At 34.9% G+C, this 144,179-nt stretch overlaps 9 protein-coding genes and 4 pseudogenes across 9 annotated transcripts; 8 read left to right on the top strand and 5 right to left on the bottom strand.

Moving 5' to 3' along the window:
* Positions 1-735: 735 nt before the first annotated feature.
* Positions 736-2,632, top strand: LOC148550447 (uncharacterized; the record flags this gene model as incomplete). The annotated part of the gene is made up of 9 exons (XM_088494496.1): positions 736-936; positions 1,028-1,125; positions 1,212-1,296; positions 1,401-1,490; positions 1,701-1,793; positions 1,873-2,007; positions 2,159-2,280; positions 2,385-2,454; positions 2,537-2,632. Coding segments are annotated over 9 exons (990 nt in total), but the record flags the coding sequence as incomplete, so codon positions are not given.
* Positions 2,633-6,962: 4,330 nt separating this feature from the next.
* Positions 6,963-8,624, top strand: LOC148550446 (uncharacterized). Its single transcript, XM_088494495.1, has 2 exons — positions 6,963-7,512; positions 7,597-8,624. Exons 1-2 carry the CDS (start codon positions 6,963-6,965, stop codon positions 8,622-8,624), a joined length of 1,578 nt encoding a protein of 525 aa, XP_088350621.1.
* Positions 8,625-23,804: 15,180 nt separating this feature from the next.
* LOC107606779 (uncharacterized) lies at positions 23,805-24,664 on the bottom strand. Its single transcript, XM_016308798.3, has one exon. It carries the CDS (start codon positions 24,572-24,574, stop codon positions 23,900-23,902), a length of 675 nt encoding a protein of 224 aa, XP_016164284.2. The 5' UTR covers positions 24,575-24,664; the 3' UTR covers positions 23,805-23,899.
* A 19,040-nt stretch (positions 24,665-43,704) lies between these two features.
* On the top strand, positions 43,705-53,030 carry LOC148550445 (uncharacterized). Its single transcript, XM_088494494.1, has 14 exons — positions 43,705-43,781; positions 43,869-43,934; positions 44,013-44,081; positions 44,157-44,231; positions 44,305-44,358; positions 44,595-44,681; positions 44,913-44,978; positions 45,062-45,157; positions 45,281-45,346; positions 45,431-45,914; positions 46,002-46,088; positions 46,204-46,332; positions 46,423-46,557; positions 52,860-53,030. The coding sequence occupies exons 1-14, from the start codon at positions 43,705-43,707 to the stop codon at positions 53,028-53,030; spliced, it is 1,662 nt and encodes a 553-aa protein (XP_088350620.1).
* A 1,972-nt stretch (positions 53,031-55,002) lies between these two features.
* Positions 55,003-59,998, bottom strand: LOC107606778 (caffeoylshikimate esterase-like; annotated as a pseudogene).
* A 3,135-nt stretch (positions 59,999-63,133) lies between these two features.
* On the top strand, positions 63,134-65,800 carry LOC148550444 (uncharacterized; annotated as a pseudogene).
* Positions 65,801-65,845: 45 nt separating this feature from the next.
* Positions 65,846-66,565, bottom strand: LOC148550443 (uncharacterized; annotated as a pseudogene).
* Positions 66,566-71,646: 5,081 nt separating this feature from the next.
* Positions 71,647-73,671, top strand: LOC107608145 (nudix hydrolase 18, mitochondrial-like). Its single transcript, XM_016310026.3, has 4 exons — positions 71,647-71,981; positions 72,105-72,228; positions 72,298-72,510; positions 73,394-73,671. The coding sequence occupies exons 1-4, from the start codon at positions 71,881-71,883 to the stop codon at positions 73,514-73,516; spliced, it is 561 nt and encodes a 186-aa protein (XP_016165512.1). The 5' UTR covers positions 71,647-71,880; the 3' UTR covers positions 73,517-73,671.
* A 3,894-nt stretch (positions 73,672-77,565) lies between these two features.
* Positions 77,566-79,715, bottom strand: LOC107609888 (plasmodesmata-located protein 7). Its single transcript, XM_016311943.3, has 3 exons — positions 78,770-79,715; positions 77,994-78,107; positions 77,566-77,880 (listed from the first exon to the last, which is right to left on the bottom strand). The coding sequence occupies exons 1-3, from the start codon at positions 79,491-79,493 to the stop codon at positions 77,873-77,875; spliced, it is 846 nt and encodes a 281-aa protein (XP_016167429.1). The 5' UTR covers positions 79,494-79,715; the 3' UTR covers positions 77,566-77,872.
* A 2,872-nt stretch (positions 79,716-82,587) lies between these two features.
* LOC107609379 (nudix hydrolase 3) lies at positions 82,588-89,147 on the bottom strand. Its single transcript, XM_016311327.3, has 18 exons — positions 89,040-89,147; positions 87,539-87,609; positions 87,277-87,459; positions 86,607-86,687; positions 86,441-86,537; positions 86,141-86,356; positions 85,958-86,044; positions 85,706-85,812; positions 85,361-85,535; positions 85,097-85,296; positions 84,950-85,031; positions 84,796-84,861; positions 84,620-84,697; positions 84,410-84,505; positions 84,210-84,316; positions 83,952-84,120; positions 83,359-83,442; positions 82,588-83,284 (listed from the first exon to the last, which is right to left on the bottom strand). Exons 2-18 carry the CDS (start codon positions 87,577-87,579, stop codon positions 82,904-82,906), a joined length of 2,250 nt encoding a protein of 749 aa, XP_016166813.1. The 5' UTR covers positions 87,580-87,609; positions 89,040-89,147; the 3' UTR covers positions 82,588-82,903.
* A 12,792-nt stretch (positions 89,148-101,939) lies between these two features.
* Positions 101,940-103,632, top strand: LOC107609831 (dicer-like protein 4). The gene is made up of 4 exons (XM_088494492.1): positions 101,940-102,077; positions 102,226-102,402; positions 102,843-103,190; positions 103,438-103,632. Exons 1-4 carry the CDS (start codon positions 101,940-101,942, stop codon positions 103,630-103,632), a joined length of 858 nt encoding a protein of 285 aa, XP_088350618.1.
* An 18,822-nt stretch (positions 103,633-122,454) lies between these two features.
* On the top strand, positions 122,455-124,063 carry LOC107608177 (myosin-16-like). The gene is made up of 4 exons (XM_088494630.1): positions 122,455-122,541; positions 122,667-122,979; positions 123,597-123,733; positions 123,815-124,063. The coding sequence occupies exons 2-4, from the start codon at positions 122,920-122,922 to the stop codon at positions 123,987-123,989; spliced, it is 372 nt and encodes a 123-aa protein (XP_088350756.1). The 5' UTR covers positions 122,455-122,541; positions 122,667-122,919; the 3' UTR covers positions 123,990-124,063.
* Positions 124,064-127,160: 3,097 nt separating this feature from the next.
* On the top strand, positions 127,161-129,373 carry LOC148550442 (uncharacterized; annotated as a pseudogene).
* Positions 129,374-144,179: the final 14,806 nt, after the last annotated feature.

Raw genomic sequence — 144,179 nt, 5'->3', positions numbered from 1 at the left:
CACATTAAAAAATAAAAAAAAAATTTAAAAATCTTTTTTTATTAAAATAATGACGCCCAAACAAGCACTTAGTCCTTTTAATTTTAAGAGATAGATAAATCCAAATATATAAGTTTATAAATTAAGGAAGTTTTCATTGAAAAGATAAAAATTTAAGTTTCCAATATATTTATTTTGTATTCAACTAATGAAAATATTTAAAACATTTGAAGAGAAAGGGAATTTAAGGAACTTGGAGGACTTTGGAGGTTATGAAAAGAATATAAGCAGTGGATGACGAGCAAGAAGACATTATTAGAAAAAGAGGCAAGCAAAACAAAAGGAAAAAGTATGAAGGAGTCATCCTAAAAATCGAAATAAGGTGTGTAATACAGTATTTAAATGCGAGGGGTTTAGAGGGTGTCAAAAAGTTGAAAATGGTGAAAAATTTTATGAGAAAAGATAAGGTAAATATGTTAGGATTGATAGAAACGAAGAAACAGGTGGTGAGTAAGTTTGATGTAGTGCAAATTTAGGAAAATGATGTGAGTTGAGAATTTATGGGATCGGATGGTGCTTCTAGGATTTATTGCTGGTGTGGGACGACATGATGTTTAAGTCGAGTAATTATTATAAAAGGGAGAGATGGTTGTGTGTGAAAATGGTGTTGACAAATAATAATTTGAGTAAAGTATCGTTTTTGTCCCCAACGTTTGGGGTAAATCCTAATTGTGTCCCCAACGTTTGGGGTAAATCCAACAGAAAACTTCCACAAATAATAGTTCGATGTTGGATCCTACTGTAGTTGTGCATTCTTCGGAAAGTACAAAAACTAGTGATCTTACTGGTATCATGCCAATTCAACCCAAGAAGTTATTCCACTTGGATATTACTCGTGAAGCTACAACTTCACCTAATGGACAACCACATGTTAGAGTAGGAGCTGTACTGCCAAAGGTAACCCTAATTTTTTTCTTCTTTCGTTTATTTTTGACAAAGTTTTCTTTATTTTTTATTGTTACCTTGAAACTATTTTTTTTATGAGCAGTGGTGGACACTTATTGCATTTGAGCCTACTGCTTCGATGATGTTAACCGATTCTCAAGCCGCTATTGCAGCCTATATTTTTTCGGAAACGTTAGATCCGTACGTGTGGTTAATGATTATGTGTATAATGTAATGGTGTAGAAATTCTATGATTCTCCCAACTAATCACTTTATGATTTTGGCAGTTCTGAAGAGTTGGTAATCTCAGATGAAAAAGGTTATAGAAGTACATTTAGATGTCTTGTGCCGGAGAGATGTGTCAAATCACGAGTAAATATAGAGGTCAATGCATGTTATACAATTTCTTGTAATTATATTTTTAAGCCTATATTTACATATAAACATGTTTTACATATAATTTTAATATATTGTAGGTTATAAATCTGGTGGCACTTATGATGACACGTGTATTTCGACGTAGGAATGAAGATCCAATTTGCTGGTTCATGCCTGAACATTTTGCAGTAAAGTTATCCCTATAATATCTTTAAATTATTAGTTAATTTTTTCTGTCTAATAGATTGAGTGGATATACTAATTTATAAGGAAGTTCTTTTTTCTAGACTAAACCATGCTATGTACTCACACGAGTAAAGTGTATAATTAAATTATCAATTCAAAAATAGTTGTTAAATTGAAGACATATTTTCATTTAACAATTTTTTTATATGCAGCGATATGCTTTAAGCGACAAATACACACCGGCTGAGGTTATCTTTGATTTCCTTGGAGCATATATTTCACTCAAAATTAGCCACGTCGCTAGGGTACAAGTGACTAATTTGTTTCCCATTAATATGCCTAAAATTTTTTTTAGTGTTTATAATGGTTTAAGGTTTATCGCAGGTTTTTATCCCTATCTGTGAGGAACTACATTGGTATTTGGTCATTGTCGACTTTACGAGTCGTCGTCTAATCATATTGGATTCACTGCCTTGTGTCGAAAAACATCAGCAACGCAAAAGGAACGCAATTAAAGTGGTAATTATTTGTTCTAAACCAGTACTCAATCATCTAGAATCACTTAACAAATTAAATAACCATTTGTTGTAACTAGTACTCTTAGTCAATTTAAATCAATTACAATTCACTCTTCTTCTTTTTTTTTTGTCATGAATTCACTCTTGTACAGGCAACTTATTTAGAAGTGATGTTAGATGATCATATTTTTGATGATGATAAGTTTAAAGTTGTAGATTGCTCCACTTTTTGGCCTATGACACCTTTTGGCCTACCCACTCAAAAAAATAGATCGTAAGTCTAATATTATATATATTTTTTTTAAATATCATAAATCGTTCAATAGATTATATCTTATATGTATATAATAACTATTTGTTGACTGCTTTTTATCATAGGAATGATAGCGGAGTTTGGGTGACCAGTTGGATGAGAGAATGTACTTTACAAGATGACATCAATATTCAGGTCATATTTATAAGAAAGTATTTTTAAAATAATTTTTCCAACAAACTTCTAATTAGAATTATATCGTTGGTGCTCTAAGCAGATTAACGACTCCACACGAATGAGACTTGCCGTGGATCTGGTTTTAGAGGAGTACAACGATTTGTGTCTCGTAATACAAGAAAATGCTTGGCAATAAAGACATTTTTGGGAATGAGGAATTATCTTTTTAGATATTTTTAATATTTTCTTGAAAGACAAAATACTAAGCTATGTTTCACAAGTTATTTACACTAATTTATCCTTCTATGTTTTACAATTCTATATTACTAGTTTCCTTTACATTATCGGTTACAAAATATTAAATATTCACTCAACCACTATATATTTATATATTAATTGATAATTATTTTTATATATATTAATTTATACAATTTTTTTACTAAATAATTGATTACGAGTATACCTTGGCTTGATTTAAAACAAAATGGAAATTCAAATCGCCAAGACTTGATGGTAGACATGCTAAACAATTATTGATATTTTATAAATTTAATTGTGGTAAAGTCAGATTATATCTTGGGAGAATAAATAAGAATGTTCACGTTACATGCAGTTATGCAAAGATGACCTACATTGTTCAAAAGTCAAAACTAACATGCTATAAAATTACGAGTAAAATGTTCTTATTTCTTCTTCCAAGACACTAACCCCAACCCGGAAAGAAGCTTCACCATTACTTAACATCTTTTGTAGAATGTTGGGGGTAAGGAACAATGTGATAAAGGTTTTTTTTTTTAAACCTATACAAAAATTGTGCTTTTTGGCAATATTAATAACAATCATCAGCACGCACAATGAAACACGGAATTTCCAAAGCATTTTGCTTTATTTGCAATTTTTCTTACACCTGTTTCATTATGGGGGAATCCTCCATTAAGAGGAGATAGGTGGATTCTGACCATGATGTTAATTTTAGGGGCATCAAGAATTGCCTTGGGCAATGTTAATGCATATTGCATATCCCAATTTGAAAGTGACCTCATGTAGATGAGAGACCTGTAGTGTCCATCCATTGTCCATGCCTCTGGTGTCTGAAACCAGTACCTGCATTATGCCAAACCAGGTGAATTAGTTCATTTCATTTCTTTAGACAAAAGAGAAGAAGTTGCTTCACCCCAATTTGAGAGACTAATCAAATGTATGATTTGATGAATTCAACTAATTATCAATTTAAACAGCAAGAATGAAGCCACATAATTATAAGTTTGGTGGAAACTTTTTGCACACAAGATGTATGACAAACACCACCACACTTTCAACCTCTAGTAGATGTTATGACATAAAGTTAAGAACTCAAATTCAATACTTGATGACAGACGTATTTACCAAAATGCTATTATTAACAATGATGAGAGAAAAAACAAGTGTTCGCTTATTTGTTGTGCTATAGATATTTTAAAATTGGATACATTAATCACGTCTTTGTAGATCTGAGTTTGGGATAAAATTAGTTTAAGGGAGTAATTTCTAACTGCGCATCCAATAATCCTAACCCTATTACGGTAAACGAGATGCAAGAAAAAATGAGAATGCTGGAAAATCACACAATTATGGAGGACAGATGACAAGAAAGTTTACCCGTATCCATCTTCTGACCAGCCCTGCTTGAAATATACCATCGGCAGTTGCGAATGCCTCCTCTTCCATTCCTGCAAGGATCATCGTAGAAGCAACACCGTAGGTCACACCTGTCCAAATTTCGCGAGACTGCATGCAGGTCTCAACATCATAGGTGCTATCTGTTGTACGCCCAGCATCTGCACCTTGTCTATGACTTACTTTGGCTTCAGTCACTTTGACTTATGTATTTTCCAATTCTTTTACCGGATCCTGGCTTTTATTCCTCATATTTGAAGATGGCAAAGGCGAGTCTGGAAGCCAGATCAAAGAGTCTTCATTTATTAGACTAATCTAACAATAGCAAGATCCACCAAAAAGCTAGAATTTATGCAGGTTACTTAATCACAAAACAATATACTTAAATGAATACATACCAATCCAAATTGTTCCTCCAGCAACAAGAAAGTAGAGTTCATTAAACAATGTGAACTTGCACCTGTAAATGAAAATTTAGTTATATTATCTAAACCAACAGAAGCTTCAAAAGTAAGAGTTGATCAAATGGAGAACAGTCTGATAAATATGGGGGGAGGATGATCTAGGAAAAATTGAGAGAAACCTTTCTTAAATAAAATAAATAACAAAAATTTACAGACAGAAGAGCTAGTCATGAACTAGCAAAGAAAAAAAAAAGAAAAGTTCTGTTTTATGTTTTTTGCACATACTGCAGAGGCTCTAAGCTAATATAAACCTGGCAATTATCCATAACAAACAAATACACAAGTTGATGCTTAAAAATTAAAATGTCTTCATGCTTAAACAGAGAATTACCATTCTGGTAGTGACTCATCCTGAAGAATAGGATTTTGCCATTTCTCAATGTCTTCTTCCCATCGTTTGTATTCTGTTTGGAATTTAAAACATAACAAGGTTTGTAAATATTACTGATAGAATCTAAAACCACTTAGAAACATTACTTTAGAAGCATTCATATCTTTTATCCCTTTTACGGTGTGTGAAGATCATAATATATAATACTAATGCAGATAAACCATAGTAAGGAAGAATATCAACTTCAATCCAATCAGACAACATACGAGTTAATGCATCATGGGCCAAGTCCTTTGCAGCTCTCTCAGAAGTCCCATAAAATTTTGTGTATCTCCTGCAGAGTAAAAGAATTGAAATTATTTAAACAAAAGCGCACCACACAATTAGAGCACATCCGAAACTAAGGGTTCGGTTTGAAGAAAACTCGGAAGTTGTTTGACAGAACACAACAGAACAAAATAGAAGAAAGTCAGATGCGACGACAGAAAAAATCTCAGGAGAAAACTCAGAACTCTATTTCGTAAGGAGATTTATTCAGTCTCGTTGATGCTTTCCAAGAACTCTAATCTCTCTCGGTTTCTCGTCTTGCGCGGCGGCGGCGGCGTCTTGCGCGGCGGGGCAGGTTGCATGGCGGCGGGCGCAGGTTGCGGCAGCGAGGGGAAGAGGAAGATATTGAGATTTGCAGTGGGGGAAGTGGAAGAAAGGGAGAGAGTGATTGAAAATCCTAGCAGAAATTGATAAAGAGAGGAAACCCTAGCAGACCTTTCTTCTCTAAATGTTTTTTGTTACGGTAGGTAACCAGAGATTAATGGGCTGGATGGCACTGGTCGGCCCAATCGTCTGAGGGAGGAAGCCTTTGTCAGGGTCTGCGCCTTGGGGGCCTCCGTCCGACTTGTTTGTATGAGTGAATGGGGGGTGGTACCTGCAAAGACACTCCGATGCCTAAGTCAGCAAAGGGGTTAGCAGGTCTAGAGAGTATTGGAACTTAGAGATACCTGAGGGGTGTCAGTGTATTTATAGTGGTGAGCCAATAACCACCGTTGGAGTAGTGCCACTTTTCTAGGGTGTTAACCGTCCCTTTATCTTAGGAAAATTAAGATATTGCTTCGTGAAGTGGTTAGAGAGATTCTAGGGGCAGTTACTCATTCAAATGAGTGCCTATCTGCCAGTTAATCCTCGTTCCCGACTTCTTTAGAGCAAGTCGTGACTAGTTCCGACTTCGTGGCGGCTAATCTGGCGAAAGGTGAGGCCAACCCTTTGGGTTGGGCCTTTTTATTTGGATCCTGGGCCTTATTCGTTGGGCCAGGGTATGAACAGTGCCCCTACTCGAGCCCAATTTCTCTTTAAGATTTGGGTTCGAGTATACTACTTGGGGTTGTAGCCGACTTGTTGGGGGACCGGCGTGATGTTCCGAAACCGACGTGACTTTTTGTGACCTTTTGGTTCTAACAGTTACGTCTAATCAAGCGTCGTGTCCGTTAGGGATGTGCGTAGGGATTGATGGTCTTGGTAACGGTGCATTTTCATTAATGACTGCCCCATTTTTACCATTGTGCCCCTAACGTACTTATAAATACTTTCCCTCTCTTTCATTGTTTCGTTTCTGCGATTTTTCAAATTTTCCCCTTCATTCGTTCGTGCTGTGTTGTTGCATCTTCGAAGGCTTTTCGTTTCCTTCTACCCTCGTTTTCGGATAAAGGTTAGTTCTTTTTGTAACGTGCTTTTCTATTTGCATGCCTTCATTTTGTAGATAGGTTGGTTTGTAGACTTCAGTTCCGTACTTCCTCCTTTAGGGACCGTGTTTTTGATTTTCCTTTTCTTTTTCCCTTGTAGGTTTTTTGCTACCTTTTTAAGAAAAATAAATGACTTCCGTAGATATCCTTTCTCAATGGGTTGATGTCACGGTCCTAGGGGAGGAACCCTCGGTCGATACTGAGTTTATCACCAACCTTCGCACTCATCACAGAATTTGTACTTCTGAGGATGACGAGCCGAAGTATGAATTGGTAGTCCCGGGTCCTGAAGACCGGGTTTGCTTTGGGAGAGTCAATGAGGCAGCCCCTCATTTTTTCTTTATGTATGAGTGCATGATCACCCGTTTGAGTGTTTTTCTCCCTTTTTCAAACTTTGAGATATCTGTTTTGCATCACTGCCGAGTTGCCCCTACCCAGCTTCACCCTAATTCTTGGGGTTTTTTGAAAATTTATCAATTTATCAGCCAGGCTCTGGAGTTTCCAACTTCTTTAAAGATTTTTTTCTATCTTTTTCATATGACCAAACCCTTTAGTGGGCTAAACAATAAGCAACAGTGGGTGTCCTTCCGAGCCATACAAGGTCGGAGGGATTTTACCCTTTTTGACGAGTCCTTCCATGACTTCAAAAATTATTTTTTCAAAGTACAAGCTGTAGAGGGTCACCATCCCTTCTTTCTGGATGATAATTCTTCTCCCCGATTTCCTTTATACTGGCTGGAGGCCTCCCCCTGCGAGAAATATGGTTTGGATGACCTGGATGAGGTAGAAGCAGCCATTGTGGGGTTCCTCCGAGAAGTGTGGGGGAGGGCCCCATACTTGGACACAAAAAAGTTTCTCCAGGGGTCTCCGACCTTTGTCCAGGCGCAGCTAGGTAGCTTTTATTTGTTTGTTAGATTTCCGACTTGTCTGACTGACTTATCCGACTTGTCTGATTTGTCTGTTATTGTCCTTTCAGAGATGGCAAAGGCAAATGCTCAGGAGTCTTACCAAAGGGTCCAGGAGGCTAAAGCAAGATCTCGTGCCAGGACTGGTGGTGTTAGGGCGGTTATCTCTCCTCCTCCTCCTCCTCGGAACGTTGGGACTCCCTCTCAGCCCATCGTAATTTCTTCTTCAACTTTCTCTCAGCCACCCCCCTCTGCTCGACCTTCTTCTGAACCAGAGAACAAGAAGCGCAAGACTTTAGAGTCTGGCTCTTCTGGTGAGGTGAAGGCGGATGCTCTTGCATTCGTCCGAAAGAACATCTATCCTAATGTTCGTATAAGTATGGATGATGTTTCTGTTCGGTGCCACCTTACCACTCTGGTTGAGGAGAGCCTTAAGGTGGCGGGGGTTTGTGGCAAACTCTTAGATATTTTCGAGAAGGCTCCTCTCAGCTCTTTAGGGATGACCTCGAGGGTCGAAGAGCTAGAAGGTAGGCTTCTCATATATCAGGAGCATGAGGGAAAGTTGAAGGAGGAAGTCGCCAGGCTGAGGGAGGAGAGAGATAACCTCCGAGAGAGGGAGAGAAAGTTGCAAGCCCAATGCAACATGGAGGTCGGTTTGAGGAAGACAGCACAGGATAGCTATCAAAGTTTGTTTGATGATCTTGTGTCTGTGAAGAATGATCTGCTGAATTCTCGGAAGGCATACGCCGAGTTGGAGGACTTTATTGCTGATGGCGCTGAGGAGGCTTGGAGGATCTTTAGGGAGCAGGTTGGAGTCATTGCTCCTGACTTGGACCTCTCTCCTTTAGATCCCGATAAGGTTGTCATTGATGGTGCCATTGTGGATCCCCCTGTCCCCGAGATTATTTCCGAGTCAGATTTGAAGACTCGGGGGCAAAGGATTATAGAGTCTCCTCCTCGCCCTAAGGATGCCCCGAGTTCCTCCACAGTTCCTCTGACTTCCTCTTCGTCTCCTATGGATGCCTCTCTTTCCGGTCCTGGTGGCGCTCCTTCTTCCTCTGGTGGTGGTGACTTGTCTACTCCTCTTGCAAAAAAGTGATTTGTTGGCTATTTGGGGCCTGGCTTGTGGGTCCCCTCTTTTAAAACTCTTTATTTGTTTTGGTAGTATTTGAACAATTTTTTGGCCTTTTAAGGCCGTAAACAAAACGTTTTTATAATACCCTTTTTAATAAGGGTTTAAGTTAAAAAATAAATGCCCTTTTTTGGATAAGGGTTTAAGTTACCTTGTGTGTGCATGCTTTCCTGATTTCAAATTTCCCTTTGATCTTTTCTAAAAAACATTTTCTTTGGCTTTCGTCTGCCTTTCTGAACCTTTCTGTTTCAAGGATCTTTAGGACAGCCTTTTAATCTTTTCTTGGATTTTTTCCTATCTCTCTTTTGTTATTCCTAGTACCCAATTTCGTTTCATTGAATTTTTATGACTTAGGTTATTTTCGCGATTCATTTCTGTTTTACTCGGTTTCTCATTCCGACTTATGAGTCGGGATGTTTCCGAGTTTATCATGATCAACTTCTATAACCTCTTTACGCCAACTTGTACCTCGTCATTTTATCCTGACGACCATCTAGGTCGGTTCATGGGATTTTCACGTTTTGTCGAGCTTAAGTCGGCGCGTTTCGTAGAAAGGAATGGAAAACAATAGAGAAGGAATTTATAAGAGATATTTGTAAGATGAAAAGATCTTTATTAATTGGGGGGTACTTCATTGCTACTAAGGGTTTTTGACAGTCTATTTCCCCTAGCCCCTACTATGATGCCTCGTTAAAAACCCTTTTTCAGAAAAAACCCTTTGGTTCTGGGGAAAAAATCATGAAGTTGGGAAAAGAGTATATCAGGGAGTAGAGTTCGCTTTTAGCTATAGTACATTTTCATATTACAAGCATGCCACGACCTTGGTAACTCGGTGCCGTCCAAGTCGGTCACTTTATAATAGCCTTTTCCTAAGATCTCATTGATTTTGTATGATCCCTTCCAATTTGCAGCGAGCTTTCCTTCTCCTAATTTGTTGACTCCAATGTCATTTCTGATCTGGACCAAGTCGCTTAGGGTGAATGTTCTTCGGATGACTTTTTTGTTGTATCTTGTAGCCATCCTTTGCTTCAATGCTGCTTCTCTTATCTGGGCTTCTTCTCGAACTTCGGGGAGCAAGTCGAGCTCCTCTTTGTGCCCCTGTATATTCCCGATCTCGTCATGGAGAATAACTCTTGGGCTTTGCTCGCTGACTTCTATTGGGATCATGGCTTCTACCCCATAAACTAGTCGGAAGGGAGTTTCTCCAATGGCGGATTGGGGTGTCGTCCTGTAGGCCCATAGCACTTGGGGGAGCTCTTCGCCCCAAGCTCCTTTTGCATCTTGTAATCTCTTCTTTAGCCCTGCCAGTATGACTTTGTTGGCCGCCTCGGCTTGCTCATTGGCTTGCGGGTGCTCCACCGAGGTGAACTGGTGTTTGATTTTCATACTGGCTACTAGGCTTCTAAAGGTAGAGTCGGTGAACTGGGTTCCATTATCTGTAGTAATGGAATGAGGTATCCCATATCTTGGGATGATATTTTTGTAGAGGAACCTCCGACTTCTTTGCGCGGTGATTGTGGCCAATGGCTCTGCTTCTATCCACTTTGTGAAATAATCTATTCTCACGATTAAGTACCTGACTTGTCCTGGCGCCTGAGGAAAAAGACCTAACAAATCCATCCCCCATTTTGCAAAGGGCCATGGAGAAGTGATACTAATGAGCTCTTCTGGGGGAGCCACGTGGAAATTTGCATGCATCTGACATGGTTGGCACTTTTTCACAAATTCTGTGGCATCTTTCTGTAAGGTTGGCCAGTAGAATCCAGCTCGGATCACTTTCCTGGCTAATGACCTGGCTCCGAGATGGTTTCCACAGATCCCGCTATGCACTTCCTCTAATACCTCAGTGGTTCTTGAGGTCGGTACGCATTTTAACAATGGTGTTGATATCCCTCTTCTATAGAGAATATTTTTCACCAAGGTAGAGTGTTGGGCTTCCCTTCGGATTTTCTTTGCCTCTTTCTCCTCCTTGGGGAGGATGTCGAATTTCAGAAATTCGACTAAGGGGTTCATCCATCCGAGGTGTAATCCGACCACTTCGAAGACTTCTTGTTTGTCTTCTGTTTTTACCACTGAGGGTTCCTGGAGAGTTTCTTGGATCAAGCTTCTGTTATTCCCTCCTGGCTTGGTACTTGCTAACTTGGATAGGGCGTCTGCCCTGCTATTTAGATCCCGAGTTATGTGTTTGACCTCGGTTTCTACAAAGCGCCCAAGGTGTTCCAAAGTTTTTTCCAAGTACCTCTTCATGTTTGGGTCTTTTGCCTGATACTCTCCACTTATTTAGGAGGTCACCACTTGAGAGTCGCTGTATATCATCACCTTCGTAGCACCGACTTCTTCTGCCAGCTTCAATCTTGCAATTAAGACTTCATACTCTGCCTGATTATTTGAAGCTGGGAATTCAAACTTGAGGGAAACCTCTATCTGGGTTCCCCTTTCATTTACCAATATTATGCCTGCACCACTTCCTGTTTTGTTGGAGGATCCATCTACATAGAGTTCCCATGTAGTTGGTTTATCCTCTTGATCTCCTGCGTATTCTGCAATGAAGTCGGCGAGGCACTGGGCTTTAATCGCCGTTCGAGTTTCATACTTCAAGTCGAACTCGGAGAGCTCTATTGCCCATTGAACCATTCTTCCCGCAACATCCGTCTTTTGGAGGATTTGCTTCATGGGTTGGTTCGTGCGGACTCTTATTGTGTGAGCTTGAAAGTAAGGCCGTAGCCTTCGTGAGGCTACTACTAAGGAGTATGCAAACTTCTCTAGTTTGTGGTACCTTAGCTCAGGGCCTTGTAGAACTTTACTGATGAAGTATACTGGGTGCTGACCGGCCTCGTCTTCTCTTATCAGGGCCGATGAGATGGCCTTGTCTGCTACTGATAAGTATAGGACGAGGTCTTCTCCAGCTATAGGTCGTGTCAAAATAGGAGGTTGGCTCAAAAACTTTTTGAACTCCTGGAACGCCTCCTCGCATTCAGGAGTCCATTCAAACTGGTGTCCCTTTCTCAGTAGGGAGAACAGTGGAAGGGATCTTAGTGCTGATCCTGCCAAAAATCTGGAGAGAGCTGCTAGCCGGCCATTCAGCTGTTGGACCTCTCTCAAACAAGTCGGACTTTTCATCTCCAGGATAGCTCTGCACTTGTCGGGATTGGCTTCTATCCCTCTTTGTGTTAGCATGAATCCTATAAATTTTCCTGCCTCCACCGCGAAGGCGCACTTTGCGGGATTTAGTCTCATCCCGTGCGACCTTATGGTGTCAAAGACTTGTGAAAGGTCAGGCAAGAGGTCGACTTCTTTCTTGGTCTTTACCAGCATATCGTCAACGTATACTTCCATTAGGCTCCCTTGGTGAGAGGAAAACACCTTATTCATCAGCCTCTGATATGTGGCCCCTGCATTTTTCAGCCCAAATGGCATGACCACGTAGCAAAAATTAGCTCTGGGCATGATGAATGATGTTTTTTCCTGGTCCGGCTCATACATCGGGATTTGGTTATATCCCGAGTAGGCGTCCATGAACGACAAGTATTGATATCCCGAGCTGGAGTCCACTAGGGTGTCAATACTTGGCAGTGGATAAGGGTCCTTGGGACATGCCTTATTTAGGTCGGTGTAGTCGACACACATTCTCCATTTACCATTTTGTTTTTTGACTAGCACTACATTGGCTAGCCATGTTGGGTATTTGACTTCTCTAATGAAACCGGCTTCTAGGAGCGCTTGTACTTGCTCCTCTACTATTAGGGCTCGCTCTAGGCCGCGCTTGCGTCTTCTTTGTTGTACAGGTCGTGACCCCGGGTAAACCGAGAGTTTATGGGACATGAGCTCGGGATCTATCCCAGGCATGTCGGAGGCCTTCCAGGCGAAGAGATCGGAGTTATCTCTTAGGAGCTTAGTCAACCCTTGTTTTAGGGTTTTCCCTAGGTTGGCCCCTATGTGAGTATTTTTTCCCTCCTCTTTGCCGACCTGTATCTCCTCAGTTTTTCCTCCTGGTTGTGGACACAGCTCCTCTCTAACCTTTGCGCCTCCGAGCTCTACTGTATGAACTTCTCGGCTTTTTCCTCTCAGGTTTAGGCTTTCATTGTAGCATTTCCTTGCCAACTTCTGATCTCCCCTTACCGTTGCTATCCCCGTTGAAGTCGGGAATTTCATACAAAGGTGAGGGGTGGATACCACTGCTCCGAGTCGATTAAGGGTAGTCCTGCCAATTAAAGCATTATATGCTGACCCTACATCGATGACTATGAAGTCTATGCTCAGAGTTTTTTATTTTTCCCCTTTTCCGAAGGTGGTGTGGAGAGGCAAAAACCCTAGTGGCTTTATTGGCGTGTCGCCTTGTCCATATAAGGTGTCGGGGTAGGCTCTTGATTCTTTCTCATCCAACCCTAGTTTGTCGAAAGCGGGCTTAAAAAGAATGTCCGCTGAGCTTCCTTGGTCTACTAGGGTTCTGTAGAGATGAGCATTTGCTAGGATCATAGTTATTACCACTGGATCATCGTGTCCCGGCATTATTCCTTGCCCATCTTCATTTGTGAATGAAGTGGTGGGGAGGTCGGATGACTCTCCTCCGACCTGGTATACTCTTTTGAGATGTCTTTTGTGAGAGGATTTGGTGAGTCCCCCTCCCGCGAATCCTCCTGAGATCATATGAATATGTCTCTCCGGAGTCTGCGGTGGTGGGTCTCTTCTATCCATATCGTCTCGCTTTCTCTTCCCATGACTGTCCGACCTTTCTATGAGATATCTGTCGAGCCGACCTTCCCTAGCCAGCTTTTCTATCACATTTTTAAGGTCGTAGCAGTCGTTTGTGGAGTGACCATATATTTTATGGTACTCACAGTAGTCGCTGCGGCTCCCCCCTTTTTTATTTTTAATGGGTCTGGGGGGTGGTAGCCTTTCAGTATTACAAATCTCTCTGTATACGTCCACTATAGAGACCTTTAGAGGAGTATAAGAGTGATATTTTTCTTGGTCTATCGAGGCCGAGTTCTTCTTTCTTTTTGGTTTCCCTCTCTCTTTCTTTTGTTGAGGGAGGGTGCCCAGGTCGCCAACTCAGGTCTCTTAATTTAGTATTTTCCTCCATATTGATGTACTTTTCAGCTCTTTCCTGTACATCACTTAGAGAGATGGGATGTCTTTTGGATATGGACTGTGAGAAGGGACTTTCTCTGAGCCCATTGACTAGCCCCATTATGACTGCCTCGGTGGGCAGGTCTTGAATCTCTAAACATGCTTTGTTGAACCTTTCCATCTAGGCTCGTAGGGATTCTCCGACCTCCTGCTTTATTCTCAGGAGGCTTGGTGCATGTTTAACTTTGTCTTTCTGGATAGAGAACCTCATCAAGAATTTCCTTGAGAGGTCTTCAAAACTGGTGACCGACCTCGGGGGGAGACTGTCGAACCACTTCATCGCTGCTTTTGACAAGGTTGTCGGAAAAGCTTTGCATCGCGTAGCATCGGAAGCGTCAGCCAGATACATCCGACTTTTAAAGTTGCTCAGATGGTGCTTTGGATCAGTGGTTCCGTCGTAGAGGTCCATGTCGGAGCTTCTAAAGTTTCTCGGAAATTTTGCCCTCATTATGTCCTCAATAAAAGGATCTTCCCCTCCTAAGGGGGACTCTTCTCTACTATCACGGGAGTTCCGACCTTTGAGGGAGGATTCTAGCTTTAAGAGTTTTTCCTCTAACTCTTTTCGTCTATCCATCTCCTCTCTTAGGCGCTTTTCTATCTCCTTTTGTCGCTCCCGTTCCTGTTCTAGCTGTTCCAAACGATTTTAGTGAATATGGACTAACCCCATGAGCTCAGTTGAATGGGATTGTCCGTCCTTCTCTGACTCACGGCCTTCTGAGGAATTCACCTTCAGGGTTTTGACTCCGGAGGTTCCTTCTTTGTGTTGATCGTTGGTTTCCTGTTGGAGGGTTAGGTCCGCGTCACTATTTCTGGTGTCCAGATTCTCTTGTTCAGAATCTGTTTCCACATGACCCTCCTCAGGAGATCCGTCCGCCATCACTGGTTGATCTCTCGGGTCCCCGGCAACGGCGCCAATGTTACGGTAGGTAACCGGAGATTAATGGGCTGGATGGCGCTGGTCGACCCAATCGTCTGAGGGAGGAAGCCTTTGTCAGGGTCTGCGCCTTGGGGGCCTCCGTCCGACTTGTTTGTATGAGTGAATGGGGGGTGGTACCTGCAAAGACACTCCGATGCCTAAGTCAGCAAAGGGGTTAGCAGGTCTAGAGAGTATTGGAACTTAGAGATACCTGAGGGGTGTCAGTGTATTTATAGTGGCGAGCCAATAACCACCGTTGGAGTAGTGCCACTTTTCTAGGGTGTTAACCGTCCCTTTATCTTAGGGAAGTTAAGATATTGCTTCGTGAAGTGGTTAGAGAGATTCTAGGGGCAGTTACTCATTCAAATGAGTGCCTATCTGCCAGTTAATCCTCGTTCCCGACTTCTTTAGAGCAAGTCGTGACTAGTTCCGACTTCGTGGCAGCTAATCTGGCGAAAGGTGAGGCCAACCCTTTGGGTTGGGCCTTTTTATTTGGATCCTGGGCCTTATTCGTTGGGCCAGGGTATGAACACTTTTGAATCTAGAAATGAAAGAGAAAGGGGACAAAATTAAAAATCAATAATTTGAGGGGTCAAAATCTAATTAATAAATTTTTCAAAAAAAAAAAACGGGGTACATTTTATAATTATTTTTATGAAGGTTAATGATAAACCTACAAAAATGTAGGAGCAAGGAATCCATGGCAAAAAAAAAAAACAGTTAAAAAAACAGAAATGCACCCGCGTAAAAAAAGTCCCAAAACATAAGAAAGAAACATCTAATAACCGAGAACTTTTTCTTTTTAATATTGTATTACTACAGGTGAAATCCTTCATCATGAATCAAACTGTGTGTTAAACACAACTATGGCCATTTACAAAATATTTTTTAACAAAACGTCAGTGACGTTTTGTGTTTTAATAATTAAAATAATATTTTTTATTATAAAACGTCACTAACGTTTTGTTCTTTCATGATTAAATTTTTTTTTTATTGTAAAACATCAGTAACGTTTTGTGCTACTACCACAACTGTGTAAAACACCAAAATGATCAAATATTTTTATATTTCACATTAAAATTATTCATATATAAAAATTTTAGCCTAATAACCGACATAAAAAAAACATGAAAAGAAACATTTGAAAAAACAATTAAAAAAAATTTAGAAAAAAATATAGGAACACACTGCAAGAGGACGCAACGGTGGTTGGCGGCGCTGTGTTTGCAAGAATAAGAGCATTGCGGTAGTCGGCGGCATGGTGAATTGCAAGGGGGAGGGCAACGAGGTGGTCCTGGGCACGGTAAATTGCGAGTGGGAGGACGCTGTGGCGATCGACGACGCTGCGAATCGTGAGGGAGGACGCTGCAGCGATCGGTGGCATGGGAAGCGCGAAGGAGGGTGCCGCGGTGGTCTTAGGCGTGGCGAATCACGCGGGGTAGGAGAGGGCGTTGCGGCAATCGACGGCACGGGAAGCACGAGGGAGGATGCTGCGGTGGTCTTAGGCACAGCGAATCATGTGGGGATGATATGCCTTGTTAAAACCTCTTCCGATCAAAAATCCAATGTGAAAAAAAAAAAGAAGACTTGTCAATGAGATCAAGTGCACGTATTAATTCTTTGAGTTGGTTGGATTCCATAACTGCCAAGCTACCAAATGAAACGTAGACAATAGATTGAGGTTGCTGTTGGTCTAACCATTTTAAGCATATTGTGTCCTCTTGCCAAAATGAAGAACTTTTGTTGTTGTTGTCACTTTCAATTAATGGTCCAATTGGTAGGAACTTTGGTGATATGGAAAATGCTCCTGGCTCAAGATCATAGGCATTATTGCAAAGCCACCACTCTGTTCATATTATGCATCACATCTTGCACAATATTATCAAAGAAAATCTTCCTAGGCTAATCCATGGTAAATTCGTTGTGTTTATCATAGGCATATAGTTGGGGGAAGTTGAATTTCTTGTTTCTTGGTGGAGATTCCTTCAATGGAAAAAGATAAAAAAAAAAAAAAAAAAGTCTAAAAAGCTCTCATCACACATTTAATTTATGGTAATATAGACACAATACTTTAAAAATAGTTTATTTATCTCATCATATATAATTATATACTTATTACATTTAATATTATTCAATTATTTCAACAGGAACTAAAAAATACAAAATAAGATAATTAAATATAGGTTATTTCAAACTGATTTTTTAATATCTTTAAAATATTTTTATTTGATTTAATAGTAAATGAAAATAAACTTAGGATATGAAAAATGATAAGTAGAAGTTAAATAAACACAAGCTATTTAATAAAGAAAAGGGGAGTGTTAGGAAACAATAAAAATTTTGAACAACATGAACAATCACCAATCAAATGAAAATACACTACACCCTAATTTAATGTTACTAATTAAATTTACTCTTTTAACCTTATTAATTCACATTGTTTACACATTATTCAAAAATAAGTAAATATACTATTCTTACCATCTAAATTAATAATTCCATCATGCATGAATCCTGGGATACAATAAATGGAGGCTGAAATAGTTGTTTGTTGATATACGCAATATGTCACAACTTCGATATTGTGAGTTGAATTTTATTAAACATGTATCCATCATCAATGTCATAAATAATTGCAACTAACATATCATTTTATCATATATTGTGGCATTCATTTAGTATGTATATCAAACAGTACACTCACATATTAATCAGTTTTGAGCCAAAATATCCTAATAGTAAATTCTTTATTTGGCAGCACTGATAAAAATCTATACGTACATTTTTTAACTTTTTTGAAATTTATTACCCTCATGTTGTTCAATATAAAATTTTATCTAGAGAATCAATACAACAAACATGTAACATCACAGCTGAATTACATTCAAATATCACACATTTTTTATTATTTTTTATTATCCCATTGAAATAAATTATTACAAAAAAAACTTATTATTATTCATGTGTATATAAAGAAAAAATGTAAAGGTTAAGAATAGACAGATGGATATAGTGTGATTAATAATTGAGCCAAAAAATTCCTTATATAGAGTGACATGGCAAACAATCCCTACAACAAGGCATTTACATATTTTAGAGTCGTCAAAGAATGAAAATATATACACTGACAGAAAAATCATTTTCTGAATCGGACCCTCTTCTCGATTTTCACACCTTGTGGCAGAAGAATAGCAGTTTTTGGCACATAGTCGTCTTCCTTTTTTGCGGGGACAGACCTTCGTGCATGTAGACCTACTATTACACTTGTAGCCCCCTACCCTGCCTCTACCACCTATTCCGCTTCCTCTTACGCCCCTTCTGCTACCTCTTGCTCTGCTGCCTCCGCTAACTACTGAGGAGTTTGTAAAAGAGATCCATTAACATGACACCTTAACATTTTGAGTTGGATGTAGTGTCTTCTCATCTTATGTTCTCTCACTTGATTTCTTCTCGAAGTCTCTCCGGTGATCGAGAGCTCTCCACGGTGGCCCAACAAATGGTATTAGAGTCGATGGTTAATCGATTTGTGATGGCTCACACTTGAGGGGGAGATTGTTAAGTAGCAAGTTTCTCTCCAAAGTCTCTCCGGTGGTCGAAAGCTCTCCACGGTGGTCCAACAAGTGGTATTAGAGTCGATTGGACAAATTAATCAGTAACTAGAGCGGTTGGATGACAGGTCCAGTTTTCAAAACCTTGAGAGAAGTAACCCTCTTTAATGTTCTTACTTTTTCTAGGCAGTAGTCACCTCTAAAATCTGTCTCTGCAAGGAGGTGATAGTGCTAGCCACTTTTGTAACAAATAACTAGACACAATTCTCCAAAAATATGGAGTTAAACACAAAGTGACTACTCTGTATCATCCTCAAATAAGTGTTCAAGTGAAGATTTTCAATAGAGAACCCAAGAGAATATTAGAGAAGACAGTGGGAGTCTCAAGGAAGGACTGGACAAGGAAGATTGATGATGCTATCTGGTCTTACCGAACAGCATTCAAGACCCCTATTGGAATGTCACCATACCAACTTATTTATGGAAAGGCTTGTCACTTGCCCATGGAGTTGGAACGTAGAGCATATTGGGCAACAAAGTTTCTAAACTTTGATGCTAAGGATGTGGGAGAAAAGAGGCTACTCTAACTTAATGAGCTAGATGAATTTCAGGTTGAAGCTTATGAAAATGTCAAGATATACAAAGAAAAGACTAAGATGTGGCATGACAAGAAGATCTCTTTAAGAACATTTAAACTTGGACAATTGGTATTACTTTTCAATTTAAGATTGAAACTCTTTGTACCTGGCAAGATTAAGATAACATTCTCGTGGCACAGGAAGTGATTCACACTATGAGAAATGAAACCCAAGAAAAGGGACTCATGGCTATTAAAATTGATCCGGAGAAATTTGATAAGAATTGGTGAAATAACTGGTTCTTGATGGATATTGAGAATTTTGGAATGAAGGGTATGAAATATTGGTTGGATACGAGGGAACCTTTAATGGTAATTCAGCTCAATTTTAGGGAAGGTTATGTCAAAATTTTTCTAAGATTACAAGTGAGAGTAATTAGCATAGACCTTAATAAGGTTTAAAAATTCTATCTCTAAATGTTTGTGATTTCCTTGAGGATTGTGATTTTGATCGAGATTCTTATTATAATGTAATTATTGAGATTAAGGATTTTGGTGAGAATTAATAAATAAAGATCTTCATTGATATTGAAGATTGAAATGCAAAGTCATGATCAATTAGATGTGGTCGATTAATGTGAATAATAATTGTGATTAAATGAATGAATTGTTATATATGTACATAGACTATGCTTGAGAAAAGAGTAGCCGAGAAATGGTGAATTTTCCTTAGGTCGGTTGAGGTATTACGACCCTTAAGGTTTAAGATTTCTGTTATTCAGATTAATTTGAAAAAATGAGACTTTGGTTAATTTAGAAATGTACTAAGGACTTAAAGTGAAATTTGAGTATTAGGATGAACCTAAGTATTATTTGAGCCAGTTTGAGAAAGCTTAAAAGGGGATGATATGTTTTATTATTTCACAACAGAGTATGTTGTCTGATTGAATTTTTGAAGGGTATGCGAACCCGATTGTGAATTCAAGAATAAATGAGTAAAGAATGTGATTCCATGTATAGTGTAGACCTAATATATTATTATTGAAAGTAAAGGTCAAAGTATAATTTTAAAAAGAAAAGGTCTAATATATGATTAAAGAAAGTATGTTATCTAAATTGTGATATGATTGTTTAATTAACAAGGACATGGGTTTTGTCCCACTTATGTAATTGTGAGCTGTTAAGCCTTTTCTATAAGCATGTATCCCCCAGTTAACTCTGTATGGAGTCTAAGAACCATTCTAAGGGTTTGAAATGTATCGGGAATGGATTTAATAAGTCTAATTGAAATAATTTCCCAATAAAATCTAATGAAATAAGAGCGTTGTGGTGATGGTGATTTCGTCCTACCCACGGTGAGGATGGTGACTTTGTCCCGCTCATGGATTGACAATAATGTTAAATGTCCTAGTGATATAGGGGTTATGATGAATTATAATTTATGAAATTGGTTAAGATGGTGATTATGATTGAATATGATTATAATTGTGATATAAAAATTGAATTGGCAAGGATGGACACTTTGTCCTACTTGCGTGATTGTGATTGAGATGTAATTATTGATTGACAAGGATGTGGGTTTTGTTCCACTTCTGTGATTGAGATGTGATTATTCATTGATAAGGACGTTGGTTTTTTTCACGGCAAATCTCATGAGATTCTACTCCTAACGACCAGACGATCTTCCGATCACGCTTCGTCTATCGATCACAATTTGGTTACTTTTTGTCCTCTTACTTTGTAGTCTTTTTTATTTACTTTGTTTAATCTTGCAAACCTACTTGTATGTCGTAATATTTTCAAAATTATAATTTTACTCTTAAGTGCTCTAATTTTTTCTATTTAACCTTATTTAGCATCAAAATTTTATCCGATTGATCATAATATTTTTCTATGACCCAATTATCTTTAATATTTTTATTAAATACCAATTATACTCCTAAAGGCCTAAAATACCTCTGTGATCCACTACAAAGATTTACGCCGTCAAGAAGAGTTACCCATTGATAGTATTACTAATGACTAGTTCTTCTTTCTTCCTCTTCTTCTTCTTCTACCTAATAATTTAAAAACTCTTCTCTTCTATTTGTGCAGCATTGGAGCTTCTTCATTTCAGACCGAGCAAAGTTGATCAACTACAAAGATTGATCCACTACAAAGATTTACGCCATCAAGAAGAGTTACCCATTGATAGTAACTGCGACCCACTGACAGCCTGCACAATGCACACATCATCATCTTATTAGTTTATTGTTCATCAACATGCACCAAATAAAAAGAAACAAATAAATAAAAAAAAATACCATAAGCGTAGAAGATCAAGTATTTCTAGCCTTTTTTTTAGTTGTTCTTCTTTATGATTATCACAGGTTGTATGAACGCAAGAACAACGAGTGGCATAGCAAACAATCCCTACAGCAAAGCATTCGCATATTTTGGAGTTGTCAAAGACTGAAAAAATACACTAACAAAAAAATCGTTTTTTGAACCAGCCACCTTCCTGATTTTCACACCTTGTAGCAGAGCAATGGTAGTTTTCAGCACAGAGTCTCCTTCCCCTCTTACAGGACAGACCTTCATGCATGTAGACTTACTACACTCACAGCCTCATGTGCTGCCTCTATCGCCTCTTCCACTACCTCTTTCATCCCCTCCGCTACCTCCTGCTCCGCCACCTCCGCTAGCTACTGAGGAGTTTAAAAGATGAGAAATACATTAACTTGACACCTTGAGATTTTGATTTGGATTTGGTATCTTCTCATCTTATGTTCTCTCACTTAGTTCTCCCCGAAGTCTTTCCAGTGTTCGAGAGCTCCCCACGGTAGCTCAACAAGTGGTATCTGAGCCGATGGTTAATCGATCTGGTAGTTTAAGGAGTATTCAAAGTGAAACATCGAAAGTCTTCACGGCAAAGGTGATCCGGACGACGTGTCCCGTGGTGTGGTGCAGCGGTGTGAGGGACAGATACTCATATGTGGTGGAGAGGGGGAGATTGTTAAGTAGCAAGTATGAAGAGTATAAAAATTAGTCCCACATTAAAAAAAACAAGAAAGAGTGAGGAGTTTATAAGATGAGAGACCTATTAACTTAACACTTTAAGGTTTTGAGTTGGATGTGGTGTCTTCTCATCTTATGTTCTTTTATTTGATTTCTCCTCGAAATTTTTCTCACTGGGACATGGGCATAGGTGAAGAACATTTTCTCCTTCAGTACCATAGAATTGTCCTCATTTAAAAGCATTGTGAGGTGAGAATTTTTTCTTTTCATGTTATTCAATACAATAAGTTACCGTCCCTAAAGTTTTGTGTATGACATGGCACATCTAAATCAAACACTAAAATTAATTATTAATGCTTAAGTTAATTGCCGCTAGGATATAATTGAATGAAAATTGTGATTGTTATGATTAATTAATCTTGATTTATGAATTGTAATTGTTGTTGAATAATATAAATGCATATGTGTGAATTAAATTTGAGTACGAGGATGTGGTTTTGCTTGTTATAATGAAAATTGATGTATATATTTGACTAGAGGCCGCAATGAAGTGAGAAATTCCCCACCTGGTAAGTCTTTTTTAGATTTGTTTAAATTTTTATATAATTTTTTATCTTTTTATTTATTTTATATTATTCTTTGGAGATTAATTAAGATTGAATTTTAGATCTTTCGATTATAGAAGTTCTAATACTATGTTATAATGTTATTTTTTTTAAATTTAAACTAATAAAAAAATACATATAAATAATTATATCTCTAATAAATTTGATAAATCACAAACACGTACTCATGAGCATAGACATAGTTGTCGCTCTATTAAATTGGGAACTCTTTTTTTTTTGGATATTTTTTTATTTTTTTTATTTTTGTTTTTGTTCTTTTATTTTAAAGAGAGAAAAGGGAAGTGAAAGGGAAGGAAAATATTTATGACATTATAAGGATAAAATCTAATTTAATTTAAAAAAAATATTTTATTAACAAAATCTAAATTTATTAACCAATAATCACTAATACTATAAAATTAATTATTATCTCATTAGAATTTTAAGTGAAAATGTCTCCTGATGAATCCCATTACAGTAATGTTTTCAAGACTAAACCACCTTACGATACTCATCACCATGGTGCTCATGGTCCACAGAGTATTGAAAAGTATAATAATTCTGCGTTCAACAACATTCATTTAATTGTTGCGACTCTTCTCTCTATTCCCCTAGTCTCCTAGAATATCTTCAAATTTTGATATATACGTAAATTTCGTTTAAATCTTGATTATCTAACATTTCTGTTGTTTGTTTTTTAATAATAGATCTCCTATTTTTTCACTTATTGATTTTAGTTTACACACTTAGTTAGTTCTCTAGTCGAACCTAACACAAAAAATTTTTTTACTATTCTAGCTTTTCGAATTTTAAAATTAAAAATATAAAAAATTAATTTAAATTGACTTATATTATAGTTGGCTTTTTAAATTTTTGAACTAAAAAGCAAAATGGGTAGATCAGATTTCAGTCTATTCATATATTTCTAGAACTAGAATATAGCAATTATATCCATTTTTGTAATTCTTATATATTCCGGTAAAATCATTTTCATATCCCATCTATTTTAGGAAAAATACATATAACGACTTGTCCTCCTTTCAACCAATAAAAACAAAATGGTTTTATAATTTGAATGAAACAAGCACTATCTATCCGGCAGCTATAGTGATGAATTGATGGGTATATCATTTATATCACTAATCATACCATAGTCATATAGATATGCATGCTCACCAGTTTTTCTTTATAGTCCCATCATCAACAAAATTATTCCACAATCATGGTAACTAACTACAATGTAGATCATGATAAAATCAAAACCACTAACTCCAAATAAAAGTAAAAGAAAAATTAATGATATCATATATAATTCAATTCAAAATTGTTAGAGAAAGTTTAAAGAATAAGTACTTTTATTAAAATTTGGCCAAGACCTAACCAGCTAAAAAAAAATGAATAATCTCATACTATTAAATATAATTTCATATTATTAAAAATATTAATAATAGTTGATTAATAGCTACAAATCACAAAACCTGATCCCTAACATTTCTCAAATTGTTATTTGACAAGTTAACGGCAGGTACACGGTTTGACTGTTGGCGACGACGACCACCTCTCATGGCAGAAGTTGTTGGATCAACCACATCTTCTCCTCTTCCACAGACAGCACCATGGATTAGCCAAAATCCTTTTGTTTTTTCCTTCTTATTCTTCTTCTTATTCATCCTCATCATTAAACTAGTTGATGATGAAGTGTTGTTCTTATTTGACTCCATAATAATATGACTATCAATTTGCCTTGAAATGCTTTGCACTTCATATGCATCAAGGAGTAGTGAGTTCTTCTTCTTTCTATGACCTTTATTATTGTTTGCTTCTTCTTCTTCTTTTTCATGATGATTATCGTTGAGTTCCATTCTTTTCATTGCTTCTAGCTTGTACCTTGAAGGAGGCCTAGTCGATGTTCTTTGATGAGTAGTAGTTCTTGTTGTTGTGGTGACATCAAAGTCATTCATCAAACCCTTATTATTATTATTCCCTTCTGATCCTGAACCACGTTGGTACCATGCCCATGCAGCCGCCTTCACAAGATCCAAATCATCATCTTTCTTATTATTGTTATTATTACCCTTCTTCTTGTTGTTCTTCTTTCTTCTCTCCAAGAAAGAGTTCAAGAACAAGATCTTTGAAGAAGCCATGATAATAATAATATAAGAGATAGATAGAGCTTCTTCTTAATTAGCTTCTCCTTTTTTTGAGACTTTGAGGTGAGTAATGTGTGGGGCAACCAAGTTCCACGCAATGCAATAAAGTATGTTTCTTTCTTTCGTTCACTCAGTGTTGTGTGAGTAGTTGAAATATTCATGTGTGACTTTTTTTTTTTTTTTTTTTTTTGTGGTTGGCTGTGTTCTTAGAATTTAATTTGTGACATGGGTGTTGGGTCCACGTGGACCCTATTAACTTGTTGGCTAATATATGATACATGTATTTTTGTGACTTGTCTACATAAGATGATTATTCCCATCATGTAGAGCCAGTCATTTTCATATGAGTGTGTAGCAACTTTGTGATAGTCTCTTTTCTTTTTTTTTTTTTCATTTTGATGAAGGACATGGAAGGGTCATGTATGAACCTAGCTATCTATGCAATAAACCAGTTTTGTGTGAAGAGTATATTATTTCTATTTTTAAAAGCTAAGACATGTGTTATTTGTGTATGTTTATTCAATTTTGTAGATTAAATGAACACAAAATTATTTAATATTAGTATTTTTATCCGTTATAATATTACGAAAATATAATATTTTAAAACTACGTCGATTTAGTTCTGACGACATTATAGATTATGGTACAAACATTTATAAAATTAAACTACTTTTACAAAAATATCGTACGGGACAAAAGTGACTATCGACTAAGAAGATTAAGATTTCCGTAAATAAAAAAAAAAGTCAAATAATAAGATTTTTAGTTATTATTTTCATTTGAAAGAGTTTAATTTTTTTACTAATAATTATTTTTAACATTCCTTATATAAAATTTGAAAAAATTTAACGTGTATACTTTTACATTTGATTAGGTGTTAAATCTGTTGCACAAATAAAAATAATTAATTTTTATACTTGTTATTTAAAAATAATATTTTTTTTCTCTATGTATATAAAATATAATTAGATATTAGTATAAAAAAATTATATTTATAGTTATAATATTAACTCAAAATTAATTTCTTTTAAATAACTTAATCATGATTCTAAATTTTAATCACCACATTAGTATAATCTCCAAATTATATATAATAAATATTTAAAAAAAGAGAAGTAAAAATATAGATTAAAAAAATAAGCAGTAAAATTTTAAAATTAAATAAAAAGACTAAAAAATATGCATATAATATTATTTTTTATTTGAATTATATTATTTTATTAATTTTATTTTTTGTAGAGAAAAAAGATAGAGAAATATAGAAAATGAAGAGAGAGAGAAAGATAAAGAAGAAGAATGAGAGAGAAAGTTTGTTAATTTAAAAAAATATTTTAATTGTAATAAAAAATATCTGGTGATATATTTTGATTTATTAAATTATTAATATAAATTATAAATTATATATAGAGTGAAAACGATAGAAAAAATAAAAAAAGAGAGAGATAGATAAGAGAATGTAGGAAGGAAGTTTAATTATTAATTTTGAAGAGAAATATTTTTTCTCAATTTTAATAAAAATATATGACATATTTTGATTATTAAATTAGTTAGTAATAATATATAATATATAATATAACTATATTTCAATTTTAATATTTTAATTTTAATTTTAATTTAATTAAATATAATTAGAGAATGTCATATTGTATATTTTGATTGTTAAATTTATAATTGATTATTGATAATAATATATACATAAGAGAGATAGAATGTGTGAAGAAATGAAATAGATAGAGAAAGGAAGAGGGAAGAGGAGAAAATTTTTAAATTTTAGAAAAAAAAGATTTAATTTTAATTATAACAAAAAAGTGATATGTGATACATTTTGATTATAAAATTAGTAATAGATAATGGATAGATAATAAACAATAGATTTGATAGATGAAAGCTTTTTTGTTTTTAGGGTGAGATCAGGCTTGTTGTATGTTTGAATAGTTTGATCATCAAGAAGGTATGAGGCATGTTTTTCCGTTCATAAGTTTCAAATATACTTTTAACAATTTAAACATATAAGTTTTTTATATTTCAAAAATGGTTATAAAAAATTAAGCATTATGCTTTGGAAGATTGTGATGGTTTATTTATAACCGTCACAAAATCATACCAAGAAAAAATGAAAAAAAATTATCTATAATATATAAATGTTAAAATATAAAATCCCCTTTTCAAAATAAGAAAATTACACAACGTAACATTTCTTATCAAAATATAATATGCAACAATTTTCATGTATAGAGTTAAATAGATCTTCGCGGGTTTTTATGATTAGAAGATATGTAATAAACATTCACGTTACATAATTTTATTTTTACTTCTACTTAAAGTTTATAATTTTATATCATAAAAATAGATTTTCTAAAAATATAATATAACACCCTATCATATAGAGTCTTACGCTTAAGTCATAAAGTAGAGGTGACAAAGTATTACGACCTCTAAAAATAAAATACATACATAAATATAGTTAAAAAAATTTATATCTAGGAATTTTAAAGAATAAGCTAAACAAAAGCAAAAAATAAATAAATAAAAAATCGTGTCTCACTCGACCTGTGAAGCTAAGACCGGCTAGAGTATGTAATTATATATATTTATACAATCAAAAATATAACTCAAACTATAAAATAAACACCTGTTTCTCCAAGTCAACCTCTAGGAGTGACAAAATACAAAATATACATGTGGAGATTCTATATACATATATACATAGTTTAAAACAAAATATAACAGCCAAAAACAACAGAAATATGTATGGAATGAGAATCGGGAGTTTTTAACATGGTAAAGGTATCCACATAGTAATATAAAAGGTCTCGAAAAAGCTAGAGACATTTCTAGTAGAACTTCGACACTCGAATTTCAACTTAATGATCCAACTAAACCAGAAATTAAGTAAGTTATCTAAAGTATTCAAGTTCTAAATCTAACTTTAACCTAATACTTCACTTTCTGTCTTCCCCAATCCTCCGAATCATCGGTGGAACAACTCCCTTCACACCTCCACCAAGAGGGGTTTCTCAGAAAACATACACATGCAATTCAAGCAAGAAAAATACAGATAGATGTGCAATTACAGCAAGTAGAACAAGTAGTAGATAAGTACAGTTAAGCAATTAGGCAAACCAAAATAATGGACACTCAAGTAAGACATACAAATGCACATGATGTATGCCTATCTTATGGCTGATGAGTCTCATATGTCGGTTATACAGCCAACCCGACATGTCCTGGTAGCTAACCATCAGACAGTCCTTCTGTGTGCGCATCCCCAAGCTCAAAAATAATATCTATGGAGTCAAACTCCAAACTCAATAATATAATTCCATGGAGTCAAATATATATGTGTGTGTGTGCCCATGGAGGAACCCGGGAAGTTAAAGTGCTCAGTCACATCTTGCGACAGATAGTTAACAATTAATCTCAAAATATACAAGCCACATAATAATCTCTTTTCTTTTTAAAATAACACTTTAAATCAAATCTTCAATTTTTATAGAAATTTCGTCAACATCTCCTCTAAAACTCAAACTTCTGCCACCCTTCAAGGGTCCCAACCACCAAACCAAACACCTCTCAATCATTCAAATCATTTCTAGTATCAAATTATTTCAAAATTAAACCAATTCTAATATTAAATCTTTTTCCAAAATCAACCAACTCCAATAACAAATCGCTTACAAAATCGAACCACACATCTCTCAACCAAACCATTCGATTCAATTTCACAAACTCACCATCAATCCTCAACACATCAACAATCTTCATTATTTTTTTATACTTATCCAAGACATAATCCAACACATACAAATTTATTCGTCCTTTGTACACGCATCATGTACCATATACACAATCCATCAATAATTCATTTAGTTCATTCCTATATTAAGGTCTTCTAGAGTATGTTTTCACGTGATATTAAATATTAATTATGTGAAACCAAAATCATACCTTGGCTGATTCCTCCATTAACTCGAAACACTTCAAAAACCTCTTCTTTCACAAGTTCTAAACTTCCAAATGTCAAGTCCTCTTAATCACCCAAATTTCATCCCAAACCACCAAATTGAACTCCAAATCAACAAGAACACAATCTAATTCACACAATATCACTATAGTCATCATAGGGTTCACTAATTCAATTATTCACAAAGGTTCAACAGTTTTTTACCTTACCCACGGATCAATTGGACAAAACCCAGTGATTTTTCGTTGCTAGAATTCACCTAAATCGTCAAAATTATTCAATTTCTCAATACCCAAACTCAAAAGTCTCAAAATTGAAGAGGAGAAGAACTGGGTGAGAAATGCAAATTTTTTACCACTTTGTTCAAATAGAATTGAAAAGAATTCTGAAACAAACACATAGCCATTGACGGCTCGTCAATCGGAGCTCTAGATTGAAAATTATGGACGATTGAATTTTTGAAGACATTAAGGTTTAGGTTTTTAACGTTACTCTTCTTCCCTTTAGCGTAAAAATGAAAGAAATGGGGATAAGAGGCTGAGCTCTTATGTTTGTTTGGTGGGATTTGGGTCTGGTTTGATCGGTTCGGTTTATTGATTCAATTTTGAGTTAAAATTTTTAAAATTAGTATCAAAATTCGTATTTTTAGTATTTCTACTCTTTTAAATCATAAAATTTAATTTTCTAATTTTTTAATAATAATTAATTTATTAGATAATTATTTATTTATTTCGTGGGGTTTACATCCTATCCACCTAATTAAGAATTTTATCCCCAAAATTCAGATTCAGTTACCTGAAAAAAGGTAAGGGTAGTCTTCTCTCATTTCTGACTTAAGTTTTCAGCTGTGTTCCTCGATTCCAGCTCAACTCTAAGCAATCTTTACTAACAAAACTCTTTTTCTGCGTAGCTACTTAACACTAGTATTGTCAATTCTAACCGGAGTTACTTGACACGCTAGATCCTCTCTCAGTTACACTGGTTCAGGTTCTAAAACGTGATTGGCATCAGAAGCATACTTTTGAAACTACGAGACGTGAAATACGTCGTACCGGTTTTAAAGATGTGGGGGTAGAATTACCCGATATGCCACCGGCCCAATCCTCTTCAGAATCTGAAACGGTTCTTTGTTTTTTTTTTTCTGCTAACTCAGGTCCCATTACACTTCGGCTTCAATTTTGACTGCTCATCGGTTCTAGTTTGTTGAAGTAACCTTCACGAATATAGGACTTCCTTCTTAAAATTTAAAACGTTTTCTCTTTAAGTCCGCATAACTTTCTGTCGATTTTTTGTAATGAGAATCTTAACTCGAATTTGCTTGATTTCTGTTCCATCGTCTCGGCTATCGTTTCGGGACCTAAGACACTTGATTCTCCAGGTTCACACTAACACAGAAGAGATTAATACCTTGTGCAACCTTACTATCTTCTTAACGTACAGTCTCCAATGTTCTGTCTTCATCTTCTGACACGTTAGGTACTTGGTCGCAAGTGATGCTACTCCACCTTTCACCCCATGTCACCAAAACATCTGCTTTAATTCGTGGTGCATCTTAGTAACTTCAGGATGAATTCGAAAATTCACTTTTGAGAACTTCAGGCCACAGTTTACACCTCCACTTACAACATTCGGCATGCAAATAATTCCGTTTTACCTCCAATTCCTTCTTTGTCTTCCTCGATCTTCTTCTTGATTTTCTTGTTCAACAGACTTTAACATCTTTGGTAACTTCTTACTATCTCACTGTGTCTCTGAATTTCAGTCTCACCATTATTTATAATTACTATTAATTCAGTCCAACTCCTCCGTCCACTATCTCAACACCAAATTTTCAAACATAACTTGGACACAATTAATAATTTTTGCAAATAATACTCATATAACTAATTTTCTAAATAATATTAAGCACAATTATATTAAAATTAAAGAAATTAAATCCAAGTAAATTATTTTAAACCAATCAACTAATAATTGGGTAAAATTTTTTATTTACGACCCCGTAAAATCAACTAACAATTTTATGACATACACAACAAAGATACACTTCCATAGTTCAGTTCTTCCCAATCATGGTACATCTTATCATGCATTTTGTTGAAGAAATAAATCTTAATAATCCAGTATATTATCGGTGGATATACTCAATAAAAAAATTAGTTTTTATATAAACCCATCTACGATTAAATTTTTATACTAAGTGTATCATTTAAATTTATTTAAAAGATATGTGGGTCATTTAAAGCAATATGTGCACAACAGTACATAAATAAAAGGCTCAATTCTGGAGGGAAAATTAAGTCTATGGTAATTAACAAATTTAATAATTTTAATGATGTATGTAATTTGCTCGTTATATTATGATCTGTGTTTTCGTATTTCAATAAATTTTTACTGATTTGTTGATTTTAATAAAAAAAAAAAAAAGCAGTTTCTCATTTCTTTATATGATTTTTTTTTTAAAAAGTTAGTTTACAATGAGTTGTTGTTGTTCTTAATGCCGTTGTTATGATAATTATGATTTGATCTCTAATAATTATTATCAATTTTAATATTATTATGACTAATAAATATTAGTAAATATAAAATGATGGTGTAACAGGATAAATAAAAATAAAAGATTTTTTATCATGTTGTATAAGTACAATATTCATTAAAAAATTGCTATGGCCTCTCCATTATTCTTTTTATTAGAACATGCAATTTCTGTTACGAGAGACGTAAAATGAATGTTAGGTTTGGTTGATGCTTATGTTTCAACCAATACTTTGTAATCACGAACGAAATCTACCATGCAAGTTTGTTTCTTATGCATACTCTCAAAATTTTGTATTAAACTATATTTAAATAATATATATTTTAAGTTGACATATACTAACAAATTTATTGCAATCATATTTATTACGTTAACATTCAAATTTGTAAGAATTTTCTGAATGGAAAAAAAAAATTGGGTATGTTTCTGTGACATGTGTATCTGAGATAAAAAAAAATCTAATATAAAAAAAGTATCATAAAGAAATAGGTGTTTTATGAAAAAGACTATGAACTATACTTTTTATTAGGTAGACACGCTTTACAAACAATTATGCTGTTGAGTTGGATATTACATCACGGAAGTAAATAAAATTCGTAAAATTGCACATTACAAAAAATCTTTTTAAGAAATCTGTCCAAACTCCCAACAAGAAAGATGAAAGGTATGCATGTTGATATTTTTTGTGTTAGCTAATATTAAAAAAAAAAAAGTTAAATAGTACAGAAATTTATTCAAAAGGCAATTTAATCCTCCGTTAGAATTGACATCTCCATGCAGTTTGATTTCGATAAGGTTTCGAAAGAAGACAATAAAATTTTATGACCAACAAAATTACTCAATATATATTCTAATTTAATTTAATATTATATACATATAATATTTTTTAAATAATATTGGCTAATTTTAATATTATTAAACAATTCTTTAAAAGCAATAAATTTATAAATAATATAATAATTTTGTTATAAAATTATTAAATTAAATTTTGGTTTAGTATTTTTTAAGATAGTTTGTAAAAGTTAATTTTTAAAAGAAAATTTTGTTTTTTAAAATTGTAGTAGTTATGTTTATCAAATTAAATTAAAAATAATTTTTAATAAATATAAGTACCAATAATTAAGTTTGATAAAATAAATTTTAAAATTTAAAAATATTATAATAGATATAAATATAGAAATTAAATTTAAAAATTAATATATAATACATATATTAGATATATTAAATTTTCTAATTTTGAGATATAAGGACGAGTTAATTTAAAAAATTTTTCATATATGCTTTTAGAAACATCCATTTTTTTTTTTCTAATTGCAAACACTGAATACAAGAACATAATTTTTTTAATTTACTAAAACATACCATGAATAATTTGTATTTTTTAAAAACACAAGTACTTCTTCAAAATATTTTACTACATAAAGCCTAACTTGGCAAAAATATTTAAAAACGCAATTAGTAGCCTATAAAATTTAAATTCTTGTCCTGTTACTAGGCTTGTGGTGTTCATTCTCTTATTTCTATATACGATGACTAGAAGCCTAGAATATATATATAAAGCAAATCAATATATAAACTCTCTCTTTTTACCTCTGAACAAAATATAGAAGAAGCTCATATGGTTGTAATTGTAAACATACGGAACCAAAATGCCAAATACATGAACCTCAATGCTTCCTAACAAATCATGTATATTTAGTTTGGAAAATCATTTTAATTTTAATATAAAACTATTTTACAGTAATAATACACTCATAACCTATATGAAAATACCAATATTAAAGCAACCACATGGATGAGTGCTATACTTACTATTAACAATGGAGTGCTATCTAATAAAATTGTGAAAGAATAGGAAAATAAAAGAATTGTGAAAGAAAAAGATGAAGAAATTTTATTGATTATTGATTGAATGAATTGTAAACTATGAAGGTAAAACTAAGTATATATAGAGTATTGGCCTATGAAAGATAAAATTAGATAAAGATAAGATATAGATAAAGATAAAGATAACTATAAGATAAGATAAAGACTAAATTATAATTTAATTTGTGTATTCTGTTGGGCTGAATTTGTGGGCCGTGAGACGTCTTTATTGTTGTCATGGGCTAAGGTGGAAGAGTGGTTTAATACGCCCCCGCAAGCTGGAGGATGAAAGATGTCAAGAACACTAAGCTTATTCAGATTAAGATGGAAGGGTTGAGGAGACAAAGGCTTGGTGAAGATGTCAGCTAGTTGCCCAGAAGAGGGAATTGGGAGAAGTTTCATCACTCCAGCTTGAGCTTTTTGTCGAACCAAGTGACAATCAACCTCTAAATGTTTGGTCCGTTCATGAAAAACTGGGTTAGCAGCAATATGAAGAGCACTCTGATTATCACAATATAAAACTGGTGGGCGAATAGGAGAGATGCGTAAAAATTGTAACACATTTATTATCCATTGAAGTTCACAAGTTGTGTTGGCAAGTGCACGATATTCTGCTTCCGTGGAAGAGCGGGCAACGGTGGTTTGTTTCTTGGTCTTCCAAGAGACTAAAGAACTGCCTAAGAAGAAACAATAACCTGTTAAAGATCGCCGAGTGTCAGGACATCCGGCCCAATCAGAGTCACTGAAGCCGAGAAGCTGAATTTCTGATTCCCTTGGAAAGAAAAGTCCTTTGCCGGGACTAGTCTTCAGATATCGTAACACATGCTTGGCAGCTTGAAGATGAGATTTAGTAGGAGATGCCATGAATTGACTTAATTGTTGAGTAGCATACATGATGTCCGGTCGAGTAGTGGTGAGATAGATAAGACGGCCAACCAAACGACGATATACAAAAGGGTCGGATAGCAAGGGACTTTGGTCTTGATATAGTCTTGTGGTACTATCCATTGGAACAGAGGCAGGTTTAGCACCTAATAAACCAGAATCCTCCAAAAGATCAAGACAATATTTTCTCTGAGATAAGCAAATTCCCTTCTCTGATTGAGCAACTTCAATACCCAAAAAATATTTTAATGGGCCCAAGTCTTTAATTCGGAAGTGTTGGTGTAAAATAGACTTGATGGCAGCAAGTTCAGAAATAGAATTACCAGTGAGAACAATGTCGTCAACATAGACTAAAAGGATAGAAATTTGATCACCAATGAATTTGACAAATAAACTATAATCAGATGAGGTCTGCTGATATCCATGAGATAGCAAAAGATGAGAAAGTTTGTCATACCACATACGACTAGATTGTCGTAAACCATACAGTGACTTTAGTAGCTTACAGCATTGATTCGGTTGAGGAGATCTAAATCCGGGTGGCAGAGTCATATAAACATCCTCAGAAAGATCCCCATGTAAGAAAGCATTATTGACATCCAACTGATGTATAGGCCAATGCTTCATAGAGGCCAATGCCAAAACTAATCTGATAGTGGCAGGCTTGACAACAGGGGAGAAAGTTTCCAAGAAATCAACACCTTCAGTTTGAGTGAACCCTTTAGCCACAAGGCGTGCTTTATATCGATCAACTGAACCATCAGGCTTGCGTTTGATGCGATAGACCCATTTACAGCCAACCGGCTTAACCCCTGCAGGGCAATCAACAAGACGCCAAGTTTTGTTCAGCTCAAGAGCATCCAACTCATCTTTCATAGCACTACGCCAATTAGAGTGTTGATTGGCGTCCTTAAAAGACTTTGGCTCAACGTCAGAATGTAGAGATAAAATAAACTTTTTATGTGAAGATGAAAGAGAAGAAAAAGACATGACTGAAGATAAAGGATACTTGCACTTTGAGGGAGATTGATTTGTAGAGATGAGAGAGGAATTACACAAGTAATCAGAGAGATATGCTGGAGGTCGGTGAGGCCGGTCGGAATGACGAGGATGGGGTTGCTCAGGTGGTGAAGAAGGTGACGGGGGATGAGAAGGTGATGGTGGGCTGGTGTCTAGTGTTGAAAGGGATTCGGTGGTCATGGGTTCAACTTGGTTAGGAAACGATAGTGAGGAAGAAGGAGAGGTTGTTGGAGAAAATAAAGAACTAGGTGTAGTTGGGTCAATGGGTATAGGTGAGGGTTCAACTGGAAGACTAACCGAATCTTGTTTTTGAGAAGGTGTGTTTGGCAATGTTGGGCTAAGTGTCTGGAATTGGACATTTTTTGTGACTAAGGGCAAGATCTTTTCATAAAAAATTACGTTTCTAGAAATCTCAATTCTTTTATCTTCTAAAACATAAATAATATACCCTTTAAAACCAGATTGAAAAAGTGCAAATTGTTGCTCTGTAGAGTGCAAGAAGAAGATGAAAAAGTGAGTTCACATATGAGTGCTGAAGTAATTTTTGAAACAGAGATAATATTAAAGTTGAAATGAGGTAAATAAAGAACATCATGAAGAACCAAGGATGGTGAAAATTGAACGATGCCTTTATAAGAAACAGTAGTTCGAGAACCATTTGGTAAATGAACAATAATAGGAGAAATTTGTGTGTAAGAAATAAACCAAGACAAATTTGATGCAATGTGATCTGTGGCACCAGAATCAATGATCCAAGTATTCAAGAATGAATCTCGATTTGAAGAATTGTTAACAGTAGAAAAGGTATTGAAAGAACAAAGATAATGAGTAGTTGGACTTGGCAGAAGCTCAAGTTGGTTTGAAGGACGAGCTTCTTCATTGAAAGGAAGTGTCATGAAAGAAAAGTGTTGGGCTGACGAAAGGTCCAAAAGAGACTCCGGATGAAGTTGCTGGTGTGCCCTTTCTCCTTGATCCATGGATGTCAGCAGAGCTCAAGAGGAGCTCTGATACCATAATAAAATTGTGAAAGAATAGGAAAATAAAAGAATTGTGAAAGAAAAAGATGAAGAAATTTTATTGATTATTGATTGAATGAATTGTAAACTATGAAGGTAAAACTAAGTATATATAGAGTATTGGCCTATGAAAGATAAAATTAGATAAAGATAAGATATAGATAAAGATAAAGATAACTATAAGATAAGATAAAGACTAAATTATAATTTAATTTGTGTATTCTGTTGGGCTGAATTTGTGGGCCGTGAGACGTCTTTATTGTTGTCATGGGCTAAGGTGGAAGAGTGGTTTAATACTATCTGACTCGTGTAACTTATTTAATGTATTTATATGTATGTGGCAATAGTTTCACCATCAAATTAATATGCAATTTGAAGGAAATAAATTATTTTGCCCTTAAATTTTGTTCTCACATGTCGATCCTTTAAATTAAAATTTAGTTATTATCAAGAGTAATATGATTTTCCCTTCTTTATTTATAGGGTTATAAGTTGTATTAAATAAAAATATAAAACATAATGATATTAAAATTTTATTGATATAATAATATTCAATTAATTATTTATATAATTTAAAAAAAGAAACAATTTGACTCACTATCTCTACTAAAATATAACATAAAATAGGTTACAGCATGCAAATGATATTTAAGTTGTGGTTTATTTTAAAATTAAGAAAATATTCTAAGAAATTATATTATAAAAATTCTATGTTTAAAAATATTACATTCAATTATTATAAAGAATTTGTTTATTTAGTGTTATAAGTGAAAAAAATTATTTTTAATAATAAATTAAAAAATTAAAAATAATAACTATAAATGTATTCTCACGTAAATGCAATGACTATAATAAATATCTTGTCTGTATACAATTTATTAGATATATTTAATTAATTACTTATATTAATTTAAGGATTATAAAATATAAATATACTCTTACATTCTCATATAAGAATCTCATTATCATAAGTTAGATTTCATATATATATATATATATATATATATATATATATATATAACTTTTAGTTTAAAGGAAAAAAAAAGTCTTATTCAAATGAAAATGAAAGAAAAAGCATTAATGAAAATAAAGAAAGGTAAAATTGTTCATCTTTTATTTATTTAGTAAGTTTAGAATGGTGTTTATATATATATATATATATATATATATATACTTTTTTGGCTATTTGTAAACCTTATCATTGTCATTGGTTGTCTTAGTGGTAGTTAAATTGTTTTTAGAAGTTTAATTTAGAAGCAATATACTGATTGGATATGGCCATTAATTTTTGTGTTCGAAGGCTGAGATTTGTTTAGAATTGAAGTGATGAAAAAAAAGAAAAGCCATGAATAAATTATACATGAAGTAGCTTATGGATTTAAGCAACAAGAATTGGAAGATTCTGTGTTATCTTTTGTCTTTTGAAAACTATATCAATATTCAATAATGTATGTGAAGATGTCAAATAAAACAAGTCTATATCTGAATTTATTTTTCCTGAATAAGTTTATATCTTAATTTATTTTTCCTTTCTTTTATTGTTCATACTTCACAAGATTTTATCAGCTGTTGTCCCTGTAGAAAGGGTTTGAAAATTTTCTTCAATTTTTAATAAAAAAAAAGAATTAATTTTTATGTAGACGATTAGTTTATTTGGATTGGATTTAGTTATATATAATTAAATTATGTTAGATCTTCAATTCGTATGCGGATAATTATTTTTATCCTTAAGTGGATGATTATTTTTACTAAGGTGAGTAGCATGTGGCAAGCTCAGCAACCATGGTGAAATGGGATGATTATTGATGAAGGCGGAGTGGCCGCGAGTTGAAAAAGAAGAGAGTATTAGAGTGAAATGCTTTAGTAATTTAGGATTTCATATGGTTATTTTTTTTTTTTTTTGAATTAACTAACTAGATTTTTTAAAAATTTTGAAATTGAGGATTTGAAATTTGAAATTTAATGTGAAATAATTGAATGAGAGTTTTTGAATTTAAATAATCTGTAAAGTAATTTTTATTATTTATTTATATTAGATAATCAACTCATTATATACATTGTCAAAATTTCTCATTGGTTCCCTAATGGGAGAAAGGCCAACGTCTATCAACGATAAAGAAAGTTCCCATACATTATGATGGATTTTGTTTTGTAACAACAAATCACAACTCGTTTGAAATAGACGGGGTTCCTCTTGTTCCTGTTATGAGGAGTAACTTCTTCTTTTTATCTCTGACTTGGGGAGTACTGACATTCAAGTCAGGATACTAAACCTGTGAGAGTGGATGAGTTCTCGCATTAACTTTACTAGGAAGTGTACTTGTTGCTTTTTGGGGACCTCTTCAACATCTTGGACTATGTATTTTGCCGGATTCCTAACTAATTATACACCTCCATAGTTCTTCATAGTCACACTTCACCTTCTTATTGTGCATCTTGTTAAAAAAGTAAAAATTTATCGATTCATCAATTCTATAAATTTTTTCTCTCTAATTTATCAATTCATCAATTCTTTGTTCTCTATTCATCCAGCTAACTCTATTGAACTTTGATTTTACCAAGCTATCGATACATGCGCAATAGGACACAAGCAGAAGGTTCAATTACGACAAAAATTAAGTCTAATTAATAACTTTATGTAGTTTGCTGATTACATTATAATCTGTATTTTCATATTTCAATTAAATTTTATTGATTTATTGGTATCAATACACTACTAGAAATTTTGTTATTACAGACGAAAATTTTCGATGGATTTTATCCCACGGAAATACAGACGGAATTTCAGAGAGATTTTTTGTCGGAAAACCAAAAAAATGGATTAATATAAATTACAGACGGAAAAGAGAATCCGTCGATAATTCCGTAGAAAAAATTAATTTTTTTCCGTGAAAAATGGTTACAGACAGAAAATCTGTCTGTAATTAAATAGACAAAACGTTGCGTTTTATTAAATTATTACAGACGGATTTTTCGTCTGTAATTTAAAATTTTCCGTCGGAAATGTTGAAATAAGGGGTTTGCTTTAAGCGTGGCTCCTCATTTCACACGATACCTATCCGCGCCTCCACACCCCTCTCTTCCAAACGCTCCATCGGCGGCGCCTCTCCGCCTTGCACCGCCGTCGCACTGAACTTCCGTCACACCGAAGCTCCATCACACCCCCTCCCGACGCTTCTTCGTGTGTTGCTCGCGTCGCTTCGTATCGAACCCTAATATGCAGAAATTGCTCCGTTTCGATCTTGCCTCAGCTGTGCAGGTAGCCCTAATCTCTTCTACACCTTTATCACTCTTCCTATTCGCTGCTACACTGACGCCAGCCTCTCCTCCTGTTCGCCATTTTCCGTCGAGCTTTTCTGCATCTCGTCCGATTCACCACCTCTCCTCGAACTTTGCAGCGCGCTGCCGTCGTTCTCGTCTTGGTATGGTTTCTGTGGTCCAGTTCTTATTGTATTTGCTATCCTCTTACGCATGCATAGCTATTTTCTTTTATTTTTCTTTTGCTTTCTTTCTTTCTTTCTCCTTCGTTTTCCTTCTCGCACTTCTGGATCTGCTACCACTCATAGAATTTTCTGTTCCAGAATATCGAGAATCTATCCTCAGATTCGGTTAATTTTTGAACTTATCACTTTCAGTTTTTTGGATTTTTATTTTCATGTTTGAAATACTGATTGTGTAGATTTTGTTGTTCAATTAGTTCATTCTTTTTTCAGTTACTGAGATGATTATATGGCTTTAAGTCTAAAACATGAGCAATACAATAATGTCTGTGAGTAAAGTATAAAATATTTTCTATTGTAATGTTTTAGCTTGGAGTGTTCTATTTTACACTATGAATTCTACATGCATCATAGATCAGCTTATTCTTGAATCCTATGCAAAGCAAGAGCTAATAGAATAGCAGTAATGTCTGTGAATATTTTACTTAGGAATTAAAACGTATAGATGGCATATGCAACTATGTTTTACTTAAGATGAAACTATATTTATTAACTTGATGACTTTTTTTCTTTAGGAATTATTTGAGATCCCACGTGGCCAAGGTCGTGGTGGTGAAGACATTATTAGATTAGAAATTAGTATTCCTTTTCTAATTCAAATACAGCATGAAGGTGTATAATTTTATTATGCAAGTGGATGTAAATTTTCAGGTGGCCACCAATTCATTCTCTGTTCATGTGATGAAAAAATTATTAGCTGTTAGTAACTCAGGAAGTTTATCTATGTCATTGCTTCAGAAGATTCATGGAAACCTCATAAAGGTTCAACATCTAATTTCTTTGCTTTGGGATACTGTAATATTCCTGTTTGCTATGGTGCACGTGTTTAATCGTGAAGTTTTATTAAGATGTCAGGCTTCAAAAGAAAAAGCTACTAGCCAGAGCTTTTGGTTATATATATATATATGAAATCAGTTTTCACCTCATTGGCTATTTTATGTGTTTTCTAATTTACATGTATAAGCTCATTAACTTTAAAAATATTGTGCATTTGTGCTTGCTTGTTTCTGTACTTTATCTAGTAAAAACGGCTTGCAATTTTTTCATCATTTTACTCAAAACTTGCTTACAAGAGGCCCATGACAAGTCAAGATCTGTGACCAAGGCTCCTGCCATGAAGGGTTAGTATAATTCTGGTCTATTTTCTTAGTTTCTTCCTATATCAATAACCTACATATCAATATATACCTGCAAATCTATAAAATATATTGTTTCAAGGGATCCACACAACAGAAGATAGAAGAGGAATTGAGGGTTAAGATAATAATACCTACTTCAAAAGAAGATGATTTTGTTAGTAAGTTCCTCTGTTCCTGGCTGTACCTAAGTTATTGCCTAACTTGTATGGATCAAATTGAAATGTTTATTTTCTATTATGCTTTCATTTTAACTTTGAAATGGTTATGTTATAGCTGATTTAATATAATTCATTCACAATATAATATATTCAGTTCATGAGTGTTTCTTAACTCTATATATGTAGCACTTGATTGATTGAGAGACCAGCACATAATAATTATATGTGCAGGAATCTTTCATTAGCTCAGTTGGTGGATTTTCATTTAAGTAGAGCCTCTTCCCTCTTACCAGCTTGACTCCTTACTACTGTGCCATAAGAAAATCCAATATCTAAATGATTTGTTGTAATGGTCTTTTGCAACCATTGAGGGCACTTCTGTTGATAGTGTGAATTCAGCTGTAGAAAAGATATAGGCTATAATTGGTAGCTATTTACATAATCAATATAAAATATAGTTATTTTTATTGATATAATATAATATAATTAGATGCATATATAAAATTATTTTATATAACTAATAATCATCACTTAAATTTATTAATTAACTATATTTGTGTTTCAAAATAATAATGCAATTGTATTATAGGAAGTGCAAGGGTGGGACGGATTGTTATGAGTGCAGCAGCAGCGCATCTGACACCTGTGAGTTTGGAGTTAGGAGGAAAGTGTCCAGCATTGCTTTATTAAACAAGACACATAAAAAGATCTGAAAAGGGAAAAAGAATTTTTGTTTTCTTATTAGTTTTGTTAATTAACTTGATTTGATATTTATTGCTATTATAATAGTGTTTGTCATGTCGTATTTCTTAAATAGATTAAAATGTGTAGCTTTAAGACATTTTTTTATCGGGCCTGCTACACATACAAGTATACAAGCATCCAAGTTGGCCCAGCCCAAATCGAAGACACGCGCATAAAGAAGCATAACATGGCGCGTCAAAATCACGCGCTCAACACAAACGGTTACGTATGGCAGACTCTTCCACTTCCTCCACTTCTTCCACTTCTCAAAACGCTTCGAAAACAAGGAAACGCTCCCATTTTCGAGCAAAAATCAAAGTTCAAAATATACAAATCATTGTTCGAAACCTCCATCAAAACAACATCAAACTCTCTGTGAAGAATCTGAAGAGAAAACAAAGCAACAACACTCAACGTAAGTTCATTAAGATTACTGTATATTCTACTTTTCTTCTACGTCGTTCTTCTAGGGTTTACTGGGCTATTATTCTTGCTTCTTTGTTACACTGTTCTAAGTTCTACGTCATTCTTCTAAGTTCTACGTCGTTCTACGTTCTTGTTCTAAGTTCTCCTGCTACTGTTGTTGATTTTTGGGGGTTTATTCCGTAGATTGGGGGGTGTATACTGCTTGAACTTGTAATGTGGCTTGATATTGAAGCATGTTTGACTGATATCTGACTGATATATATGAATGTATCTGAATAATATCTATCTCACTGTTATCAATGGGTGTATCTGATTCTTACATATGGGTGTATCTCACTGTTATCAATGGGTGTATCTGACTCATATATGCGTGTATCTTACTGATATCTCAATTAATTTGATATTGAAGCATGTTTGAGTGATACCTGACTGATATATATGAATTTATCTGAATCATATCTATGGGTGTATCTCACTGTTATCAATGAGTGTATCTGAATCATATCTGTGGGTGTATCTTACTGTTATTAATGGGTGTATCTGACTCTTATATATGGGTGTATCTTACTGATATCTTTGGGTGTATTTTTCGTTTCAGATAAAATGGCAGCAAGAAACCAAACGAAAGACCTTAAGTGTGCCACACATCTCCTGAGCGATAAGTTCAGAAACATGACTGAGGAGAAGAAGGCAATTGTCAGGGATCTCGGATTTGGTGGGTTGATGCACGTCCCACCTCTAAGGGTGGATCACCAACTCTTAAGGGAACTGGCAAACAACTTCAAACTTGGGGAGAACAGACTGAAGACAGGATATATGGTTCTTTCCAAATAACACCAAAGACAATAGGTGATGCGCTTGGCATCAATGCAACAGGTAACTATAGGTGTATATTAAGTTCATGATTGGGTGTATTTAAGGTTGATGCTTGGGTGTTTTTGAACCGATTTTGATACTTTGTTGTTTTCTTTTTTGTAGGAAATCTGTTTCCTGAGAAAGTTGAGTATAAGCAACTTTCTGATGATGACAAAATAATTTATAGAAGATTTCAGGGTAAGACCTTCAAAAGTCTTACCGATGAAATGATGGAAATAGGCGTTGGCAGCGAAGAGGAACGCCTGATGTTCAAGAGGATATTCATCCTCTACATACAGATGGCGTTCCTTTTGCCAACGACGATAAACAAAATATCGCCTGTGCACCTCGCCCCAATTTTTAAGATGGACGGCATATCGGAGAGAAACTGGGGGGGGCATGTTTTGACCTTCTTGATCAAGGGCATCACAGACTACCAGGAGAAGAAGAAGAAGGCAATTGATGGCTGCCTCTTTGCCCTCATGATAATATACTTTCATCTTTCTGAAAACAAAGGCAAGAAGAGGGCTGAAAGACCACCAAAGCCTTGGATTGCCAACTAGACTAAGGAGCAGTTGGTGGAAAGAATGACTGCAGAAAGAGAAGAAATTTTGGTAAGTAAACATAATATGTTGCTTGTATTTTATTTACCTGAATGCTGCTAGCTAAAATATCTCATGTTTCAGGGGATTGTGAAGATGGCGGAGACAAGAGCAAGAGAAAAAATAAAAAAAACAAGAAAAAAAGAAAAAAAACAAGAAATCAAAAAAACAAAAAAAAGGAAGGCGAGTCCAACATCATCTTCGGAGACAGAAACAGCTACTGACAGTGACACTTCTACCTCTGAGTCTGAGACTCAACAAGACTCAGAGGATTCAGCAAGAAAACACCCCATCAAAAAGGGGAAAAAGTAAGTACCATACTTGGGTGTAATTTCTTTTTCGAGTTGGGTGTATTTTGTTGATCACGTTGGGTGTATTTTTAGTATGTTCTAAATAATCACTGTTTGCCTTCCATAATGGACTCCAGAAAAAGAAAGCAGAGGCAAGAGGAGTCAGATTCTGATTCAGAATCTGAATCTGAACAAAGTGATGAGTAATGTCCTAAAATTATTACTCCTTTCTTTTGGCTTCATTATAAAGATTTCGTGTATTAACTGAAGTGTCTATTATTAACTTAGAGGAGCGAAGAATCATCACCTGCAGAGAAGGAGAAGGAGAAGAAAAAAACAAAAACAACACCAAAAAAGTAAGCACTTCTTTGCATAATATTCTGTGATAAAATTAATTTTTTATTTCTGATTGGTACTCTTTTTTTTCCACCCAGAACACAACCAAAAAAGAAAAAAGTTGTCGTGGAGGATTCACCTCCTAAAGAAGACCAATACTTTGAGGGGTACAGTACCTCGTAAGCTATATTACCGTCTATCGTCGTAATTATTTTTGTTAACATCTTCTTTTATGAATGTAGTGAGACATATGAAATATCAAGTGACGAACTGGATGAATGGCTAGGGCAAAACGTTGATAAATCTGCTGCAGAGGGGTATGTCTTGCTGGGCTGTCTATTTCATATTTTGTTGTGTTTTGTATGCTAATAATTGTTTCTTGTTTCGCAGGGAGAACCAACCTGACCTGCGATCGACAGAAGGTCGCTATGTGTCGTCTGAAACGTAAGAAGCTTTATTATTTAATAAAATCTTGTTATCATGATTTGGGTGTGTCTTGTGGAACCATTTGGGTGTATTGTGTGGATCAAGTTGGGTGTATGTTGTTTAATAAGTTGGAATATTAACTTTGTTGTGTTGGGTGTATATTGTCCATTCGGTTGGTTGTATCTTGTGCATTCATTTGGGTGTATTTTATACCTGTATCTTATTTTGTCTGAATAACATGAAATCTGTTTTAGAATACCGGCTGTGAACTTGGGAAGTGATGGTCCTTCCTCTCAAGGACACACAGAACAGAGTAGTGTAAACCAGCCGTCACAGAGCATGTAATTTCTCTTTCAAATAACCGTTACTTTTTGTTCTTCTATTACCCTTCTACTTCTAATTCTGTATATATTTTTTTTAGAAAAAAAAGCCCTTTATTATTTTATTCAAGAAAAAAAAAGGCAGGAAAAAAAAGCAAAAACTGCAAGTATGTAAGTTCTCAAAAAAACAAAGCCTGTCTTCTTTTTGAATTGTTCGGGTGTATTTCTTGAATTTCTTTGGGTGTATTTTAGGTTGAGTCCGTCTGATTCGAATATGATGGTTGTGAGGGAACAGACACCGTCGGAAGCGCTTGCAATGTGAGTTTTCCAATAATATTTCAACCTTATAACCTTATTATTTTCAAAGGCGTTGTTAACCTTTCATTTTTCTTCTTGTTTAGAGTCCCGATTCAGGTTTTTGTGCCGGCATCCCAAACAACCACTGAGACAGATTTTGAACCAACCCCTATGCTACAGATTGAAGGGACCACAGAAACGTAAGAAATAGTATTGAGTGTATATTTGTTTAGAGTTTGGGTGTATATTAGCTAACAGTTTGGGTGTATATTGTTCCTGATTAGTTTCTTTTACGCCGTGATTAATTTTTTGTAACTGTGCAGCACTCCTGAAACCCCCAAACAACTTCAAGAGACCACACCCACGGTTCCCCCAGCTCCAACTAAAATGTAAGTTCATCAGACTAAAATCAATCTTTGCTTATCATCCGTATATTCTTATTCTTATTCTTATTCTTATACATGATGACGCAGTCATCCAGACGCAGAAGACGCTGCTGCCCTGTTGATGATGGCACGGACAGCATCCTATGTTCCTAAAACAGATCCAGGGGTGCCATCATTCAGCCTTGGATTGACTGATTCAAGCCAGGAGGGGGCGTCAACGCAGGAGACAGAAAGGGAAAAATCTCCAGAAGCTGCGAATTTGATAGAACAATTGGACAGTTTGGTCCAAAGAATAGCAAGCAGCGCGGCGAAGGGAAAAAACACAAGTCCACAAATTCAGAGGGAGACTGGGGGAGAAAGTTCTGCAAAGTTTGAAACTCCTGGGGGAATGAATCAAATTCCAGATGATATGAAACAAAAGTGCTACATCTGGGGGACGAGACTGAAGGAAGATGCAGATGGCAATACTAACGAGTATGAGGAAATGTGCACTCTGATTGGCCAAGGAGAATACATTTTGATGAGAATGCACCTTGCCTCCCTACAGGCAAAAAGTGATATAGAATCTCAGGTAATATTAGAATAACATTAATCTTTTTACACCAAAGTCAATTACAATGCTTATTAATGTAAAATTGATTTTGGCATATATTTCAAGATTGTATCTGCCATCTGCCTCATCCTCAACAACAAAAATGAAAAGAGGTTTAAAGAACAAATATACTGTCTCCCCCCCGATATTGTGGTAAGTGTTACTTCTCCGAACTTTGGGTGTATTTTCTGTATTGATTTGGGTGTATTTTTTACGTTCCATTGGGTGTAAGTTTAGTATTTCATTTCTTGTTTCGCAATTCTTGCAGTGCATGGAACTTTCGGATCACCCAAACGGGGAATTCGTATCACCGAAAACGAAAAAGGAATTCAGGGTGGAAGCCTACCCGAGTTTCATTCCCTTCATAGATAGAAAAAAATTGACTTCGCACCCATATGTAAGTTTTCGTTTGCTAAATTTGTTAGTATGCTTATTTACTTATTTGCAAAATAAAATAACACAATGTTCACGTGTGGCAATCCTTCAGATTTTTGCCCCTGTCTGCTACTCGGGGCATTGGTGGTTATGGCTGATAAATGCAAGAAAGCGGAAATGTCAAATACTTGACCCGCTACACAAAAAAGCTCCCACCGATGAGAGAAAGGCCATTAATAAATTCACTGTAAGTTGCCTCTGTCTTCTTTACTTTAATAGATAGGTCTATTTCTTTACTTCTGATGGGTGTATATTGTCCATTCCGTTGGGTGTATCTTGTCCATTCATTCGGGTGTATTACTGATTTGTTTTCGTATTTAAGGGATACGTATTTTCAAGATTGATAACATATGCCGGCGGGGAACCTCTTCAGAAAGGGGAAAGGGAGAATGAAATTAAATCACCATATGTTAAAATATCTGGCTAAAAAACAAGGTATAAATTTGTGACTCTGAACATTAAACTTTGTGTAAATGAGATTTGTAATTTATTTTCTTCGTTTTCAGCTATGACTGCGCTGTGTACGTTATGAAGTGGATGGAGTTAATTGAGCCGGAAAACATCAAAAAGGGGAAGTATCAATGGGATAATTGGCCACATGTAACTGTCTTTAGAACCATATAACTCTGTATTACTTTACTGAATTAATATTGCTGTTTAAACAGAATATACTTTTTAATTGTAGGAGGAGGTGGACCACTATAGAGTGGAGTACGCATCCCGGATACTATTCAGTGAGATGAATACACAGAGAGATCGGGCAATTAGAGAGAGTAGTGCTATAAGGCTGTCGAAGCCATCCTCTATATTATTAAGTCCGTTTTGTCAGATTAATTCTGCTGATATAGAAACTGGGTAATCCAACTGCTTGGTAGTTTGTAAATTGAACAAATGATGTAAATATTTGCCATTTATCAACTTCTATTCCATGTATATTTTTTTCCATAGTTAAACTATCTGTGCTGGTAAACTGTCTGTGATGTAATCAAAAGCTGTATTACAGGTGGTAAAATATGAAGAAAAAAATCAAGGCATATATAAACTGTTACACCCAACGCAAGTCTAATAATACACCCAAGATTGCATAAAATATACACCCAAACTGTCTGTGCTGTATTCAAAATGTATGAATTACATGTACTAAAATATGAAGAAAAATATCAAATCAAATATAAACCCATAACCTGAGAATTTTTACAGCTTTTGATCTATATGTATCTATATATGTGTCTATATGTAAATTGTGAATTAACGAAAATACACCCAAAATAACGGTGCTTTTACACCCATATTCTGTAAAACTATACACCCAACAAGTTATCCCCTGCTGCTGGTACCCTGAACTGATAACTCATAACGTGTCCTTGATATTGGCTGCAATTTGAATGAGCCGCTGATGCAGCATCAAAAAGGTTTATCTGAAATATAACACACACACATTACCTAAACTATTAACGAGAAAAATAAACTCAATTGCCACAAATTTAAAGAACAGTACTTTTACCTCGCTTAAAACTTTCGTCTTCTTCTTCTTTGTGGCATTTGCGATCTGTTTCTCCAGCTTTGAACCTAGCCTGTTTTTTGGACGTCCTCTTGTTCGAATCCTTGGCGGGCTTTGAAGCTCGTTAACGGATTCCAAGTTGGCGTCTTCGTGCGATAAAGAAGATGTCCCCTTCCTTTTGGCTTTTAATGATTCCATCTCGGCCATGACGTTATCGTACGCACGGTGCAGAATTGCAGTCAGCTCCTCCGATTCGGAGGCAAATTCGTAGATATTTTGCGAACGAAAAACCAATTGGTCGAACCTCTTGCTTCTTGGCTCCATTAGTGGCTCGTCGTGGCTGCTCTTGATGTGTGTGTGTCGCCTCTTTACCTTCTTGCTCCATCGTTCCAGTATGTATCTCGGTGACACTTGGCTTACTTGTTCGAAGCTTAACACGCTTAGTGCGTGACGGCACAGTATCCCTCTCGAATCGAATAATAAGCATTGGAATTTTACCTCGGCTACCACTGAGTCGTAAGTAACCACGAACTTGTTGAATATTGAGCTGGAAACTTGTTCTCCGATGTCGTATACTGAATAGCCTAGAGTGGAATTCTTTAATCTGGTGATGCAATTCGCCTTTCCTCTGAATTGCGCTTGGACTTCCCTAAACTTTGCGTGAGTGTACGCATCTTGAAACTGAGCTTCAATGCAGGATTTGGTTGCACACGGTATGAGCGTATGAAAATCTGCAGCATCTGATTCTCTCTGCTTGCTCCCTGCTTCCGAGGCAATTATCGTATTGTTTGACGAACTGAATAAGCGAGCTGTTCCGGGTGATATACTTGTTAAAAAATGAATGCATGCTCTCGCTCCTTTGTGTGCTTCTCATCCCTGCCCAGAAGTGCTGATCCAGATAGATAGGAACCCATATGTGACGGTCTTCGTACAGATCTGCATAATACACCCAAACACAGGCTGTAAATACACCCGAGGGGACATACAATTTACACCTCTGCTGCATATTTTAAAAAGACATTACCTGAAAGCCACTTGTTGTCCGCAAGACCAAAATTCAGCAGAAAATCATTCCAATTCATATCGAATGAGTCTTTGCTGTGAGAGTTCCAAACAACTTGGCTCATTTCTTGTTCGATATCGGCATGTCCCTTGTACCCGTTTAATTTGCTTGGAATCTTCTTCATGATGTGCCAAATACACCAGCGGTGAACTGTTGTTGGCATACAGGCCTCTAAAGCCCTTTTCATGGATGCGCACTGATCGGTGAGAAACCCTTTCGGAGCGTTTCCTCCCATGCAACGAAGCCAGCTTTGAAATAACCATTTGAATGATTCAATTTCTTCGTTCTTCATCAAAGAGCATCCGAGAAGTGTTGATTGACCGTGGTGATTCACCCCGACAAAAGAACCACAGACCAAATTATACCTGAAACAAATTACCATGGTCCAGAATGCAAAATCATTAGTTACACCTTAACAAATGCTTCGCATACACCCAATGAAACAGCCAATATACACCTCTGATGCGGATTCGTAAAAATAAATTAATTTAGCATCATAAACAGGGGCAATTTGTTACCTATTTGTGTTGTAGGTGGTGTCGAATGAAATGACGTCTCTGAAATACTCAAAGGCGGCTCTGCTTCTTGCATCGGCCCAAAAAGCCAGCTTAATCGATTGATCCTCTTCGAGTTGGAGCTCAAAAAAGAAATTTGGATTCTTCTCTTTCATTCTTAACAAATATTTCCCGAATTCCTTTGCATCTTCTTGTTCGGAAACATTCCGCACTTCCCTGGTAATGTAATTCCTCACGTCATTTTCGATAAAATTTAGCTTCGGTGACCCCCAGCAGCCGCAACAAATGATTGGTAGGTTTTGCTAGGTCTGATACCGGCCTCCTTGTTATTCTCTATCGTACGACGAATGGACATGCTTAGTTCCCTGTGTTGTTTGAGCATCTCTGCTTTACTTGGACAGCAGGGGTGTGAATGATCCAGCACAACCTTTGAAATGATCCAAGCACCGACATCCTTCAATGTGTGTATATAAATTCTTGCAGGACAGTTTAAACCGGCTGTCGAATTCGTCTTCTCAGTCGGAGATATTTTAGATTTCCATTTTCCCTCTCTGCTACATGTAATCAGTTGGTTCTTAATCTCGTTTCCCTTCCTATTCGTGCACCGAACTCTTGTAGAGAAACCTGCAGCCTTGGCGTAGTTCCTGTAAAATTTTCCAGCATCTTCAAGGGTGGTAAAGGTCATTCCGACCTTTGGAACAAGCTCGTCATCAACAACTGAGAGAGGCTGCAAAATACACCGTGTCAGAACTGTGAATACACCCATAGATATGATTCAAATACACCCAATCATGTCTAATACGATACAACTCAACTACAGAATGACTTTTAAAGCCATAAACTGTAAATACACAGCCTGCAGATATACACCATCTCAAAAACTAAAAACACAGCTAATCATGTCTGATACACCTGAACAACAATAAGTCAATTAAAATAACAAAAAACCAGTAAAGTGTAGATACACCCAAACAAGAATTGATCTACACCCGAGCGTCTGCTACAAATTTCAGGTAATTAATCACAACTAATACATTGAATCGACAGATTCAGGTAAACGTGTTACTTTCACAGTCAATGTTCAGCAATTTTTCAACTACACAATGCTATACAAATTACTGAAAGAAAATTCATACTAATCCTATGTAAATCAAACCTCAGGGACTTCGTTAGATTCTGACTCATAATCCACTTCGCCTGCATTCAGCTGACAATCTGAGGTTGAATGATCCATTATCTTCAAAACGAGATCAAACTTTGATTTCAAAAAATAACAAATCAAAAATAGAAAACGAAGCTCGAGTTGCAGAGAGAGAAAAAGGTAACCTAAACGAAGAAGATGCTAGTGAGAAAAGGAGAGGAAAAGAACGATGGAGAAGAAGGAGGGAAGACGCGCGAGAAGAAGAACAACGAAATCTCAAAATAACGAAAACGAAAAGGGAAAGAAATATTTTAAATCTGGTAGTTAGATATACGCGCGATGTTATATAGCGCGTGTAATCAACGTACCTGAAGCAGCGCATATTTTGATTTTATTGTTTAATGAACTTGTAAAGCATACAAGCCATTAGGGCTTGTATGCAGAGCTTTTCCGTTTTTTTATTTCTAGAATAGAAACTGTTATATATACCTTTTAAACATTAAAACCTAGGGGATCGGAGTTGCTAAATATTGGCTTCCTCTTCAACTTCTCACTTGCAGAATTATAGAAGGGTCAATCAGTTGCCGGTAAAGGAATGGATTCACAGCTTTAATTTTTGTCAAACACTAAACAAAGATTAGGTGTAGTAGATTTTTAGGTTTTGATTAGATTAGGTTTAGTTAGATTTGTTTTTTTCTAATTTTAGTAATTAGTTTGATTTAAAATTTGTTGTTGAAACTTTTTTTTTTATGATTTTTCAATTTTTGGTGTTTTCTTTCACTGCACTATCTTTTTTCTTTTGCTGCTGCTTCTTGCTGCAGTGTGATAGTGATCCTTCTACTTGGAGCTACATCAATGATCATGTTCATTTTCAATTTTATATAGGATAGTAAGTTTGACTTGTTTCAGTAATAGCATATTCTGGTTGTTTAATAATGTAGAACATATGCATCTAGATTCTTTAAACTTTCTTACTTTTCATTGTTATAGGTGGTATGCTTCACTTGGGATGTATGATGTGGCTGTCAAGCATATGATGAAAATCTTGGCCTGCAGTCACCAGTCCAAGACAACACAGGAATTATTCCTTAGTGACTTTCTTCAAACAGTGAAGGTGATAGTGACTCTATTTCCTTTTCAGATCTCATGCTTAGAACCTGATTGTTAAAATAGTGAACTGCCAATAGTTTGATTTAATGTAATTCCTGATTGTTAAAATACTGAATCATATGACAATAAAATTTACTTTTTGAGCATATATATTACTTATTTGAAAATTCATAAATTGGTTTCATAAACTGTCACATCATCATGGCTTCACTTAACAAGAACTATGTTGACATGGATGAGTATTTTGTCACCATTGAGCTCCAGGTTTCTCTGTTTCTTTTTTTCCTCCTTTATTTATTTATTTATCACTTTACTTGATCATAAAAAACTAATTGGGGGTCATGTGAGATCTCTTCAACCGTGAACAAGATTGTTTGAATCATGGCTTAAATAGATTTTTGGCCTTATAGATTTTTTCTTTTGGTGGTTTTGGTAAAAAAAAAAAAGTATTCAGAAGTGAAATTAGTCCCTTCTGTCATCCAAAATTAAAGAAATTTGGATATGGTTACTTATCTTTGAATCATAGGAACCATAAGTTTAGTTTACCATAAAATTGCTAAATTTTACATGGATCATAACCTTATTTAAACCCTTAAATTTTTTTAATTTATAAACTTATTGAGGGAAAGTGATATTGAAAGAGCTTGATTATTTGGTTGGTTTATTAGGCTGAGATTTTCGTTGGTTGGACAATAGATCTATCTGTAATAAGTGTTGGAGAAAGGAGGATTTTTCCTTTTTTTTTATTTTTATTTATTTTTTTATGTCAAAGCATCGACTAGAATAAAAAAGTAGCTTACATATGATAGATAGATTTTGGTTTTTATGATGTTTGCCCTCAAAATTTGGTGTTTCTGTTGGTAACTTTTTAGATCTCATGTGTTTTCTGGTCAGAAAATGGAGTGAATTGCTATAACTGAAATAGCCACTGAATTCTGAATCTTATGTGAAGTAGTAACATTGAACTATTGAAAGCTGTGCTGTCTGTAAAATTCAAATATACGACTGGGTAATGTTGCAGCAGGTGATGCAGAATCCTAACTTCATGACCATGGCTGAGCGCCTAGGTAATGCATTGATGCAGATATTTATAAACTTTCTGTACTCTGTTATATAAAATATCTATTGGTTGATAACATATCTATACTATCTATCTCAGGATCCATCTATGTCTTCCATGCTTGAAAGTCTTACTAGTCCTTCAAATAAAGATCAGCTTGAGGAGAGAATGGATGGAAAATTTACAGAGGGAAAATCCGTCGGAAAGTTCGTCGCCCTTAGGGAAATGGGTGAAAAATTTACAGAGGAAAAATCCGTCGGTAATTGGTAAAAATCCGTCGGTAATTTTCCGACGGAAAAAAATCCGTCGGTAAATAATTTTCGACAAGGCTTTTACAGAGGACAAAATCGGTCGGTAATTTCGTCGGTAACCAAAAATCCGTCTGTAATAAAGACTAAATCTGTCTGTATTAATCCATTTTCTAGTAGTGATAATAATTAAGTTTAATAAAATAACTTTTAAAATTTTAAAATATTATAATAAACATAAATATAAAAATTACATTTTAAAATAAATTAATGTACGATATCTATATTAGATACATTAGATTTTCTAACTTTGACATATAAACACAAGTTAATTATTTGAAAAATTTTACATCTATACTTTTAGAAACATTCGTTTTTTCTAATTGCAAACAACATCCAATGAGTAGTACGTGTTTTTTAAAAACACAAATACTTCTTCAAAACATTTTACTAAATAAAGCCTAACTTGGCAAACATATTTAAAAACGCAATTAGGCTATAAAATTTAAATTCTTGTCGTGTCACTAGACTTGTCGTGTTCATTCTCTTGTTTCTATATAAGATGACTAGAAGCCTAGAATATATATACTGTGTAGAAAGCAAATCATATATAAACTTTCTCTTTTTCCCTCTGAACAAAATATAGAAGAAGCTCATATGGTTGTAATTGTAAAGATACGGAACCAAAATGCCAAATACATGAACCTCAATGCTTCCTAACAAATCATGTAGATTTAGTTTGGAAAATCATTTTAATAAAAAACTATTTTACAGTAATAATACACTCATAATAAGTTTAAAATTCTAATGACATATAGGCCAAAGAACATGGAGTGCTATCTGACTCGTGTAACTTATTTCATGTATTTATATGTATGTGGCAATAGTTTCACCATCAAATTAATATGCAATTTGAAGGAAATAAATTATTTGCCCTTAAATTTTGTTCTCACATGTCGATTCTTTAAATTAAATTTTAGTTATTATCAAGAGTAATATGATTTTCCCTTCTTTATTTATAGGGTTATAAGTTGTATTAAATAAAAATATAAAACATAATGATTTTAAAATTTTATTGATATAATAATATTTAATTAATTATTTATATAATAAAAAAAAGAAACAATTTGACTCACTATCTCTACTAAAATATAACATCAAATAGGTTACAGCATGCAAATGATATTTAAGTTGTGGTTTATTTTAAAACTAAAAAAATATTCTAAGAAATTATATTATAAAAAATGCTATGTTTGAAAGTATTATATTCAATTATTATAAAGAATTTGTTTATTTAGTGTTATAAGTGGATAAAAATTATTTTTAATCTTTTTAATAATAAATTTAAAAAAATAACTATAAATATATTTTCACATGAATGTAATGACTATAAATATCTTGTTTGTATACAACTTATTAGATATATTTAATTTTAATTATTTATATTAATTTAATTATTATAAAATATAAATACACTCTTACTTTCTCATATAAGAATATCATTCTCATAAGTTAGATTTCATATATATATATATATATATATATATATATATATATATTATACACTTTTTTGGCTATTTGTGAACCCTATCATTATCGTTGGTTGTCTTTGTTGCCAGTGGTAGTTAAATTGTTTTTAGAAGTTTAATTTAGAAGTAATATACTGATTGGATATGGCCATTAATTTTTGTGTTCGAAGGCTGAGATTTGTTTAGAAGTAATGAAAAAGAAAGAAAAGCGATGAATAAATTATACATGAAGTAGCTTATGGATTTAAGCAACAAGAATTGAAGATTCTGTGTTATCTTTTGTCGTTGAGTAAACTACCCTTTGTATCCACAAAAGTTGAAAACACTGACATATCTACCCATAGAAAAAGGAAATTACCATTTGTACCCATGAAATATGGGTTCCGTACAATAAAAGTATCCAAACACTAAAAAATTACTTAAAATTCCTAAATTACCCTTATCTTCACCACCACACCACCTCCTTCACTCAGTCACCTTTCTAACCCTAACCCTCTTCACCCAGCCACCACCCCTCTTTTCCTTTCTAATCTCAAATCCCACCACCCCTTTGCATATCCACAGCATCTCCTGCGCCGTCGAAGCTGGGGACGCGCCACCTTCATCCGCGGGCTTGCCAGCGCCAGCTTTCGCTTCCACTCCACTTTGAAGGAAATGTCCGGGATTGATCCGCGCATTGGAACCACGCGCCATGTAGGGATTATAGCCGCAGCTATAGAAGGAAAATGTTCCGATGGCCACAGTGGCTTGAACTTCTCGCTGATCCCTCACATGGCGCCGTTTAGAATCAGACCGTTCCACGGCTTCTCGGATGAGACATTTTCCAGTGTGTCGCAGTGGCAGAGAGTGATTAATAGCGTGATTGCACCGCCGAGGGATTCGGAGTAGAAGAAGGAAGGAAGAGAAGGATCGAAGTGAGAGCGGAATTCGTCGAAGAAGGCGATGCAGTCGTCGACGACGGAGTTGATGTCAGGGATGTGGGCGATGTGGCCGTCGGAGAAGCCGTGGCCCTGATGGTCAATGGCGCATGTGGCGAATCCGGCCTTGGCGAAGTAAGTGGCAGTGAGCTGGAGGAACCAGTTGGATTCGCCGATAAATCCGTGAACGAGAGAGAGGGTTCCGGTGACGGTTGCGGGTAGCGGGATCCACCATTGAGTGAAGTGCTTGAGGAGTGGTGGTGGGTGAAGGGGGTGGTGGTGGGATTTGAGATTAGAAAGGGAAAGAGGGGTGGTGGTTGGGTGAAGAGAATTAGGGTTAGAAAGGTGATTGGGTGAAGGAGGTGGTGTGGTGGTGAAGATAAGGGTAATTTAGGGATTTTAGGTAATTTTTTAGTGTTTGAATAATTTTATTGTGTGAAACCCATATTTCATGGGTACAAATGGTAATTTCATTTTTCTACGGGTAGATATGTCAGCGTTTTCAACTTTCATGAATACAAATGGTAGTTTACTCTTTGTCTTTTGAAAACTATATCAATATTCAATAATGTGAAGATGTCAAATGATGAAACAAGTCTATATCTGAATTTATTTTTCCTGAATAAGTTTATATCTTAATTTATTTTTCCTTTCTTTTATTGTTCATACTTCACAAGATTTTGTCAGCTTTTTTCCCTGTAGAAAGGGTTTGAAAATTTTCTTCAATTTTTAATAAAAAAAGAAATTAATTTTAGATTTCTGTTATTATGAGTCAAATAATAAGAATCAACCAATAAAAAATTCAAGCATAATATGTTTTCAAAAAACTAAATATAAAAAAAAAGAGTGATGTTAAATAACTACTTTTTTTAACCAATATTAGTCAATTTTTAAAAATTATTTTATTTATTTTAAATTTTAGACTATAAATAATAAATTTTTAATTATAAATTTTAAATTATACATTTTTAAAAAAATAAGAATTTTAAAATTTTAAAAAATTAATTAATATTAACTAACTAAAAAAATTAATTTCCTAATATAATTTTCTATGAATATTGAAACCACTTATTACTGCTCGACACGTCTCAGTAGAACATACTAATATTATTTAATATAATTAATGTGAGTTGTTTGAATAATATATGCAGAGAAGATAATCTTATTTGAAAATTTGATAATAAAAGTGTTCTTTTATTAATTTTTTGTGCAAGTGTTACTATTGGAGACTTTTTTGAAAGAGATTATGAGCTATAGTTTCACAAGTTCGATTTAGAAATGGTTAGTACCTCCGAGAATAAAGTTTTTTGGTTGGTTTGTTCTAGTCGGTAGGGTGAATACTAAAAAAAGGTTGAGTAGATTATGTGTTATTCACTATAGTAATAATATTTGTGTCCTGTGTAAAAAAGAGATGGAATTTGTTCATTATTTGTTTTTGTTATGTAAGTTTTCGTGGCAAGTGCGGTGCGCCTGGTTGAGGTGTTTTTAGAGAGATTCGGCTGTCTCAGGAACCATTAAATGACTGTTTGAGAGTTAAACTGGAATGCCGAATAGAAAAGAGGAGAAAAAGTGGTTGACTGAATTTTTTGCAACAATTTAAAATATTTGATTGAAACGCAATGACAGAATTTTCAACAATAAAAAGATAGGTGTTGAGGTCATACAAAATAAGACGTTTTTGAGCTATAAAGAATGGACTGGTACTGATCCCATTGGTTATTGATGGCAATGCCAAAAATGACAGGAGTTGATAACCTTCGTGTTTGAATTTGTTTTTGTGTATGTCTTGTATTTGCTCCACTTTAATGTGTTGAGCTTTCTTTATTTCAAAAAAAAAATTATTAATAAAAAATAAAAATTAATAATTAATTTAAAAAATATAAAATAAATAACTTTTAAATATTTAAAATTTATTATAAAAATAAATTAAATAAAAATTAAATACTAAATAATAAATACCATAATTTCAGCATATATAAATGAAATTCCAATCGTAAAACCGGGTGAAGGATAATGCTAGTCCTTGTGGGATTAGTGAATAGAAATTCCACATACGCAAGCTATATATAGCTATCACTTTAATTAGCACTGTGCTTTTATAGTAAGCCACACAAACATCCCATTTCCTCGAAATTTCATAAAATGTTTGGATGTATAGCTTTCAATTTCGTAGGGATGGAAAAGTTATATTAGCTTAGTCAAAATTTAGATTACATACAATTTAACTATGTCTCAATTTATTAATTATTTGATCAATTAAATATACTTAATAATTAACCCCTATATGTTTAATAAGCTTTTTATGTCTCTAGAATGTTTTCATGTTTGTCTTCTTCCTAACTACCACCATTATCTTGTTGTGTTAGTGTTTTTCTCATTTTTAGCATTCAAATTCTTTAGTTAACCAACTGATGAATTAAGCATTCTTGAAAGAAGAAAACATACGACTTTTGACGATATAAATCACCTTCATAAAGATATGTAACAATTCCACAAGGGGATAAAAGTATTGTTGAAGTTTCATCTTTATAAAAATAATTATTAGATAATAATGATAAGAGAAAATTTTGGAGATTAACAATTTTTAATATTTTTTGTTATTATTTAACTAATATAAATATTAAATTATTTTTAATAAATAAATTTTATTAATTTATACGTGTAAATTGTAAAAGATATAGGTGTAAATAAATTATATTAGTTTATGTATATAAATTTTAAAAAATATAAATATAAATAAATTGTATTGATTTATATATATAAATTTTGATAAATATAAATATAAATTATATATATTTATTTTACGTGTAAAATTTTTATAAATATAAATATAAATTTTATTAAATAATATAATAATATTTATTGATCATATAACATTGTTCTTGTTTAGATTCACAAATAAAGCGTGAAATATCCTTTCTTTATACGGAGAGATATACTATATTTATTATTAGAGCAATGTTATATTATACGATGTAAATATGTAACTTTGCGCCTCCATTGCATATACAGGCATTTAGAAAAAGTAAAAGCTCTTGTGCACAGCTAATAGTATACAAAATTTGACAATTTTGTTAGCTTTCAAATTTGATGATAAATTAAATTCAACAAAATTAAACAAAGAAGTTATATATATTAGTTAATTATTCAAATTAAAGTTCTGCTAATGCAAACTATCTTTGATTTTCAAAAATATTTTGTAAGAAGAATACAAAAGCGTTTGAATTTTATTGCACTGGAAATACTCTATCGATTATTGAAAGGACAGTTGATGGTATATTGCTGAAATGAGAGGGAAAAAGTTAATCATATTATATCTATATAAAAAATCCATCATTAATCAATTATTATTGTGTATAAAAGTATATATTTAATACTTTATAAAAAAATTTATATATTATTATAAACAAATTTAATTATTCATTTGTTACAAATTTAATTATCCTATTATATACGACACATTTAATTATTTTAGAAGGTAACTATTTAATTAAAAATAATATATATATATATATAATTTTATTTAGTGACTGATTTTTTCGTGTAGATATAACATTATTTGAAAAAAAAAAGATCTACGTTGATTACATTGTTGTGGATAATGATTGTAACAATGCCAACTCTGCAGAGTTAAATTTGTTTGTATCCATAGGGCAATTCTATCACGCATGCATGCATTATATAATTGATAGAATTTTTTATTATTATTTTCTTTCCTTATATGATTTGTTTAATTAGACGATAACTTCTATAGATTTAAGTTTAATTATGAATCTTGTTTATACCCTGACCCAACGCTAGGGCCCAGGATCCAAGTAAGAAGGCCCAATCCAAAGGGTTGAACCTCACCCTGCACCAAATCAACCGCTACAAAGTCGGTTTGCACCACGACTTGCTCTAAGGAAGTCGGGAACGAGGGTTAGCTGGCAGATAAGCACTCATTTGAATGAGTAACTGCCCCTAGAATCTCTCTAACCACTTCCACGAGCCATATCTTAACTTTCCTAAGATAAAGGGACGGTTAACACCCTAGAAAGGTGGCACTACTCCAACGGTGGTTATTGGTTCACCACTATAAATACACTGCCACTCCTCAGGTATCTCTAAGTCCCAATACTCTCTAGACCTGCTAACCCCTTTGCTGACTTAGGCATCGGAGTGTCTTTGCAGGTACCACCCCCCATTCACTCATACTCACAAGTCGGACGGAGGCCCCCAAGGCGCAGACCCTGACAAAGGCTTCCTCCCTCAGACGATTGGGCCAACCAGCGCCATCCAGCCCATTAATCTCCGGTTACCTACCGTAACATTGGCGCCGTTGCCGGGGACCCGAGAGATCAACCAGTGATGGCGGACGGATCCCCTGAGGAGGGTCATGTGGAAACAGATTCTGAACAAGAGAATCTGGACACCAGAAATAGTGACGCGGACCTAACCCTCCATCAGGAAACCAACGATCAACACAAAGAAGGAACCTCCGGAGTCAAAACCCCGAAGGTGAATTCCTCAGAAGGCCGTGAGTTAGAGAAGGCGGACAGTCCCATTCAACTGAGCTTATGGGGTTAGTCCATATTCACCAAAATCGTTTGGAACAACTAGAACAGGAACTGGAGCGACAAAAGGAGATAGAAAAGCGCCTAAGAGAGGAGATGGATAGACGAAAAGAGTTAGAGGAAAAACTCTTAAAGCTAGAATCCTCCCTCAAAGGTCGGAACTCCCGTGATAGTAGAGAAGAGTCCCCCCTAGGAGGGGAAGATCCTTTTAGTGAGGACATAATGAGGGCAAAAGTTCCGAGAAACTTTAGAAGCCCCGATATGGACCTCTACGACGGAACCACTGATCCAAAGCATCATCTGAGCAACTTTAAAAGTCGGATGTATCTGGCTGACGCTTCCGATGCTACGCAATGCAAAGCTTTTCCGACAACCTTGTCAAAAGCAGCGATGAAGTGGTTCGACAGCCTCCCCCCGAGGTCGGTCACCAGTTTTGAAGACCTCTCAAGGAAATTCTTGATGAGGTTCTCTATCCAGAAAGACAAAGTTAAACATGCACCAAGCCTCCTGGGAATAAAACAGGAGGTCGGAGAATCCTTACGAGCCTATATGGAAAGGTTCAACAAAGCATGTTTAGAGATTCAAGACCTGCCCACCGAGGCAGTCATAATGGGGCTAGTCAATGGGCTCAGAGAAAGTCCCTTCTCACAGTTCATATCCAAAAGACATCCCATCTCTCTAAGTGATGTACAGGAAAGAGCTGAAAAGTACATCAACATGGAGGAAAATGCTAAGTTAAGAGATCTGAGTTGGCGACCTGGGCACCCTCCCTCAACAAAAGAAAGAGAGAGGGAAACCAAAAAGAAAGAAGAACTTGGTTTCGATAGACCAAGAAAATATCACTCTTATACTCCTCTAAAGGTCTCTATAGTGGACGTATACAGAGAGATTTGTAATACTGAAAGGCTACCACCCCCCAGACCCATTAAAAATAAAAAAGGGGGGAGCCGCAGCGACTACTGTGAGTACCATAAAATATATGGTCACTCCACAAACGACTGCTACGACCTTAAAAATGTGATAGAAAAGCTGGCTAGGGAAGGTCGGCTCGACAGATATCTCATAGAAAGGTCGGACAGTCATGGGAAGAGAAAGCGAGACGATATGGATAGAAGAGACCCACCACTGCAGACTCCGGAGAGACATATCCATATGATCTCAGGAGGGTTCGCGGGAGGGGGACTCACCAAATCCTCTCGCAAAAGACATCTCAAGAGAGTCTACCAGGTCGGAGGAGAGTCATCCGACCTCCCTACCATTTCATTCACAAATGAAGATGGGCAAGGAATAATCCCTGGACACGATGATCCAGTGGTAATAACTATGATCCTAGCAAATGGTCATCTCCACAGAACCCTAGTAGACCAAGGAAGCTCAGCGGACATTCTTTTTAAGCCCGCTTTCGGCAAACTAGGGTTGGATGAGAAAGAATTAAGAGCCTACCCCGACACCTTATATGGACTAGGCGACACGCCAATAAAGCCACTAGGGTTTTTGCCCCTCCACACCACCTTTGGAAAAGGGAAAAAATCAAAAACTCTAAGCATAGACTTCATAGTCATCGATGTAGGGTCAGCATATAATGCTTTAATTGGCAGGACTACCCTTAATCGACTCAGAGCGGTGGTATCCACCCCTCATCTTTGTATGAAATTCCCGACTTCAGCGGGGATAGCAACGGTAAGGGGAGATCAGAAATTGGCAAGGAAATGCTACAATGAAAGCCTAAACCTGAGAGGAAAAAGCCGAGAAGTTCACACAGTAGAGCTCGGAGGCGCAAGGGCTAGAGAGGAGCTGCGTCCACAACCGGGAGGAAAAACCGAGGAGATACAGGTCGGCGAAGAGGAGGGAAAAAATACTCACATAGGGGCCAACCTAGGGGAAACCCTAAAACAAGGGTTGACTAAGCTCCTAAGAGATAACTCCGATCTCTTTGCCTGGAAGGCCTCCGACATGCCTGGGATAGACCCCGAGCTCATGTCCCATAAGCTCTCGGTTTACCCGGGGTCCCGACCTGTACAACAGAGAAGACGCAAGCTCAGCCCAGAGCGAGCCCTAATAGTAGAGGAGCAAGTACAAGCGCTCCTAGAAGCGGGCTTCATTAGAGAAGTCAAGTACCCAACATGGCTAGCCAATGTAGTGCTAGTCAAAAAACAAAATGGCAAATGGAGAATGTGTGTCGACTACACCGACTTAAATAAGGCATGTCCCAAGGACCCTTATCCACTGCCAAGTATTGACACCCTAGTGGACTCCAGCTCGGGGTATCAATACTTGTCGTTCATGGACGCCTACTCGGGGTATAACCAAATCCCGATGTTTGAGCCAGACCAGGAGAAAACATCATTCATCACACCCAGAGCTAATTTTTGCTACGTGGTCATGCCATTCGGATTGAAAAATGTAGGGGCCACATATCAGAGGTTGATGAATAAGGTGTTTGCCTCTCACCTAGGGAGCCTAATGGAAGTATACGTCGACGATATGCTGGTAAAGACCAAGAAAGAAGTCGACCTCTTGTCTGACCTCTCACAAGTCTTTGACACCATAAGGTTGCGCGGGATGAGACTAAATCCTGCAAAGTGCGCCTTCGCGGTAGAGGCAGGAAAATTCCTAGGGTTTATGCTAACACAAAGAGGGATTGAAGCTAATCCCGACAAGTGTAGAGCTATCCTAGAGATGAAAAGCCCGACTTGTTTAAGAGAGGTCCAGCAGCTGAATGGCCGACTTGCAGCCCTTTCCAGATTTTTGGCAGGATCGGCGCTAAAATCCCTCCCACTGTTCTCCTTATTGAGAAAGGGATGTCAGTTTGAATGGACTCCTGAATGCGAGGAGGCGTTCCAGGAGTTCAAAAGATTCTTAAACCAACCTCCTATCTTGACCCGACCTATAGCTGGGGAAGACCTCGTCCTATACTTATCTGTAGCAGACAAGGCCGTCTCGTCGGCCCTGATAAGAGAAGATGAGGTCGGACAGCACCCAGTATATTTCATCAGTAAAGTCCTACAAGGCCTTGAGCTAAGGTACTACAAACTAGAGAAGTTTGCCTACTCCTTAGTAGTAGCCTCACGAAGACTACGGCCTTACTTTCAAGCTCACACAATAAGAATCCGCACGAACCAACCCATGAAGCAAATCCTCCAAAAGACGGATGTTGCAGGGAGAATGGTTCAATGGGCAATAGAGCTCTCCGAATTTGACTTGAAATATGAAACTTGGACGGCGATCAAAGCCCAGTGCCTCACCGACTTCATTGCGGAATATGCGGGAGACCAAGAGGAAAAACCAACTACATGAGAACTTTATGTAGATGGATCCTCAAACAAAACAGGAAGCGGTGCAGGCATAATATTGGTAGACGAAAGAGGGACCCAAATAGAGGTTTTCCTCAAATTCGAATTCTCAGCTTCAAATAATCAGGCAGAGTATGAAGCCTTGATTGCTGGATTGAAGCTAGCGGAAGAAGTCGGTGCTACAAAAGTGATGATATACAGCGATTCTCAGGTAGTAACCTTCCAGATAAGTGGAGAGTATCAGGCAAAGGACCCAAATATGAAAAGGTACTTGGAAAAAACTCTGGAATATCTTGGGCGCTTTGCAGAAACCGAGGTCAAACACATAACTCGGGATCTAAATAGCAGAGCAGACGCCCTATCCAAGTTAGCAAGTACCAAACCAGGAGGGAATAACAGAAGCCTGATCCAGGAAACTCTCCAGAAACCCTCTGTAGTAAAAGAAAAAGACAAACAAGAGGTCCTTGAGGTAGTCGGATTAAACCTCGGATGGATGAACCCCTTGGTCGAATACATGAAATTCGACATCCTCCCCAAGGAGGAAAAGGAGGCTAAGAAGATCCGAAGGGAAGCACAACATTACACTTTGGTGAGAAATATCCTCTACAGAAGGGGGATATCAACACCATTATTAAAATGTGTACCGACCTCAAGAACCATCGAAGTGTTAGAAGAAATCCACAGTGGGATCTGCGGAAATCACCTCGGAGCGAGATCACTAGCCAGGAAAGTAATCCGAGCAGGATTCTACTGGCCGACCTTGCAGAAAGATGCCACGGAATTTGTGAAAAAATGCCAACCATGCCAGATGCATGCAAATTTCCATGTGGCCCCACCAGAGGAGCTCATCAGTATCACTTCTCCATGGCCTTTTGCAAAGTGGGGAATGGATTTGTTAGGTCCTTTTCCCCAGGCGCCAGGACAAGTCAGATACCTGATCGTGGGAATAGATTACTTCACAAAGTGGATAGAAGTAGAGCCATTGGCCACCATCACCGCACAAAGAAGTCGGAGGTTCCTCTACAAAAATATCATCACAAGGTATGGGATACCTCATTCCATTACTACAGATAATGGAACCCAGTTCACCGACTCTACCTTTAGAAGCCTAGTAGCCAGTATGAAAATCAAACACCAGTTCACCTCGGTGGAGCACCCGCAAGCCAATGGACAAGCCGAGGCGGCCAACAAAGTCATACTGGCAGGGCTAAAGAAGAGATTACAAGATGCAAAAGGAGCTTGGGCCGAATAGCTCCCCCAAGTGCTATGGGCCTACAGAACGACACCCTAATCCGCCACTGGAGAAACTCCCTTCCGACTAGTTTATGGGGTAGAAGCCATGATCCCAATAGAAGTCAGCGAGCAAAGCCCAAGAGTGATTCTCCATGACGAGATCGGGAATATACAGGGGCACAAAGAGGAGCTCGACTTGCTCCCCGAAGTCCGAGAAGAAGCCCAGATAAGAGAAGCAGCATTGAAACAAAGGATGGCTACAAGATACAACAAAAAAGTCATCCGAAGAACATTCACCCTAAGCGACTTGGTCCTGATCAGAAATGACATTGGAGTCAACAAATCAGGAGAAGGAAAGCTCGCTGCAAATTGGAAAGGACCATACAAAATCAATGAGATCTTAGGAAAAGGCTATTATAAAGTGACCGACCTGGACGGCACCGAGTTACCAAGGTCGTGGCATGCTTGTAATATGAAAAGGTACTATAGCTAAAAGCGAACTCTACTTCCTGATGTACTCTTTTCCCAACTTCATGATTTTTTTCCCCAGAACCAAAGGGTTTTTTCTGAAGAAGGGTTTTTAACGAGGCATCATAGTAGGGGCTAAGGGAAAAAGATTGTCAAAAACCCTTAGTAGCAGTAAGGTACGTCCCCAATTAATGAAAGATCTTTTTCATATATGTCTCTTACAAAATTCCTTTTTTTTATTGTTTTCTATTCCTTTCTACGAAACGCGCCGACTTAAGCTCGACAAAACGTAAAAATCCCATGACCGACCTAGATGGTCGTCAGGATGAAACGACGAGGTACAAGTCGGCGTAAAGAGGTTATACAAGTTGATCATAATAAACTCGAAAACATCCCGACTTATAAGTCGGAATGAGAAACCGAGTAAAACAGAAATGAATCACGAAAATAGCCTAAGTCATAAAAACTCAATAAAACGAAATTGAGTACTAGGAATAACCGAAAAGAGATAGGAAAAAACCTAAGAAAAAGATTAAAAGGCTACCCTAAAGATCCTTAAATAGGTTCAGAAAGGCAGACAAAGCCAAAGAAAAGATTTTTCCAGAAAGGATCAAAGGGGAATTCGAAATCAGAGAAGCATGCACGCATAAGGTAACTTAGACCCTTAGTCAAAAAAGGGTATTTTCCGAAACTCAAAACCCTTATCCAAAAAGGGTACTTATAAATATTTTGTTTACGGCCTTAAAAGGCCAAAAGAAATTGTTCAATCACCACCAACACAAACAAAGAAAGAGTTTAAAAAAAGGGGGGACCCACAGGCCGGGCCCCCATATAGCCAACAAAATTACTTTTTAGGAAGGAGAGTAGACGGATCACCATCACCAGAGCCAGGAGGAACGCCACCAGGGCCAGGAAGAGAGGCATCCATAGGAGATGAAGAGGAAGTCGGAGGAACTGTGGAGGAACTCGGGGCATCCTTAGGGCGAGGAGGAGACTCTATAATCCTTTGCCCCCGAGTCTTCAAATCTGACTCGGAAATAATCTCGGGGACAGGGGGATCCACAATGGCACCATCGATGACAACCTTATCGGGATCTAAAGGAGAGAGGTCCAAGTCAGGAGCAATGACTCCGACCTGCTCCTTAAAGATCCTCTAAGCCTCCTCAGCGCCATCAGCAATAGAGTCCTCCAACTCGGCGTATGCCTTCCGAGAATTCAGCAGATCATTTTTCACAGACACAAGATCATTAAACAAACTTTGATAGCTATCCTGTGCTGTCTTCCTCAAACCGACCTCCATGTTGCATTGGGCTTGCAACTTCCTCTCCCTCTCTCGGAGGTTATCTCTCTCCTCCCTCAGCTTGGCGACTTCCTCCTTCAACTTCCCCTCATGCTCCTGATATATGAGAAGCCTTCCTTCCAGCTCTTCGACCCTCGAGGTCATCCCTAAAGAGCTGAGAGGAGCCTTCTCGAAAATATCTAAGAGTTTGCCACAAACCCCCGCCGCCTTAAGGCTCTCCTCAACCAGAGTGGTAAGGTGGCGCCGAACAGAAACATCATCCATGCTTATACGAACATTGGGATAGATGTTCTTTCGGACGAATGCAAGAGCATCCGCCTTCACCTCACCAGAAGAGCCAGACTCTAAGGTCTTGCGCTTCTTATTCTCTGGCTCAGGAGAAGGTCGAGCAGAGGGGGGGCGGCTGAGAGAAAGTTGAAGAAGAAATTACAATGGGCTGAGAGGGAGTCCCAACGTTCCGAGGAGGAGGAGGAGGAGAGATAACCGCCCTGGCGCCACCAGTCCTGGCACGAGATCTTACTTTAGCCTCCTGGACCCTTTGGTAAGACTCCTGAGCGTTTGCCTTTGCCATCTCTGAAAGGACAATAACAGATAGATCAGACAAGTCGGAAAAGTCAGTCAGACAAGTCGGAAATCTAACAAACAAATAAAAGCTACCTAGCTGTGCCTGGACAAAGGTCGGAGACCCCTGGAGAAACTTTTTTGTCCAAGTATGGGGCCCTCCCCCACACTTCTCGGAGGAACCCCACAATGGCTGCTTCTACCTCATCCAAGTCATCCAGACCATATTTCTCGCAGGGGGAGGCCTCCAGCCAGTATAAAGGAAATCGGGGAGAAGAATTATCATCCAGAAAAAAGGGATGGTGACCCTCTACGGCTTGAACTTTGAAAAAATAATTTTTAAAGTCATGGAAGGATTCATCAAAAAGGGTAAAAACTCTCCGACCCTGTATGGCTCGGAAAGACACCCATTGTTGCTTATTGTTTAGCCCACTGAAGGGTTTGGTCATGTGGAAGAGATAGAAAAAAATCTTCAAAGAAGTCGGAAACTCCAAAGCCTGGCTAATAAATTGGTAAATTTTCAAAAAACCCCAAGAATTGGGGTGAAGCTGGGTAGGGGCAACTCGGCAGTGATGCAAAACAGATATCTCAAAGTTTGAAAAAGGAAGGAAAACACCCAAACGGGTGATCATGCACTCATACATAAAGAAAAAATGAGGGGCCGCCTCATTGACTCTCCCAAAGCAAACCCGGTCTTCAGGACCCGGGACTACCAATTCATACTTCGGCTCGTCATCCTCAGAAGTACAAATTCTGTGGTGAGTGCGAAGGTTGGTGATAAACTCAGTATCGACCGAGGGTTCCTCCCCTAGGACCGTGACATCAACCCATTGAGAAAGGATATCTACGGAAGCCATTTCTTTTTCTTAAAAAGGTAGCAAAAAACCTACAAGGGAAAAAGAAAAGGAAAATAAAAAACACGGTCTCTAAAGGAGGAAGTACGGAACTGAAGTCTACAAACCAACCTATCTACAAAATGAAGGCATGCAAATAGAAAAGCACGTTACAAAAAGAACTAACCTTTATCCGAAAATGAGGGTTGAAGGAAACGAAAAGCCTTCGAAGATACAAGAACACAGCACGAACGAATGAAGGGAAAAATTTGAAAAATCGCAGAAACGAAACAATGAAAGAGAGGGAAAGTATTTATAAGTACGTTAGGGGCACGATGGTAAAAGCGGAGCAGTCATTAATGAGAGTGCACCGTTACCAAGGCCATCAATCCCTACGCACATCCCTAACGGATGTGACATTTGATTAGACGTAACTGTCAAAACCAAAAGGTCACGAAAAGTCACGTCGGTTTTAAACCATCACGTCGGTCCTCCAACAAGTCGACCACAATCCCGAGTAGAATACTCGAACCCAAATCTTAAAGAGAAATTGGGCTCGAGTAGGGGCACTGTTCATACCCTGGCCCAACGCTAGGGCCCAGGATCCAAGTAAGAAGGCCCAACCCAAAGGGTTGAGCCTCACCCTGCACCAAATCAACCGCTACAAAGTCGGTTTGCACCACGACTTGCTCTAAGGAAGTCGGGAACGAGGGTTAGCTGGCAGATAAGCACTCATTTGAATGAGTAACTGCCCCTAGAATCTCTCTAACCACTTCCACGAGCCATATCTTAACTTCCCTAAGATAAAGGGACGGTTAACACCCTAGAAAGGTGGCACTACTCCTACGGTGGTTATTGGTTCACCGCTATAAATACACTGACACTCCTCAGGTATCTCTAAGTCCCAATACTCTCTAGACCTGCTAACTCCTTTGCTGACTTAGGCATCGGAGTGTCTTTGCAGGTACCACCCCCCATTCACTCATACTCACAAGTCGGACGGAGACCCCCAAGGCGCAGACCCTGACAAAGGCTTCCTCCCTCAGACGATTGGACCAACCAGCGCCATCCAGCCCATTAATCTCCGGTTACCTACCGTAACAAATCTTATATTAAAATAATTTATTTTATGCTTTAGGATTTAGGATTTTAGACCTTATGATATATCAACTATCAAGTGTGTATAAAATTGACAAAAAAAAATCACATTTTTCTTTTAATTTTTATTTTATTTTGCTTTATTTGGGAACCAATTGCAACTAATTAACGCTACATGCAGATGTGATTGGCTTATCCTTGTAATTCTTATTATTGTCGGTCGGCAAACATTTCCTGATTTATTCATCATCAAATTGAATTTGTAAAGAAGTCTTCTTTCTTTTAATTATTTTATTATTTTTGGGTAATGTCTTTAACTATTTATATACTGTTTGTTGTTTTGTTGTTTGCTCATTTGCTGTATGCTGTCGTCCAATATTCTTTTCCTTTTATGGTAAAAATGCATTTGAGCTTTGCTTCTCCACCATCCACAATATTTCTCTTTTTTTTTCCTCCTAATTTTCGTCTTGTATATATGTCCTTAAAAAGGATTATTTATCTTCAGTACTTTTTATGGTGATTATTAAATGTTTGAATATATATATTTTAGTAAAATATTTTCTGTATTAAATATGCTATATTAATAATTGTCAATATAAGTAAAAAAAATTACTAACTGTAAACAAATTATATTTAACAACTAGTTTTACGGTTAACACAATTATTGTCATCAAAATAATCTCCCCCTTATTGTAATTAATTAATAATCTTTGATTTCGACAAAAAAAATTAGCAACATGCACGTGAGACAATAAAAAATTAATTTGAAATAGTCTAAAATTATTTTATTTTATATTAAATTTTTTATTTTGTATTTTTAATTATTGTTAAAATAATTGAGTAATTTTATATATAGTTAATAAATGTGTAATTATAAATGTTACATGAATAAAATCATGATCTTTAAGTTTAAATAAAAATTCCCAGTGTTACTACAAACTTAATTAGCTAGTGATTTTTCTAGTTAAAGAAAACAACTATTACTCTTAAGGATAGAGTTAACAAAAAAATATATTAGATATATAATTATTTATGTATTTTTTTTATTTGTTTAAAGTTTTAGGAGAAGTATTTTCATGAGATAACATGGTATCAATATTTTTATGATAAAAAGTCTAAAATTCAATTTTTGTTGAACTAAAAAAAATCTCTTCCATAAGAAAATATATTAAAAATATAATTATTTAATTATATCTCTTTTTATTAGATTAACCTTTTAAAAAAATAATTTTATAACAGATCCAAAATTGTGCAACACATTACATTACCACCGTTATATTGGTCTATGATTATGAATAACAAAAAGCATGGAAAAACAACACACCGCGTACCATATAAATTAAACCTAAAAGCACTTTATTATTATTCCTGAGTTAGTTACACTGGAATTGAGCAGCCATGCATTATTGCAGAATATTACTCCAAATTACAATCATGAATCATCATAATAAGCAGCCTCCTTTATCTACTTATCTTCAAATAGTAGCCACTATTTCATTATTTTCATTCTTCCACTGGCTAAGCTAAGATAGAAACTAGAACAATTTTCTACGCATACATATCTCATTGCTATATATTGTTAAAAGCACCATATATATATATAAAACAAAAATATTTAGTAACTAAAATAAATTAACAAAAAATAGTTAAAATTTACTTTATTTAGTATTTATTAATTATTCATTAATTATTATAATAAAGTAAGTTTAATAAAAATAATATATATATATATATAGAGAAGTGTTAGGAAGTCAATAAATTTTATGATTTATAACTATTATTTAGTCATTAATAATATTTTTAATAGTGTGAGATTATATCTAATAGTATAAGATTATTCATTTTTTTATAATTAAATACTGGTCAAATTTTAATAAAAGTAATGGCCTTCTAGACTTTTTCATATATATATATAACAGTAAAAAAAATAATAAAAGACGGTCAAAATTTATTATTTTTTATTATTATTTAATTATTAACTCAACTTTTTTTAATTTAATAATCTAATATAATAATATATTTATACTTTTAAACATTACTGATTTAATTAATAAAAATAATAAATTTTGATAATCATCTAATAATATTCCTCTAATAGTAATTATTCTAACCATTTTATCAATAATTACCACTTACATCAATAACCAATTAAAATATATCCCCCCCCCCCCCCCCCCCACTTCCTTCCCTACTCTCCCAATGCAAACGACGAACATATATACACACACATGGCACAAAGGTCGAATCTGAAAACAAATCTTTTTAATTTTTTCTCCTAGTTATTATTATAAAGTGTGATATTTACTATATATCTTTTAAGTAAAAAAAATACGTGAAAGAAAATATTAAACAATTAAAAATCACACTTGACAAAATAAATAAAAAAAATTAAGAGAATTTATTCTTGTTAAATCTAATATCAAATTAAACTACAGTATATTATCTCATATATAAAATATATAATTCTATTTATAATACTATATTTAGAATTTTAATTAGCTAAAACTAACTAATCCTACAATAATTTCCATGATATACTATATAGAAAATATATCATCAATATCGTTCCCTAAACCGAAACTTGAGTCCTCTATGCTAAAGATAATAGAATATGAAAAAGATAATATTTTTGTGGTGTATAAATCCTACTAATAATTCAAAAGGTAATTGAATATTATTTTTTAATTTCATTTTAATTGGCACCCTCAATTTAGAAGAACTTTATCTGAACTACTTTTAAATATATATATTTTTTGTTACCTGTGCTAAAGAACTTTGCTAAAAGAAAGCTTTTGTTGAGAAATAATATTAAACAAACACATATCAAATTTGTTAAGTATACGCAAACAGTGAAAAAAGAAAAACTGGTAACCTAAAATTATTATTTTTTTCAACAAAAAAAAAAAAGAATTTTTTCTGTGTGTAGGTAGCAGGTTAGCATTATTAATAGGACGCCTCATACATATATAGCCCGGTCATGAGTTGTAATCCATGGCACTAACGATGAATCAATAATCTGCTTGCTACTACCTCTTGTTTTGGTTCAAAGTGCATCTTCTCCTCTTTCAATTCAAGAAAAGAAAACAAATGGTGGGTTTAGTTTCCCAAGAAAATAACCTTGTTGCTTTGGTTTCACGAACAGGCAGGGCCTTGCAACGCTACAGGAAAGGTCGCCGCCAAGTTGTCGGGTACCATAATTTAGTCAAATTAGTCAAATCATTTAATGATTCTAAACTATTAACTTCACATAAAATTGACTACTCGTGAATTTCCACCCTCTCAATGTTAATTAATATTGAATAACGGTGCAGATGCATACCATACAGATACAAAGCTGGTTCAGTGGATTTGGAGGCAGCATCATCATCAGAAGAAGATGAGATAGAAGTTCTTGTTATTACGTCTAAGAAAGGCAAAGGCATGTTATTCCCAAAGGTAAGAAAAGAATAATTAATTGATTGATTTATGTGATTGAAGTAAGCAATGAAATAATAAAAAGAACAGGGAGGTTGGGAATTAGACGAATCGAAGAAGGAGGCAGCGTTGAGAGAGAGCATAGAGGAAGCAGGAGTGAGAGGCATTGTGGAGGGTAAATTGGGAAGGTGGAGTTTCAAGAGCAAAAGCCAAGATACTTGCCATGAAGGTTACATGTTCCCTCTTCTTGTTCAACACCAATTCGACTTCTGGCCTGAGCACAATCATCGTCAAAGAACTTGGGTACCTACCTCCTATCAACTCTATTATTATTACCCTCTTGCAATTGTTTTTCTTCCAGAATGATAACTAATAAGAATCATTAAATAACAATTTAATTTGATGGATTTTAACTATCATATTTTTATAAAGATGTGAATATTCTATTTGTTTGTCCTATTAACTTATACTGTTGGATTTTTTTAAAGGGTGTTAAATTTCATGAATCCCTAACTGTTAAATCATGACATAATATCTCAATAAAGCTTAATTTATAAGAAATTTAGACAGTAATAGAGATGAATCCCAATAGTTGTATTTATTTTTATTTTTATTAACACTATAATATATATAAAAATGGATAATTCTAAATAATTATGTTATGTATATAATAAAATTAATTATTAAAATAAATTATTAATAAAATATATATTAAAAATAAAGTAAATTATACGTGTATTTTAGTGGCTATTTTTAACAGTTGAATTGATGAAATTCATCGCATATAATAAATTATTCAGCGATGTAAATCAACCAATTTTAATACCTAATAATATAAACGAATTCCTCCACTTTATTAAGACATGAAATTTTAGATCTAATCTAAAAAAAATAGTTGAATGTTAAAAGCACTTCAAATTGATGAAAGCTAGCTATCTATATATAAGTGAAAATTCAGGTGCAATTGATTTTATGTGAAGTTAATATCTGAGAGCTGTTAGATGAAAATTTAGTCAAATCAGTCAAATTATTTAACGATTCTCATATATCAATTTCACATGAAATCGACTGTACCTGAGTTTTCACCTCCATAGCTTCTTTTATTGTTAACTGAATGAATATCTTGTGTTAAATTGTAAATGATGCATGAGTAATGAAGGGAGTGTGTATGTGGTTGAATACATAGATGAGCATATCGGAGGCAAGGGAAGTGATTTGTCAACACTGGTGGATGAAGGAAGCTCTACAGAGGCTAGTAAATCGCCTTACGGCTCGTAATAATAATAAACTTGCTCCTACCTTATCATGATTGCAAATTCTGACTTGTAATCGCTAATTATTAATTAGCTACCTGCTTTTATTGCTACTACCATACCAACAACAACGATGGATTATGTATGTATGGACTTGGTATAAAATGTTGCAATTACAATAAATAATTAATATATATCACATATTGTTCAAGTTGACAATTCCATTGTTCTTTGCATTTAATTAAAAATTTTGAAATTCACTGCATGTGTACCATATAAGACTTGCGGAAATCTATTATTATATATTTAATTATAACAAACGAGTAAAAGAATGATTGGATTTACATTAATTAAAGCAATAGAATTGGTCATCAATTTTTGCATTGCATGGGCAATGACATGTCTTTTCAGACAATGCATCATTGGAGGTTTCAAGAAGCTAATTAAGTGTTTTAATACGATTAGATTTAAGGTTTAAGATTTAATATCTGGTAGCCTTATTGTTTTCCTATAGGTACCAACCAAAGAAATGCACTAAACGGAAAGAAAGTAAAAAATAAAACATAAGTATCAAATAGAAACAAGTCAAAGAAGATAATATCGGGTCAAATTATATCATCAAGTATTTTTCTTAGATTTTACTGAATTCTAAAGTAAGACAAACGTTTATGGAATTTAAAAGTGTTGAGGATTTAATTTGTTTATTTTTGCAGAAATTAAGAAAATTATAGAATTGACTTGGGCAAAGATTTGAATATAAAAATAGAACTAAAATGTTGAGAACAACAAAAACTTACCCGTAACAGATATATAACTTATAAACTGTGTATGTATCTAAGTCGAATAAGTTTGTAAGTATATATATGGGTTTTTTACTTAAATAAATTATATGGGAGTCAAAATTACCTGATTCTCCTGAAACGGATTCTGCAACGTAAATCCCCTCTTATAACCATTTTGCAATTTACTTAGGAAAACTCTCTATAATTTATATATACATTTCTAATGTGTTTTAATTGCTTCGTGTGTCAACTGAGCCCGTCAATAATTTTGAATCTCTTTGTATGTGGAATCCATCTTCTCGCATCGCCATTTTACAATTTTTTCAAAGTATTTCTCCAACTCATATTCTTCACAATTTTGCCATTGATATCCTTACTAATGATTTTTTTTCAAAATATCTCTCTCTTTCTTTTTTTTTTTTAAGTTTTTCACGGTTTCCTGATATGGCAGGATAATCATATTTAATGAATTGTTGCGTTTATAAAGTGGAATTCAAAATCCCAACACTTACTAAAGTGGACTAATAAACTAATTATCACTAAACCAATCTAAGTTGGTTAAAATATCTCCTCTATTCGTGTCGAAAATTACCCTAGGAAATAACAACAATATTTTCTAGCTAACAATTAGATACAATTATATTTTAGAATAAAGTGACAATTAGGTAATTAAAAATTTTGACTTTGGACTAATTAGTTTCTGAAAAATAATAATAATAATTTGATTCTTCACAATAACAAATGATAAACACATTATGTCATTCTATCAAATTCATCACCTAAAACTTAATGGTAATGCTTATATATATCTTTAACTACTATGATATGTTTATTTATGAAAATCGTCACGTAGATAACAACTTTTTGAACAAACCTTTACGTACATGTTTTGATAGAATTCGTGGTAAATAAAGAGCAGTTAAAAAAGATTATATGAAAATACAAAAGATAATGAATGTTTTACTGTCTAAAACTACATCATTCCCATACTCAAGTGGCAACAATAGGACATGCAATATTGTAGAGTGGCAACAATAGGACATGCAGTATTGTAGAGAACGAAATACATAGACAATTTTATTTCGTTTTGCACTATTTATTGATGTACATGTCCACCATTTGCTATCATGAAAGACCTATTGATACTTTTTTTTTAAAGGCTAATTAATTCAAATTTAAAATTCTTGATTTTTTTTTTGGACACAAAATTCATGAAAATTTAATTCTTACTCTATTCTATATTTTATGTTATGCTTTTTTGTATACAAAATAAAATGAGATTTTTTCAGAAAAAATATGTTATTTGAACAAGAGGAGACGGCCCATATGACAAAAAGAAAAGGAAGTATAGCCCAAGCCAGTTATGCAAGACAGGATCGTATAAAATACTAATAACTGGCCCGTCTAAAAGAAAAACAATTGTTGTGTCCTTGTGGGCTTGAAAATTTAACGATAATCGGAATTCATTTTCCTTGACAAAAGAAAGAATATACTGTATGACAAAAAAAATATACTTCAATACCAAAAACAAAATAATATACACTTTTTTTTAATAATTTAATTTTAATGCATTATCTCTTATCAAAGAAAAAAATTTTAATGCATAGACAATGTAATCCGTATAAAACGGTTTTACACAAGTATACAATTATATATTGTCATATTACAAAAATAATTATCTTTTTTACACAAATTACAAAAATAATCATTCAAAAAACAAAAATAATTGGATAGCTGTTAAAATATTTTATAATATCAGTATATTGAAATTAATCACAATGGTTAACATAAATCTAATTAAAATTTTTTATTTATTAGAAGGAATGAATTACAAATTTTAGATTAAAGAAATTAGTTAAAATTTAGTTAAATTATAGATATTTATAGAATAATAATAAAAATAATAATGTTATTCCTATTTTAATATTGTCATTTATTTTTCTACAAATTCATACATATATACAATGTAAAAAAAAACAGGTGAAAAATGACATTATCAAAAATAAAAGTCGTGTCACTATTTTTCTAATAATTAAACTTTATTAAATTACACAAAAATCTATTTATTTCTTATTTTCTGAACAATAAATATTTACTTTAATCAATTATATTGGGTTTCAATATTTTATATATTCTTCCGAAATATTGGTGTATAGTGGTAGTGAAGGTAACAGCATCAAGATATGATTGATGAAGCTAATTTATTAGAGAACAGAGTATCGGAATGAAGGATTAACTATAATTTTGGTTTTTAATATATAGGTTGAAAATTTTTTTTGTTTTTAATATTTTTTTTGTATATAAAATCGTCTTTTTATTTAAATTTTAAAATTTTGGACTAAATTATTCATAACAAAAAAAATTATAAAATTAAAAAAAAAATAAAAAATAAAAAAATTGTGTTTCTACTCATGTAAAGAGGGAAGGGAAGAAAAAAAAGCTGTCCACGATTTACTTCTGCCTCTGCTTCCACTGCTACCTCCGTATGATTTTGGTTCCTAAGATAACGATGATTTTAAAATCAAATTAAATCTTAAAAACGATTTTGTATGCAAAAAAGGTTACTATAAGTAAAAAATTTTAGAGACGAAAAAATTTTTCGACCTATGCTTCAAGACTAAAACTGTACTTAATCCTTAAAAGAATCAAGCCATAGTTTTCTTTGTTACTATAAGTAAACTAAGAATTTAATTACAAATTTGGTTATACTAGCTACATGGATTTTAAAATATGCAACTAGAAAATTTTCAATATATTTTTAGAGATATTTATAGATTGCTATAATAATAATGGAGCCGTGATTACTATTACAAGTTTTATATTTATCAAGGATACAGTATCTAAAAAATTTATACATGTGAAATATCTCTCAATTGAATTAGACTCATTTGTAAATATTTACACTCCAAATGATTATTCTCGTGCATAAAACAAAATGTATTAGAAGTTTAATTCCATATCTCTAGAGACTACCTACAATCTTTATGGTTACAGAAATTTTCCACCTTAATAAGTAAAGCAAGTCTTGTATTCAAATTATTGGATATACAATAGACTTCAAATACTAATAATTTAATTTATATCAAAATGGTTTTTGAACCAAATCTTTAACATTGTTGTGCACATTGATACCCCATGCATTGTGAATAAGGATAATATATATGAATAATCCAAAAGTTCATGGGTGCATATACCGATGATAAACAAAGCAAAAGTGTGAATTATATGTAGCTTTACAGAATCAAAAGAATAACATGATTGATTTTCTTTGCAAGCATATGAGACAGCACATATAACTTTGTGAAGTGGAAAGAAAAGTAGAATAGAGTTAGAATCTCAGCCAGCTTTTGTTCCTCTTTCATTTCACATTCAAATAAAGGACCCCAATTCAACATTCCTTTTTCAAGTGGTATCATCCTCAAGGTTCAAAGTCCTCTTTTGGATTCAATTTAAAATTGTACATAGTAAAGGTAGTGACAAATAAAGAAATTATTAGAAGGAAAAAAAATGAAAGAAATTAAAGCAAAGAAGAAGGCTCAAAAAGCAAATGGATGATGGAGATTGGAGGCCAAGAATTAGCCTATGCCACGAGCGCTGAGTGAAAATTGATTATGACAAATTCGATTTACTTCATTTTCCTGCATGGAAAATTAAAAGAAACAAGCGAAAATGAAAAGGAATTATGTTAATATATTGCTAAATGAATTCATGTAAAAAAAAAAAAAAAGTGCTTTAATGGATTATAATTTACCTTGCCGTCCACAAATTTTGCTCAAGAAAGCAAGGAAAATAATGAGTATTGCTACTCCAGCTAAGATTCCAATAACCATAGCAAATGTTCTTTCGCCTCCTTTACCGGATTTTCCTGCAACACAACCATTGGGAAGAAAAAGGTAAGGTGATATAAAAAAAAATAGAATATATATAATTATTGAATTTCCTCCTAACATTTTTTTTGGGCTACACAATTTAAATTACCAAATGAATCTAGAAGCTAAGCCTAGGCCAAAGTCTGCATATCAAAAGAATATATAAATTGATATCTCTCTCTTAACTACTAGCATTATTTAAAAAAAAAAAAATTGGCATAACTTCAAGCTCTTTTCATTCTTCCTTTCCTTTTTTTCTTTAACAAGTTAGGGCAGAAGAGGGGTAAGAATTTAGACATAAGATAAGAATAACATTTATTATATCAACATATGTATGAGTTATGAGAAAAGGAAAATAAAACCCTAAAAAAAAAAGTTTTCATTATTTCTTCAAAAGACCAATGACTCAATATGTTAAGCACTTCCTGAAACTAAACTTTACAATTTTTCTTTTAAAAAAAAAAAGGTTCAATCAACAAATTTACAAACTTTGACATGCAAACTAGTTCAAATTATTAAGGCACAACAAAAGTTCTTTATCAATTATTCTTTTTCTTTTGACCCTCTCTTAAAAGTACCGCTTCATCTGAGAGACTTCAAAGCGAAGAAACAAGAATTAGAAGCGCCATAATAAGAAGCACATGACCACGGGCCTTACCATGGGCCTTGGAGGCCTGATGGGCTCCACCAATAGAATACCTCGCATAACACTTCCCCAAGAACATGTCTCCGTAGTCCGCCGTCCCACAGTCGCTCTTCAGCTTTGTTATAGCTTCGGAGAGACAATCCTGACACTCTCCGTAGCTAAGGTCCCCCATGCATTGAGCTACACCGCGGACTACTCCGGACCCTCCCTCACGAAAGGGCCCACCAGAGCCCGCGAGTCCACCCAGCACGGCGTCCCTACTACCCATCCCTTCTGGGTTATAGCCCACGGAGGGCCCACACTGCTTCAACACTACCACTTTATCCTCCACGCCCAAAAACGTGGCGTTGTCATACTTCACATAACATCCATCTAGTTGCACTGCCCCGCCACAAGAGCCGCGACACATGTCCCCAGCTTTTGTGACAGCCCGTGCAACACAGGTGGCGCAGTCTGGCATGGACAAGTCGCCACGGCACTGGTATAGGCCGTAGATGACGTCCTGCTGACTGCCGCCTACCATGGTGAAGTTGTTGTAGGACAAGTAGGTGGCCGAGTTGACCAGCGAGGTGAGCATCGAGTTGAGATTCGACTCGTAGGGCGAGTTTGAAGTGTACTTTTGTTGGGTGCACCCGCCATAGAGGTATCTGTCTGTGATGGAGGAGGCTGTGATGGAGGGAAAGAAAAATAGAGAGAGACTTAGAAAGATGGTGAAAGAAAGGGGTGTTTTGGACATTTTTGTGCAAGTGATGACTATGTTTATATGTATGATTTGTTGTGTGTGTGAGTGTTGGTGATAAGAGGGAAACTAGGGTTTGGTAATTGGAAATTGGAAATTGGAGATGTTGACGTACAAAAACGTTTGCATGTATGTGTGTGTGAGATATGATGAGAGTATTTGATATGGTATATACTTGAAGGAACTTTGAATGGTGGAGAAAGACCTGTGAGCATGGACATTGAGTTGGTTTAAATATGCAAGTTTATATCCGTGATTTAACTTAGCCATGTCATTTGTGTGGGGTCCATGTTAACTTTTTCCTTGTCTAATTTGTTGTTCTTTATGTGATCTTCATGCTTCATTAGTTTGCTTTATTTGCTCCAAATAATTCAAACAAATTATTAACTTAGGTAATATTAAGAGACAAAAAAATTTTTTAAAATTTATTTTATTTAACATTTATTCTAAAATACGGATACTTTGTTGAGTTGCTGTGTCTGTATATTAGACACATTTTATATACAATATTTATGGATATTCGTTTGATACGCGTGTCTGTCGTATTCAAACGGTGTATTAATAAAAAATAAAAAAAAATTTATCGAATATGTTTGGACACATCTAAATACTATCACGTATCAACGTGTCTAATCTTATTTTTAACATATATTCTTAAAATAAATTTAGATATAGTATATATTATTATTTATTAAAACAAAAAATATTTTAAATACTTAATATAATTAAAATAAGATATTAAAATAATTAAAAAATTAATTTATATTTTAATATCAATAAAATATCAAAATATTATTACGATTTATCTAAAAAATACTTTATATTTTATATGTATGTGTGTCTCCATGTCTTATAAAATTTTAAAATTTACGTATTTCGTATCGTGTTTTGTATGCGTACATCATAAAACGTTTATTTCATTAATTACTGTCATAATTATTAATATTTTAATACTAAATAAAACAAATTTCTGCTAATTTTGGTTATTAAACATTTTCGATTAACTTATTGTGTTTCCTTTACAATGTAGTTCTATATTAAAAGATCCAATATGATATTTTGAACAGTTCATCACTTCCTGAAAGCATTCTAGTAGTAGAAAGTGGATAATTCATACAGTTGACAATGATTTCGGGCGGTGGTTTTCAGCAAAATTAAAGCAGTAGTCCGCTTTAAGGAAATACTACGTGGGAGTGTGGTACTTTAATAGCTTTAGAGTAAAGGAGTTTTATATTATTATCTCATTAAAAATGTTTATGTTTGTAAAGTTTTTTAGATTAGTTTTTAAGTGATTGAGTTCTAATAATTTTTTATGCTAAAATTACAAATTATAATTAAAGAACATTGTTATATATCATATATGATCAATCGAATTTATTATTTTTAATTAATACTTAATCAACAAAAATATTTTATATTAAATTCTAAATTTTAATACTATAAAAATAAAATATTAATCCAAAATATTGACTAATATAAATAAAAAATATTGATTTCTGATATTTCATATAATTAAATACTACCTGTGTAAAATGGAGTGCTAGAATAATTAATAAAATAGAGTGCTAAAATAATAGCACTCCTAGATTCCATTATATATGTTTATTATTTGTGGAATTGTTCTAATAAAATAGCAACTTTTTTTTTTGGGGTCAATAAAATAGCATCTTAATTATTAGCTACATTGTTCATGGTATATACAAGTTACTGCTTTATGTGTCTCATATGGATAATGAAATTACTAAATAATTGAAGGTGGTGGTTGTTTACTTTTTGTTTTTGGGACTAGAAAAAGAGACTGCCAAATAAGGCAGTATTTATTAGTATGTACGTGCACATACATATAGTACTCACAATAAATAATATTCATTCAAAACAACTCATCAAAATCACCTAAAGTATGAGTTTTATTTAAGCTCTATCAACTTTAGGGGGGAAAAAAAATAAAGAAGCACATAGTCTATCCCCCCAAAAATTTTGTAATTATCTAATTTATAGTATATTATTGTCCATCCGTCTAAGACGATAACATTGTGAGACGACAAGCCTTACTCTAATTAGGATTTTTCTTTTTCTTTTTTTTTTTCGTTTTTTGCTAACATTATAATCTAAGGTTCTTTTATTGGAAATTAAAGATAAGATTACTAAATTCTAATTATATATATGTTGGACCAAAAACTTTTTCTCTTTTACACTTTTGTCCTTCGTCGTTTACCTCGAAAACTAATTTGATGGAATCAATCTTAGCATTTGACTTCCAGATGGATGCCACATAAACAAACCTTAGACGTTAAGGAACCAAGTATCATGCGCAAATACTACTGTTCATGATACAATAAAGCTAGCTCTGCACTCTGCAGAAACCTAAAATATTGTCAATTATTTTATATCGGGAAAACAATACATTGCAAAGAGAAGAGCGAAAAAAGCAGCAACCCAAAAAGCAAATGCTTACTTAATATATGCTACAATAAGAGGAGTTAAAGGTAATGAGACGGTTGTCTCTAGCAAAATAATAATTAAAAAAAAAAAACAATAATCTTATCGTATAATCCATTATTGTTGAAACAATAATATTACATCAACAGTTTCCATGGATGATTCCCAACGACAAAATAATGTCGTTTATCTGAGTAAATAGAAACAAATAAGTCTTTAGCTAATTTGACAGTGACAAAATAGTTCTTAATTAATGTATTAGTTAGACAGTTTCTATTACAAATTAACGATAAAATTGACCAAAAAAAATCAAGATTGTATTGTCCTACAGAAAACATGATCGATGACTAAAATGAACTTCTTTTTATTATAAAAAATTGCGTTTGAATTGGTGGCTGATTCACATATATAAAGGAAAAAAGAACTCTAGATACAAAAGTGAACAATTTTAAAAAGTGTTGCAAGACGTGATTATTATTAGATTTTTAATTATAAATATATTTAATTTACGAAAAAATATTGACTTAACTCTAATATTTTTTATATTAGAAAGAATCTAACTATAAAATTAAAAACAGTGTAAGAATTTAATTGAAAAAAAAAATACAAAAACTTAATTAAAAATTTAGTAAAATTATAAATACTAACCGAATAATTTAACATTATTATTATTATTATTCAGCAACGGCAATTTAGTGCCAAAAATCCAAAATGAGCAATAATAAGCCAATAAGTCACTGAAATTATTATGGATGTTTATTGTTTTTCCAGTGAATGAAAGGAAAGCGAAAACATTAGACAAACACAATACATATTGTTCCATTATTTAGTAGCTGGATGGCTGGATCCTTATTACGATGAATCAACAAGAAAGGAAAGATGAACTTGGTTGATTGGTGTATATGATGATGACTGCAATGATATTGGTTGATTGGCAGAAATGCTGATGATAACATAGCAGAATTATTTTATATTTGGGCGAGAATGGGAAAGTTGGGAACTATGTCAACAGGGACCTCAACTGTCTCCAAGTTTTTGAGAGCAACTTTGAGTGGATCTGTAATCACACCGTACTTGTCGAGAAGCGAAGCCGCAGCCTGTTTATCACCTTTGGCTTGTATGGTGAGTATCTCCCTGCTCAGGCTTTCAACTGCATCTTCAATCTTTGAAAACTCAACAGAAACGGTTTCATCCGAGTTCACCACAAACCCTCCTTTCTCGTGAATCCAGTTGAACTGCAATGCCTGTCCTTTCCCGTGAGCCTCTTCTAATCCAAAACGCACTGACCGGAAGCATCCAGCCAGAAAAGAAACATACATAGTCTTCACTAGACTTTCAGAGAGCAGCCCCTGCTCATTTACCACATCAATTCAGTTGAATTATGCTGCATTGTCACACACAAATCACAATGATGATAACTAACCTTGGAGATCAAGAACCTCAATGCCCATAGGCCTACTATATCAGCTTTTGCTTCTTCTATTGCTGAGTAGAATTCTTGCAATTCCTGCATTAAAAAGACCGCACTTATCATGTAATTATACTAGATGCATTCGAGCAACTCCAATGGAGCATTTTTTTGGAGTTTCATATTCCACATATACATGAAATAAAATGGTTCCAAATTTCAGTTTGTATTGGATATTATTAGAGATATAATCATTAATGTTGTCTTCTCCTGTTAGTTTAAATTTTTAGGATGACTGGTTTTATAACATGGTATCAGAGCGTTCTTGTTTGAGGGAGAAGTGTTAGAAGAGATATAACCATTAATGTTGCATTCTCTTATCAACTTAAATTTTTTAAATGAGTGATTTCATGACATGATTAATAAAACGAGATCGATGGTTATATTTTATTAAAAAACCATTGAAACCAAATATTTAAATGATAAATCTCATATTTAGTTTTAAATTACTATATGATCCCACAAATACTGATATATCATTTTGCAGAATCTAAAATAAAATTGAACTGAAAGTTCATCAAATATAAATGTTATAAGTTATAACTAACCAATCTCACAGTAGACTTCTGACCATTTGGAAGTGTTATGGTATGAGGTCCAATCCCATGCACGCATTCATGGCAGATAGTATGCGTGAAAAATGATTCAAAATCTACAAGCTCTTGTTGTTCCTTAGCAACACAGACTTCAGCTATTGGCATAAGAATGTGCTCAAACCTATTCAGATTTCAGAATTGGAATTGATGTCAGAGAGTGGACTCATACATGAACAAACTAGAAATTAAGCTGAAAGAGAGAAATTCTACTTTGCCTCTTGAACATTCTTAAGCATGACCATAGATGTTCCGCGTTCTTTTACAATACGCTCATCATTCGGTAGATTGAAAGCAACAATTTGCGGTCCCTTGACATCCTGATCAAAAGAAATGATTGCATTACAAGTAACTAATAATCCCTTGTAAAATTTCAGAAATAACATGGTGAAAATTTTACATATCTATCTCACCCCTGCATTATATATAAGCTGGATAACACGGATCGGTGCTGCACTCACATCTTCTGATTTGTAAGCATTGTCCATCGGGAGATTTTGTTCCAGAAGCTTTATTTAGTTGCAGAGGAATTATTATTTGATATTTTAGTCACATGAGATCTATAATTTTTGTTTTGCATAATTTATACACATTGGAATTATTTAATTAAGAATATATAGTACCTGCATACTATCACCAAAGAGTTTCAGTTGAGCAGTTGCTTTATCGTCTCTAATTCCAATAAACGCTTCGAATGTAGCCTAAAAAATAAGTCATTATTACTCTCTTCAATCAATTTATGCCACCAACGCTAAAATGACTTTGTTATAGACACCAATTAATGATTCAGAATTATTACCTTATATCCAAAAAGTTTATCCTCATAAGTTTCATATGGCCCAATTGTGACATCCAACTTAGAGTCCTGCACAGAAAACATAATTAGAAGATCCTGAAATTTCTTATAAATCACATACACACAACATAAGCATGCTACAAGAGTAATTAATTACCAGGTCCATCCAAGCAATATCCGATTCATAATAATCATTTGAAAGGAAAGCATCAGCCTTAGCATGCAGCAGCCTCTTCAAACTGCACTTGGAAAATATTTGAATGAGTGAACAACCACAATATATAAATATATATACCATGAATACCTTGGTGAAGTGGTAATCTCCCCAGCTTTATGTAATAAATCCGCAGCTTTTGCAAGAAGAGACTTATACTCTTGAGAGTAAGGAACCACATGTAAATCATTATCATCATCACTGTTACTGTGCCTTCTAATAACGCTGAAAAAGCCTGTTGCCTCTTTCTGTTGATCCTTATCCAGATTCCCCTTCCAAGTTTCAAACTCCTGCAATTTTCATCATATTTTTCAATGTATGCTTATTAAAATTAAATATAGTTATGGGGTATACCTTTTTGTCCATGTCTTGGGGGTAGAAATTAGCACAAAGTGGTTTCTGCACGGGAAATGCAGCTCTGTATTCCAGACCCTTCCATGCTGTAACTGTCTTAGTAGTTGCATTAGGAAGAACTTTTATTGCCGAATCTGCACTTGTCAAAAATGCTTCATCCTTGTCAAGGCTAGACCTGCCAAAAACAATGGTGAATAAAACATATCACTTTTTTGAGACATCAGCCCATGGTTACCACGTGTCAGTCACACATCAGCATCTCTATTAACCATGTTAACGCTTAATAGTAAAATTGAAAATGGAAACTTAAGTGCAGTTAATTTCACGTGAAGTAGGATAGTATACCAGGGGCTCTTGTTAATCTTATAGTAGGACCACTTCAGCTTATTTAACTCTGATTCATCAGCATGCTCCTTCAACCATTCTCTCAGATCTGGATTACTGTACCAAGACTGATACGCCGGAATTAAAAAAATATACAAACTTGTATTAGTACGTAATAATGCAGTGCCAATCAAATTTTACAGATGTTCACTAAAATTTAGGTATAAACTAATCAAGGTACAAAATGAAAATAATTGCATGCAAATTAACTACCTGCACATAAAAAATTTCATCGATTACTGCTGCTGCTTTCACAATTAAAGCAAGAGCCTCTTTGTCTGAATCCGAAAGCCCTGTCAACTGTGAGAAGTTCCAAGTTATTTCTAACATCAAATAACGGGTACCACAGCATCTTGCCTGAACTAATTAAAACTAATATGATTCAAGGATACAAACCTCTGCATTGAGGGAAATAGGAGCATAACGATTCAGTTGCTTTTGTAGTGCTAAAGTGCGGGCAACAGTGTTCTCTTGGTACCTCTTTGTTATTATTTCAAAGAGCTGAGCGTATTGTCCATGAGCATCATAAGGAACATAGTGTGGATCATTTTTGGCCAGCAAACTTTCATACTCTTGGTAAGTGACATATTTAACAGCAGAAACATTTTCCCTCTGCCAACCATGTTAAAAATTTCCGTCAGGTTTCTGTTTTTAGAGAACACACACAATCACACATTATGCATAATGCATGCTCACCTGCAGAGTGAAGGCCTCTAGTGGTATTGGATCAATAGTTGTTACCAAATACACATCATTATTAATCTCTTTTCCTCCATTATTCCTGGCACTGCCACTGCACCATCGATCAGATTTATAGAACTTTATTAATCCACCATACAGGACAGGACAGACTAATATTTACCTTTCTTCTTGGAGGAAGGAAAATATAAATTCGAATGCATCTTCGGCAAGTGTTACGCCTAACTCTTGCTGGAGCTTCCTTCTGAAAATTCAATCATACATATGCACAAAACAATAATAGTAATATTTTTGTATATGCATTCCATATATGGCTGCTAATTATAACAAAGATTCTCGTTATATCATGCTATTATTTTTCTCAAAAACTTAAACCGATAAAAAAATGACACATAAATAGCTATATACTATAATAAAAATCATTTTTAGTAACAAATTTTTAATGTTAATAATATAATAGTCATTATATGTGTTATTTAACTCATGTTTTTGCAATAATTATATGTTTGCTTTTATTATTATATGTTATAATGACAATTATATATTTTTTATTGTTGTTAAAAAAGTTTTTACCGCGAATTATATAATTACCATTAAAATCTTTTAACAACAAAGAATAAAAATTGTTACTAAAAATGATTTCTAGTAATAATATCTCTAATATACCTCTCAGGCAAGAGGCTTTTGAGATGATTAATAAAAATCGAACTCTAGACGTTTAGATCATTGAAATTCTGATACCATGTCATATATAAATTTCTCTTAGTGGTTTAACTTAGACACGCAAATTATTATATATCTAATAAATATATAGAAATGAATGAATTAGGTACCTGGCAGTTGTAAGAGGTGAATGAGGAGATATTATTATTGCAGCAGTGGAGGCGTCCCACAGGCCTTGGAAGTGATGATGGCGTTGCACTAGGAGCAACTGTTGCGTCTTCTCAGCAAAAATCCACACATGAACACCACCACGCCCTTCAACATCATCATGCTCATAATCCCCACTACCCCCTCTGCATAATAAATAAATAAATAATATGATAATCAACTTGCATTGCTATATATATTCACAAGAGGAGAGGGGTTGCTTACCTGTGTAGCTGCCTCTTCTTCTCCGCTCCACACACCATCATCGTGTCGCTTTATCACCTGATAATAACTAACTATATATATGTGCATGTATATATCAAAAGTCACATACTCTCTAGTTAACATGTAATAAGTAACTAATATAACATTTGAGAAAGGCTAGCTTATCACCAACTTTTTTTTCTTAAATTAAAAAAAATATTAGAATCATCAGAATTTATTATTTTTTATTATTATTTAATTATTAATTTAATTTTTTTAGTATAGCTCTTTTAATTTAATAATTCAACAACATATTTTATCTCATATTTTTAAACATTAATGATTAATTAATAACCAAAAACTATAAATTTTGATCATTTTCTATCATTTTTTTTAATCAACATTAGTGAAAATTTTATCTTTTATTATTAAAAATGTTAATCAACTAGCTAGTATTTTTTTTCTTATTTTTTCTTTTTTATTTATAATTATCTTGTGAGTAATTTAATATTAGTCAAATTTCTATTTTTTTCACTAATTATGAATTATGAATTAATTAATTTTTTCGGCAACCAACAAAAATTAAAAATAATCTTCATCAACAAAAAATTAGCACATAAAAATTGAAAAATTATATATCTATCTAAGATTTCTATTGGCTAATTTTTATTATTTATCATATTTATCTTTCAAATAAATAATTATGATTAAAAAATATATTTTATATAGACAGATGTACAAAATGGAGGTGTTCAATTTTTTTTAGTATAGTAATAAAAAGTTGCTCACTAAATTATTTATTAACTAGAAACGAACATTGCTCAATATTAAGAGACTGATTAGAGTAGGATTTATGATCAATAATATTATTCAAAGTAAAATATTCGACATAAAATGATTTTAATTTCTTTCAAGAATGTTCTTAATTATTGTTAATAAATAAAGATAATAATCATTTCTCGTAATGTGTATATGCATGTATTTTTTTTTTCATTAGATCACTAATTATGATGACATAATAATTAAAGAAACACTTAATTAAAATCTGTCTTGCTTTTCCCTTGTATGATTATAGATCTTTATAAAAAAGAGAATGTAATTGACCTTAAAAAAGAATTTAATTAATAGAATGAAATGGATAGAGGTAACCGGTTAACATATTAATTACCAAAACACATGCACGAGTATGTATATACACAGTGATTATATATATGAAAATATTTTTATACAAAAATTGTAGCTAATATATAAATATTTATTATATTAAATATTTTAATCAAATATATTAAATTATTTAATTATTTTTTATTATTTTCATATCAAATTATTCATATGAATAATTATCATATTGGATATACTGAAGCTACAGCAACCTTACTTGGAACTGAGTCCAGATTAAGGTCTCAAACCTATGCAAATAATAATTAATAGTAATAATTTAAATTTTCAAAGATAGAAACAATCTGTATATATCTACGTACCCTAAACAAAGGGTTTTGGGGAGGGGAAATGCAATACATACATAGATTTGCTTCCTCTCCCTTGGCAACTTCTGATCACACTCACAGTATCATGAACTATATATCTCGATCTAACGACAATTCTTCATTTTAGGCAATGAACCTCATGAGAATAAATAGGAGTGTTGATGGTACGAATAATTTGATTGACTGTCAAAAACTGATCTAATTTAATTATTTTGGTTTTGAATTTGTTGAGTAATCGAATACAATCAAGTCAAATTCGATTAAATTTGACCTTAATTAGTTCAGGTATTGATTATTAAGATTGCAAAATCTGAACCAACTCGATTACTCAATTAGTTTAATATTAATTTAAAAAAATAAATAATTAAAATTTAATAATTTATATACAAATTTATTTTTTAACTTTAAAATATTTTAAATTATAATAATTATTTAAATTTGAATCGATCACATATTTTTTTTTATTATTATATATTTATAGTATTTAAATAATTTTTAAAATTTTTTTAAAAATTTTAAAAATTTTATTTTTAATTAAGTATAATTATTCGAATCGATCCAATCTGAATTTAATTTATTAGAATTAATTCATGTCCCCACACACTAAAAATCATAAATTAAACTAATTAAAATTTAATTGATTCTATTCTTATTTTCTTTTAAATTCGAACCATGAATATCTCTAATGATAAATATACAAAGCTAGTGATGGGACAGTGATACCATAACCAATAACCCAAATAGATAAGTGTGTTCCAAGTGATAACGTTCATAGATTAGGTAGTGTTTATTTTGAGGTATTGAGATAGAGATTAGGAGATTGAGACTTAGTATTATGTTTGTTGGTTTATAGACTGGTACTAAAATTTCAGTATTTCAGTACCTCCAAAAAGTAGGGATATAGGAGACTAAAAATTTTAGAGATAGAGACTGAAACTTTAATAATATTTTATACCTAAAATACCTTCATTTCAATTAATTAATTCTAATTTTATCTTTTGTACAAATTAAATTAAAATTTTATTCTTATTTCAATTTCTGTCTCCCACTTTACACCAAACAGAATACTGAGATTTATTTTAATTTCTGTCTCTTAGTTTCTATCTCTCAATCTTAGTCTTTCTGTATCTGTCTCTCCACCAAACGCTCCCTTAATGTACGTGGGAGCACGCTACACGCACTCTGCATTATTTTTTATTTAAAATAAATAAATAAATAAATTCTGATCTTTTATTTTAAAAATAAATATATCATCGACTAATTAAAAATATAAAAATTATTTTTAATAAAAATTACAAGATGTCTAAGTTTTTTCGAAAAAATTATTTTTTTTATAACAAAAAGACTTAAATATCATACTTTTTAAAAATTAATAAATATTTTTATATTTTTAATTAAAAAATACCGTATTTAAATTATAAAATAATAAAAAAAAAACAAAAACAGGCCTAGCCTCCTACCAAGTTATGGCACCCGATCAATCTTGAAATTTTTTTTTACCGTGTAGATAGGTAGTTTCATTCGTGAATAGAATCAATAAAATCTAAAAGAGCAAGATTATAAATATTTTCAAAGTCTCTTCTATCCACATTTGATTTGAATCAGATAAGAGTTATTTGAACTAATTCATTAGCTACTTTATTTTCGTTTCTTCTAACATGAGAGAACATAACAGATCTTAGAGATGATGCTAACTTGATGCAATCAAATAAAAAAGAAACCAAAATAATTACTATGATTCCGGATTACTTTCACATTATTACTCAAAAGAATAATATCAAAAATAGTAAGGCTAGAGAGATAAGAAAAAACAGTTAGAATATAAAAAAATTAACATTTATGGACTTTTTGGAGGCCCAACAGACAGGCTTGAGATTCTGCATCATGAGCTTGTAAAGGATAAGCTTCTTTCCTCGTGGCTGCCAAGAGGATCCTTCTTGATGAGTCTCGAATTATGAAATAAAAATAGAAAAAGTCTAGGGACGAGCAATTTTTTTATTTTCTGACCAGTACTTAACCATCAAAATAAAAATGAGTGATTTAACATCATTAGATGTAATCTCACACTATTAAAAACACTATTAATGGCCAATTGACGATTACAAAACACCAAAATTACTGCCCCTAACATTCCTCATAAAAATAAGTTTATGATAACATTTTCTTTTAAAAGTGCAATTTAATTAAGTGATTATTGTTCATTATTGTGACCCATTACCTTTTGAAATTTCGTTAGCAATTATAAGAACAAAGCATATTAGAGTATGAGTCACCCCTCACCACCAATATTATAAACTTTAATTTGTTTGTGAAAAATTCTGGATGATCCATTAACCACTACAAAGATTTATACATTTCAGCAAATAAAATGTAGATAATAATTGTCCCCACTTGAATTCATGAGTATGGTCTATGTATACCAAATTAGGAAGGGCTCCATCATATTCATCAACTTGAAATTAAAGTGGTCCTGCAATGCATCATAATATAGGCTATATCTTAAAGACTAAATGAATGATTTAATTTTTATCTGTATTTTCTGATTTAATTGCAACTATTACCCTATAGCATGAGAGGAAAAGCCTGCACATCTTCTCAAATATATATTATTCTCTACACTTAAGTTTAATTGATGCATACAAAGTTTAAGTATATGATTCAAATCTCAAAAATTAAAAAAACAATAGCCATGCACAAATATAGCACATGGTAAGTGTAATTGACCCATCAGTTTCGAGCAAAAAAGGAAGTGGTCCCTTAAACCCTGGCAAATGAAATGAGGATAGGTCAGTTGAACAAGTTGACATTCTTAATTAGTTTCCTCTCTTTTTTGTTTGAGCATGCATGTGCATAAATGTTTCAAGTTGATTGTTGTATGAACCGTGAAGTGTTTCGTATTTGCTTAGTTGGGAGTTTGGGACGTATCATGATCATCAAAAACAACAGGACACACCCGCGTGATGCGCGAGAACTTATAAATTGATTTATAATAATAAAAAATTATTATTTTTACACTAAAATCAGTAACTAAAATCAGTTACTAATATATTTATATATAATATATATGTAATTTTTTTTATACTTAAGATGGAGTTATAGAGAGATTTGAATTCGCAATTTCTTAAATGAGTATAAAAAAATTATGTTATTTGAGCTATAATAATTCATTGGCATAATATATTTATAATTTAATTTATTTTTAATTTATATTTATATTTTAATGTGCATTTTATACTATGACTAATTTTAATATACATATAACATAGTCCAATAATAATATATTGCCATGTCTTTCAACGCGTGTTTTACTATTTTTCTTTTACAGCTAGTATCCTATTTTGAGTTTACCTAAACAATTCCTTTGCATCTTCATTCAGAAAATAGCATTTTTATTACTTAGTGATAATTCATTTTTAACTATGCATATGCATGCATTAAATTTAAAATCATATTTATTAGGTTTCTTAAGATAAAATAATATACATAATCTATCTAGATTTAGACTTCCATAGTACACAGAAAGCTAATGATATAAAATTTTTGTATATATTTTTTAGAGGACTAAAATGAAAAATTGTTTTATAGTAAATTCTAAAATAATCTATATAACTCTTAAAACAAAAACATTTATTGTAATAAATGTTATAGTATATATAATGAAAACTAATTTTATCAATCTATATATTATATAAATATATATTAAATTATTTGTTTAAGTAAATTTTTTTATAAAATATATAAAAATCAATTCTTTTTTCTATTTAATTTTGATAAATGAGTTAGATTTTAAAAAATTGATAAATAAATACAACAAAAATAATATATTTATTAACATATCTGTCGATAATTCATTATACTAGATAAAATATATATATATATTCTATTATAATAAGGGCATTAGAAAATATCCACGACATAATATTTGAAAAACAAACCAACTTCACAATATTTTTATCATATTTATCTACAACAATGTAAAGACAAAATCTATGATATAGATGGCATGAAACATCCCCACAGATGGATTTTAGGTGTCGTGTACCGTTGACGACACTTATTCGATGGCAAAGTATTGCAGGTCAATAAGCAATTGTAATTATTAGTACACTTACAGTAGAAGAATTTAAATTACTTTTGATACTCTCCCATAATAATAGTACAGTGTTAGCGCTAATAATAGAGATATTTTTCACGTCCAAATAATTTTGATATCTAAATTTATTTAAATAATTTTAGGTCACATATTTTTTTTGTTTTTTTTTCTCACAATTCTTCTCTTTTTTTTTTTTTTTCTCATATTTTTTCTTTGTGTTTCTCTTCCTCTTCATTCTTCTCCTTTTTTATGCATTTCTTCTTCTTCGCGTTTCTCTTTCTCTTCCTAGTAAAAAAACAGTAGAAGGTGAGGAGGAAGAGTTTTGAATTGTGCATAATAAAAATAAACCGAACATATTATTATGGTAAAACAATTGTATAGTACTAAATGAATAGAACATTATCCATTATATAAATTCAAATTCGAATAGCTTTCTGCATAATGAACCGAACACGTACTCATGGTGAAACAATTGTATAGTACTGAATGAACGAAATATAATCCATTATATAAAATCAAAATCAAATTCAAACAGCTTTTTACATAATGAATTGAACCGAATACATACTCATGGTGAAACAATTGTATAGTACTGAATGAACGAAACATAATCAATTATATAAAATCAAATTCAAACAGCTTTTTGCATAATAAACCGAATACGTACTAATGGTGAAACAATTGTATAGTATTGAATGAATGAAATATAATCCATTATATAAAATCAAATTCGAAACACCTCTATCTACAATTTAGAGATTATCAATTCAATTCAATTCAATTCAATTCAGATTTAGAACACCTGCGTCCATTCAATTCAATTCAATTCAATTTAGCAATTGCATTCCATTCAATTCGATTGAAAAAATAATCCATTAGCAAAATATTGGTGTTGTTGGTGATGACGATAACGAAAGAGAAGAAGAAGTTGTTGGTGATGACGATAATAAAGAAGAAGAATCTGCGTGCGCGAAGGAGGAGGAGGAGGAGGAGGAGGAGGAGGAGGAGGAGGTATACGTGAATTTGAAAGAAGAAGAAAATGACGTATGCGTGTATTTGAAAGAAGAAGAAGAAGAAGTGCGGGAGGGGAGAAGAAGATAAAGCGCGTGTAATGACGCTCTTTTAATGAAAGTGATTTTTATTGGTATTGGACCTACTTGAATAAAATTTGGATGAAAAAATACTTGAATGTGTAGTATAGCCCCTAATAATAATATTAACTGTTATAATATTATTATATTAATCATTGCAACAACTTAATTATTTTTAATAATATTATTCTAAAAAAATTAATAAATATATTAATTCCTAATTATTTCAGTTAATTAATAATATTATCTTTTTAATAATATTTTTAATTATTGCAAAAAAAATTAACCATTTTAATAATATTACTTTAAAAGAGTTTAAAATAAACAAATAACAAATTTTATGGACATATACGTATGAGTTACGGTGTTAACTTAATCACATAATCACATAAATGAAGGTCTAGGGTTCTCCAGAATAATCCTTCCCTTCCTTATTAATGGAAGTAAAAAATTCCTTTTCTTTTTATCAGAAAAAATTTGTTAATTAGTGAACCTCTATTTTTTTTTTTGGATGGTGCCTGGCCAACAAAGGGCCTAGAGCACAACAAAAACAGACGAACTATCCAGCCCCCACCCAACTCGGATATCAATCGTAATCAGTTCCCTTAGTCCGCCGTTCCTCTTAAGCTGCCGAAGCAAGGCCGAACCCTGGCCACCCACGCCTAAAGCCAACAGACAACTACATCCCATTCTGGTTCAGTGCAAACTCCGTCAGAAAGTGCATTCTATTCCTACTGAAGTTCTTCCGCGGATCTCTGACAAGACCGTCCCGTCTCCACAACCATCTCGAGCTTCGGTTTGCTTCTACTCTCTCTGAAACTATGAAGCATCAAAATCTGTTGATCTGGCGAGCAGTCCACTTCCACAAAGTCCACGATGATTCCAGGTTCTCCTTGCCGCCTCCCACAACTGGATACTTCATCCACGCCTCCTCAGTCCTCTCAGTCTTCTGTTGACAACCCCCCTATGTTGCAGCAGCAGCACTGGATGTGTTGTTGATTCACTGACTCTTTAACCGCCATGAGACTTCGTCTGCCACGCCTAATCCCACCCTTCCGATTGCATTCATTCCCTTTAGTATAGTTGTCCGCACATGCACCAGACATAACCTCGCCAATCTACCAACAATCGAACCTGAAAACCCTAGATCAATGTGAAAGAGCCCACCTTAGCAAACTCCTCCGGCAATGCAGCAACCCTCGTGGCCCCCTCTGCCTCATCTCCAAGCTCCGCCTCTGCTGTCTGCACTGTCACCTGGAGCATCGAGATGTATGCCACAGCAACCTAATTAGAACTCCTGAACTCCCAAAAAACTCCTGCCGTCAGTCATGATCTATTTGCCAATCTTGAGACGGCAAAATTATCCTTTCGAAGGATGTTCTTGATGGACCGTGGCTTATACATGATCCAATTCTAGTGGAGAGTTCCCTGACCTGTGAGCTTCGCCACTTCATGCGCTAATGAGTTTGCTTCTCTGGGCACCCAAGTAAAACCACAATTTGGAATGCCTCTTGCTAAATGTAGTATGTCATTTAGTACAACTTGAATTTCTGCAATTGATGCATGTGACTTTAGCGCCTAAATGAGTATCTGATTATTTGATTCTATGATAACTTTCTGCATTTAAAAATTTTGTGACATAATTAAAGCTGCCCTAACCGCTAATGTCTCCGCAGCCAATGGCGAAGCGGCGACTATGGTGGAGTTAATTATTGAGAGAAGGGTTCCATTATGGTCTCTAAATACCGCTGCCGTAGCACCCAAAGATTGAGCTCCAACGAATGCTGCATCAACGTTGCATTTGATCCAACCTTCCAGTGGCGGTCTTCAGGTAACCCTGCTGCCTGGTCTCGTTACATTAGTTGAATCCTTTGTTGGTTCTTCTATCATTTCCGCAAATTCTAGTTCCATTAGTTTAGCTTTGCGAATCACCATTATAGGATTAGGATTGATCTTCTGATATACTGTTAGATTTCTCGCTTTCCACACCTCCCAAACTAGAAAACCAACCTTACTGCTGCAAAGATCATAATTAGTCCCTGCATTCAGCCTCATTTTTCCTAGAAGATCCATCATCCACTTCCCAAAAGAAAAAACTGTTAGGGTCGTAGGACAGCATTGAATTTGGGCACCAAACCAAGCTGTCATTGTCCAGGGACATAGTAGCAATGCATGCTCAGTGGTCTCTGGTTCCTGCAAACAAATAGGACACATAGGGGTGTTAGTGATTCTTTTATTAAAAAAGATTTCCAAAAACAAGTAGTATGTTATGCGAAGTCCGCCATAAAAAGGTTCTGATTTTTTGAGGAACTCTTAATTTCCAGATCTCCTGCCATAAATACTTTAAATCTTCACTGGTAGATGAGTTATTGTTATTACCGGAGCTCCTTTCATTCCTAGCAACATGATATCCCGTCTTGATAGTGTAAATGCCATCCGTTCTGAAAGGCCAGCAAAACCTATCCTCCCTTCCAAAAAAACTTACTCGAGTTCTAATGATTTTATCGACCGAAGCTCCATCAAAATACATCTTTAACTTATTCATATTCCACCCCTCTCCCTCAAGAATTAGATCGTTCACAAACTCAATATCAAGGTTTCTAATGACAAGATCCTTATCCATATTCATTATCCACTTATCTTCCAAAATTCTTACTCGCTCTTCATTCCCTATCAACCATCTTCTATTTCTCAAAATAAAATCCCTGCCATGAACAATACTTTTCCACATCCATGATGCTGCCCTTCTTGCCTTAGCAACTTTAAAGTCATCCTTTGGAAAGTAAGTGTTTGTTTGGGTGCCATTATCTTGATAAAAAAAGATATTTTTTCAATGAAAAAATATCTTTTTTATTTTTTAGCGTGTTTGAAAAATTTCTAGTAGTAAAAATAAAAGCACTAGAAAAAAATATATCTTTTTTGAGAAGCTGTAATTTACATCTTTTTTTAAAAGATCTTTTTTCCTTAAAAAAGAGATATTTTTCATATAATAAATAAACAAAAAAGTACTTTTATATTGTTATACCCAAACATAATTGATAAATAAAAAGATCTTTTTATATGAAATACCCAAACATAAAATTACTTTTACTTTTTCATAAGATCTTTTAAAAAAAGATAACTCGAAAAAAGATCTTTTTTTAGAAACTCACCCAAACAAGCCCTAAATAACTTTAAGTACCTGAACCCAAATTGCTTTAGGATTTTCCGAAATTCTCCACGCTTGTTTAACCAAATAAGCTATATTATGACTATATAAATCCTTAAACCCAATACTTCCATCCTTTTTACTGGCACATATCTTATCCCAACTCTTCCAATGAATACCTCTTTCCTTACTTGAAGATGTCCACCAAAATTTGGCAATTTTCTTACTAACCCGTTCACAAAAACCTTTGAAAAAAAGAATCACATTCATAGTATAAGCAGGTAACGCTTGAACTATTAATTTGATGAGGACCTCCTTCCCAAATTGAGTAAGAAGTGTGAAAAGGGGAACGAGTGGTTGAAGCCAATTAAGTGAGGGTGAATGGGTTAGGTCTTAAGCCCAATATGGATTTGATTCAACCGGTTTGGTCCGATAACTTAATTTTGGACCAAAATCTTTAAAATTTATGTTAAAAATTTATACTTTAATTATTTTTACATCTTTAAATAATAAATTTTAATTTTTTAATTTTTTAAATAATAATTAATTTATTGAATAATTATTTATTTACTTTGTGGAGTTTACATTCAACGATCAAATTTTTAATGGTAAAAAATGACTATTTACTCATCAATAAATACAAAAGAGAAAAGAAAAACATCAATTGCATAACATAGCTTTTCTAGAGTTAAAGGAATGAATACCCTACAACTTGGCCATTAGTTTAACGATCTTATTCACACTTGAGTCGCCACAAAAGGAATAACCATGTCATGATCCCCACTGATATGTGCTATCAATGCGTAAAATTTATTTTCCATTGAAATCTTCATGAAAGTTTTTATTCATCAAGTCTCAAGTATCAAGAATTTTCCAGAATTAACTAGACAAATATAATGTATAAATATTTTTAAATTACTGCAAAGGGATTGTTAATTACGATGACTTTTAAATGTTATATTTAGCAGTGTTTTTATAGAAATAAAAAAAAATTAATTGAGTGTCAGAGTATTCTAAAAATACTCTAAAAATACTACAAGAGACAAAATATTTTTCGATGCCAAAATTGACGGTTAAATTTTTTGTCTTTTCAACAGTTTATCGTCAATACGGTGAAAAAATATAATTAAAAATAAAATATTCAAATTAATATCCAACCGTCTATTATTTTGGCGACATTAGAATGTGTTAATATTATTATCACGTTATCGGCAGAGTAATAGGTCAAAAAAATTTTTTTTTAAATAAATCAAGGAATATGTTATTTATTTTTAACATTTATGATATCGACATCACTTTCCGTCGATAAATTTAGACGATAGAGATCCTTTTAAAATTCAGATAAATGGTGTAGATATATTATATAAAATAGACCACTAGAATGTTGATTTTTTACTAACTAAAATCGATGAAATTACTGTCGACTTTTATCAATAAAAAATCTTACCTGTGCATACTTTCTGCCTTTCTCATTTTGCTCCACTTCATCACTTACATTTTACTCATGAAATTAATTTCGACCTTCTCTATTTCACCGCCGCTATTTCACCAACCTCCTCTCTGCTACTGTCGCACCGTAGTTGCTGTGCTGTCGTTACATTGCTCCGTCACACTCACACCGTCGTCAAATCCACTACTAATCATTCTCTTAGGTCTCACTTTTCTAAATTCTTCTCTGTAAGTTTTCTATCTTCTTACTCTCTTTTATATTTTCTGTAACCTATTTGAATTGATTTGCTAAAACTGAATCGATTTGTTGTTTATGTTGTGCAGGACAGGGGAGAATTCTTCGTACATGATGGTGGATCACGTGTCCTCTAATCTCATTCTTTCACTTTTCCAAAAAATGTGTTCTTTTGCTTGCTTCCTAGAAAAAATGGACAATTTATAACTGCTATTTTATAAAATAACATGTTAATTTAACTCGATAAAACAACAGTTGATGATTTATAACCGCCTTTTAATTAATTAAAAAATTGTCATTTTATTTGGATATAACGATAATTTTTAACTGTCATTTTAAACATTTAAAAAACTGTTATTTTAACAAAAAAATTGTAACGATTTTTAAAAAACCGTCATAATTATCGTAATTTTTAAAATGACACTTTAGATTACGGTTTTTTTTTTTTTATATATAATGATAATTTAAATGGCTGTAATTATCCAAGAAAATTGCCGTATTAACCAACTTTTTTTTGGTAGTGTTCCGCCACTAAAATATCCAGTTCGCCGAAATCTGTTATTCTTGCAAGGCACATAAACACAGGTTATCATGCTCATTGTTATCCATTCAATTATTAATTTATAATAATATGCGGGAATTTGGAATAGAAAATATACATCATCACACATACAAACTTAATAATTGAGTAAATAGCAATGAGAAGAATTGAGATCTTACTTATCTTGTTGGTTACTTGTCTTATATTTGTGCATGTTTTATTTTTATATGTTAGAGTTTTGTATTTGTTTAATATCCACTCTCAATGTATATATTTGTGCATGTTTTATTTTTATATGTTTTTTGTATTTGTCTAATATCCACTCTCAATGTATATTTTTAAGAGTAATGTTATATGACTAATAAATATTATATTATTGGTGAGTTCTACCCAATCCCCTCTATTTCAACATGTAAATTACCCCTCCTGACGTGGCATGTTTTAATTGGATGCTTGGTTTTAGTTTGAGTTAATTTAACTCAATAAGAGTTAATATCTTAACTAAAGTAGGGTAATTTTGTAATTAAATATTTTTATAAGAGGGATAAATATATAATTTCTATAACTTTACTTTGTGCAGAAACTCAATTCACCCCGGTCCCATTTCTCCCTGAAATTGAAAGAAAAAAATCAACTCAACTCTGTACAATGGAAAGCTGTTTCCATTTCCAATGAAGATAATTTTGCTGGAGAAAAAACGAAGAAAACTGTGAGCGCCTACGAACTTGTAGAGCACCCAGACTACTCCTTTTGTTTTGGTGATATTGTGTTTGCGGCTCAAATGATAGTAGCTGTCTCACGGCTTGCTCAGACTCAAAATCAATCATCCCCATTCAGAGTTCAGAGCTTGAGCTTCAATGGCGACGAAGAAGTAGAACGATGATAACACCAAGAAGGCGGGCTTTACTCACTAGTGCCCCCCCCCCCCAGTCCCCAACCTTCGTTCTCACCGTCGAAGAAGCCGTACGCTAGCCGTCGTTCTCACCCTCAAGCAGCTGACTCGCTTTCGCCCTTCCCTCAACTCCCCTTTTATAGCAAAACAGTTCTGGAACTGCCCTCCTGAGGGTTTTTTTTAGATAACTTATTTTTCATGAATTTGATTTGCCTGAATTATGATACAGTTCTGAATTTATTTGTTATTGATTTGATATTGTTTGGAAATTTTGTTATTGATTTGATATTGTTCTGAAAATTTTCATGATTTTTTGTTTCTTCAATCTGATATAGTTCTAAAATCTGAGATAGTGAGCGTGGTCAAAGAAATTCTGACCTATACCGAGAGCAAATCTCTCTCATGCTCTAAGCCAATCTGTTAACCATAACTCACAGAGCTGTCAGCCAATGCTAACCTTGTATTAGTTAGATAGTTTCAAGGATTGGCTTCATGTTAAACTGATTCATGAAATACTTACTTAATTTCTTGTGTAAGATAATGGCAAGTCAGTGACTGACTTGAAGGCGGAGGCTTCTCTTGAAGATGGGAACCAAGTTTATTGTGTAGATGAGTTCCCTGATAATCCTTTCCTGTGATGTGTTGGGAATGTTACTGGTTTCGAAGATGGTAACATGGAAGTGAATTGGGCTAATGGTTTCACAACCAAGGTATGTCCTACAATTATCTGTATTCATATGCTTTAGTTTAATGAGTAAGCTAGAAAATTATTATTTATTTATTTTCTCAACAGGTTGCACCTTATGAAGTTTTTCGAATTGAAAAACATGAAGGTTCATCTGTTATCTCCATTCTTCATGAAACTAATGTTGAAAAGTTACCTCAAGAGATGATTGAACACAGAAGTCTACCCTTTGACAAGAAGGGAAAGGTGTGTAATATGCATTTCCTTGAATATTAGTAGCTGTTGTTGACTAAATTATTTAGGTGACACTAAGATATATGTCTCATCATTTTCCACTATGATTCTTGATTTGCCACACATAGGCTACCTTTTTTTTCTTCATTTAGTGATTTCGAGAACTGGTTGACCAAAAACCATAAGCCATTGAGGATGAGATTCCTTTAAACTTTCCATCATTTTAAATCTTAAGTAACTTTAATTAGTTATCTTAGATTATTGATGACTTTGTTTTTGCAATGCCGATACTTGTCCCAATAGGAGGACTATATCTAATATTCCATATTGTCTCTTCCCATTGTTGGTAGGGAGAGAAGGATCATGATGACATGCCTGGGCATTTTTAAGAATTTCATATTGACTATGAACTTTATGTCTTGATTTTGAATTTTTTTTTGTCTTCGGATTTTTCTCTCATTATTGTAATTTTAACTGTCAATAACAGAGCCACAGAAGCTGGAGGAGTTCTTTGTTGATTTGCCTCCTGAGCTTTGCGAACTGAAAGTTGTGGGTTTTTTGAAGGATATGGGTAGTTCCATATCTTTGCTACCCTCAGTTATGAATCGTCTTGGAAACTTACTGGTTGCTATTGAACTCAAGCAAATGCTGTCTCCATTCTTCCCAGAGGCAGCTGAAATTAACTCCCATACAGTAAGGCCAGAGGTACTTCTTATAGATATATAAGTATTATATTCTATTTCCTTCATTTGCTATTGTTCTTGTACTGTGTGGAAGAATGTCGTGGTTTAGAGTTACTAACAGTTGTGACAACTACTAGATTCTTGAAGATCTCAACACTGAGAACTGTTAGGAACGGTTTTCGCTTGAAAGACTAGAAGTGCTTGGAGATGCTTTTCTCAAATTTGCTGTTGCACGCCATTTTTTCCTCACACATGACAGTCTTCATGAAGGAGACCTTACTGCAAGGCGTTCTAATGTTGTAAATAATTCCAATTTGTATAAGTTGGCTCTTAAACGCAATTTGCAGGTGAAGTTACACTTTCAAGTTTCAACCAACATATTCAATACCTATATAGCAAAATTGATTATTTTGGATTCTCCTTTCCTTTGAATTTATATGATATACAGGGCAACTAATTTTGGTCACTAGATGTGCTGTCAAATAATTTAATATATGCTAAAATTGGCTAGTAGATAAAAGACATGCTTTGTGGGATTTGGATCTTCCTAATTTTTCTCTTTGATGACATGAAACCTTTGTTTAACAGAGAAAAGATTACCATACTTGGAAGTACTAACAAGGATAAATGGTCTTGAAAAATTGTAGAAAGTCTGAAAGGGTGAAAATATAGAAACTAACAGAAGGCTTGTAACTTTGCTTTTCATGTGTGTTCTACCTTGATAGAAGCTTTAGAATTCCTAATTTTGTTACCAACTTATCTCTACCTTCCTGCCTTATAATCCCAGGTCTATATACATGATCAGGCGGTTGATCCCTGTCAATTCTACGCATTTGGCCGTCCTTGCCCGATAGTCTGCAACAATGAAACGGAAGAAAGTATACAATCATGTTTAACTTCTGTTAAGGAGCAAGGAAGCTCAAATGAAATCCAGAGCAATAAAAATCACCACTGGCTATATATAAAAACAATTGCTGATGCAGTTGAAGCTTTGGTCAGAGCGTTTATAGTTGACAGTGACTTTAAAGCTGCAATTGTATTTCTTACGTGGCTTGGCATACAAGTTGGTTTTATAGCCTCACAATTGATTAATGTTTGCCGAGGAAGTGTTGGCTATAGTCCTCTCTCTGCTGATGTATAAACATTCTTTCCCTCGAAGATAAGTTGGGATATCACTTCATTCATAAGGATCTGCTTCTTCAGCCATTTGTGCATCCTTGTAACAATAAGCATGGAGGAGGTTGCTACCAGGCAAGGATCCTTTACTGTACACCCCAATATCTCAGTTATGATAGGAACTATTTCTGTACTCTATAAATCTGAGAACTCCGTTACGACACTGATTATTTATCTGTTGTAACCTGACATTTCTTTTTTTGCAGCGTCTGGAGTTTCCTGGAGATGTTGTGCTAGATTTTTTGATTACTTCATACCTGTACTCAGCTTATCCCAAGCTAAAGCCTGGTCAATTGACGGATTTGAGATCGTTGTCTGTTAACAATAAGGCATTTGCCTGTGTTGCTGTGGATCGCAGTTTTGATAAATTTCTTTTATGTGATTCTAGCAACCTTTATTAGGTAGTAAAAAAGTATGTGGACTATATTATAAGACCTTTATCAAGTAATGTCAATGAAGGGCCAAAATGTCCAAAGGTACTAAGATCCATTTACATTTACTAATATGCATTATATTTCTTTTGCCATTACTGATCTAAGATGAGACTTCTAAAGTACTATACTTGAAACTTAATTTTGGAAATTTTTTTGGTCTACAGAGGTTAGCTATTATTTTTCAAATTTTTTTTGGGGTATATTGAATTTGAGTGGCTTTATGAGCAATAATAGATTGAAAGTACCACAACCATCCATAATTCAATTTCCAAATTTTTTTTTGTGATTATCTGTTGTAAACTTGTAATATGTTTTCCTTTACTGCGATAGTGTTTGTTATTTTATTTTATTAATACTTTATAGTAAAGCCGTTTTCATTAATTTGTTTCTAATATTGTCATTTAACTTGGTAGTATTATGTTGTTTCCATTAATTTTAATAACAATATAAAATAAAAAGATGAAATATTGCAACTTCACTATTGAACGCAAAATGTGTTGATGTTTAATTGATAGCGGTTTTTGTTCTCAACAATAAACCTGGAAACTGGACTGGACCGGTCGATCAGATCGGTTTAACCGCAAACTAATAACACTAACAGACCGAGCAGGCATATAAAACTGGTAATTAAAAAACCGGCAAAAAATTGTTGAACCGCACAAAAACCAACCGTTCGGATCGAACCGGAACCAGGCCGGTTTACACAAAAAAAGGGAAGCTCATTCGTTTCTTTCTCCCTTTCTCCGTTTCTTTCTTTCAGTCAGAGAAATCACCCAAACCCAACCACAAAACCCTAGCACTGTAAGCCTACACCACCGCCACAAGGAGTGGCATACTATTGCCGTCCGTCGCACTCAAAGTTCGCCATCCGTCATCTAGCGTCCCTCGTGCTCCAAATCTTCAACCCCTGTTTGCTGTCACCGATCACGGTTGCTTCCTCGACCTTGGCGTCCGTCGTCTTTGTTTGCTCAGCCGCGGTTCCTTCGTCTTTGGCATGCAAGTCTCAGCTATTAACACACAAAATTCACCACAATAAATCTCCTATGACATGGCAGGCAATTTTTTGCAAAATGATAATTATGATTATGCTCAACCTTCTTCTGAACAGGTGAATTACATGGGGAGTGGTCCTAGGAATCCCAACAATGATCCATATTCTAAGACATACAACCAGGGATGGAGAAATCACCCAAATTTTGGATGGAGGGACCAACCTCAGAGACATCAGAACTTCAACAATAGTTCTCAGGGTGGTTTCCAGCAGAACAATGATTTGGAAGCAATATTGACAGGTTTCAGACAGGAAACCAGAGCATCCATCAAGAACCTGGAGATTCAAATGGGTCAATTAGCCACAAAAGTCACTGAAATTGATCAGAGGACCACTAATAGCCTTCCTGATAACACAATTCCAAATCCAAGAGAGGAATGCAAGGCTATCACCTTGATAAGTGGACAAGTGGCAAGTATGGAAGCACAAGTTATGCAGGAAATCAGAGCCTCCATTAGAAACTTAGAGGTGCTAGTGGGTCAACTGAGCAAGCAAATACTTGAGAGGTCTGCAAGTACATTTCAAGAGGATGCAGTGGTGAACCCAGGAGAAGATTGCAAGGTTATTCAATTGAGAAGTGGTAAAGTAGCTGGACCTGAGACCAAGGCCAATGAAGAGCTAGTTGAAAAGGAAGCTCCAGAGGAGAAGCAGGGAGAAGTGGAGCACGCCCCTCCAAAGCGTGCAAACAACCCATTCCCAGACTCTCTTGACACTTATCCTACATTGCCAAAGGCTCCTGAGTACAAGCCTAAAATGCCATATCCTCAGAGACTTCAAAAGGAGACCAAGGACAAGCAGTTTTCAAAGTTCTTGGAAGTCTTCAGAAAGTTACAAATCAATATTCCTTTTGCTGAGGTTTTGGAACAAATGCCTCTCTATGCCAAGTTCATGAAGGAGCTGTTGTCAAAGAAGAAGCCTTTAAAGGGAGATGAGACAGTGGTCCTGACTAAAGAATGCAGTGCCATCATTCATAATAACTTACCAAAGAAGATGCCAGATCTAGGAAGCTTTCAAATTCCATGCACCATTGGGAGCACAACCTTTGAGAAAGCGTTATGTGATCTAGGAGCAAGCATCAATTTAATGCCCTTGTCTGTGATGAAGAAGCTGCAGATTCAAGAGGCACAACCCACAAAGATAGCATTACAGATGGCGGACAAATCCATGAAGCCTGCATACGGATTAGTGGAGAATATCTTGGTCAAAGTGGGTAAGTTCTTCCTCCCAGCAGATTTTGTAATTCTTGATACAGGGGAGGATGAGAATGCCTCTATAATTCTAGGAAGACCATTCCTAGCCACTGGAAGAGCTCTGATTGATGTAAAAGTGGGTGAATTAGTGCTTAGAGTGCATAATGAGCAACTGGTCTTTCATGTCTTCAAAGATATACATTCAACAGGTGAAGAAGAGAGGTGCATACAGGCTGAGCTTATTGATCCAAATCTTCAAGAACCCCCTGATGATGCACAGCAGAGTCTGCAGCTCAAACCTCATTTAGTGACAATCAGTAAAATTCCTCCTGACATCAAACCTAAGTTTGGTGTTTGGAATGCATCATCCACCAAGGAGGAGGTTCCCAAAAAGAAGAAAATACCCAGGGGATAGAGAAACAAAAAGATCCCCACTAAAGGTTTCTCCCCAGGAATGAAAGTGGTGTTGACTAAGAACCCAGTATGGATCTATACAGTAAACAGAATTATCTCTCTGGAGCATATTAAGCTAATTTATGGAGACACAGGAAAGAAGTTCAAAGTAAGGGGTGAAGAGCTGAGCCCCTATGATCCTCCTCCTTAGAGGAGCTGACTGTCAAGCTAGTGACGTTAAAGAAGCGCTTGTCGAGAGGCAACCCAATAATTTCGTATCCTTAGTTATTTTTTTAGTAGTAGTAGTTTTCTTACTTATTTGATTTTTATTAAGTTCTTACTAATTTTCTGATCATGCAGCTATTTTATCACAGGAACTGAACACCTCAAAAAAAAATTGGCACACGATGCGCAAGCGTCATTTGACCAAACGGCCATCGACGCGTGCGCGTCCATGACGCGAATGCGTCGTATGCCAATATTGATTCCCTATCCATGCGAACAGAGAGTTGCGCGTGCGCGCGGCTGGCTTCGCGCGAATCACGCAAAACCCAAGGCACGCGGACGCGTGCCTGACGCTGACGTGTCACTAAGAAAATTCCGCGACCCACGCATACGCGTACACGTCGCCTCCGTTGCTCAGTTTTAATTTTCTTCCTCCCTCTCCCAATCCTAATTCTCTCTTGTTGTTTTATCCTTTCCTTTTTCTTTCATATTAATATTTGGCTCTTTTTATTTTCAGTTCTTCTTTGCTTGAGGACAAGCAAACCTTTAAGTTTGGTGTTGACGCTTCGCTTATAGGTTTTCTGTCTATTCTTATGGCACCAAAGGGAGGCGAATCATCTTCACGGAGGAGCACAACCTGAAGAATAAAACGACCGCTAGGATAATTAAGGTGGTTGAGTTCCTTTTATTTTTTATTCCTCCCCTCTTTTTCAATGTTATGTTTCAGTTTTCGGCTATTTTGCTTTGTTTGTTGCATGATCCTTTATTAGTTAGAGTCCTAGGACTAGTTTAGTTTTCCCTATTGCTTTAATTCTGAAAAGATGTCTCATGTATTACTCACTGAGCTTGAATTCAAATAAAAAAAATACAGGAGTGATATATTGCATGAGAAAGTGGGTCTATATTGAAGAATAGTCTTATTTACATAAATGTGGTGGTATTTTCTGTGATTCTGAATGCATGACATGAACAGTGCATATTTTTTATAGTGAAGTTTATGAATGTTAAAATTGTTGGCTCTTGAAAGAATGATGAAAAAAGAGAAATGTTATTGATAATCTGAAAAATCATAAAATTGATTCTTGAAGCAAGAAAAAGCAGTGAAAACTACGAAGCTTGCGAAAAAAATATAAAATAAAATAAAATAACGAAAAAGAAAGACAAAAAATCAAGCAGAAAAAGCCAATAACCCTTTAAACTAAAAGGCAAAGGGTAAAAAGGATCCAAGGCTTTGAGCATTAATGGATAGGAGGGCCAAAAGGAATAAAATCCTGGCCTAAGTGGCTAAATCAAGCTGTCCCTAACCATGTGCTTGTGGCGTGAAGGTGTCAAGTGAAAAGCTTGAGACTGAGCGGTTAAAGTCGTGGTCCAAAGCAAAAAGAGTGTGCTTAAGAACTCTGGGCACCTCTAACTGGGGACTCTAGCAAAGCTGAGTCACAATTTGAAAAGGTTCACCCAGTTATGTGTCTGTGGCATTTATGTATCCGGTGGTAATACTGAAAAACAAAATGCTTAGGGTCACGGCCAAGACTCATAAAGTAGCTGTGTTCAAGAATCAACATACTGAACTAGGAGAATCAATAACACTATCTGAATTCTGAGTTCCTATAGATGCCAATCATTCTGAACTTCAAAGGATAAAGTGAGATGCCAAAACTGTTCAGGCTTGCAGTTGTAAACCCCACTATAAGAAGAGACATGGGCTTAATCGAACTTTCATTCTCATGCAAATTCACATCCTAAGCTTATATTAGTTTTGGTTGCTTGAGGACAAGCAACAATTCAAGTTTGGTGTTGTGATGCGTGAGCATCTTTCCTATATTTTCCTAGTGAATTTGCATTTAAATTGTTGAGTTTAATCAAGTTAATTATCTTTTAGCCACTATGGATTCTACTTTGATTCTTGTGCAATTCTATTTATTTTAGGTAGCATTCAGCTGGATTTGATGGAGTTTCTGCAGAAGAAGAGATGAAGGCGAATGATGTTGTCAACCCTGACCTCTCTGCACTCAAACTTGAATAACTCGAGTTACAGAGGTCCAATGGATGTGATTCTAGTTGCGTTGAAAAGCTAACTTCTAGAGCTTTCCAACGATATATAATAGTCCATACTTCTTCTCCGAACTCACTGCCAAGACTGCGCCTAACTTGAGATTTCTCAAGTTAGGCGCAAGACACAACAACAATACGTGAGATTGGCCCTGCCCACTTCAAGTTAGGTGCACTAAAGCCCAAGTTAGGCGCACTAAACCCAAGTTAGGTGCAGCTTCACTCAACTAAACTCTAATTCATGCTACCAAGCCCAAGTTAGGTGTGGATCCTAGTGAAGCCAAGTGGTCCCCATCCATCAATTGAAGATTTGCTGATTGCTATAATTAATTCTAATTTAAATTCAAATTTTAAAAATAGGAAAAGATATTATTTTAGTTTTAAAGATAGATTTTAAATTAATTAGGATTAGATATAAATAGGGGGATACCACCTCAATATTATTCTGATCCCAGACTACCAAAATACATTTTATTAGAATCCTTATTTTCTACTCTGAACCATGAGCAAATAATCCTCCATTGTTAAGGTTAGGAGCTCTGTCTATTTCTATGGATTAATTTTATTGCTTTTTCTATTTTAATTTATGCATGGATTTATAATTTAAGAATTGTTTTCGCTCTTTATCTTATGAATTTGGGTGGAACGGAAGTATGACCCTCTTTCTATTTGAGTTCTTGTATAACTTGAAAAAGCTCTTTACTTGAACAACATCTTGAAAACATATTCTCTTAAATTTTAATTATCTGGATTTAACAGGATACGTGACATATAATCTTTTTATTTTTGGGTAATTAGAGTTTTTGTGGCATGCAAACTGGAATTTGATCATGCAACTTCTAATTGGAATTAATTGACCAAGGAATTGGCAGTTAATGAATTTTAGAGGAGACTAGAAAGGTCTAAGGAATTAGGGTCTAGTCACATATAGTTTGCCATAAATTAAATCCTACATGATTAAAATAGTTAGTAAGAAAAGTTAATCCGGAAAAATAGATAACTCTAAAACCTTAACTGTCTTCTCAATATTTTACTCCCAACTTATTCACCTGCCTATCTTCAAACTCTTCTTTATTGTTTAATGCTTTTGAACTCTCAATTACTCTTTTCTGTTTGTCTAACTAAGCCTATCAAATACTATTGTTGCTTAATCCATCAATCCTCGTGAGATCGACCCTTACTCACGTAAGGTATTACTTGGTACGACCTGGTGCACTTGCTGGTAAGTTAGTGGGTTACAAATACCGCACCAGGAAGCCTCCAAGGTTGAAACTCGGTCCAACCGAGCCAACTTCTTCTTCTTCAACACCAAAACCGGTTCGGACAGAGAGAAGAGAGAGGGAACCGAAAGCAAAAACCAACATGCAATTACCTCTTTCTCATCCCTTTTCTTCAAGCTTCATCAATTTGAGCCTTCCATCTTGACTTGGTCACCAAGAAAGATTTCTAACCCTTGATGAACACTTGATCCTTGACAGCTCCTTCTGCTCCACTTCTGCTTCCTCCTCCACGTAGCTACGGTAGCTACCTTCTGTGATGGATGAACAAAAAGTAGAAACGAGCCATACCACAGGGATCTTTTTCTCTGACCGAAAGGGATTGCAACCATTTCTAGGTATGGAGATCTTGAGGCTTTCTCACCACATCTTACCTTTAGTGGTAAAGATCTCAGCCACGCCATACCTTGGATCTTCTTTTTGCAAGAGCCATCATCACCTTGGCTGCTTGCTTCTTCATAGCTTCTCTGCCTCTACCTCTGATAGCTTGCATCTTCAAGCTACTTCCTTGTCAGTAAAGTGACCGAAATTTGAATTCCATTCCAAAGTGGGAGTAGGTAACCGTGGGAAGCATGCACCATTTCCTTTCTCTTTTCTTTTAATTTCGGACCAACCTTTTTGTTGGATCAAAAGGAAATTGTTTTAGGCTTCTCATTATTTCTCTGACCCAATGAGTATTAGCTTAGCATCAAAATAATTCACAGCCACTTTGTTTGACTTTATTGTTGCAAAGGCTGACCCTTGTCATCATATTGGGCTTAATTTTCTTTTTACCCAATAACAAAATCTGCACACTTCAACAAACTTGTTAAACAACTAATTGGTAATTAAGTTAATAATAACCAAAAATTAAATTAATAATTTTGTAAATAATATTTTTAACAATGTTTGATCATCACAATAATTTGAAGTTTTCCAAAATCAACAATCTTCTCCTTGATGATAAACATTGTTAAAACTAAAAAGAGGTTAAGGATTAAAAGCAAAATTACTCCCTTGAATATTTGGAATCCTCTCCCTTTCCATTTGTCACATAGCTCCCCCTTAATATGTGCACTTTTTATCAGTGGAAGCATTACCTGTAACAAGCTTAATACATTCCAAAATGTATTCAACATATGGTACATTGAAAAAATGTTGAACACTTTAATTTTTGAGCATATGTATTAAGATAAACAAAACCTGATTTGTTATCTTCTAACCAATTTTTCTTGCTCAACAAATAAACATAAAGTATGCCTGAATACAGAGTACATTGCAACCAAGACTTAGCATACTTTAACTCAACATGCTCAAAACAAATAATTCCTAAAAAATATTTGCAGTCAAAATATTCAATCAAACAAAAATTATCCAGCAACATAAAGTTCATCCAACATATCAGATCAGAAATTATCAAAAAGTATCAGAGCACCAAAAATTCAAAACTTGATAATGCATAAATCAGAGCATAAACCATTGAATAATTATTAGAAATTAAATCAAAAATTTAGAGCACAAGAGTAATCATTCAGATTTCAGTCTTTGTCCAGTTATCAACAGATTCAACCTTGTTTTTTTTCTCTTTTTAATTCCTCCCCCTTTTGTTATCAATGAGGGTCCTGCAGAACAAATGAAAAATAACATGCCAAAATGCAAAATATTTGTTTAAACCAAAATAAAAAGGTCCAGAGTATCCAAGTACAGTCAACCAATAACAAAAAAAAAAAAAAACAGTACTCAAACCAAAAGAGCAGTAAACTAGAAATTGTTCAAACATAAATGGGCAGTAGTGAGCCTAACAATTAGGCATCAAAGTCAGAAAAATCATTGTCTTTGTCGGATGGAGCCATATCCTTTTCAAAGCTTTGGAGGAGCAGATTTATCCTTTCATTACATTTGTTCCAATCTTTTTCATTTTGGTAAGCCTGCTTACGAGCTTCTTTGTAGGAACGTGCCATCAGTTTGGACATATGTGAAAGCTCATTTACAACGTCCTTGAGTGACTCAGCAAGCTTATATGGCTCAGAAGGACGACTTTCAAGATCACTGTCAAATGACATGGCTGGCATCGAGCCTTTTCCTTTGTTTCCTTTCCCGGTTCCAGAAACTCTGCCTCCTTTGATGGTAGAAACCCTGTTTTCTACAGGCTCATTGATTAAATCAACATGAAAGTATTCAAAGATACATGTGAGAAAAATACCATAAGGTAGATTTGCCTTCTTATCACTACGTACACAGTCCCATATGTGATGCACCATTAAATAAGCACATGAAATAGATGAAGAAGTAAGGATAGCAAAGAGAACTAGGGTATCACAAACTGTTACTCTCTGAAAGGAACTGCTTTATGGCATCAGAATGTGGTTAATAATGCGATGAAGTAGAGCTCTTACTGGACCAAGAGCCTTATGAGTCAGAACAGTACCATCCAGCGCAGAGAAATTTTCGCAAACCTGAGTTAGGGCTATCTGATAAGAAATGCCAACTTGAGAGTCCCACTTTCCTGACATATATGTTGTGGCTCCTTCATCTGTATACCCTAAGGCAGCACTAATTGTCTCTCTGTTCAGAGTCAGATGAACCTTCTTGACATACGAATGGATCACTTCATCATGGTACATCATGTTCGTGTAGAACTCGCGAACTAGGTTTGGATAAACCGGCTTTTGAATCTTGAACAATGGAGTCCACTTGAGATTATCAAACAGAGTAGAGAAGTCAATTCCTTTTGTACTCAGAGTCTCCAGATTCACTATGTGAGAGGCACACAGTTGATGGTTGACCAGAACTTGACCATGGAACTCGTAGGCAGCGCAAGAGTTGAACCGTGCCGGATCAAAGTGAGAGTGATTCTTGTTGAACTTATTCTTGAAGTCTAGAGAATCCAAGTTTGGTGGTTCTCTAGTGTTGCGAAGAACATATTCTTTTGGACGCTGAGAGCTTCGGCTAGATGGATGAGGGGTTGATCACCTTGGAGGTGACAGAGGTGGAGAGGATTGTGAAGCGTCTTCTTCTTCGACCATAGGTTCTTTCTCTTTTCCAACCTTTTTGCGAGAAGAGGTTCTCTGAGCAATTACTTTTCTTCTCATGGCTTCGGTAGATTGTGAAGGGGATGAAGATGAAGCAGAATGTATGTGAATATGGGTGTGTGTTTGGGGAGTAGAAGAGGATGGGGGAATTCTGGAGGAAGGGGTTCGGTTACTTCTCCTAGGTGCCAACTTCTTTTTCATGATAGAAAGATGAAGAAGAGGGTGAGAAGATGAAAGGATGGCCGAATGAATTAGAGAGTGGAGAGAGGTTATAATTGCATTTAATGCTGAGTGGAGAGAGAATTAATAGAATAATGGGCATTTAATGGAGCGGTTATCATCAAGAAAATCTTTTTAAAATTAAAAAATAACTGAAAGATCTTTTCCTTGAATCAAGGGAGAGAGTAAGGGAAAAAGGTTTGATTTGACATTAACTCCCCCTATAAAGATATGATGTGATAACCTCCATAAATTATTTTTAAAATGATGAAGAAATCAAATGGGCCATAGTCATGGAGTGGATAAAAAAGATTTTGGTTGGGCTCAAGTTTAAAACGATTGTGATCAGTCTCCCCCTGTTTCCTGGCTTGTTCACTACTTTCCCAGATTTGTCTCCTTCCAACCTAAGAGACAAAAACAAATAGAATCAATAAAATCCCAATTTTTCCATAGAACTTAAATCTAGCATACCTAAACTGTTCCTTAATGAATAGAACCTATCTTCACATAGAGGTTTAGTGAATATATCAGCGAATTGTTCTTCGAATTTCACAAATTGAATATCAATAGTACCTTTTTGCACATGTTCTATAATAAAATGATATCTAACTTCAATGTGCTTAGTTCTAGAGTGCAGAACAGGATTTTTAGAAATATTTATTGTACTCATATTATCACAAAATAAAGGTATACTATTGATTTTCAATTTATAATCCTCTAATTGAGTTTTTAACCAAATTAATTGAGAATAACAAGCAGAGGCAGATATGTATTCAGCTTCAGCCGTGGATAGAGCAACTGTGCCTTGTTTCTTGCTTGACCACATGTTTAGTGAGCTTCCAAGGAAGTAACACATTCCGGATGTGCTCCTTCTATCCACCCAATCTCCCGCATAATCTGCATCACAAAATCCTACTGCACAAAAATTAATAGATCAAGGATACCATAAGCCATAATTACATGTTCCCTTAATGTATCTAATGATTCTTTTGATGGCTAAAAGATGGGATTCTTTTGGGTGAGATTGAAACCTTGAACATACACCCACACTTTGAACAATATCCGGCTTTGAGAAAGTAAGATACATAAGTGAGCCTATCATTCCTCTATACCGTGTTTCATCCACATCTTTGCCATTCTCATCTTTTTCAAGTTTAGTATTTGGATGCATAGGTGTTTCCATTGGTTTGGAATTTTCAAGGCCAAATTTCTTGATTAATTCTTTTGCATATTTTTCTTGGTGAATAAAAATGTCACTAGGAGTTTGTTTAATTTGGAGACCAAGAAAGAATGTTAATTCTCCCATTAAACTCATTTCAAACTCACTAGTCATAAGTTTTCCAAACTCTTCACACAAGGTTTCATTGGCCGAACCGAACACTATTTCATCCACATAAACTTGAACAAGAAGAATATCATCATTAGATACTTTGATAAATAAAGTAGTATCGGTGGTACCCCTTTGAAAGTAATTTTCTAACATGAAGGCACTAAGCCTTTCATACCAAGCTCTTGGAGCTTGCCTAAGCCCATAAAGAGCTTTTGAAATTTTAAAAACATAATTTGGAAATTCTTTATTTTCAAAACCGAGGGGTTGAGTCACAAATACTTCTCTATCTATAAAGCCATTAAGGAAAGCACATTTAACATTCATTTGAAACATTCTAAAACCCTTATGGGCAGCATAGGCAAGAAGCAACCTAATTGCTTCCATTCTTGCTACCGGGGCGAAAGACTCATCAAAATCAATACCTTCTTCTTGATCATAACCTTGGGCCACTAATCTAGCCTTGTTACGAACAACACTATCATCCTCACCCAATTTATTTTTAAAAATTCACTTTGTACCTTCTTACCATTAGGATTGGGTACAAGTGTCCAAACCCCATTCTTTTCAAATTGAGCAAGCTTCTCTTCCATGGCTTTAACCCATGAGGGGTCTTTAAGGGCTTGCTTTACATTGAGAGGCTCTAATTGAGACAAAAAGCGACATTACTTTGTTCATCAACTTGCTTCTTGCTTGAGGATCTAGTGGTCACGCCTTGAGAAAGATCACCAATGATAAAATCACGGGGGTAACCCTTCAAAAACTTTCATTCTCTAGGCCTTTGAGGTAAGGATCTGCCTTTATGAGTTTCAGCAATCTGGTCTATTCCAGATTCTCTGACTGGTTCAGGAGACAAAATTGAAATGTCTCCTCCATCCTGATGATACATTTTTGGATGGATAGGTTCTTCACTTGGGACAGTTTTGGGATTTTCTTCACTGGCTTTCTGGTTGACAATATCTTCACAACCTGTATCATCTTCTACCACAACACTGGGAATTGAATTAGTATCACAAAAGGACACGTGTATGGATTCTTCTATGGTTCTATGTTCCTTGAGGTAAATTCTATATGCTTTGCTAGTGGTGGAGTATCCAACAAACATTCCTTCATAGGATTTTGGATCAAATTTTTCAAGATTTTCTTTATTGTTAAATATAAAATATTTGCATCCAAAAATGTGGAAATACTTAAGATTTGGTGGGGTTCCTTTCCATAACTCATAAGGAGTTTTCTTTAATCCTTTTCGAATGATAGTCCTATTCAAAATATAACAAGCTGTATTTACTGCTTCGGCCCACAAAAATTTTGGTACATTATTTTCACAAAGCATTGCCCTAGTCATTTTTTGAAGGCTTCTATTCCTTCTTTCAACTACCCCATTTTGTTGAGGAGTTCTAGGACAAGAAAAATTATGTGCAATACCAAAATCATCACAGAATTTTTCAAAATAATGATTTTCAAATTCTTTTTCGTGATCACTTCTCAAATGGGCTATTTTCAAATCCTTTTAATTTTGAATCCTTTTGCAAAGAGTGGAAAAAGTATGGAAAGCATCATTCTTATAAGCTAGGAAGAGTACCCAACTAAATCTAGAGTAGTCATCCACCACCACCAAACTATAATATTTACCTGCTAAACTTTGAGTTCTAGTTGGACCAAAAAGATCAATATGCAACATTTCCAATGGCCTCTTGGTAGAAATTCCATCTTTTGGTTTAAAAGAGGATTTTACTTGTTTGCCTAATTGACAAGCATCACAAGTAATATCCTTATCAAATTTAATGTTTGGAATTCCTCTCACTAAGTTTTTCTTAACAAGCTTAGAAATTTGGTACATGCTTGTATGACCCAATTTCTTATGCCAAAGCCATTTTTCAGATTCAAGTGATGTAAAGCAAGTCACTTTTTGATCTTTTAAATCCTCAAGAGTCAATCCATACACATTATTACATCTTTTGGCTTCAAATAATATTTCACCAGATTTTTCACAAATAACTAAGAAATCCAATTTTCTAAAAATAACTTCATAACCAAGATCACATAATTGGCTAATGCTTAGTAAATTGTGTTTTAAACCATCAACAAGTAGAACATCATTTATGAAAGAAGAGAAACTTTTACCAACTTTTCCCATGGCCACCATTTTTCCTTTTTCATTATCACCGAAAGTGACAAATCCTCCATCATATTCATCAAGCTTAATGAAGAAGGTTGCCTTTCCGGTCATATGTCTAGAGCATCCATTGTCCATATACCACATATTATCCTTTCGCTTGGATGCTAGGCAAACCTACAAAATAAGCTCAAGTGACCTTAGGTATTCAAATCTTTTTGGATCCTTTGACGTCAAACCATCTTCTTTGTCCCAATCCATTGTAATCACAAACAATTTTACAAATTTTATTTCCAATCATTCTTTCACTAACGAAACATTGAATAGAAAAATGACCATTCCGATTGCAAAATCTGCAAAATCTATGAGTTGTTGTTTTTACAAAGCTTGTTGGGTTTTGAAACCTTACATCATTTGACGCTATGTTTGCAAAATAAGGTTTTTCAACAGATTTTGTAGCTTTATGAAAACCCAACCCAGCTTTATCATAAAGAGGTTTTGGACTAGTCAAGAGTTGATTTAAATTTTCTGAACTTTGTGCAAAGTTGGCTAAGTCTTCCTTAAGCCTTTTAATCTCTTTATGCAGCCACTCATTTTCTTCAAAATAATTCAGATTTGCAGTCACAGAATGATGGTATTCACATCTTTTAAGTTGAGCTTTTAACTGCTTGTTTTCTTCAACAAGTTCAACAACAGTTTCAGCCTCCCTTAATTTATCCTTGAGAAAACTATTTTCAGCTTTCAAAATAGCAATTTGAGACTCAAGATCTTGGTTTTCATTTAGGAAGCATTTGATTTTTTCAGAAAGATGGTCAATCATGAGATGAAAATCTTTAGTGTCAGGGTTATGAAAAACTACTTGCTCTACGTGATCAGCCATGAGGCAGGTTTGAGACTTGGTTTCTGATTCTTCATCTTCCTCAGAGTCATTTTCCAAGTCTTCCCAAGAAGCCATAAGTCCCTTCTTCTTTCCCCTTTTCGGCTTCTCCTCCTTCTTTAGTTTTGGGCAATCAGATTTGAAGTGTCCAGCCTCTTTGCAGTTGTAGCAGATCACTTTGCTGAGATCCTTCTTCCTTGAGCTGCTTCTTCTATTTTTCTCCTTTAGCTTCACCATTTTCCTGAATTTCTTAGCAAACAAAACAAAATTATTTTCAGATGAGTTATCACTGGATTCATCATCCAGAGGGTTAGTAACAGATTTGATGGCTATTCCTTTTCTTTTTGAATCTTTTTTCAAATATGTGTTTTCAAAAGCAAGTAAATTTCCTCTCAAATCATCATAAGTCATAGAATCAAGGCCACTACTCTCAGAAATTACTATTGCCTTAGTTTCTCACTCTTTTGTGAGACTTCTCAAAATTCTCCTCACAAGCACAGATTCAGGATATGTGATCCCGAAAGCATCCAAGCCATTGATGATGATGTTGAACCTTTTGAACAGTTCATCTATCAATTCTCCTTCCTTCATTGAGAACATTTCGTATTCTCTATTCAGCATGTCTATTCTGGTCTTCTTTACTAGGGTTGTGCCTTTATGATTGATTTGTAGTTTGTCCCAGATTTCCTTTGCTGTTGTGCATCTTGATACTTATCGGTATTCCTCGAAGCTGATCGCACAGTTGAGCAAGTTGATAGCTTTGGCGTTGAGCTCCACCTTTTTTCTGTCTTCTTCAGTCCAGCTGGCTTCACCCTTAAGAGAGACCACACCATCAGCTCCTTTAGTGGTTGAAAATTGAGGACCTTCTAGAATTATTTTTCAGAGTCTGTAATCTACTGATTGGACAAAAATCTTCATTCTTTCCTTCCAATAAGTGTAGTTCTTTCCATTAAAGAATAGAGGTCTGTTGCTTGACTGCTCTTCTGTCAGAGTGTAGGCCACCATGTTTGAGCCACTATTTTCTGCCATCAGGATCTTTTCTCCAAGCTGAAAAGCTTGATCCCTTTGAGACCAAGCTTTGATACCAATTGATGGTAATCAGTGGCTAAGAGAATGGGGGGTTGAATCTTAGCCCCTTTTTGCTAAGTAATACTTGCTGCCTTTCAAATTATCTTCAGGAGATTTTTCTGCGTTTTGTCTCATAACCAGACACGAGACATTTTTTTTGTCTCGTACCCAGTCAGGAGATATTTTTCAATTTTGTCTCCTACGCAACAGAATCAGAAATGGAGTAGAAGAGAGAGAGAATCACACCAAGAAGTATCCTGGTTCAGCTGCTAAGTGCAATGCAGCCTACATCCAGTCTCCATCACAACAATGATGGAATTTCACTATAATCAAACATATTACAGATTCCAATTCTTCTCTAGGAACTACCCTTCATATCCGAAATAAGTCCAGAATCTATCCTCAACCCTGAACTTGACTTGGTCACCTACCAAGCTTTCAACTGCTAAGTGCTAACCCAACTTGTAAGGGGATTCCCACAGAATCATGATACACAACACATAGATGTACAAAGGACCTCTAAGACACCTATGGCTTTTTCTTTAATTTTGTACACTCTGTCTTTCTCCACTCACTACCTTTTTCTTACAAACCTCACACTATTTACCTTTTTCACCCTGAGACTCAGACAGGCAAAACTAAAGAAAATACAAAATAAAACACATTGAAGGAGAAGAACTTCTGTTAGCTTAGGTAGCTATGAGAACTCTGTGCTTACTCTCATTGTCTTAAGCCTTGGCTGTTCACCCTTATTATAGAAGGGGAAGCCTCCAAGGTTGAAACCCTGTCCAACCGAGCCAACTTATTCTTCTTCAACACCAAAATCAGTTCGGACAGAGAGAAGAAAGAGGGAACCGAAAGCAAAAACCAACATGCAATTACCTCTCTCTCATCCCTTTTTTTCAAACTTCATCAATCTGAGCCTTCCATTTTGACTTGGTCACCAAGAAGGATTTCTGACCCTTGATGAACACTTGATCCTTGACAGCTCCTTCTGCTCCACTTCTGCTTCCTCCTCCACGTAGCTACAGTAGCTACCTTCTGTGATGGATGAACAAAAAGTAGAAACGAGCCATACCACAGGGATCTTCTTCTCTGACCGAAATGGATTGCTACTATTTCTAGGTATGGAGATCTTGAGGCTTTCTCACCACATCTTACCTTTAGTGGTAAAGATCTCAGCCACACCATACCTTGGATCTTCTTTTTGCAAGAGCCATAATCACCTTGGCCGCTTGCTTCTTCATAGTTTCTCTACTTCTACCTCTGATAGCTTGCATCTTCAAGCTTCTTCCCTGTTAGTGAAGTGACCGAAATTTGAATTCCATTCCAAACTGGAGTAGGTAACCGTGGGAAGCATGCACCATTTCCTTTCTCTTTTCTTTTAATTTCGAACCAACCCTTTTGTTGGATAAAAAAAAATTGTTTTGGGCTTCTCATTATTTCTCTGACCCAATGAGTATTAGCTTAGCATCAAAATAATTCACAGCCACTTTGTTTGACTTTATTGTTGCAAAGGCTGACCCTTGTCATCATATTGGGCTTAATTTTCTTTTTGCCCAATAACAAAATCTGCACACTTCAACAAATTTGTTAAACAACCAATTGGTAATTAAGTTAATAATAACCAAAAATTAAATCAATAATTTTGTAAATAATATTTTTAATAATATTTGATCATCACATCAATTTAAAGTTTTCAAACTCAACAAATTAATCTTAAATTGAAGAATTTTAATACTTCAAAGTCCTCTTTAATTTGGTATTAATTTAATTTAATTATATAAATTTATTATATTAACAGCTAATTAAAACTGTCAAATACGTGCTGTAATTAGTGTGTTGTTACTTAATATGTCACATTAGTAAATTTTGATGCAATTAGTAATGAAAACGACGGAAAGACTAATGTAACTAATTTAAAATCTTGAACAAATTTAATTAAAAAAAATATTTCAGAAATTAATTTAAAAAATGAATAATTTTTCAAAGATGAATTTCATCATTTCTCTGTTAATTGGTGGTAAATCACAGAATTAGTATGGTGATTATTACGGATTAGAACGTGCATTTATAAGAGAAGGCCATGGACTAATAGTAGTATCTTAATCATTAATAAGATATGTTTTTGATTAAATAATGTGAATCAAGTATAACATATTCTGTGTTTACTAATTTCTTGATAATCAAGAATGGAATGTTGGGACTTTTGGCAAATTTATTTATTTCTACATGACCTATGTACTTTTAGGCCCTTTTTCCCCTGAAAAGAAGGAAAAGGATTAAGAAAAGATTATTTAATTTAAAGATACAGTTCGGACACACTCTTATGCTTTTGTCGTGAGAACAAGAGACAATAAAATATAATTTATTAAATTAAAATGTTAAAACTGAGAATATATATATATACACACTACAAAGAACACCGTAATTATCGACGCAAAAAATCGACGGTCAAAATGTCGTCGATTTTTTTCGACAACAAAACCGTCGATAAAATGAAAAAGAAATAATTAGAAATAAAATATTAAAATCGATAACCGCGTTGTCTATTATTTTGATAACTTTTCAAACTTCCTCTTATCGTTACATTGTAGACGGAGTGGCGGGCTGAAAATTTTTTTTCTTTAAAATTGACAGACAGGCCGTCTATTTTAATAATTAATAATATAGAAAGCTTTGTCGTCGATAATTTTAAACGATCGAGATCTCTTTTTAAAATTGAATGAAGGGTATAGATTTATTAAATAAAATAGACGGCTATGTTGTTGATTTTTATTTTAATTAAAATCGACGACATTATTGTCGATTTTTATCAACAAAAAATTACACCCCATACTTCCCGTGTGTTGTGCTCGTTTCATTTTTTCTTTAAAATCGACACATAGGTCGTCTATTTTAATAATTATAATATAGACGGCTTTTGTCGTCAATAATTGTAAACGATCGAGATCTCTTTTTGAAATTAAATGAAGGGTATAGATTTATTAAATAAAATAGACGGCTATGTTGTTGATTTTTTTTTAAATTAAAATCGGCGAAATTACCGTCGATTTTTATCAACAAAAAAGCCCTCATTTTTTCTTTAAAATCGACACACTAGTCATCTATTTTAATAATTATAATATAGACAGCTTTTGTCGTCGATAATTTTAAACGATCGAGATATTTTTTTCGAAACTAAACAAAAGATATCTATTTATTAAATAAAATAGATGAATAGACGACTACGTTGTTGATTTTTCTTTTAATTAAAATCGACGAAGTCACAGTCGAACTTTCATAAACAAAAAATTTTCCGCGCCTCTCGTTTCACTCAATTTCCTGCTTACATTTTACCTGAAATAATTAACTAACCCCAAATTGGGCCTTCTCCGTTTCACCGCCACCATTTCACCAATCTTCCCTCTCCGCTGCCACTGCGCCGTCGTGGCTCCACTACCTCCGCGCCGTCGTCGTTCTGCTGCTCCCTTGCCGTCGTCGCTCCGTCACATTTGTGCCGCTGTCACTCTGTAATCGACGGCAAGGCGGTGCCGCAAACTATCATATCTGAGATCGCGGAGGAAGTGTGCTCTCTCTCTCAAAAGTCGGCAAGGTACTCAATTCCGATCCCAATCCCAATCTAACCTACTCAAAATTGGGAATTAAAATAATGTAATGTGATGGTGTTGTTGCAGGTTCTGAGGCTGGCGGTGGTGATAGTAAGGAACAGGAAGGACTCCCAGAGTTATGTGGGAATGAAGAGAAAGACATGTGCTGAATTAGGGATTAAGTCCTTCGACATTGACCTTCCTGAACAAGTTTTCGAATTTGATTAAGCAAGTTCACCAGCTCAATGTTAACCCTGATGTTCACGGTATTAGATTTATGTTACTTGTTATTAGATTTATGTTTCCGAATCCGAATCCAAGCTTTTATTTATTGGAAAAAAAAGAGGGGATTGATGAAGGCAAGTTGGCCTGTCTACTATTTATTTCGGCAGAGAGATTAAATTGTAATTGCATTTCACCTCCTTTGCAGAGAAAAGTTCAGGTTTGAGAAAGACGAAGTCTCAGATTTTTACAAACAGCTCTGTGAGTTTGAATTTACTTTATTGCAATTTGGATGATGTGGATATATTCTTTGTTGAGTTCTGTTGCTAGTTTGCTATATGAACTGTTCCTGTTTTACTAATTGTCTATCGTATGCCATTCTTTAGGCTTGTAAATTGAAATTAGGCGATCTCAAAGGAGCATTGTTGGATACCGAATTTGCAGTGCGTGATGGAGAGAATAATGCCAAAGCTTTGTTCTGCCAAGATCAGGTTGGTATCCCATTTGTCACAATTTAGGAGCTTTTCTTTCCCTTGAATATGTCAGTCTTCTTGTTACTGGTAATTAATGTTTCTCACTTTCTTCTCCTATTGCTATGTTGCTTCCGAGTTCTGACTTATCAGGCATACATGGCACTCCATGACATTGATGCTGCCGTTGAAAGCTTTAAGAAGGCATTGGCCTTGGAGCCAAACGATGGTAATTTACGATTTTGGATCATGCCTTTGGCATAAATTCAATGTTCTATAAAATGAGCAAATTAAAGCTTTATCATATCTTAAAAAAAGTCTCTATATATTGTGAACCATCTATAACTCACCTAGCCATTATTGCAATTCAAGAAACAATTTTAATAAAGCATAGAGAAATGTGATCAATGAAAAATAAATTAATAATACAGCATAAATTAATCAGGTGAAACAATGACTAATATCACTAGAGATTGTTGTTATTTTGAATATATATATATATATAATGAATCAAAACTTGAGGAAATTTGATTGGAAATGAAAATGACTAACTAATAATTAAATAATATTATTCAAACCTGACCAATTATTTCGTTCTACTTTAATTCCTAAGTATGTTGCATGTCTGTTACTACATGTTTATTGTTTCTTTCAAGAAACAACTTGCCAAAAATGAAAAAATCAATCAACAATCAGAATCTAAGACACAAACAAGATAATGCCAAAAAATAAACTCCATCTAATTAATTACTTTATGGTGATCATGAATTGCAGATTTGCAGTAAACATTTAATCAATTCCATCTAACATTCAAGAACTATTAAGTATTAACATAACCATAAATAGGTTTCATATGCAAAAAATAAACAGATAAAAATCAACAATGAAGACAGCAATTTTAAACAAGTAGCAAATCAAGCTTGCTCAAGTCCTGTTTTAGAAGCATTTGGCAACGCCAAGACTGTTAGGAACAATAATTCAAGGTATTAAAAAAAACTTGTATCTTGTATTTTCTAGTCTTAATTGGATTGATTTAAAGTTTGTTGTATTATACATAATTTCAGTTGTTTTGGTAAGTTTGTGGAGATTCAGTTTGATCAAAAAGGGAGAATTTCAGGAGCTGCTATTAGAACTTATTTGCTGAAACGGTCTCGTGTCTGTCAGGTTTCTGATCCTGAGAGAAACTATCATTACTTTTATATGCTTTGTGCTGCACCAAAAGAGATACAGAAGTCTTAAAATATGAAGCTTGTAATGATATGATGTGTAAAAAATTTAATGTTCAAATTTTGCTATAGCCTGTTGTAATGACTAAATTTAATATTACACCATTGTCTTGTTGTTTTGCAATGCCTGTGCATTATGCATTTTTCCTTGACATGATCAATGTAAAAAAGGAGGAGGAGTGCTATCAGATCAATTGTTTAATTGATAGTTTAATTTTTAATCTTTCTCAATTGCATTATTTGACTTGTGTAGAAGTTTTCAGTCTTACCGAATGAGATAAGGCCTAGTTAATTGTTGAATGTCCCACTCCTGCATTGTTGAATGTTATATTTGACAAATGAAAAATCTTGTTTGATTGCATTGCAATACTAAAATATGCTTTGCATATTTTCTTGAATTAAGATGGAGGCACTCTCATATAAAAAAAGGACTTCGAAGAGTTCAGTGTCAATTAAAATAATTAAAACATATCTATTAAAATCGACGGAATGGTTGTCGCTTTTTAATTTTAAAATAGACAAGAAAAACTAAATATAGACAAAGAATTTGTCGGTATCTAAATAATAAAATCGACGGCAACTGTGTCGATTTTACTGGATTAAAAATCGACGGTGATGTCGATTTTAGTAAGCATATTATAAACGAGAACATTGTCGATTATTGAATCAAATATCGACAAAAAAGGCGTCGATTTTATATAATAATATCGACGGCAACGTTGTCGATTTTAGTAAGAATGTAAAATTCTCAAACTCATATTATAGACAGTAAAGCCGTCGATTTTATTAAATTATTATCGACGGCTAGGCAAGCCGTCGATTTTATTAGAATTTTTAAAAACAAACAAGCTTTATAGCGACCACCTCCGCCGTTCATTTTGCCGTCGAAATTTAATATTATCGACGGCTAAGCCGTCGATTTTAACGATGTTTCTTGTAGTGATATAAAACACAATAAATACAAAAACTATATTAATAATTCAGTAAAAAATGTATAAAGAATATAATCTAATTAAAGATATTACGTTCAATTTTAATTAAAAAAAATCGCTTGATGTTTTATATATATGTTTTGTTACTCAATTCATTTTGTGGAAGAGGAACAACCGCTTTAATAAAGTTACGGATGAAATTACTATAAAAATAAAAAGTAAAATTCCCAGACAGGCAGACACCAAAGACGTAACATGGGATCTTATTCAAACAAATTAAAGAGGACCTTATTATTACTTTTAGGAGTATGAATATATATAATTTAAAATAGTACTGTTGTCCAAATAATTCAAAAAGTATGGTATTATGTAAACTATATTCTAGATTGATGAAAAAGGGTATGATATGAATAAAAAAAGTGAATTTGGTCATCGAATTGATCATAAAACAAAACATATATGCAAAGGATCAAGTGATTTATGTCTATATATTCACATTTCTTATCCTATATTAACCAATGTTCTGAAAACCGGACCGGCCCGGCCGGTTCAACCCAGTTAACCGGAAACCAGTTTTTTAACCGGTCCGGTCCACCTCTAAAACCGTCCTGCAAAAAATCGGTAAAAAAACCGGTCAAATTGGTGGTTAACCAGTGAACCGGGTGAACCGGCCCAGTTTTTATAGGTCCCGGTTTTTCCTTCTGCTAGTAAAACGACGTCATTTGTAAAAAAAAAAAAAAAAAAAAAAAGATGAATAACGCGTAACTTGCAGGCTGCCACTCCCAAAAATTGAAAATCCAAAGGCAAAATTCCTAAACCCTATTCTCCAAAACATTCGAAGAACATTGCTGAAGACTGAAGAGTGAAGAAACCTCCATTGCCACTCCCAACCATCAGCTCCACTCCCAATCTATTCTCCACTCTCCGAAATTGAAGCAGCTTCTGCATACAACGGATCTTAGGGCGCCGTGAAGAACACCCGACGTTCGGCCACGTTCGCGCACCGTCGCCGACGTTCGCGCACCGTTGCCAACGCTCGCGCACCGTCGCGCACCTGGGTTTCTGGGTTTCTCTATTTCTGGCTTCTGGGTTTCTCCGTTTTTGGCTTCTGGGTTTCTGGGTTTCTCCGTTTCTGGCTTCTTGGTTTCTGGGTTTGTGGCTTCTGTTCGTGCTGTGTTGTTTTCTGGCTTTTCTTCGTTCTTCTCTTGAGGTAAGATCTGGGTTTCTGGTATCTGTTCAGTGTATGTATACTGTTTCAATTTTTTTCTGGCTTCTGTTCTTCTATTTTTTTATATGATTAATCAAATGTGGAATGAATTTGTTGTATACTTGTATGTTGGATTTGGGAATAAAATTGATGCATGTTGAAATTGAAAATTATGTTCTGGTCTGTTCTTCAATTTTTATTTTTTTAAATCTTGTCAAGTCTGCTCTGTTTATTCCACATGAATTTGTTGTATACTTGTATGTTGGATTTGGGAATAAAATTGATGCATGTTGAAATTGAAAATTATGTTCTGCTCTGTTCTTCAATTTTTATTTTCTTTTAATCTTGTCAAGTCTGCTCTATTTATTCCACATGAATTTGTTGTATACTTGTATGTTGGATTTGGGAATAAAATTGATGCATGTTGAAATTGAAAATTATGTTCTGCTCTGTTCTTCAATTTTTATTTTTTTTAATCTTGTCAAGTCTGCTCTGTTTATTCCACATGAATTTGTTGTATACTTGTATGTTGGATTTGGGAATAAAATTGATGCATGTTGAAATTGAAAAATATGTTCTGCTCTGTTCTTCAATTTTTATTTTTTTTAATCTTGTCAAGTCTGCTCTGTTTATTTTTTTTATTTTGCGATTCTGCTCTATTGAATGCATATAAAATTATAAATTGTATGAACTATGAACTATGAATTGATATATTTCTGGATTCTGGATTGCTGGCATTCTGAATTTAGATGGAACAGTCACAAAATGATCAACAACAACAACATAATGCTGGACAAGAATCTCAGACAGCTTCCTCTCGAGGAAAATCTAACCCGGCTTGGGAATATTTCACTGTGAAATATGATAAAAATAATAAGGCACAATATACGTGTATTTTTTGTTTGAACACTTATAATGGAGGGGGATATATAGGATGAAATATCATCTTGCAAAAATTCCTGGACAAATCAAAGTATGTAGCAAAGTAACTGAAGAAGTTGAACTTCAATTCAAAAGGATTCTGATGGAAAACAAGAAAAATAAGATGGAGAAAAGAAAATTTGAGGAGGAGGCTTATGGTGGGGAAGCACATGCACAAGAGGCTGAATCGCCTAACCCTATACAAGCTGTTGTTCCTACAACAACGGGAGACAAAGGAAAGAGAAGAGCTGTAGTAGCTACACAAATTGGAAGTTACTTTAAAGAAAGAACTACTCCAGGATCTCAACCAACTTTGAGAAGTGTTTTGGCTAGCAAAGAAATTGTGCACAAGGCTAAGTTGGGACTTGCCAAATGGATTGTTGATGCACGTATTCCTTTCAAGTTTCAATGCAATTCAATCACCTTACTTTCAACCTGCATTGGATGGTGTTGCTGCAATTGGATCTGGTTTTAAGGGACCTTCATATGATGAAATGAGAGTTCATTTGCTGGCTGATCTTAAGAGAGAGTGTTAGTTGCTGGTTGAAAAGTATAGGAGCTCATGGAAAAGCACGGGTTGTACACTGATGGCAGATGGGTGGACTGATCAAAGGCAATGAACTTTAATTAACTTTCTAGTTTATTGTCCTGCTGGTATGTCGTTTGTTAAGACTGTTGATGCTTCTGATGTGATAAAAACTGCCAATGCATTGTTTAATTTGTTTGCTGATGTTATTGAGTGGGTTGGGCCTAGTAACATTGTGCATGTGGTCACTGATAATGCTGCTAATTATGTATCTGCTGGAAAACTTATTCATGAAAAATACCCAAATATATTTTGGTCTCCCTGTGCTGCCCATTGTATCAATCTTATATTGAAAGATATTGCAAGTATTCCTCATATATCTGACCTTGCTTCCCGTGCTTCAAAAGTGACTGTGTTTGTCTACAATCATATGATCTTATTGTCTTGGCTTAGAAAAAGAAAAAGTTGTACAGAAATTGTTCGACCAGGAGTCACACGTTTTGCCACTGTTTTCATTACTTTGAAAAGTATATATGATCACAAGGTAGATTTGCAGACATTGATGGTAGACCAATATTTTACTTCTCATAAGTTATCCAAAAGTGCTAATGGAAAGATGGTTAGCTCAATTGTCTTGGACAGTAAGTTTTGGCAAGACTGTCTTACCACTGTGAAAATTGTTGGTTCTCTTATTAAGTTGTTGAGGCTTGTTGATGCTGATGAAAAACCCTCTTTGGGAATCGTGTATGAAGGCATGCAAATAGCAAAAAAGGCTATCAAGACCATGTTCAGAAATCGGAAAGCTGCTTATACGCCATACACGAATATCTTGAAAATGAGGTGGGATAAGCATTTGAAGCGTGATCTCCATGCGGCAGCGTACTTTTTAAATCCGGGCATTTTCTACAGTGAGGGTTTTGTTGAGAAGGCAAATGTTTTGAGATCTTTACTTGATTTGCTTGATGTTGAAACACTTTGTGATGACTCAGTTGCTGCAATGCAAGAGATACAGCTATATCGAGATTGTAAAGAAAGTTTTGGGAGGGAAGGTGCTAAGAGAGCGGCATCAAGACTCGAACCTGGTAAGTTATTTGACTTATTTCATATCCAAGTTCAGTTTAGTTTCAAAGTTTATTATGTTGGGTGATAATTGGTAAACATTAAAAAGTATTTGATTTTTATATCTATATAGGTGAATGGTGGAGGCTACATGGTGGGAGTGCTCCTAATTTGCAAAAAATGGCAGTTCATCTTCTTCATCAAACCTCTTCTTCATCTGGATGTGAGAGGAACTGGAGCCTTTTTGAACAAATCCATTCAAAGAGGAGGAACTGATTAGAGCATCAAAGGTTAAGTGACATTGTTTATGTCACCTATAACCTACGCCTTCAATCTAGGTTGCATCGAAAGAAGAGGAATTATGACCCAATTGACATTCAAAGCATTGACACAGTAGATTTTTGGGTAATGGCAGATGAGGATGATCCTGAATTTACTAATGGAGATGTTGAAGGTATTGAAAGTTTAATATACACTGATAATGCTATGCCTTCGTATCCTAATGGTGAGTGACATAGCAAACTTTGTTTCCTTCCATAAAGATACATGTCATTAACATTGATTTCTTATTGAGTTTTCTTTCTATTTTATTAGATGGTGGAGATATGAAAGTTGAAGTGGATATGTCTGATGTTGTAATTGAATCCTCAAATACTTCTTTTGGTGATATTTCTGAAGATGCTGGCTTTGCTTACCTGTTTATGATGGAGACATCGGAACACTTAATGATGATTATGACTTCTGATGAGTAGTGTCTTTGTTTAGTTGAAGTATTGTTTGTTGAACATTGTTTCTTTTGGTTGCAAAACATTGTGTTTGTTACTTTGTCATTTGTCATTTATGTGCGTTTTGAATATTGTCATTTGAAGTTGTTTATGGCCTTTTAATGATAAATTATGTATTGTTCATTTTGTGAAATTGTTAAATTTTGAATCTTATTAGTTTAAAATTATTGAATTTAACTTTTTAAAATTATGTATTCAATTTTTTATAATTTCGCTCTATATTTAATTAAATCGGTTCAACCACGGTTCAACCACGGTTGAACCATTAAATCAGTCACTTGACCGGTTCGATGACCGGTCTGGTTCTCGCAACCTTGATATTAACTATTTTTGTTTCCCACCAAAACAAATAAGTACCTTTTCTTCTAACTGATGTGATGTCATGTTTGAAAGGATAATGACAGCAATGACTTAGAACACCAGCAACTACACTAAAGAAGAGAATTATGCAGCAGAAAAATAGAAGTGATGAGTATTTTGCAGAAAAATAAAAACTGAATTGCTATTAGAAAAATCATATTGAGTAATACTTGGCTAATGCCTTATATACACTTCCTCTACCTCAACAATCTTACCCGAAACTAATAAAGAGGCTAAAGATTACTTAAAGCTAACTAACATAACAGATTGTACTTCTTTATTAATCTTGTTCTTGAGCATCTTGATTATTTAAAACAAAAGAGTTACTCTCCTTTACAATTCTTAAGGTCGCTAATTTTTCATGTGTCACATGATTATAACACTGTTAATTTCAGTAATACATAGGGCTGACAATATATACCTTATCCGCGGGTATTCAACCCAGACCAACCCATTCAGATAGGGTTGTCTACTCGACCCGCTACGGATAGGATAGAGTGCGGTAGGTTCAGGGTATACTCTATCCTACCCTACCCGCACCCCTATTATATTATATAACATATATGTAAAAGTTATATATGTAGTGAAAAAAATGAGTGTTGAACTTACAATCTTTCTCTTATAAAAATTTAAAATAACCACTAAACTAGTTGATGATCATATTATTTGTAATTTTATGTTGAATTTCTTTAAGATTTTATTATTTTTAATTTTAATTTGAATTTAGTTTTTTATTTTTTATTTTATTAATATGTATGAAATTTGGAATAGTTGAATTTTATATTTGCTTGAAAATTTTTTATTTTTCTGATGGTAGAATAGGGTTTAGTACTTTAGGGTGCGAATAGGGTTAGGGTTGAGATATTCTCAACCCGCAGGTAGAGTACGGTAGAATTTTAAAAAGGTTTTTAACCCGCGAATAAGATTAGAGTAGAGTCCAAACCTTATCCTACCTTATTCTATCCATTGTCAGCCCTAATAATACAAGATGAAAGTACTTGTAAGGCATGCATAATGTAATTTTTAGAGAAAATTAAAGAATGCTAGTTAGGAAATAATATATATATGAAAAAAAAAACAAAAAATTTGCCAAAAGAGGTGACAACAACTTTAATGTTTCTAGAAAGAATCATCTTACAAACATTCTTAATAGCCTTTTTGTTCTACAATGTATTAAGCAACTTAATCAAAGAAACACTACAAGAAACTTTTTGATAGAGACTGATTTTAACGACCAATTGGATCGATTGGTTTTTTCCATGACCAAAAACAGTTAGTCTCTGAATTGATCGCTAATGACCAATTTGATTTGGCATTGGTTTGACGGCCTTATTTTAAAATTGGTCACTATTCAGATAATTTCAGATAATTTCTTATATTGGAATGAGCCTTCAGAAAAGATCATTCTTATGTACCAAAAGACTTATTGGGGTAACAAAATCATAGATCTTACAAGAGAAGACGAGTGGCATAGAAGCAAGTGCAATTACGAAAATGAAGATCCATTTAGGGAAGAAAGAAAAGATTAAAACACCAGCACAAAGAGCAGTGAAAGTAATGGTGATTATAGAAAGAAAAAGAAACAAACACCCAATTGCAATCTTTCGGTGACGAGCATTGACCTGGTCAAACATTTTCTGCTTGCGTGGGCTGTATATAACTAAAGTGAAGAAGAGCATTGAAAAAACAAGGAGGGTTGTTATAACAACGATTGATAGAAGGTGTTGGATTTTTTCCTCTCCTTTGTGAGGTCCAGGCCCAATATTTTGAGGGTGTCTCTTTTCACCCATTATTTCACAACCCTATTTAGATTTTTGGGGTCAATTGAGAGAAAGAGAGTAGCCACCAAAAGAGAGAAAAGAGAGAAAAATAGAATTTCCGTTTTCTTGTAAAGCAGCAAATTTCAAATGACAGTTTCTCATTCGTTCACTGTTGGATCGGCTTGAAATTTGAACTGCGAGTTCTTCTCATCTTGTTATTCATTCTGGTCGGTGAAGATGTTGATTAGAGGTTTTCAGTGGGAGAAATTGACTTCGCAAGAGAGAAATTAGGTTTTCCATTTTTACACAGAGTAGCAATCTTTGAACGGCGTTTTCTCATTCTTTCAGCGTTGGATCGACGTGAAATTTGGAATGTAGATTCTAAACATCTTGTGCTTTATTTTGAATGGTGGAGATTTTAATTGGAGTTCTACAGAGGGAGAAATTGACTTCGACAATAGCTCTATTTTTTGGGTATATTTCATCTTCTTGCTTCTCATTTGAAAGCTTTAGTGCTTTGATGTTTTGGCTGGTTATATGCACAATTTTGTACTTTTTTTGAGACTCTCTTGTACCTCATTTGATTATAGTGGAGCTATTTCATTGGTCTGGATGACCCGTGGTTTTTACCTCTCACATTGAGGGGATTTTTCACGTTAAAATCTCGGTGTGTTCTTGTTATTCCTTTACTTGTTATATTTGCTTGTTATAGTTGCTGTCATATTGTGTTGTGAGTGCTTCCATATTGTTCTTTTGTTGGACATTTGTGTCGTTTCCACTGCTAGGCTCTTTCATACTGGTATTAGAGCTTGTTGGTATTTTTCTGGGCTTGTGATTCTGTGAACAATGGAAGCTAATACTAATACTAGTAGGATGATCACTCTTAATGGTCCTAATTATGATTTGTGGAAGTCAAAGATGGAAGATTTGCTTTATGTCAAAAATTTTCATCAACCAGTTTTTGGTACAGAGAAGCCTAATGATAAGTCTGATGATGATTGGACTTTGTTGCATAGACAAGTCTGTGGATATATTAGGCAGTGGGTTGACGATAATGTGTTGAACCATATTATTGGAGAGACACATGCTCGGACCCTTTGAATTAAGCTTGAGCAGTTGTATGCTCGAAAAACTGGGAATAATAAGATGTTTTTGATCAAGCAGTTGTTGGCTTTGAAGTATACAGATGGGACATCAATGACAGATCACTTGAATAATTTCTAAAGAATTATGAATCAATTATCTTCCATGGGTATCAAGTTTGATGAAGAGGTTCAAGGATTGTTACTTCTTGGCTCCTTACCAGACTCGTGGGAAATTCTCAGAATGTCATTGTCTAATTCTGCTCCTGATGGTGTAATCTCTATGAATCTTGCCAAGAGCAGTGTTTTGAATGAAGAGATGAGAAGAAAGTCACAAGGTACATCGACTACACATTCATATGTTCTTGTTTCTGAGTCTAGGGGGAGAAACAAAAGTCGAGGTCCTAAAGGTAGAGATCAAAGCAGAAGCAAGTCTCGAGGAATATATAAGAATATTGAGTGTTATCATTGTGGTCAAAAGGGACATGTGAAGAAATTTTGTTGGCAGCTAAAGAAGGAGAAAGCCAAGGCAAGTAAAGACAAGAGCACAAATAAAGATGATGGTAGCAATGAAGACAAGGTTAATGTAACTCATGATGATTTTCTTATTGTTGAGAAGTTTGAATCTGTTAACCTTGTTGATAATAGCACTAGTTGGGTGATTGATAGTGGTGCTTCTATTCATGTTACATCTAGGAGGGATTTGTTTACCTCTTATACTCCTGGTGATTTTGGTGATGTGAAAATGGCTCATCAAGGTGTTGCAAAATGTGCTGGTGTTGGACGGGTTTGTTTAGAAACCTCCAACGGTACCAAGTTGACTTTGAAGCGTGTGAAGCATGTTCCAGATATTCGGTTGAACTTACTTTCTGTTGGTAAGTTGTGTGATGAAGACTTGGATAGCTCATTCTCTCGTGATAGTTAGAAGCTCACCAAGGGTTCCATGGTTGTTGCTAGAGGTACACGACACTCTACTCTTTATTTAACTCAAGCAAAGATTGTGAAAGATGTTGTTAATGCTGCTGAGTTTGTTGATGAAACCGATTTATGGCATAAGAGATTATGTCATATGAGTAAGAAGGGTATGGATATGTTATCCAAGAGGAACCTTTTATCTGGTTGTAAGGTTGCTTTGCAAAAGTGCAACCATTGTTTTGCTGGAAAACAAAACAGGATTTCTTTTAAGAGTCATCCACCTTCAAGAAAGCCGGAGATACTTGACTTGGTACATTCTGATGTATGTGGGTCGATGAAGACAAGAACACTTGGAGGGTCTATCTATTTTGTAACCTTTATTGATGATCATTCTAGAAAATTATGTGTTTACACTTTGAAGACTAAAGATCAAGTTTTGAATGTGTTCAAGCAATTTCAAGCTTCTGTTGAAAGAGAAACTAGGAAGAAGTTGAAATACATTCGTACTGACAATGGTGGTGAGTACTCAGGTCCATTTGATGCTTATTGTAAAGAGCATGGTATAAGACATCAGAAGACTCCTCCGAAGACTCCTCAGTTGAATGACTTTGCTGAAAGGATGAACAGAACATTGGTTGAAAGAGTTAGGTGCTTATTGTCACAATCTGGATTGGCAAAATCCTTTTGGGGTAAAGCTTTGAGCACTGTTGTTCATGTCTTGAACCGGACACCATGTGGTCCCTTGCAATTTGAAGTGCCAGAGAAGGTATGGTCAAGTAAAGATGTTTCTTATGATCATTTAAGAGTATTTGGATGTAAAGCTTTTGTTCATATTCCTAAAAATTAGAGATCTAAGCTCGATATAAAGATTAGACAGTGTATTTTTATTGGCTATGGCATGGATGAGTTTGGTTACAGGTTTTATGATCCTGTTAGCAAGAAGGTGATTCGGAGTAGAGATGTTGTCTTTGTTGAAGACCAAACATTGAAGGATGTTGATAATGCGGAGAAGCCAATGGTTCAGCCTAGTGATGATTTTTCTGACTTGGATATTACTTCCTCTATGCCTATGGTAGAAGATGGTAGAGTTGAAGCTCAAAATAATGAGCATGATATAAGTGCAGGTGAAGATGGAACAGCTGATCCGATACTTGATGAAGTTGGTGATGATGATCAAGATGAAGAACCAGCTTTAGAAATTCCTGCAAATGCACTTAGAAAGTCTACAAGAGAGAGAAAGCCTTCGTCAAGGTATTCTCCACATGAGTTTGTTTTGTTGACTGATGGGTGAGAACCTGAATGCTTTGGAGAGGCTGTTGAAGATGAAAGCAAAGCTCAATGGCTTGAAGCTATGCAAGAAGAAATGAAGTCCTTGCTTGAGAATGATACCTATGAGTTGGTGAAGCTACCGAAGGGTATGCAAGTTTTGAAGAACAAATGGGTATTCAGAATCAAGAATGAAGAACACAATTCTAAGCCTCGGTATAAGGCTAGATTGGTTGTTAGAGGTTTTAGCCAGAGAAAAGGTGTTGATTACGAGGAGATCTTTTCTCCTGTTGTGAGGATGTCATCCATTCGTGCTGTGCTTGGATTAACAGCGTCTTTTGATCTGGAGATTGAGCAAATGGATGTGAAGACAGCTTTTCTTCATGGTAATTTAGACAAAGAGATCTATATGGAGCAACTGGAGGGTTTTGTTGTTAAAGGAAAGGAAGATTTTGTGTGCAAGATTAAGAAGAGTCTTTATGGGTTGAAGCAAGCTCCAAGACAGTGGTACAAGAAGTTTGAATCTGTTATGGGGAAGCATGGTTACCGTAAGACAACTTCAGATAATTGCGTATTTGTGCAAAAATTTTCTGATGATGATTTTATCATTCTTTTGCTTTATGTGGATGATATTTTGATTGTGGGCAAGAATACTTTGAGGATTAATGAGTTGAAGAAATAGTTGAGCAAGTTCTTTGCTATAAAGGACTTGGGTCCTTCCAAACAAATTTTGGGCATGACTATTACTCATTATAGAGATTCCAAGAAGCTTTATTTGTCACAAGAGAAGTACATAAAGAAGGTGCTTCAAAGATTTGGCATGAATGATGCCAAATGTGTTGCTAGTTCTTTTGCTCCTCATTTTAAGTTAAGCACCAAGCAGTGTCCAACCACTGATGAGGAGAAACAAACAATGGATGAAATTCCTTATGCTTCAGCTGTTGTTAGCTTGATGTATGCTATGGTGTGTACTAGACCAGACATTGCTCATACGGTTGGTATTGCGAGTCATTTTCTCTCTAATCCAGGTAAAGAACATTGGAATGCTGTTAAATGGATTGTGATATATCTCAAAGGTACAACTAACTTGAGTTTAAGTTTTGGTGGTGAGAAACCTTTGCTAGTTGGCTTTATTGATGCAGACATGGCAGGAGATATTGATTCTCGAAAGTCTACTTCAGGTTATTTGGTCAAGTTTGCAAGGGGAGCTATTTCATGGCAGTCAAGGCTACAAAAGTGTGTTGCACTTTCTACCACAGAGGCAGAGTTTATTGCAGCAACTGAAGCATGTAAAGAGTTGTTGTAGGTGAAGAAGTTTCTTGCAGCACTTGGTTTCAAGCAAGACCGTTATGTGTTATTGTGTGATAGCCAAAGTGCTATTTATCTTGCAAAGAATTCTACTTTTCATGCAAGATCTAAACATATTGATGTTAGATATTACTGGATACGGAATGTGTTAGATTCCAACTTGTTGGAACTTGAGAAAGTTCACACTGATGACAATGGTGCTGATATGATGATAAAAACATTGTCAAGAGAAAAGTTTGAAACAAGTTGTTTGATCGCCGGAATGGCGAGAGCCTCCACCTAGTCGAGAAGGGGGAGATTTGTTGGGTTTTTTTCCTCTCCTTTGTGAGGTCCAAACCCAATATTTTGAGGGTGTCTCTTTCCAACCATTGTTTCACAACCCTATTCAGATTTTTTGGGGTCAATTGAGAGAAAGAGAGTAGCCACCAAAAGAGAGAGAAGAGGGAGAAACAGAATTCCCGTTTTCTTGTAAAGCAGCAAATTTCAAATGACAGTTTCTCATTCGTTCACCGTTGGATCGGCTTAAAATTTAAACTACATGTTCTTCTCATCTTGTTCTTTATTCTGATCGGTGAAGATGTTGATTAGAAGTTTGTGGTGGGAGACATTGGCTTCGCAAGAGAGAAATTAGGTTTCCCGTTTTTACACAGAGCAGCAATCTTTGAACGGCGTTTTCTCATTCTTTCACCGTTGGATCAACGTCAAATTTGGAATGTAGATTCTACACATCTTATTCTTCATTCTGAACGGTGAAGATTTTAATTGGAGATCTTCAGCGAGAGAAATTGGCTTCGACAGTAGCTCTATTTTTTGGGTATATTTCATCTTCTTGCTTCTCATTTGAAAGCTTTAGTGCTTTGATGTTTTGACTGGTTATATGCATATTTTTATGCTTTTTTTGAGACTCTCTTGTACCTCATTTGATTATAGTAGAACTATTTCAACACTTCTCACACTTGCAACACTCCTCACACTTGCAACACTAACAGAAGGAATATAATGTACCATGTGGTCTCGTTAAAGATAGGAGTTGGTCCTTGAACAGTGTTGGTCCGAATAGTGAGAGCAGCAGTTACAGCCAATGTGGTAACAAGAGTTCCAATAATCATAAAATTGTTTGCTGTTTCTTTCTGTTCTGACATAGCTCTTTCATGAAGCTCTTTGTGTTTCTTATAGAATAGTTCCTCTGGAGTTCGTCCTTTCACATTTTTCATGCTTTTAAATGCACCTGGAACTATGCTTGCCACTTCCTATGTATAATTCAGATTAAAATAAGTTAGTTTAGATTGAATAATTCTTAGTTGCTCTCTGAATCAACCAATTTATATCGTAAAGTCATTTTATATATATTATGACTTGTTATTCAACTAATAAATTAGTACAACAATTATAATTTGGAGAAGACTCACTGCAGTTGTCTTTATATGAAATTATTAGTTTGTTATTATGAAAAATTATTAGATGATTTGACATATTTGATTAAATTATTATCTAATAATTCTCAACTAGTAACTTCACATAAAAACAATTGCAGGTGAGTTTCTACTTTAAAATCAAGGAATTGCAGAATAGCATTGGTGTATGCACCCTTGCTCAATATTAGTTGGTATGTAGTTACTCGTCGATTTAGAATGGCTATGTGAAGTAAGCTTTGCCCCTTTGAATTCACTTCCATCAATAAATTTGCATTGTATCCAAAGATAAATTCCAAAATCATGTGGTTTCCTAATTTTATTGCATCAAACATTGCTTTTGAAATTCTTGCACACTCAAACTCTTCCCCTTCCATATGCTCAAATACCATACGCACAATGTCTCTATATCCAGCTCCATCACCCTCCAAGGCTAATACAAAAACAAATAATAAATAAAATTAGTTTTCAATTATTAAAAATTAAGTTGGCATAACTTATCCCAAAACTAGTTCAAGAGTTAAAAATGATCTCATTCATATTTATATATAAAGACTATTGGATTTTTAATTTTAGACTATGTGAACTTGATACATTACTAATAACTTTTAATTTAACTTTGATACTGTTACGTAGGTAATCTGAGATAGGTGAATTGGGCTTGTAAGATTGGCCCAAATACAGATGGAAGGTGGTCTCCGACTTACTTTACGTCTGGGAACCGCCGTCCGAGTTGTGTATGCGAGAGAATGAGGGGGTGGTACCTGCAAAGACACTCCGATACCTAAGTTAGCAAGGGGGCAAGCAGGTTTAGAAAAGTATTGGAACTTTGTTTTACCTGAGTGTGTCAGTGTATTTATAGTAGTGATACAATAACTACTGTTAGAGTAGTTCCACTTCTGAAGGTGGATAACTGTCCCTTTATCTTAGGGTTGTTGAGATATCACTTCTGGAAATGGATGAGATTTTAGGGGACAGGTACATATTTGAATAAGTACTATCTGCCAGCTCATCTCAACCCGACCTCTTTGGGGAGGGGCTCCTGTCGAACCTGATCTCTTTTTATGGGAGGTCGGTTAGGTGGTAAAGGCCAACCTTTGGATTGGGCCTTTTAGGCTTACTTGGGCTTGGATTATAGTGTTAGTCTAGGGTATAAACAGTGCCCTTACTTAAGTCCGATCTCTTCGCTATGAGTCAGATTCGAGTATTAACTGAACTCAGGTTGTTCAAGTCGGGAACCGACGTGATTTAAGTTTAAATCCGACGTGATTTGAATTTCTCAACCGTCGTGTCTAATCAAACGTCACATCCGTTTGGGGTTTCGTATTTACACGTGGGAGCAGTTACATTGGTAACGGCGCGTTTCTTTAATGATCACATTATTTTACCATTGTGCCCCTTACATGTTATAAATACTTTCCCTCTTTTTTCTTTGTTTTCTTTCGTCTTTCTTTCGAAGTTTTTTGCCTGCACTCTCACTTTTTCTTACTCAAAAAATCCTTTTGCTTCTTCATTTTTGGGTGCTTCGTTGCTTTCCACTGTCACGGCTACTTCTTCTTTGATTCTACAGAAAAGGTTGGTTTTTCTTTTCTCTCTTTTGTTATTTGTGTTAGTACTTTATTTTTGTTCGGTGTGCTTTTGAGGAGATTTTCATGCCTTTACCATACCTTCGTTTGCAATGTGAGACGTTAGTATTTCTGCATGTTTGTTAGATGTTGTCGCTGGGTCTTTTTTCTTGTTTGCTTTTGGAGGAAGATTGTCTTGTTTTTGGAAGTCCTGTTTTTTGATGATTTTATTTTTATTTCTAGGTCTTACCACCTTTGTACCTACTTCCTTTTTGTCAGAAAAAATATCTTCCCGTATCCCTGAGACCCTTTCGAGATAGGTAGATGATTCTGTGCTTGATGAGAAACCTTTAATAGATGTCAATTTTATTACCGAGCTCCATACCCATCATAGAATTTGTAGTTTAGAGGATGATGAGCCCAAGTATGAATTGGTGGCCCCAGGTCCTGCGGACCGGGTTTGCTGATTATGACCCTCATTTTTTCTTTATGTACGATTGTCTTTTGTTCATACCCTGGGTCGAGCTATCCGACCTGGGATGATTGGAGACAAAGCGACCGACCTCTTCAGGTCAGACTATCCGACCTCTTTACAAAAGAGGTCGGCCAAATCAACAGGAAGGCCCAAGGAGGCCGAAACGAAGGAACGCAGCCCAAACCAAAGGCAGCCTAAGCCTACAAAGAGAAGGGCGGTTCCGTTGAAAGATAAGTTGACCTCACCCAAAGATAAGATAAGATAAGATAACTAACTTATCTTATCTAAAAAGGTCACTTCTCACCATTATAAATACACTGGAGCACCCAGGTATAACTCATACTCTGATTCTACTAAAAACCTGCTTAATACCCGTGCTAATTTAAGCATCGGAGTCTCTTGCAGGTACCCCCGACCCTCCGGTGACCAAGGATCAGAAGTGCAGTCAGTCCAACAAGTCAGACACAACAGCTCTGGCCGCCACCAGCCAGCCGGACATGTTATCTTCGACCAGTACAGAAGATCTCATCCGAGATCGGCCTATAGTTTCAGGTAACCCTTGGAACATTGGCGCCGTTGCCGGGGACCGGAAGTCATCCCATCATCATGGCGGACGACCATGACAACGACCACGATTCAGATCTAGAGGATAGAAAACCGCACAAAAATGCGGATACCACACTAAAAGATACCCTGGAATCTAACGGGGACAAAAACTCATCAAATCTGGGAGTGATAGAAGCGCTTCAAGATCGCCTAAAGCAACTCAAAAAAGAAAGCCAAAACCAGCAAGAAGTTGGCAAGGATCTACAAAGAGAGGTAAGACAACGTCGGGAATTAGAAGATAAACTCCTACAACTTGAAGCCGATCTCAAAGCGAAGGCTACCCGGACCACCCCAGAGGACAACTCTCGAAAGGATCAAGATCCATTCACTAGGGAAATCATGAAGACTAAAATCCCTAAAGACTTCAAACTTCCGGATATGACTTTGTATGATGGCACTACAGATCCCAACCATCATCTCAGCAACTTCAGAAGCAGAATGTACCTCACCGACGCTTCAGATGTTGTTCGCTGCAAAGCTTTTCCAACGACTCTTACAAAGATAGCAATTAGACGGTTCGACAACCTACCTCCAAAGTCCATCTCAAACTTCGACGACCTGGCCAAAAAGTTCCTGGCCAGATTCTCCATCCAAAAAGACAAGGCTAAGCACGCCTCCATTCTACTGGGTATCAAGCAAGGAGATCGAGAAAGTCTTCGCAACTACATGGAAAGATTCAACAAAATATGCCTAGACATACAAAGCTTGCCAACAGAGGCTGCCGTCATGGGCCTCATCAATGGCCTAGAGAGGGACCTTTCAGCCAATCTATATCAAAGAAATACCCCACATCTCTAGACAAGGTGCAAGAGCAGGCAAAGAAGTACATCAACATGGAAGAAAATTTCCGACTTGGAGAAGCCTCGAAATCCGGTTTCACCTATCGAGATAAAGAATCCAAGAAGAAAAAAGATCGAACGGGAGAAAAAATCAAAAAGTATCATAATTATACCCCTCTGCGGGTGTCCCTTGTGGATATTTACAAAGAAGTCTGTAACACAGAAAAGATACCCCCAGCTCGACCGCTCAAAGGCAAAAGAGGAGGAGGAAATCGGAACGAATACTGTGAATATCATCGGGTCCGAGGGCATTCCACCAACGAATGCTTCGACTTAAAAAACATCATAGAAAAATTAGTAAGAGAAGGAAAACTAAATCGGTATCTTGCCATCCGAGATGATGAACAAAGAAAAAGACGAAGAGATGAAGATGTCGAACGAGCTGAGCGATCACCTCGTACGCCAGAAAGACATGTCCATATGATACATGGAGGATTCGCAGGAGGTGAAATCTCCAAATCATCCCGCAAAAGATACCTCAAAGAAGTATATCATGTCGAAGGGAAGGAGGAAGCACCCGACATCCCTGCAATCACATTCACCAAAGAGGACGCATCCGGTATCATCTCAGGATACGATGATCCCATGGTAATCACCATCATATTGGCAAACACCAATCTCCACCGCACATTAATAGACCAAGGGAGCTCTGCCGACATCTTATTCAAAACTGCCTTCGACAAGCTTGGCTTAGAGGAAAAGGAGCTTAGAGCATACCCGAACAGCCTGTTCGGACTGGGCGATACCCCAGTTCAACCACTGGGATACGTGTCCCTACATACAACCTTCGGAAAAGGGAATCAATCCAGAACGCTCATGATAGACTACATCGTGGTCGACGTGAGTTCAGCCTACAATGCCTTAATAGTTCGGACAACACTAAACCAACTCGGCGCAATAGTCTCAACTCCGCATCTATGCATGAAATTCCCAACTACAGAAGGGATAGCTACAATAAAAGCAGATCAAAAGATGGCACGCCGCTGTTATAATGAAAGTCTAAACCTCAGAGGCACAGGAGAAGAGTTTCATACAATTGAGCTTGGTAGAGTTCAGAGACGAGAAGAACTCCGTCCACAGCCCGAAGGTGAAATAGAGAAAGTTCAGATCAGAGATACCTCGGACAAAACGACAAATATTGGCACGATCCTGAAAGGAGATGCAAAGGAAGTGCTAGTACAGTTCTTGCGAGATAATGTCGATCTCTTCGCATGGAAAGCTGCAGACATGCCAGGCATAGACCCCAAGCTAATGTGTCACAAGTTGGCGGTCTATCCAGGATCTCGGCCAGTACAGCAGAGACGAAGAAAACTTGGGGCAAAACGATCCCAAGTTGTGGAAGAACAGGTACAAGCATTACTGGAGGCAGGATTCATAAGAGAAGTCAAGTACCCACTATGGCTAGCCAACGTCGTCTTGGTGAAAAAATCAAATGGGAAGTGGCGAATGTGCACCGACTACACCGATCTCAACAAAGCCTGCCCAAAAGATCCTTACCCACTCCCAAGTATCGACGCTCTGGTAGATGTTTCCTCCAGATATAGATATCTCTCGTTTATGGACGCATATTCGGGATACAACCAAATCCCCATGTATCCACCAGATCAAGAAAAGACCTCGTTTTTAACGCCAAAAGCGAATTACTGCTACATTGTGATGACTTTCGATCTCAAGAATGCGGGAGCTACTTATCAAAGGCTAATGAATAAAGTCTTTTCAGATAACATCGGAAAAATCATGGAAGTCTACGTGGACGATATGTTGATAAAGACACAAAGCGAAGAGACATTATTGTTCGACCTGGCTCAAGTGTTCGACACTATAAGGAAGCATGACATGCGACTCAATCCCGCAAAATGCACCTTTGCAGTAGAAGCGGGCAAATTCTTAGGTTTCATGCTCACACAAAGAGGAATTGAAGCGAATCCAGACAAATGTCAGGCCATACTTAACATGAAGAGCCCAACTTGTGTCAAAGAGGTACAACAACTCAACGGGAGATTGGCAGCCTTATCCAGATTCTTAGCAGGATCAGTGATAAGATCTCTCCCCTTCTACGCCACTTTAAGGAAAGGAAGAAATTTTGAATGGACAAAGGAATGTGAGCAAGCCTTCCAGGATTTCAAAAACTTCCTGGGACAACCACCTATCCTAACTCGACCACAAAAAGAAGAACCACTCATATTGTACCTTGCGGTAGGAAGTCGGGCAGTAGCCTCAGCACTGGTTCGGGAGGACGACGAAGGGCAACAACCTGTATACTTCATCAGTAAAGCACTGCAGGGATCTGAGCTGAACTACCAAAAAATATAAAAGTTTGCCTATACTCTCATACTGACATCTCGACGACTTCGCCCGTACTTCCAGGCTCACACCATTAAGGTTCGAACCGACCAGCCCATAAAAGGGATATTGCAGAAAATAGATCTAGCAGGTAGAATTTTACAATAGGCAGTCGAGTTATCTGAGTTCGACCTCCAATATGAAGCTCGGACAGCCATCAAATCACAGTACTTGGCCGACTTCATTGCAGAATTCACAGATACCTTGGAAACCCCCCACAGAGTGGAATCTCTACGTAGATGGTTCCTCGAATAAAACTGGAAGCGGCGCAGGTGTGATAATAGAAAGCAACCAAGGAACCCAAGTTGAGCTTTCCCTCAAATTTGGGTTCCCGGCCTCAAACAACCAGGCGGAATATGAAGCGTTATTAGCTGGTTTGAAGCTGGCAAAGGAGGTTGGAACTCAAAAACTCAATATCTTCAGCGACTCACAGGTAATTACTTCACAAATAACAGGGAGATACCAAGCCAAAGATCCAGCCATAAAAAAATATTTGGATAAAACCAAGGAACAGCTCGGACAACTCGGGGAATATAAGATCTACCACATACCCCGCGAACAAAATGCCCGAGCTGATGCACTCTCGAAACTAGCTAGCACCAAACCAGGGGGCAAAAATAGAAGCCTCATCCAAGAAATGCTACAGAACCCGTCAATCTCGGAAGAGGAAAAAGTCCTAGCCATAACAAGTCAGGACCAAGGATGGATGACCCCCATAATTAATTACCTCAAAGCAGAAACACTCTCCACAGATGAAAATGAGGCAAAGAGGTTAAAACGGGAGGCTCAGTACTACACTATCATAAACAACACCCTATACAAGAGAGAAATCTCGATACCGT

This window comes from Arachis ipaensis, chromosome B7, assembly GCF_059453495.1.
Source record: "Arachis ipaensis isolate K30076 ecotype BB chromosome B7, ASM5945349v1, whole genome shotgun sequence".
NCBI lineage: Eukaryota > Viridiplantae > Streptophyta > Magnoliopsida > Fabales > Fabaceae > Arachis > Arachis ipaensis.
This window is presented reverse-complemented; position numbering and strand designations above follow the sequence as displayed.

Coding starts and splice junctions, on each gene's coding strand:
- LOC148550446 (XM_088494495.1), top strand. CDS start 6,963: ATGTATGAGTGCATGATCACCCGTTTGAGTGTTTTTCTCCCTTTTTCA. Junction 7,513..7,596: donor CTTTGTCCAGGCGCAGCTAG/GTAGCTTTTATT, acceptor TTGTCCTTTCAG/AGATGGCAAAGGCAAATGCT.
- LOC107609379 (XM_016311327.3), bottom strand. CDS start 87,579: ATGATGGTGTGTGGAGCGGAGAAGAAGAGGCAGCTACACAG. Junction 85,032..85,096: donor GAGATTACCACTTCACCAAG/GTATTCATGGTA, acceptor TTCCAAGTGCAG/TTTGAAGAGGCTGCTGCATG. Junction 83,443..83,951: donor AGAAGTCTACTGTGAGATTG/GTTAGTTATAAC, acceptor TTTTTAATGCAG/GAATTGCAAGAATTCTACTC.
- LOC148550445 (XM_088494494.1), top strand. CDS start 43,705: ATGGACTCCAGAAAAAGAAAGCAGAGGCAAGAGGAGTCAGATTCTGAT. Junction 44,232..44,304: donor GATAAATCTGCTGCAGAGGG/GTATGTCTTGCT, acceptor CTTGTTTCGCAG/GGAGAACCAACCTGACCTGC. Junction 45,347..45,430: donor CCCCCAGCTCCAACTAAAAT/GTAAGTTCATCA, acceptor ATGATGACGCAG/TCATCCAGACGCAGAAGACG.
- LOC107606779 (XM_016308798.3), bottom strand. CDS start 24,574: ATGGCTTCTTCAAAGATCTTGTTCTTGAACTCTTTCTTGGAGAGAAGA.
- LOC107608177 (XM_088494630.1), top strand. CDS start 122,920: ATGACATTGATGCTGCCGTTGAAAGCTTTAAGAAGGCATTGGCCTTGG. Junction 122,980..123,596: donor GGCCTTGGAGCCAAACGATG/GTAATTTACGAT, acceptor AACCATAAATAG/GTTTCATATGCAAAAAATAA. Junction 123,734..123,814: donor GTTAGGAACAATAATTCAAG/GTATTAAAAAAA, acceptor ACATAATTTCAG/TTGTTTTGGTAAGTTTGTGG.
- LOC107609831 (XM_088494492.1), top strand. CDS start 101,940: ATGGGTAGTTCCATATCTTTGCTACCCTCAGTTATGAATCGTCTTGGA. Junction 102,078..102,225: donor CCCATACAGTAAGGCCAGAG/GTACTTCTTATA, acceptor GAGAACTGTTAG/GAACGGTTTTCGCTTGAAAG. Junction 103,191..103,437: donor ATAGTCCTCTCTCTGCTGAT/GTATAAACATTC, acceptor CTTTTTTTGCAG/CGTCTGGAGTTTCCTGGAGA.
- LOC107608145 (XM_016310026.3), top strand. CDS start 71,881: ATGGTGGGTTTAGTTTCCCAAGAAAATAACCTTGTTGCTTTGGTTTCA. Junction 71,982..72,104: donor GGTCGCCGCCAAGTTGTCGG/GTACCATAATTT, acceptor ATAACGGTGCAG/ATGCATACCATACAGATACA. Junction 72,229..72,297: donor AAGGCATGTTATTCCCAAAG/GTAAGAAAAGAA, acceptor TAAAAAGAACAG/GGAGGTTGGGAATTAGACGA.
- LOC107609888 (XM_016311943.3), bottom strand. CDS start 79,493: ATGTCCAAAACACCCCTTTCTTTCACCATCTTTCTAAGTCTCTCTCTA. Junction 78,108..78,769: donor TCAGGCCTCCAAGGCCCATG/GTAAGGCCCGTG, acceptor GTTGTGTTGCAG/GAAAATCCGGTAAAGGAGGC.